Source organism: Schistocerca cancellata, chromosome 7, assembly GCF_023864275.1.
Source record: "Schistocerca cancellata isolate TAMUIC-IGC-003103 chromosome 7, iqSchCanc2.1, whole genome shotgun sequence".
In the NCBI taxonomy this organism is placed as follows: domain Eukaryota; kingdom Metazoa; phylum Arthropoda; class Insecta; order Orthoptera; family Acrididae; genus Schistocerca; species Schistocerca cancellata.
Genome location: NC_064632.1, coordinates 448,478,331 through 448,622,509, shown reverse-complemented (window position 1 = coordinate 448,622,509; position 144,179 = coordinate 448,478,331).

The window sequence follows — 144,179 nt, the reverse complement described above, 5'->3', positions numbered from 1 at the left end:
AAAAGCGAGCGCAGAATTCCTGCGATGCGGCGGAGGGTGGTTGCGCAGCTGCCCCCGATAAATCGCGGGGAGGACGTCTGTGTCTGCGGCTGAGCCGCGAGGGCCGACAGCCGGTCATTAGCAGCTCGGCCCATCCCAGCCCGAGCCAATTAATGTGGCGCCACGCCACCCCGCTACCTGCTCACTCCCCACCACAGCACAGCGCCGCCGGCACAGCACAGCGGCGGCCCCATCACCACGATCGCAGTAAGCATGGGATAAACTGGGTCTTTTCGATATCAGCGATCTCTGTGAATGCTACCTGCCAGTAAACGCGATTCTTATCTGTCACATTTTCAAATCACGGAGTTCACGAATTTGCAACTTGAATCCCTCCGCACTCTGCCCATTTCAATACGCGATTTCTGCGACTTCTGCAATTTATCACCCGTAGATGTTACGGTGTAGTTAGTCGCAAGTAGCAACTTAAGGGCCTGGAAAGTATAGGGAGGTTATAATTAAACTTTCTCTACTTGAGCAAGTGTACACGGGAAACTGTCTACTGTAGGGCAGCCATATTTACAGGGTACGCCCCAATAGCTGAACGGACCCATGGTGCTACAGCATCCTGACATTAACTGGCGAACGGTTTGGCGGTGTGCGCATGCACCCTTTTTACCGTCGTCTGTGTCTGCACTCTGGTATGTTTTAGTCTATGGAAAATTCCCGACTAATAGTCGACTTTATCGCATAGGACTGGCCACCTCCCCACTCTGTCCTGACTGTCAGCTCGAAGACACCGACGAGCACCGTCTTACGTGCCCCCTGAAACAAAACGTATGGCTCCTCATCCAACGAATCGTGGGCTTTTACCTCCGTGCCGCGATAACGACGGTAACCCCGGATTTCCTGTTGTTGCCCCAGACATTTCACTACCCTCTTGCTAAGCACCATACCCTAATCTGGTTTCGAGGACAGGCTTTAGAATACCTATTTCAGAGTGGTCCGCATACAACCCTTGACTTCTGGTACAAAGTTGTCACCGCGCATAGCACCCTCACCCGAAAACCATCTTACCGACAAACTTTTGCCGGTTATCTCCGCATCGTCTTCCTTGATCCCCCTCAAAGTTGGGGTGTGCCATGCCTACCTGTCACATGATGCAACACCCTTATCCACGTTCTCACGCATCGACCAAAAACAAATTTTTAAAAAAGGGAAGAAGACAGAATATGTTATATTTTGTTGTATTTAATGTTTTTTAAATATTTTTTTTGTTTAACTAACAGTCATTTGTATATGTTTAAATGGTACCTTGAAGAACTCTTGCATAGTGAATATATATGTACTTTTAGTTTGTTCAATAAAGATTATAAAAAAAACCGGTCAGCGTGACGGACTGCCGTACTAAGGGGCCCGGGTTCTATTCCCGGCTGGGTCGGGTATTTTCTCCACTCAGGGACTGGGTGTTGTGTTGTCTTCATCGTCATTTCATCCCCATCCGGGGTACAGGTCGACCAGTGTGGCGTCGAATGTAATAAGACCTGCCCCGTAAGGGGCATTCCTTTACGGGAATGATCTTCGCACAGTCTGTTGTTCGACTCGTTAGTGTCATGAGTTGCCGTTAGGCATCTGTGTGCGTTACAGTTGCGGACAGCCAACATGGGTCTGGACAAGGGCTTTACTCATAAAGCTGCTTTATCGAAGCAACAGGGAAAGTGCTACTGTTGGTTCAAATGGCTGTGAGCACTATGGAACTCAACTTCCGATGTCATTAGTCCCCTAGAACTTAGAACTAGTTAAACCTAACTAATCTAAGGACATCACACACACCCATGCCCGAGGAAGGATTCGAACCTGCGACCGTAGTGGTCTCGCGGTTCCAGAATGCAGCGCCTAGAACCGCACGGCCACTTCGGCCGGCAAAGTGCTACTGTTCTTCGCGAGTATCGACGCATTAAAAGAATACGAAGAGATCCACCTTCCGCAACGGGATTGAAGAAGATGATTCGGAAGATCGAATTAACTGCGATTAGCCTGTCGCTCCTGGAAGAGGCGACAGCCAACCGCGCCACAAATTGTTGGCGTTTACCGTTGCCATGGCTGATAACGCTGGACGCAATGTGCGATCTACAATGACGAGCTGTATAGCGACAGTTGAACATTCCATGGTTCACCTGCGAACAAATGTGAAATGGTATCCGTAATGTCGCTCCAGACTGTCGTGGAAGCAGATGGTCGTCGAACTCTGCATCATTTGTAACTTGGAACGTAAACATGGTACACAATTAACCACGCGCTACTCTCCCATGTGGAAATTAAAGTGCATTTCCTTCAACGGTTCATTTGTTATTCTTCTGCATGTCCTTATAAATGCTCCCACAACGTTTAATTGGCCCACAATCACTCATTTCTCATAGGGGCCCTCTCAAGTAGCACAAGTACGATATACATGTATAACATGCATTAAAATACTCGTAGGAGCGTTGACCATTACCTAACATACATTTTGTGGATTTGCCTCAGTGTTTTATATGTATAAAAAGCATGTTTGACCATCAGATGCTTTATTTTAAACCCAAATATCTACCAATTTCAGTCACGAACCATCTTCATGGGTTAAGACTCTTCGAAGCAAACATAGTATGAGATGTGGCTATTATTTAAATAATGATAGATGTAATGTTGTGGCTTAACTGTTTTAATCCTAGCACTGCTTGGGTAGCTCAATGTTGTTTCACGCTCAATGTTAGTTCACACAGTGTTGCTTGTCTGTTAGACTGACAACTCTACTCTGGTCTCAGTCGATAAGTTAAGGCCGTCGGCCGCTGCTTTGTCCGTGGCGAGAAGAGAGACCTGACATTGGTCTTCTCAGTACATTCTTCAGAATGTGGATCTTGGGATACTGAAATCCCTAATGATTATCGAAATAGAATGTCCCGTGTGTCTAGCTCCAGCTACTGTTTGCATTGGAAGTCTGTTAATTGCCGTTGTGCGACCATAATTGTGATGGAAACCTTTTCACAAGAATCACCTGAGTACAGATGAGTAGTAGAGCAAGGGCGGCACCAGAACATTTTGTTAGTGCAGGTTACCTACATCAGGGGCAGGTATGCACTCAGGGGCAAACCTATTGTTCTCCTTTGATTGATAGGTACTTAACCTACTGTTCTGCTAAAAGGATCCTTGCCTTTGATTGACAGGCACTTAAGCTATTGCTCCCCCCCCCCACCCCAACCCTAAGGAAACTCCCCCCCCCCCCGCCCTCCACGCTCTACAGGTACACTTTCAGGTCTGAGTTATTAGAATAGCCCCTCTCACTCTTATCAATTTGACTGACTACTTAATGAAATTGATTGGTCAATACAATTGAATTTCATCCAATTGTTCAACTGAGTCTTTTTCCCCACAAATTTCCGAGAGAGAGGGTGTGAGGGGATGGTGTTTACCAAGGGGGAGAGGTTAATTAATTGATCATTTAATTAAGTAGTCAATCAAATTGATAAGAGTGAGAGGGGCAATGATTCAGACCTGAAAGTGTACCTTTAACATCGAGGGTTGAGGTTTACTGAGGGGGGAGGGGAGAGGGATGGGGTGGGGCAGCAATAGATTGAGTGTCTGTCAAGCAATAGGAAGAATCCTTTTGGTAGAACAATAGGTAAAGTACCTGTCAGTCAAAGGAGGACAATAGGTTAAGTACCTCTCAATGAAAGGAGAACAATAGATTTGCCCCTGAGTGCATACCTGCCACTGATGTAGGCAACCCGCACTAACAAAATGCTCTGGTGCCGCCCTTGTCCAACTATTCAGATGACAGCTGCCCCAATGCAATTCCCATGTATACTTTGTGTACTCAATACTGCCGCCATCTGTGTATATGCATATCGCTATCCCATGAATTTTGTCACGTCAGCGTAAATATCAATAAAAATTAGAAATAACAAACAATCCAAATAGTACGTGGGCGCTTACAGACTGTAGACAAATTATTTGAAGCAAAGACGCTAATAAGAGTGGCACAGGCTGGGGACTGCGCGTGTATAAGAGGACGTCAGCTACTTCCCAGATGGCGGCCCTGCACCCCGTCTGTGTCAACGACACGGCGCGCAGCGAGCCCGCTGATTACACGAATTAGGGCGGTCCGGGTGATGGCGGCTGGGCCACGGCGAGGCCCTCCGTGACGGCAGATAGCATCTGGTCACGGCCCGTGCCAGCCGCTCGCCGACTGCCGCTCCGGCTCTGGTCTCTGTCGCCACTGGTCGACACACGCCGGCCTCGCTGCAGACTGATCATCGCCAGTTTAGTCCTAGCAATACCGACGCTTTTCCCATAACGAGTACTTCGAAAGGGGAGGCTGAGAGTACTATGTTCCCAGCACAAAAATAAAAAAAATCCACAAATTTCGCTTATTGCTGTTAATTTTTGTTAACAAAAGTCTTTTAACAACGTAAATGGAATGTAACAATATAATGAAAAGGATAGTTACCACTCACTATATATATGAGATGCTGAGCCACAGACAGGCGCAACAAAAAGACTTCGGCCAACAAGGCCTTCGTCAGAGATAGAACACACACACACACACACACACACACACACACACACACACACACAAACACACACACACACAACCGCAACTCTCGCTCACACATGACCGCAGTCTCTGGCTGATGTGAGTGATTCGTTCGTCCGCAGCTCGTGGTCGTGCGGTAGCGTTCTCGCTTCCCACGCCAGGGTTCCCGGGTTCGATTCCCGTCGGGGTCAGGGATTTTCTCTGCCTCGTGATGACTGGGTGTTGTGTGCTGTCCTTAGGTTAGTTAGGTTTAAGTAGTTCTAAGTTCTAGGGGACTGATGACCATAGATGTTAAGTCCCATAGTGCTCAGAGCCATTTTGAGTGATTCGTTCCTCAGTGAACACGTAATGGACTCTTTCTAGGGATACCTTAGATGTGTGGCATGTTGTTCCATTTTGCTGGTATAAGCATTATTATCTTTCATATTCACAGAGTTCAGCATAAAATGCATCAAAAATTTCCATATATGCAACTGTGTTTAGGGTAGTGTCAAAAAATATCGGTCCAATGACGCGCGTTCCTGCTACACCGCATCTAACACTCCGTCTTCAGGCCACGAGTGGCCTACCGGGACCTTCTGATCGCCGTGTCATCCTCAGTGCAGGATGCGGATAGGACGGGTGTGGGGTCAGCACAGTCGTAATACGGTATTCTTGACCGGAGCCGCTACTATTCGGTCGAGTAGCTCCTCAATTGGCATCACGAGGCTGAGTGCACCCCGAAAAATGGCAACATGGCATGGCGGCCTGGATGGTCACCCATCCAAGTGCCGACCACGCCCGACAGCGCTTAACTTCGGTATCACACGGGACCCGTTGTAGCCACTGTGGCAAGGCCGTTGCCACATCGCATCAAACGCAAAAAAATTTTTTTTTCATCAGGGAGTGGTTGCTGTCACACAGTATTATGATTCTCTGTAGCCCAGCACCTTGTGTTCTGTGAATTCACATGACTGGAAAGATGAAACTACGATTCATTACGCCTGATATAATGGAAACGGTCTAACAAACCTTTGTTGATGTTATTCAAAAGTCTCGTTCAGTAATCTCCACTTTTCTGACTGACATCCTCCCGTAACCACAGCATAACCGTCACACGATATATCTTCAGATTAAGACTTTTCAATGTCCACTGGCAACTCCTACATAAATGCGCCTGTTGGGCCAATTTACATGTAGGTTTCTCTGGGCTCTGACTAATTCTTTTGCGAATATCTGCAATAACTTCTGGCGTGCGAAGTTAAGGAATTTTTTATCGTTTCACATTTGCACAGGCCCTTGGGTAGGCCAATTTTTATACAGACTCTCTATTGCTCTGTTTTCGGGTAGTCCTCTACCCGGATACTTGACCCTGAAAACTTTGCGAATTTAATTATAGAACGTGTTTTCACATATGCTTCCACAATTTCAGTTCTTTCTTCTATCGAGTAAGTCATTTTGCAGACCGCAAAGAGAAACGTCTAACTTCAGTTATTAACTGAAACGCTGACAGAAGAATGCTAGCAACCGATTAATGCATAAAACTGTCCATTGTTGTAGCTATTTACTCTATTTCAGCCGGCCGGAGTGGCCGTGCGGTTCTAGGCGCTACAGTCTGGAACCGCGTGACCGCTACGGTCGGAGGTTCGAATCCTACCTCGGGCATGGATGTGTGTGACGTCCTTAGATTAGTTACGTTTAAGTAGTTCTAAGTTCTAGGGGACTGATGACCACAGCAGTTAAGTCCCATAATGCTCAGAACCATTTGAACCAACTCTATTTCAGAAGTCCAAATATTGCATTCGCATTCAAAGGGGAGGCGGGCTACTTTTAACTTCGCCACCTTGTATAATCGAGTAGCGCGTGGGAACCGGGAACAGCAGGTGAATGAGGTCAGGCGGAGCCGGTGCCCCGCGGTTCTAATTAAGAGCGGAGGCGCAGCGGCAGCCTGAGCCGGGCCGGTCTCTTTTTGTTTAACATAATCCGCGCTCTGTTAATGACGCCGCAGGTAGCGGCGGGGAGTGGCAGCCGCCGCGTGCCTCGCCAGTGGAACATCCTGCGGGGCTCTGGATTCTGCGAGCCGCTCCACACCCGTCCAACTGCTGCCGCTGATTCTTGCGAAGGAAACGCCGCGGTCGATTGCTTAAGCCAGGATGACGTGTGTGCTAATGACTATTGTACTACCCGCGTACCAGTATTAGTCTCTGTTAGGCGTAGCTGCTGGAGTCGACACTACAGCCTGAACTACCAACTCTAGCCCTCTTAACAGTGATACGGCTGATGTTAGTCGCTAGGACTCCGCTACTCGTGATGAGCACGCGTGCTGGTCACCTTTGTCATTCCTGTCCCACCCCATATGACAGCGGACATCTCGTGACGTGATTGTAGTATCTCTGCTTGAAGAATACGGTTTAAAGCGGCCGTGAGATGCATTAAATGAATGCAGCTAATCTTACGTTCGTCCACGCATTCTCACGCTAGCATACAAAGATTCTGATATCTATATAAATAAGAATGTAAATGTTCATTTGTTCAAAATCGTATATTTTTTAAAGTTCTTCACTGATGGCTTTGAAAATTTGACACAATGTTGCATTCGAATATGAGCGGGTTTTACATACCTATATTTTAATATATGTAAATATATAAATAAATATGTAATACGCCTATATAAAAGGGGAAGGTTATTACCAAAATTACTGAAATGTTTTTGACCGATTTACTTCAAATTGTTACACAATACTCTGATGAACATTCTGTCGGACATAGACTAAACGTTTTTAGTAAACAGGAAAGTTAGATTTTAATTAGAACTACTACAGAATTAGAAATTGCAATAACAGCAAACAAGTCTTAAATGTCGGAGACAGGGAAGAATAGGAGATGGACAGAGACGTGGGAGGAAATAAATGTAGAATGCATGAAAGAGGAGATGGACAGAGAGACGGGAAAGGATATCAGGATGTATATCCGAGTCCCATTCATATTAAGGAACGCGCTTACTTTTTCCTTTCTTTTCCATTTATCGAGACTGTGTCACAGCAACCCGTGACTGGGAACAGCTAGTTATACAAAGATTTTTTTCGCTTTTTATTGCTATTGACCTGTAGATCCTCAGCTCACAGCTGCGTTACGTCGATCTGGAACTGAGCAAATGTAATTTGGCAGATGTGGATCAAAAATGGCTCTGAGCACTATGGGACTTAACATCTGAAGTCATCAGTCCCCTAGAACTTAGAACTACTTAAACCTAACTAACTTAAGGACATCACACACATCCATGCCCGAGGCAGGATTCGAACCTGCGACCGTAGCTGGCGCCCGGTTCCAGACTAAGCGCCTAGAACCGCTCAGCCACTCTGGCCGGCGCACATGTGGATCGCTTCAGTTTAATGGGAAGAGGTACCAGTGGTCAGAAAGGTATGGAAGTTTGCATAGAACACGTTTCATTTACTTTTTTTGCGATTGCATTATTTGGCGTTCGCGCGCGCGCGCGTGCCCGCACACACACACACACACACACGCACGCACACACGCACACACACACACACACACACACAAGCGCGGGTGCGCAGAGAGAAAAAGAGAGAGAATTATGATAAAATATGTGAACCTCAAGTATAAATATCTCTCGGCGAACTAACCATCGATCTCGTGGTAGTTCTGAATAAGCTCTCATGCACGAAGATGGACTTGTTTTTACAGTATCACTTGGTTTAAAAATTTCTATAGCTTCCAGTTGCAGATTTTTCTGTCGTTCCCCTAAAACATGCATGACAAAAAAAAAATTCTTCTGTTATCTTCACCACTGCAACAACCATTTCTTTTCCCATTCTGCCTAATCGACGTAGAGGCTGGTCTCTAACGGCACCGATGTCGACAGAACATGTTATTGGATTTACACTGCCATGATAGATTCATTTCCATGGTCCTTGGGTCAAAGAGTCAGTGTTCTACTGTCAAAGATCCCAATTGTTGGGACGTAAGTCCGCATATCACATCATATGAACAGTGCAGTTGGTCTGAACAGCAGTTGAGGATATCTGACCGTCTCCCGAATGGATCGTGGGGATGGCTAAATAATACCCGCAGTATGGTCACGTTGTGTATACCGTGGACGCATGACAAAGGAAAGTCGCTGCATTCGCAACCCGTCCTTTGGTGCAGGTGGCAGGTAAATCCTTTGTGCGACCACGTGTTCAGCGAGAGTAGCATTTGGAAGCCGCCTCATGCAGGGCGACGGGGAACGTGGTGGTGCTGCAAACAAGATGGGCCACGACGCGCAGACTTCTAGCAAAGCCAATGGGAGTGCCGCGCGGCACGTAAGATCTGTTCGGTTAGGATGCCTGTTGCACAACAGCTAGACTTGTGGCGTTCTTCTTAGAAATTATGCAGACACCAAAGTACAATGAAGATTCCTTCAGCATACCTCGTAAATGCATAATTTTTTACACGTACTGCGTCCTCTCGCTGATTAATGGAGGCATTCAGTCCTTGTTTTACAAGGAATGGACTCTCGACTGCTGGAAAGGAAATACGTATAACTTGGTGACGCCATACTACCTTGCAACGGCGACACGGTAAGCGAAGAGGAAGTCAACAGAGCTCTGGATCGCCGCGCAGGATTAGCCGAGCGGTCTGAGGCGTTGCAGTCATGGACTGTGAGGCTGGTCCCGGCGGAGGTTCGAGTCCTCCCTCGGGCATGGGTGTGTGTGTGTGTGTGTGTGTGTGTGTGTGTGTGTGTGTGTGTGTTTGTCCTTAGGATAATTTAGGTTAAGTAGTGTGTAAGCTTAGGGACTGATGAGCTTAGCAGTTAAGTCCCATAAGATTTCACACACATTTGAAGAAGAGGTCTGGATCAGAGGACATATACTGATGACTTCTTGTTTAACATAAATAGCTACTACGCTGTTCGAAAGAATTGGAATAACAAGTGTATCAACGTCCGGTGTGTTGAATCTGTTATGATACAGGCGATAACTGTGGCCTTACTGCATCGGTTGAGATCCTTGATTTTAATGTAGGCAGTAGTTAAAATCGTTAGCCATTTATTGGCTGTGGTATGCACTACACGTCAGGTGATCCCTCAGAAGGGAGTGAGTACCGGTGTCCCAATGTTTTCTAGTGAGAAGCATGGATGACGGTTGTCATTAGTGGATGCTGTGTTCAACCAAGTAAATGAAATGCGACATCCTAATGCAGCGGAAGTTGCAAGGGCTGTTTGATCCAAAACGGAAGGGCTTTCGGTCATCTTGGTGCAGATGCAAATGCCTCTCCATGTGTAACGATACGTTGTGGACACGCTACAGGAGACAGATCAGTGTCCATATTCAAGGCGAGTTGGTAAAGGTCGCCGTCGAATTACAGCCCCACGTGAAAACCGATATCTGGCCATCTATGCACTGCGGAGTGGTGCGAATACCGTCAGAGCACTGCAAAACCATCCTGGAAGGGCCAATGGAGCCTTTGTGTCCAATCAGATTGTAATAAACAGTTTACGAGAAAGGTCCTTATGACCCAGAGGTCCTGTTCGAGTACCCAGCTTGACGCGACAGCATCTTCTGCTCTTCTTTAGTTTCCGCCATTTCCGCGTCAACTGGTAACTCAGTCACTGGCGAAAAGTGTTACTCACAAACGGGTCCAGATATCCTCTGACGCATGATAAGGGCCGTGTTCGTGTGCGGAGGACCGTGGTGAGCGGCACTTGCCAAAGGTTGTCCAGAAAATCGATAGATTGCCATAGTTCTGCGATGTTGTGGGGAAGCTTCAGTGTTGACAGCTATATCTCCATCTACATCTACATTTATACTCCGCAAGCCACCCAACGGTGTGTGGCGGAGGGCACTTTACGTGCCACTGTCATTACCTCCCTTTCCTGTTCCAGTCGCGTATGGTTCGCGGGAAGAACGACTGTCTGAAAGCCTCTGTGCGCGCTCTAATCTCTCTAATTTTACATTCGTGATCTCTTCGGGAGGTATAAGTAGGGGGAAGCAATATATTCGATACCTCATCCAGAAACGCACCCTCTCGAAACCTGGCGAGCAAGCTACACCGCGATGCAGAGCGCCTCTCTTGCAGAGTCTGCCACTTGAGTTTGTTAAACATCTCCGTAACGCTATCACTTGTCGTCGCCTTACCGCCAGGCAGTATATCGAACTGATCCCGTTCGACCAGGTGGTGGCTGCTACATACGGTGGTGGCCCTGAATATCTTCTAATGCCAGTCTCACTGAAGACTGGAAACGGATACCATAGAGTGATCTCTCTAGACTTTCACGGAGCATGCCACTTAGGTGTCAGCCAGTGATAAATGGAATGGAATATCGTTTAACAAAAGGAGAGTTGGGGTCCTCCACCGACAAATTGGTAAAATTTGGTTTTGCTTAAAGTAGTTTTTGGTGAATGGTTTGGAGTTCATGGTAAAAAATGTATATTAATAAGTAATACGACGCCCATTTTAAGTTAAATGATATTTATTGGTGTAGATAGCCCCCATAGCCTCCCCCACCCCCCGCCACCGCTCCTGGTTCTCCACAGAATAGGCGGCTAGTAAAGGAGAAGCAATAGTATGATAGGAATTGGAATAAGGCATTAGGGAATAGCTTCTATGATACTAGACAGAGTCACGGAGGGCAAAAATTGAAGGGGCACGCTGCAGTTAGAATACATTCAGCAAACAACCGAGATGTCATTGAGTGTCGATGCTACTCTGAGATGATCAGTACAGGAGAGTAATCGTCGCGGACTGCATCAGCCAAGTCAGAAGACTGATGATAGAAGAGAGAGAGAGATTGCAGCTTCTTGCCACTGTCCCATTCTACTCGTAAGGAAGAAATTAAATGCCAGCGGCGCTACATCGGGTGGTTACAGAAGTACTTAAAGAGGAGCTACTCACAAGAGATACAGTATGGGCTATGATTATCGTATGACAGCGAAACTTGGTAGATATTCTAATGCGCTAATGCGGAACTGATTTACACTTAAATAAATTAGTTCAAATTTTAACCACCAGCTGCAGATGTGGTGCTGTGAATGCGAGGAAGACGTATAGAAATGTTACTGCATGTAAGGTATTAGTACCGGGTAGAAAAAGTCAAACAAATGAGAAAGGCATAATGTTGATTTTATTACCGGCCACCGATTATACAGTTGGTTCAGTATCGGGTCCGCAGCTCGTGGTCGTGCGGTAGCGTTCTCGCTTCCCACGCCCGGGTTCCCGGGTTCGATTCCCGGCGGGGTCAGGGATTTTCTCTGCCTCGTGATGACTGGGTGTTGTGTGATGTCCTTACGTTAGTTAGGTTTAAGTAGTTCTAAGTTCTAGGGGACTGATGACCATAGAAGTACTTAAAAAGGAGCTACTCACAAGAGATACAGTATGGGCTATAATTATCGTATGGCAGCGAAAGTCCCATAGCGCTCAGAGCCATTTGAATTTTTCAGTATCGGACCTAGGCAAGATGCTGTACATCGCCAGATTTGCACCTGGTGGCCAGAATTGGAACTAATTTTTTTCTCGGTAAATCTGTTCTGCATTAACGCAGTAGCATATCTACCAAGTTTCGCTGTCGTACGGTATTTGCAGCCACACTGGATACCCGTGAGTAGCTGCACTTTAATTATACCCACCCGATATTTGCCTTGGTGGCTTTGTGACACGGACAACAACAACAAGTAGTCAATCCCAAGCACAACAAAATTTAGCGATCGCTCAAGCATGCGTTTTCAAGGTACGAACAACAAGAGCAAGCGTGAGGTTAGCAGCTGCTCCCGCTAGGGCCACGCGAGCTCGGTGCGCAGCCTCTTGCCCGCCAGACCACAAGCTTCCGCCGGCCGGTTGCCGGCTTTGCGACACGACACGCTCCTTCCGCTCGACAGCTTCCTCTCATCCTGTCTCCGGATCGACCACATCACCGGCTGCCAGGAGCAACCTGTGTTTTGCCGTATCTGCCAGCAACCACTGCTGCTTTGCCACCACCTTCCGAACCACTTACTACACCCTCAGTGTGCTACAGTAGCTACTTCGTTCTTAGCATTCTCACGTAAGTGCGCCCATGCAACACCACGCCTCCCCACACCATATCACCTGCACTAACAAAACGATACAGTAGGACGTTGCTAGACGTACACTCATACAGTGAGAGGTGGAACACGTGCTCAGGAATATTGTCGAACTTGATCGTTTTCAGAATATCTACCAAGTTTCGCTGCCATACGATATTTACAGCCCACACTGTATCTCTTGTGAGTAGCTACTCTTTAATTACTCGTATAACCACCCGATGTATCGCCGCTGGCATTTAATTTCTTACTTACAAGTGGAATGGGACAGTGGCAAGAAGCTGCAATCTCTCTCTCTTCTATCACCAGTCTTCTGACTTGGCTGATGCAGTCCTTGACGATTACTCTCCTGTACTGATCATCTCAGGGTAGCATCGACACCTAACGACATCTCGGTTGTTTGCTGAATATATTCTAACTGCAGCGTGCCCCTTCAATTTTTGCCCTCCGTGACTCCGTCTAGTATCATAGAAGCTATTCCCTGATGCCTTATTCCATTTCCTATCATACTATTGCTTCTCCCAGTTAGCAGTTCCCACACGATCCTTTACTAGCCTATTCTGTGGAGAACCAGGAGCGGTAAATAGTTTTTATTTTTGCACGGACTTTTCAACCACCCCCCGTAGGTTTAACAGTCCGAAGCGACTAGCGGAAAGAATAACAAATGTGACAGATTTTAGTTCAAAATGGTTTAAATGGCTCTGAGCACTATGGGACTTAACATCTGAGGTCATCAGTCCCCTAGAACTTAGAACTACTTAAACCTAACTAACCTAAGGACATCACACACATCAATGACCGAGGCAGGATTCGAACCTGCGACCGCGGCGGTCGCGCGGTTCCAGACTGAAGGGCCTAGACCCGCTCGGCCACACTGGCCGGCGACTAATTTTAGTAATTTGTATTTTCAATTGAAAGTAGGTTTAACAGTCCGAAGCGACTAGCGGAAAGAATAACAAATGTGACTGATTATAGTAATTTGTATTTTCAGTTTAAAGTAAATGTAGTGCTGTGTAATGCACCAACCATTGCTACAGGAGCTCATAGGCTACAGTACCGGACCGGAACGAGACTGCAAGAAGACATGACCACGCAGTACAGGCGCATTACACCACGAAGAGAGCTGCAGTACTTAAGAGCGTCGTGTGTATATGGATAAGGGTTGACGACAGCTCGCAGCGGTTCCCACGGGCCGCGTGTGCCCTGTGCGGGCGCGATGCCAGCGCCGGCCGACACCTGCGCCGAGCCGCGCTGCACAATTCGCACCACGCACTTCGCACGCACAAATAAGGCCGCGCAAATGAGTGCGTGAGCTGCGTTCGCGATTGTGCGTTTCACTGCGCGCCTTGCGAAAGCACTGCAGCCCGCCGCGTCGCCGGCCGTGGGAACAGCCGCCTGTCACAGCCAGCCTCCTTTCTCACACGCTGCACCGTTATTGTTACAGAAAAACGACTACAATTTACTCGTCTCAACTTCCCGCATTTACGCAGTGCGTCTGTCGTTTAAAGAACGTGACAGTATTCCGGTAGCTAGGCCTGTGTCGAAATGCAGTAATCGCTCTTGCGCGTCGTACAGTATATTACTCAGCAGTACCGTAGAGACAGCAATACCGATTGCCCATATTAGAATTCACAGTAGTCGACGTGGTAGGTAATCCTGAACTTCATCATTATGTCCAACACACTTTAGAAGAAAATAAATGCCATTTACTGCTACGTATCAAAATTCCAGAAGGCATGCTAAAAGCAATGAAAGAAGTCTGCCATCTGGGAAGCATGTAGACTGAATAAACTGTCAAGCAAGCTTCCTTGAGAAATAGTTTTGCTGGTACGAAATACAGACGCGGTGTTGTTAGGGTGTGCGTCAAGCAGTATAGTATACAAGTAAAGTATAGAATGGTGTGGTCCCTGATTATTGTAGTAAACAGATCTGCAGCTTTCTGCAAGACCGCTACTTCCTCGTTAAAATCGAAGGATACCGTTCAAGTGTCAAGACCAGGCCGTACGGGAAGGTACAGCGCAAGGGGCGGTACAGTGCCCTACACTGTTCCCCGAAGTAGTGCTCGCACAATTTGCGGTTGATACGGCCCTTCTTACGTACAGTAGAAGAGTAAACGCCCTCGTTGACCCTTATGGAAAACTGGGCATCCGATAACCTATTAGATCTCAACGCAAAAAGACGAGAGCGGTCATGTTTGCTCGGCGCAGACAGAACATCAGCAACAAACTGGTCGCCAGGCCCGACCAAATGGTTCAAATGGCTCTGAGCACTATGGGACTTAACATCTGACGTCATCAGTCCCCTAGAACTTAGAACTACTTAAACCTAACTAACCTAAGGACATCACATACATCCATGCCTGACGCAGGATTCGAACCTGCGATCGTAGCAGTCGCACGGTTCCGGACTGGAGCTCCTAGAACCGCTCGGCCACCGCGGCCGGCGGACCGACCAAGTCAGCTACCTTGGAGCGTAGTTTGACAGTAAACTCCTCTTTAAAACACACGTGCTCCAAGAGAGACCAAAATCCTAGGCCTGATTCTTCAGTTTTTTCCTCTGTTGGCCAGCACACACAAGAAACTCTGCCTGTACGAAGCAGCGGTCCTCCCGATCTCGTTACAGGGATGTTTCACTTAAGGGACAACACGTGGATCCAGTGTTAAGATCCTACAAATGATGCAGTGCAGGTGCGTCAGGCTCGTCCGAGGGCTAGGGTCAGCGATTTACACCAGGAACTAGATATGGCGCCAATACGGGAACTCGTCATCAATCTTACGAGAACACGAATAGATAACGTTAAAGCATTAACGTCAACGACGAACAGATTAGGAAGCCTGGCACCGAGTCAAGATGCTTCGGGAGATTACTCAGTAACCCCCAACCTAGGAAGATAAAACCAACGCCACAGAAGCGCTCAAGGACCACCATAGTCCCAAGTAATTTCCTATATAACAAACCTCCAAGAATTCCAGGTACGAAATGGCAGAACTTCAGCAGTACCGACCACCCATCCATCCACATGAACACCAAACCACCCACGCATCCATCCCCCCCTTCCGCCACCCCCCCCCCGCCCACACACACACACACACACACACACACACACACACACACACACACACACACACGGCTGTAGGGTAAAGGACAATGTATAATTTATTCCTTTTGTATTACAGTAACACATCAAGATGTGGAACAACTTGACATATTCTATGTGGGCGTATTAGTTATCAAACAATTGTCACATAAGGTGGGTAATAAAATTATCAGGTACTGAAGAAGGCGATTACTTCAGCGTAGTGTGCCTCTGCGGCTTACTGGGTGTAAGACAACAAATCCAGTCGTCAATCGATCTCGGAACGTTTTCCGTAGTTGTCCCTTTTATTTGTAGTAGCAATTTTTAAACAGGAAAACCTCGAGTCAAAAGTATATCATATACAACAGCACCATGTTTAGCTAAGTACTCCCTTGTTAAAACCAACCACCAAGTGGAATACATTTCAGTCTAAAGGATGTAAGACATGTTAAGAATTTAATGTCTCGACAGCACCAGTATCGTTAAGGATGAAGCAATAACTACGACGGATCAGGACGAGAGAAGCAATCGAAGGGGAGGACTTGATTTCGAAACCCCGTCCGATAACAGTAATCTCAATCTCTCGAGGCGAATGACGGAACAGTTCATTTGCTAATGATGTGGCTGCTTTCCTTCTATATCCGGGCCAGATGTGGTTTTTTTTTGTTCCTCGTCTAACGGCCACGTTGTCGACGAGGCATGAAAACTTAATTTTCCCTTTTCTCGCAACTGCGTGTTGCACGAAAGAATCATTCCATCTCTCACACGATGCTGACAACGCTCCTACCAAGTACGGGAGCTCACTGAGTGACCTCTACAACATAGTGGCAGGTCAGCAGTTAACTAACGCACTTTGTTATACAAAGTATTTTGTGCCTACTCAAATAATTCCGGTGTGCGCGTACAATCAGAATGTGTTTCATTGGATGGCACCTAATGAGGTGCTGGCGATAGGAAGCACCAGGCACGAGCACTTCAATTGATGGACAGCCCGCCCCAATAGCTGAATGGTCAGTGTAACGGACTGCCGTCCTAAGGGGTCCGGGTTCGAGTCCCGGCTGGGTCGGAGATTTTCTCCGCTCAGGGACTTGGTATTGTCTTCATCATCATTTCATCCCCATCCGGCGCGCAGGTCACCCAATGTGGCGTCGAAGGTAATAAGACCTGCACCAAGGCGGCCGGACCTGCCCCGTAAGGGGCCTCCCGGCCGATGACGCCAAACGGTCATTTCCATTTCCACTGATGGACAAGGGAAAGCACAAAATACGAGGTGCATTCAAGTTCTAAGGCCTCCGATTTTTTTTCTAATTAACTACTCACCCGAAATCGATGAAACTGGCGTTACTTCTCGACATAATTGCCCTGCAGACGTACACATTTTTCACAACGCTGACGCCTTGATTCCATGGCAGCGGCGAAGGCTTCTTTAGGAGTCTGTTTTGACGACTGGAAAATCGCTGAGGCATTAGCAGCACAGCTGGTGAATGTGCGGCCACGGAGAGTGTCTTTCATTGTTGGAAAAAGCCAAAAGTCACTAGGAGCCAGGTCAGGTGAGTAGGGAGCATGAGGAATCACTTCAAAGTTGTTATCACGAAGAAACTGTTGCGTAACGTTAGCTTGATGTGCGGGTGCGTTGTCTTGGTGAAACAGCACACGCGCAGCCCTTCCCGGACGTTTTTGTTGCAGTGCAGGAAGGAATTTGTTCTTCAAATGGTTCAAAAGGCTCTGAGCACTTCAAATGGTTCAAATGGCTCTGAGCACTATGGGACTCAACTGCTGTGGTCATAAGTCCCCTAGAACTTAGAACCACTTAAACCTAACTAACCTAAGGACAGCACACAACACCCAGCCATCACGAGGCAGAGAAAATTCCTGACCCCGCCGGGAATCGAACCCGGGAACCCGGGCGTGGGAAGCGAGAACGCTACCGCACGACCACGAGATACGGGCAATTTGTTCTTCAAAACATTTTCGTAGGATGCACCTGTTACCGAAGTGCCCTTTGGAACGCAATGGGTAAGGATTACGCCCTCGCTGTCCCAGAACATGGACACCATCATTTTTTCGGCACTGGCGGTTACCCGAAATTTTTTTGGTGGCGGTGAATCTGTGTGCTTCCATTGAGCTGACTGGCGCTTTGTTTCTGGATTGAAAAATGGCATCCACGTCTCATCCATTGTCACAACCGACGAAAAGAAAGTCCCATTCATGCTGTCGTTGCACGTCAACATTGCTCGGCAACATGCCACACGGGCAGCCACGTGGTCATCCGTCAGCATTCGTGGCACCCAACTGGATGACACTTTTCGCTTTTTCAGGTCGTCATGCAGGATTGTGTGCACAGAACCCACAGAAATGCCAACTCTGGAGGCGATCTGCTCAATAGTCATTCGGCGATCCCCCAAAACAATTATCTCCACTTTCTCGATCATGTCGTCAGACCGGCTTGTGCGAGCCCGAGGTTGTTTCGGTTTGTTGTCCCACGATGTTCTGCCTTCATTAAACTGTCGCACCCACGAACGCACTTTCGACACGTCCATAGCTCCATCACCACATGTCTCCTCCATCTGTCGATGAATTTCAATTGGTTTCACACAACGCAAATTCAGAAAACGAATGATTGCACGCTGTTCAAGTAAGGAAAACGTCGCCATTTTAAGTATTTAAAACAGTTCTCATTCTCGCCGCTGGCGGTAAAATTCCATCTACCGTACGGTGCTGCCATCTCTGGGACGTATTGAGAATGAACGCGGCCTCATTTTAAAACAATGCGCATGTTTCTATCTCTTTCCAGTCCGGAGAAAAAAAAATCGGAGGCCTTAGAACTTGAATGCACCTCGTATTGATAATTTCGGTGGGAGCGTTGTTTCATTACAGAGGGGGTACCCTATAGGACGAGTGGCGGTCGAGTCTGCGCGAGGTTGTTGGTGCCGGTGGCCGGGTTCAGAGTGTCGGCGGTCGGCGGCCTTCATTTGCTGGGCGGCGCGCAACGGTGCCGGCAGTAAAAAAGGCGGGCGGTCGGCCGGCAGGTAGGAAGAGTGCGGCGGTACCGCAAGCGGGTGTCGCGGTATGCTGATGAGCCGCGCTGTTTCTTGTGGCCGCATTCCGTGCTGGCCTGTCCGCGCTACGAGGGCCGCCCAGGGTCCAGAGAGAAGAGGAGGGAAGACCACCAAACCATTCCGTCCCATTCCAGTCCGCTGGCCTGCTCCTGCCCCCGCTCCGCCCAGGGAGAGCGCGCGGCCTTGCGGCAGCCTTCTGCGCGTTGCTCCCACTGAATCATCCCGGAGGAGGACGGCGGACCACTGGCTGCTCTGCGCCCTCACAGCCACATCTGCACGCTCATCAGGGTACATTTTGTACCAAAGCACGTCGACTGACGAAAAAAGCAAAATCGCATCGCCAAGTAGGGGTTGAGCGATGTAAACGAAAGGTAGTAGGTGTTGTGGATTGGCAAGACAGCCAACCCACTATGAGAGGAAGCCGAAAGGCACGCGTTTTAGCTCACGCAGGCTGGCGTGAGGTCTGGAACAGGTCAAGGAAATGAGACTAGCAAAAAACGTACGTAGCTGCTGGAATACTTAACTTTAATCCATAATGAACATCGCTCTTGGCGGTACATGTTTTACAGCATCAATAGTAACTAGTAATGGCGCCTTGCTAGGTCGTAGCAAATGACGTAGATGAGGGCTATGCTAACTATCGTCTCGGTAAATGAGAGCGTATTTTGTCAGTGATCCATCGCTAGCAAAGTCGGCTGTAGAACTGGGGCGAGTGCTAGGAAGTCTCTCTAGACCTGCCGTGTGGCGGCGCTCGGTCTGCAATCATTGACAGTGGCGACACGCGGGTCCGACGTATACTAACGGACCGCGGCCGATTTAAAGGCTACCACCTAGCAAGTGTGGTGTCTGGCGGTGACACTACAGTAGGCGTGTTTCTACATCTTAAAGATGACGTCAGTTCCAATTTTGCGCCAGTCGCATAAGAGTGGCGCTAGTAGCGCATCTATGAGGATGTAAATCGCTTTTTCTTAAAATACAGGCAGTTATTGTCGTGAGCGTTATTCATCTCTGAGATCGGACGTGATGAGCAGACGTTAATCAAGAATGCCTTTAAGGCGCTATTATCAAGAACTCACTGAGTTTGAACGAGGGCGTGTAGCAGGACTACGAGAAGCTACATGTTCCTTCTGTGATATTGCAGAAATACTTGACAGGGATGTAGCCACTGTACATGATTGCTGCCAGTGATGGTCAGGACAATGGACGGTCGCAAGAGGACCGGGCTGTGCAAACCCTTGCGAAGTGTATGACAAAAGGTACTTCCTGTTGTGCCATATATTAGCGTTCATTCTCGTTCCAGCCGCTTATGGAGCGTCGGAAGAATTAAATTTTACACGCCTCTGTGTATGCTGGAGTTAGTCTAATCTTGTCTTTGCAGTCACTACGGGAACAACACGTAATGGGGCGCTAGATTCCTCACTTAATACCGGTTTTCGAAACTTTTTAAGTAGGCCTTCGTGCGATAGTTTGTGTTCAAGTCTCTGCCCGTAGAGGTTTTTCAGGAGCTATGTTGTCTATTGATCTGATGGCAGTGAGATATAATACCAGAAAGCGTATTTACTGATAAATTTAACTACCATTTATATCACCCGGATTTGATCGTTCAGATCTTTGCTTGGTTTGTTGTATAAGCTTGATTGTGATATTGTTAATCGAATTATTGTTAACCTCACTGAGCATTGAAAGGCAGAATAACATAGTAGTCTTTGGTGTCTAGTGCAAGTAAAAGGCGGATGTCCTAATAGCATTAATCATGTCTTTCCAATATCACACGGCTCTTCCATTTCTCTACGTACCAAATGGAGGATTAACTCGCTAAGCGAGAATGAGACGCTGCTTACGTAAGTTTATTGACGAATGTTCTGCTGTGCCACTGAACGAACTTAAATAAGAAAAGTTGGTCGCTTAATAACTGAGCTTGTCATTTGACACAAGAACCAATGGCTATTCATTGCTCAGTGGATAGATACTTTTAATCAGGGAAATTTTCAGAACGCAACTGACACCGTAAGTGGAAGAAATAAACCATACATCTCGGCGAAGGAGTGAATCAATAACTTGATGGTTACCACAAGAAATTTACGAACTGCATCTTCGAGATGGTTTGTGGAAATAGGAAACTGTTTGAATGATCTCTTAACGAATGATTCATCGGTGTACAAAAGTAACAACTTCTGCTAATAACAACAGACCTAATAATTGCGCCGGCCGGAGTGGCCGGGCGGTTTTAGGCGCTACAGTCTGGAACCGCGCGACCGCTACTGCCGCAGGTTCGAATCCTGCCTCGGGCATGATGTCTGTGATGTCCTTAGGTTGGTTAGGTTTAAGTAGTTCTGAGGACAAAGGAGGAATTGAAGATGCAAAGTATTCCAGTTGGTCGCAGTAATAGTAATAACAATAATAATAATACTGTAACAACGAGTAGCTCTCATTGGGATGACCTGATCAAACTGCAAGACGACAGTGTACGGTGGCTGGTGCTGGTGGGTGTAGCACAGCCACGAGATAACGCGTACTCTATTGTGTGAGCGCCGCTGCTACCGCCTGCTTGGGGCAGCGACCATTGAGTGGCCCGGGGGACGGCCTTGTGGAGGCCGCGCCGGCCGTGGTGGGCCGGAAATACTCGCCCGGCCCCCGCTGGGGAAACCGGGACTAAATGACGCGCCTCATCTCACCTCAGACTACACGCAACGCCGCCGTACGTACAAGAGACAAGGGCCATCACCAGACTCAGCCTTTAACTAAAACACACACACACACACACACACACACACACAGAAGGAAGCAGAAACGGACTGAACGGTAATAATTTCAGGGGTAATAGATGAACTACCGATATGTTGACTACGGGATCGATGCTGATTTTTCACAACACACTCTGTCACGGTAGTATTCTTTCCTCTGGAATACCTTACATGAAAGCACTGTGATGGATAACACTGCCATCGTTTTCTCTTTCTGAGCAGAACATCTCACTCGTTATGAATGGATGCTGACTCACTATTACAGACGAGCAAATTGGAAGTTGCTGTACACAAATCAGAAGCAAAATACCGTTACCGTGGTCCTGTATTCAGCTGAGGCTGCGTGTGGTGTAAAAAGTGACTGATGCTGACTGAGAAATGAACGATCATTTAGCAATTATGAAATTTTTTTCTAAGTATATACAGGATGTAAAAAGCTTAAGCACAGATATTTAAATTGGTGACTGAGGACTGTGTACTGGACAACATTACATCAATATTGACTTCATTTTCAGACTAACAATTATAAAAAAAAATTCTCAAATATGTATGAAATCTTATGAGACTTAACTCCTAAGGTCATCAGTCCCTAAGCTTACACTCTACTTAACCTAAATTATCCTAAGGACAAACACACACACCCATGCCCGAGAGAGGACTCGAACCTCCGCCGGGACCAGCCGCACAGTCCATGACTACGGCGCCTTAGATCGCTCGGCTAATCCCGCGCTGCACTAACAATTATAGCTATTATGAGTAGTATGTCTTTAGGTTGGGTCGCACGTCCAAGTACATGTTCCAAGAGCAAGCCATTAATGGTAATTTTTGCAGGGCAGCAGGTCATGCGCTGAAGTGCCAGACGTGAACGAGAAACGGTAAGTTTATACCGACGGGCGTAGACCACTAAGTGGTGCTCTTACGACTATGCAGGCTTTTGACCTATTTGTGGAAAGACTTGTCGTGTCCTGACATAGGTGGGAGAGGGAAAAACGGGGTTACTGGTCAGTCTGCGCTCCCGATCGGTAAGAGCAGAAAGCAGAAGGGCAATTCACAGTGAAGACATTTGTTTTCTTCTATCTGAGCCAACACTGGTACAGGCATTTACTAGAAATTCAGGTGGTGAGACTCGGTAGGGAACTCGTTGTGGAGACTCTTGGACAAACAGGGCTTGGACAGACAGAACTTTTCCATCTGGTGAGCATGCGGTATGAAACAGGCGAAATACCCTCAAACTTCAAAAAGCATATAATAATCCTAATTCCAAAGAAGGCAGGTGCTGACAGCCGAGAATATATCGAATATTGGTTTCACAAGTCACGGTTGCAATGTACTAACACGAATTCTTTATAGAATAATGGAAAAGGTATTGGTTAAAAAACAGTCTTGGTTGCAATTTTATTTTTTTATTTTTCAACTACTTATTTGGGCATCTTCAGGTTGATTTTAATTTGGTATTTCTTAGACCGATCCTTTAGACAGTGTAGCCAAAGTGCATTGTCCAATACATCAGCCCAACATCGCCTTCGTTAAACTCATCATTATGCTTACTACTTGAGCCCCATCTTATTCTGTTACTCGCCCCTGTGAACGGGAACGTGTTATGCAGGTCTTGGAGTCACTCAGGTCCATCTAGAAAAGTTTTTACTGAATTTAACGAAGACGATGTTGGCCTGATGTATTCGACAATGCCCTTTGGCTACACTGTCTACAGGATCGGTAAGAAATACCAAATTAAGATCAACCTGAAGATGCCTAAATAAGGCGAAACGCGTAGCCGAAAACTAAAAAACTAAAATTGCATCCAAGACTGTTTTTAACCAATACTGCTAAGAACTGCTTTGCTGTATGCCACATATGGATTGGAAGAATTTCAATGGAGAAGGTGGTAGAAGCTGACTTCGGCGAAGATCGATTTGGATTCCAGAGAAACGTAGAAACACTCGAGACAGTACTGACCCTACGATTCATAACCGCGGGACTGCTACGGTCGCAGGTTCGAATCCTGCCTCGGGCATGGGTGTGTGTGCTGTCCTTAGGTTAGTTAGGTTTAGGTAGTTCTAAGTTCTAGGGGACTTATGACCTAAGATGTTGAGTCCCATAGTGCTCAGAGCCATTTGAACCTACGATTCATCTTAGAAGATAGGCTAAGGAAACGCAAACTTACATTTATAGCGTTTGTATACTTAGAGAAAGCTTTTAAGAATGATGTCTCGAATACTCTCTTTGAAATTTTGAGGGTAGCAGATGTGAAACACAGGGAGTAGAAGTCTATTTACAATTTGTACAGTAACCAGACAACAGTTAAAGGAGCTGAGGGGCATGAAAGGGAAGCAGTGGTTGAGAAGGGAATGAGACAGCGTACGCCCTATGTTATTCAAAATGTTCAAATGTATGTGAAATCTTATGGGACTTAACTGCTGAGCCGCAGCCGCACAGTCCATGACTGCAGCGCCTTAGACCGCTCGGCTAATCCCGCGCGGCCCTATGTTATTCAATCTGTACAATGAGCAAGCAGTAAAGGAAACAAAACAAAAATTTAGAGCAAGAATGAACTTTTGTCAGAGACAGCACAGGACTTGGAAGAGCAGTTGAACGGAATGAAGTAGTTCTTGAAAGAAGGATATAAGATAAACATCTACAAAACCAAAACGAGTATAATGGAATGTAGTCGAATGAGATCAGGTGATGTTGCCTGACTGGAAGAAGGGATCGGTTGGAAGGACATATTCTGAAAATCAAGAGATCAGCAATTTAGTACTGGTGGGAAGAGTCGGGGTAAAAGTCGTAGTGGGAGACCGTGAGATTTACATAGTAAGCAGATTCAGAAGGATGTGGGTTGCAGTAGTTTCTCGGACATGAAAAGGCTTGCACAAGATAGAGTGGCTTAAAGAACTGCACCAAATCAGTCTTCGGACTAAAGACCACGACAACAACACGAAGTCGTACGTGACACCTCTAATTATACCTGAAAGATTACATCATTGTGCGACTGATAGTTTAGGAGGTATGATGTCATAAATATAAGGTGTGTCAAAAAATAGCTTTTCTTAAAACTTAGCGTTTTATACATGCGACTGTGATTCTTCTATTAATTGCGATCTTTTTTTTTGGGGGGGGGGGGCGGAGAGGGGGTGTAGCATGCTGGTATTGCTTGTAAAAGAGGTGCATTACAGCATCTCCGTGAAGCGTTTGCTCTTACGAATGGCGCTGCTCTTCTTTGGATCTTCTGTATACCAAGCTGAAGAGCAATACTCAAGTTGTGCCGTGGTGGTAAACGGCTACAAGTGAGTGAAAATGCAGCCGAAATTACAAGAGGAAGTAAAAACCAACAGTACGCAAATTGAAGTCAGCACTCTTGTCGGCAAATGGTAGTTGTAAAACGAGAAGTGGCTCAGGCGGGCGGAGGAAACCGGGGAAACAATTAAGCGAGCGCGGGTGAAGAGGCGAAGACAAAGGAAGTGTACCGCTGTGGGCCGCGGCGGGGCGGCCAGCCCGGCTGCGTGCTGAGCAGAGGAGCCGCTAGCAGCAGGTGGGAGGCGCGTCGCCCGGAGTGTCATTACGTGGCACGGCACGGGTTTTTATTAGGCCGGCCCTGGCAGGCGCGGCCCCTGTCATTACTGCGGACAGCGCGCGCACGGCACCGCACAAGGCCGCGACAAAATACGTGGCCGACCGCTGCCAGCATTGTTTATGAAGCGCTTGAGCCACCTGCTGGTATCACTACCACCTCCGGTTAACCGACACTGCTGACGTCCCGCTGTCACTGGCGTCCCAGAGCTCAAACATTATGAGCAAACGTTAAAACCTGCGAAGATCCCAGCGAGGATCCCCCCCCCCCACTCTACCTCCCTGCGGCACTCACCCCGTACTCAGCTCGCCCACGACGGGTCCTCACCCCACCCCCGTACCTCGCTCACGAACGGGACCTCACCCCACCCCCTATAGTTCCCTCACAACGGAAGACCGGAAACAGTACCTGCATTTGGGTATGGAAAATACGACTTTCTTCATAACGTTTTTCTTATCAGTATGATTTTTATATTCTTCATTTCTTTAGGTCTAATGAGTCAAGCTACATTTTATAAACATAAAAATATTGAGTCAAGTGAGGATATTGTAAACAAGTAGGCCTGTATATTCTTATTAAATTATTGCTTCCATTCCGTAGCAGAATATTTTGGATGTTTGAGATGCAGAGACTAGAAGCAAATAGTGAAGCTAATGCAAATAGTGCAAGCTGTTTGGTGGATAAAGCTTACCTTTATGTCTCTACTGACATAACACAGTATTTTTACTGTGCTGTTTTGGTTTGTGTTTGTTCTGTGTCTTATAATCTGGATAGATTATTTTGGATGAATAAAAGAAATAAACTCTGTTGCCATCTGCGGCATCGTAAGCTTTTATTACCGACATACGTAACATTTCCAACCACATTATTTGCGAAGTGTACTTTTCCCGAAAGATCACGTTATATTAAGCGATTAATTTGATGGTAATTGGCTCACATTATAATTAACAGACAGCACGTTTGTACTTCGCTTTCATTTATTATTTTAAATCATTCGTGATTTTTTGTTACGCTTGTTGTAAATACCATTAGATACCGGAAATCCATTTTAAATTATAGACACTTCTACTTCATCAATAACACACAGTTATAATCGTAGTCGTGTCTGTAAACGTTTACATTAGTACCTGAAACTTAAAGTCTTTGCATTAAACGTTGGAAATTGTTCATTTTCTAGTTCTCGTTCTAGGAGCAACATATCTGCGACGATGCGTATCGTTTTGCTCCGGTTGGGCGGAGCATCTTGCTGATCAGGGGTGGAGCTTAAGTGGGGTGGGCGGGGACTATGTGTCGGGATCTTCGCAGGTTTTAAGCTCATGTAACATTATGACGTTTCTTGGGGGGACACCGTCTTCCCTCACTCCAGAAGCGGTCCAGGCCAAATAAGACTTCCATTAAATCTGCGTCCGGGGGGTTCAATAACTCATGTAACCCTTTTTTTCTCGGCCAATTTCAATTTACAAAAACGCGGAATTAGTTGCGGAACATCGTGGAATTCTCCCGCTTCAGCCCCTATAGTTTCGCGAAGTTCCGACGGCTGGCGGCACTATACGTATCCTTCAAACAAAATGGCGTCTGTAACGGAGGTGCGTACAGCAGTGAAAAACCAATTAATCACATATATTCACAGGCGCTTGTAGAATATCTACGGACATATAGGAGCTAACAAAGGCACTCAGTCGTTGGGCGAGGCGTGTGTCAACATCGCATCAATATCGCGCAAACCTGGCGGATCTCCCGCTTGCTGACCGGCTTCACACAGTTGTAATTCCTGCAAAAATGGTTCAAATGGCTCTGAGCACTATGGGACTTAACATCTGAGTTGATCAGTCCCCTAGAACTTATAATTACTTAAACCGAACTAACCTAAGGACATCACAGACAGCCATGCCCGAGGCAGGATTCGAACCTCTGACCGCAGCGGTCGCGCGGTTCCAGACTGTAGCGCCTAGAACCGCTCGGCCACTCCGGCCGGCTGTAATTCCTGCAGCGTAGGAACGTGTAGACACTCTCATTCGAGTGAGCGACTGAACACAATCAAACGCCTTGCTGCTTAACTGGACTCCTCTGTTGGTAGTGCTGATACCCTCTGCACCAGATGATGATGATGATGATGATGATGATGATGATGATGATGATGATGATGATGATGTTTGGTTTGTGGGGTGCTCAGCTCCGCAGTTATCAGCGCCCGTACAAATTTCGAACCTTTGCTCTGCCCAATCTCGCCACTTTCATGATGATGATGAAATGATGAGGACAACACAAACACCCAGTCATCTCGAGGCAGGTGAAAATCCCTGATCCCGCCGGGAATCGAGCCCGGGACCCCGTGCTCGGGAAGCGAGAACGCGACCGCGAGACTGCGGGCTGCGGACCGTCGTCACCGTTGGAGTACTCAGAGGTGTGTGCCCGGTGGTCCCTCGCGGCTTAACACAAGACCATAAAGAGCAACGCAGGACCTTCTGTGCGGAACTGCTTGCGCGTTCCGAGGGAAAACGTGATAATGTTTTTCGAACAGCGCCACAGGTGATGAAACATGGTTTCTTTACTTAGAACCGGAAACAAAATGGCAATGCGTGAAGTGGCGCAACGCCACCTCTCCTCCCCAGAACAGTTGTAGGATGCACACTTAGCCGGTAAAGTCATTGTGACGGTCTTCTGGGACTCTGAAGGAGTTATTGCGTTTGATGTCCTCCGTAACGGTTCAACGATCAACCCTGAAGTGTGTGTTAGTACCAGCAGGAACCAAGAAAATGTAAACGAACTTCTCCATCTCCATGAGAACGCAAGGCCTCATACCAGTCTCTGCAACAGCCGAGAGGAGCTCACAAAACTTCACTGGACTGTTCTTCCACATCCACCCTGCAGCACGGATCTTGCACCTTCCGACTTTCATCTGTTTGGCCCAATGAAGGACGTACTCGGTGGGAAGCAGAAGGCGGTGGCTCCGAAGTTGATTAATAGAGTGGTATCATACGGGCATACAGACCCTCTCCGAAAGTTGGCGTAAGGGCCTCGCATTGTACGGAGATTGCATTGAAAAGTAGTTTTTAGTAGCCAAAAGACTTGGGAATAATATGGTGTATCGTAATCCCCAATAAAACCAACCTGCTCTCCGAAAAAAAGTGTAGCATTACTTATTGAACGCACTTCGTACATACTCCGTTTGCCACCAAGCGATGCAGGACGGAGAGTATCGCTTGCAATTTTCAATTCCACTCGCAAATGGAGGAAAAATGACTCTGTATATGCAGATGTCACTTTCTTGACTCAGCGGTCCTTGCGCGACTGATAGGTTGCTGACACTAGAACAGTCCTGCAGTCTGTCGTAAACGGCGGTCCTCTGAAGTATGTCGATAGTGCTTCGCCGTAAATATTTCTTAAATTTTATAAATAAGTTGTGAATTATACACTGAAGCGCCGAAGACACTGGTACAGGCATGCTTATTCAAATGCAGAGATATGTAAAGAGGCAGAATACGACGCTGCGGTCGGCAACGCCTATATAAGACAACAAGTGTCTGGCGCAGTTATTAGGTCGGTTACTGCTACTATAATGGAAGGTTATCAAGATTTAAGTGAGTTTCAACGTGATGTTATAGTCGGTGCTCGAGCGATGGGACACACCATCCTCGAGATAGCGATGAAATCGGGACTTTCCCGTACGACCATTTCATGAGTGTACCGTGAATATCAGGAAGCCGGTAAAACATCAAATCTCCGATATCCCTGCTGCCGGAAAAAGATCCTGCAAGAAAGGGGCCAACGACGACTGAAAAGAATCGTTCAACGCGAAAGAAGTGCAACCCTTCCGCAAATTGATCCAGATTTCAATGCCGGGCAATCAACAAACGTCAGAGTGCCAACCATTCAGCGAAACATCATCGATATGAGCTTTCGGAGCTGAAGGTCCACAGGTCCACTGTGTACCCTTGATGACTGCACGACACAAAGCTTTACGCCTAGCCTGGGCCCGTCAACACGGACATTGGACTGGAAATATGTTGCTGGTCGGGCGAGTCTCGTTTCAAATTGTATCGAGTGCATGAACGTGTAGAGATATGGAGACTACCTCATGAATTCATGACCATTCATGTCCACAGGGGACTGTTCAAGCTGGTGGAGGCTCTGTTTGGCCTGTTTATGTGGGGCGTGTGCAATTGGAGATATATGGGACCCCTGACACGTCTAGATACGACTCTGAAAGGTGACACGTACTGAGCATCCTGTCTGATTACCTGCGCCCATTCATGTATATTGTGCATTCCGACGGACTTGAGCAATTTCAAGCAGGACAATGTGACACCCCATACGTCCAGAATTGCAACAGAGTGGCTCCAGGAACACTCTTCTGAGTTTAAACACTTCCGCTGGCCATCAGTCTCCTCAGACACGAACATTATTGAGCATATCTGGGATATATCAGAAGAGACCTCTACCTCCTCGAACGGATTTAGGATCAACCCTGCAGGATTCATGGTGTAAGTTCCCTCCAGCACTACTTCAGACATTAATCGAGTCCATGCCACGTCGTGTTGCGGCGCTTCTGCGTGCTCGCGGGGCCCTACACGACATTAGGCAGGTGTACCATTTTCTTTAGCTCTTCAGTGTATTACTTATGTGGACTTAAGCGAGAGATAAAAATGGGAATTTGCAGAATTAAAAAAAAAGGGAAAAAAGTTCATATTACTTCAGTGTCAGCTGTGGCGGATCAGAACATTTTCCATCCGCTTTTCCTATTTGGTGCTCTAGCGTCTGCTGCTTCCTAGGTGGGGGTGGCGTCCGCGGCCAGGTGCGTGCTATTTGGGCTGGCATTCCTCAGGTGGCCTGGGCAAGCATCGCGTGACACAGGTCGTTACGAGCGACCACGTCCGCCGCGCCGTGCTGGCGTCTTACGGAACTTGAGGAAACGGCCCGGTCAGACCCGCTACCGTAGCGAAACCCTCTCATTCTTACCGCTGCGCCTCCAACAGGATTACCATCCTCCGTTCGACAAGCCTAATTTCGATTGCGAGGAACTGGCATCTTGCAGTCAGGGCAATTTTATCTCGTAGCGGCTTTCTCAGTGCGGACGCACGTGCCTATTGCACATTTGAATATTTTTGTCCGAGTTTCATCCGCGGATTTAGTTTAAGTGCTAATTCAGGTTTGTTAGAGCAAATCGTGTTTCTGCCACTGCTGCAAGATTTTCTGGTACTTTCTTCTTGTGTCAACGAGCAACGACTTACATATGCCAAACAGTGTGACAACGTACGCGCGAGAAGCCCATGAGGTCAGTGCCGCAAGTGCTTGCGGTGAGGTCACGGCAGCAAACGCAGCTGTGGTCAGACAAAATGAAGCCAGTGTGGAGATCTGCGCCTCGCGACGCGACGAATGAAAATGTGGCATACTCAGAGGTCTTAGGGGTGGCGAATATGCTGCATCATGCGGAACAAACGAAACAGCCAAACTGTTGCAACCCTTGCTCATTTTTGTTCTGAGACTTCGTTGTAGCTCAGTTAAAATAGAGTTTTTTTTTAAATTACAATTTGAAATGAACTAGTCACTGCTTTGCAAGATTATAAGTGAAAGACATGAGTTTTAAATATATGGCCTTTGTACCATAGATTCAAATTAAAAAACTACACACAAGAAAAGAACTGTAGCGTTATGGATCGATATAGAGACAACATTACTACAAGAGGTATCATATTCTTTATTCGTTGCTGCCGCGCGGGGTAGCCGTGTGGTCTAAGGCGCCTTGCCAGGGCTCTCGCGGCTACCCTCGTCGGAGGTTCGAGTCCTCCCTCGGGCATGGGTGTGTGTGATGTCCTTAGCCTAAGTTAGTTTAAGTTACATTAAGTAGGGTGTACGCCTAGGGACCGATCACCTTAGCGATTTGGTCCCATAGGCACTTACCTCAAATTTCTAACATATTCGTTGCTCTTTCGCTATTGCAGATTTGTAGTGCGATAAAGTAATATATGTATCTCACATCCCTTTGTTATACTGCACACAATGTGCTGAACTATTGTTCCTTAGTGATTTAGTACTATCAACGGAAAACAGGTTTCAAAATCTGTGGCGGATCAGAACATTTTCCATCCGCTTTTCCGATTTGGTGCTCTAGCGTCTGCTGCTTCCTAGGTGGGGGGCCGTGCAAGCTCATCGCCCCACGCTTAGCTTCACATTTCAGCTCATGGACTGTGCGACTGGTCCCGGCGGAGGTTCGAGTCCTCCCTCGGGCATGGGTGTGTGTGTGTGTGTGTGTGTGTTTGTCGTTAGGATAATTTAGGTTACGTAGTGTGTAAGCTTACGGACTGATGACCTTAGCAGTTAAGTCCCATAAGATTTCATACAAAATTTTTCGCGTTTCAGCCTTATATTGTCAAGAAGCTACCACAATCAAACAACTCCCCGGTTCGTACCTTCTTCTGGGGTACTTAATCCCACTCTGATCTGGGGTTTAAAATCACACCTGTTTCAAGGGTCGAGTCTCGGGGAGTCTCATTTCGTCACAAGGCGGACGTCTTCAGAGCAGAAATAAAGCGACGCATCTCATCTCCACACGGACGTTCTCGTCAATTAACCATTCCTTCTGTTCCCTGTCCACACAGATAGTTTTGAGGGAGCACGTAGACATGATCTTCATCAACTGTCCACTTCCCAATCCGCCATAATGTGTGCTCAGAAGTTCAAAGTGGGCATGTCACAACACAACCATTACCCTCTAGGTTGCGGATGCATTCACACCATACGAATATATCTCTGAAGTCAACGAAGAATCCGGTGATACCAATGTTCAAGTCCAGACCAACAAGGAGGATTCTTGCAGAATTTCTTATCACGGCAGCAGAGACTCGGCATATAGGAATGGAAACCACAGTGAAAATCCGATAAAGCTTTGCATAGATGTGTTAGACATTATCTCTAATATGCCCGCCGATGGCGTAAAGTCGCTCTTTTCACTTCAAGCGCACAGTGAGCACGCAAAGATGCCTCTTAAATAGTGTCTTCCGCTAAGGATGAGTACCTGTGAGAGACTTCGTCTCATTTCATGCACCGCATACAAAGTACCTGTAATGCATTTCCTTATTCTTGACAATTCTCGGCCGTAGACTGCAGGGTCAAAATGAGGACACTCCTGCATAGTTTCCGATGGGAAGTGTTTGATCACCCACCCGGGTTTGGCTCCTCCTGATTTTCATCTCCTCTCACATGAACCGCTGGCTGTGAAGACAACATTTTGGCACAGTCAACAAACTGCAGATTAACATAGAGAACTGGCAGAAAGCATAGGGGCAGCCTTCTATGATGAGGGTATTGGAAAGTTGGTGCAATGATACGGCAAATGCCTCAGTTGGAGTGGCGACCATGTAAGGAAGTACCTGGAAGGTGTAACTTAACTGTTGCAAATTCGCAAATAAAACATAAGCGTTGTACATAAAGCCATAGCAAATATTTATTTACTGCAATATTATTGGTACATTTTCTGTACTTCGTGTGTGTGTGTGTGTGTGTGTGTGTGTGTGTGTGTGTGTGTGTGTGTGTGTGTGTGTGTGCGTGAGTGAGTGAGTGAGTGATTCGTCAGACAATAATAAACATCATTTATAAAGAAATTACGTATCCCGAGACATATAACGGTTTTTGAATGAATGAAAGAATCAATAATGAACTGCGACCGAATCGTGCAGTGATACATAAGGCAGTCTTGGAATCCGTTTGTCCATGTTCCCTGAAATGTTGAGAAAATAGAGCAAACTCGCTCATGAGAGTGACAGCACTTTTTATATTTCCATTCACATCGAATATTACGGAACGTATTTCTAGAAAATTAGTGAGAAAGTCGCAAGGACCTCCTAGAAAACGCGAAGGTGAATAAAAATAATTTTGATATAGCAAGGCGAGGAAAGAAATATATGGAAATTTCGGACAACAAGACGGGACAGGATGGACATGTGTTAGATATCAGAGAAATACTTCCACGATACTAGAGCGAACTGTAAGGGTAAAAACTGTAGAGGAAAACAGAGACTGGAATATCTTTAATTATGGTTCAAATGGCTCTGAGCACTATGGGACTTAACATCTATGGTCATCAGTCCCCTAGAACTTAGAACTACTTAAACCTAACTTAACCTAAGGACACCACACAACACCCAGTCATCACGAGGCAGAGCAAATCCCTGACCCCGCAGGGAATCGAACCCGGGAACCCGGGCGCGGGAAGCGAGAACGCTACCGCGCGACCATCTTTAATTATGATCTCCTGATAGCTATAATCGCTGATATATTATTGTATAACAAATCTTACCAAGAACAATGCGTTTTTAATAAATCTTCAATGAGCTGTTGCCTTGAAACGGCATATTTTCATTACAAGCAAGTTCTAATACGAAAACACCCAAATATGAAAGTTCTTCACCAATCAATGAGACGTTTCTCATCACTTTGTAACAACGAATCGTAATAACAATGAGGCGATTGCGAGAAATCTCATTGCGCTGGTATTTTAAAACAGTCGATATTCATAAAGCGTAAGTGAAAATATAAAAAACTATCAAATATGGGCTTCAACTGAAAATTCGAAAAGCAATATCGCGTCTCTAAAGTGCTGCTTGTGATACAGAACTGATCTTACATGTCATTGCCCACGTATCTCTCCACGAAGCAAATACGTGAGTTGGCTTATTCGGTGTTACACGCTAGGGAATCCCGTGGAACGTGAAAATTCCACGCTGTGACGTCACTTAACTCGCCCAGCTCCTCGCCCACGAACGCTTTCTCGGCCCCTGTGAGGGCGAGGCGATAACGAATAACGGGGTCGGTTCACCATCTCATTCATGACAGGCAACAGCTAATTACGATTTGTATGCTTTGAAGTCAAGCTCTGCATATTGATGAATATACCGTAGCCCCCTCACTCTAGCTAAACCGGCCTTTCGCAGGAACAGTGCTGTGCCCCCGTGCTGGCTCGCTCGACGCGCGCCCTCTTCCGCGCTACGGAGAGCAGCCTCCCGACCACCCCAGCAGTCCGGGATCCGAACGCTAGGCCGCATCGCGACTCGGCTCGTAATTCATTTGTTTGTGGCGGGCAGGCCGTAATTACACAGTGCGTGGCGCGGTGGGCCGCTCATCAGGGCTGAGGGCTGAAGCCGAGGGCGCAGGGCAGAGCGCGGAGCAAATAAGAAACCGGCCGGCGGACACGTACCGGCCACACGCGTGTCATTATGCACGGCCCGCCCGCTCCCAAATTATATCATTACGTGTCCGGCGGGGGGACGTCGCTCCTTTTTTTTTACGGCGGGCGCATCGCGCACAGGGTCGCGCCCGCTCGGAAGTCCCGGCCGCGATAGCGTGTTTACGTGCGTGTGCCGTAGTCCGCCGCGCCGTGTATGCCCAGCCACAGTGGTCGCAACAAGCGCTCCGGTCGTCACGATTTTGGTGACTATACATATATCTCTGCATATATACCTTGATAGTCATCTTAAAATTTGTAGCTGAGGGCGCTTTGTACACCGCTGTCAATTTGTGATAATACATTTATCTTATTGGGGGATTAAGCTAGACATAAAAAATATAGAAAAATCAGCCTCTCGATTTTCTGTGAGCTGCCGATATGAAAGGGAAATCGAATTTACTGAAAGTTATTCCCTCTGTACAAGAGTAAATTTGGACCATATTAGTTTTAAAGGAACACCTTTGTATTTAGACCTCTATCGGTGGTCACCAAGATGACTGTGACCATTGGAGAATCTCCTTTGTCTGAAGAGGGACGACAGGAGCGTAGGGCACATCCATGGGGGATGGTTGGCGGTTAGGACCAGCCAGTAAATGGCAACGTAACAGATCTAGCGAGTTCGCAGCAGATTAGAACTGTGTGCCAGACTGGATCTCGAGCCCGTCACCTTTGCTTTTTGCGGGCAAATGCTCTACCGACTGAGTTAGCCAAGAACGACTCACGACGCGGCCCCACACCTTTACTTCCACCATACCTCATCTCTTACCGTCGCTGTGAGGCGGGGTAGTGAGACGTCTTTGGGTACTTCAGTTGGTAGAGCACTTACCCGCAAAAGGCGAAAATCTGCATCTGTACCTACTTCTATAGTCTGAAAACCACTCTGAAGTGCATGGCAGAGGTTACTCCCCATTGTACTGCTTATTTGGGCTTTTTTTCGTTCCATTCAAGAATGGAACGCGGGGAAAGTGCCTCTGTGCGTGCTGTAATTAATCTAATCTTATCCGCACAGTCCCTAAGGACCCAGGTTCGAGTCCCAGTCTGGCACTCAGTTTTAATCTGTCAGAAAGTTTCATACCAGCACAACTCGGCTGGAGAGTGGAAAATTTGTTCTACAGGACATAGCTTTCTCTAGGAAAGGTCGTCTAGGGACACAATAAAAAAGTGGGGCAGTCGACACATAGATCCATGTCGATCACGGAGAACCTGGTGGAAAACCGACAGCCACTGTCAAAACAATACGGCGAGATGATACTCCACTGCTGCTGTTCACTCCTGGCATTTCTATCTTCCGGTCGTCTCTGTCTTACAGCAGCTTCATTGGTTACGTTTTTTGTAACTTGACACTGAATACTAGTACACTATTTCATCCCGATTTGAGTGCTAGATTTTTGTTTTGTGTTGCTTTGCAAATTTTGAATGCAGAATATATCACATTTAAGGAGTCGCATTTGGACTCTTCCCATTGTTGTGATTGTAGAACTACCCATTCTGTTGACTTAAGTCCCCTTAATTAGCTTCGATTAATTAGAGTCCAAAGAGACTCCTTAGTTAGGATCACCTCAGGTGTTTCCAAGCCATACAGTAGTACGGTTTGTTCCGCTTATCAGTGCGAGTAGTGATAGGGGGTTGGAAAATCTGTGCGGTGTGACACTTCCGCGGAGCCTAGGGCTCTTGCCGGGATAAGCGGCTTTTTGCAGGTGTTTGTGGTGTCACACTTGGCCCGAGATCTAGGTTAGGTTGGACTGTGACAGCTGGGTTGTGACTTGGCGGATCCAACAAATGTGAAAGGAGAAAACTGCCTCAAGCGTTTTGGGTTACGCAGAAGTGTCAACACACTCCATCTCCGCACCTGTGTTACTCTGCACAGTTGTGACAAGCTCGCAGTGGCCGGGAGAGGTATAAGGCAGCTCAACTTCCCTTCTCTCCCGTTCCAGTTGCGAATGGTTCTGTACCTTGTGAGAGAAAATTACTAAATGTCTTACCAAATTGTGATCCCTGATCGGTCGTTCTGAAGATTAGCAATTAATATCCGATGTACAGGTCTCTCTCTCTAGGAACGAAATTAGGGCTAGTAATAAATTGAAAATTCATTGAATTCAGACGACTTAGCACTCAGGACTGAATAAATAATTTCATTCCCGTTAGAGCTCAGGTACCCAAAATCCTTCCTATAATAAGGCGAAGTAAAAATATATACTTGGGGACCGCTTTCAGCATTTTCCCTTTTGTGCAGCAACACCATCGCAAACAGCCTCAAGGAGCGTCCGACAATATCCAATACGTTATATATATATATATATATTTATGCCCTTCAGGGAACCCCCGAAGCTATCTTTGGACTGAAAATATGTATTTGAAAAGGATTCTGTTTCTTTCTAGAGACACTTCTGTCCAACACAGTGCCCGTATTTTGTTCATTAGCCGAGAGTGCGAAACCGTATCGAAAGTCCACGAACACTGCATCGCCCTGGAGGCCGATGTCTACTGCCCTCTGCGTCTCGTGGACGAACAGACTGCACACTGTTTGCAGAATCCATGTTGATTCCTATAGAGGAGATATTGGATCTGCAGAAAGGTCTTAACATACAAGCGTAGAACGTACTGTAAAACTGGACAACGGACTGATGCCAGTTATATAGGCCATACGTGTGTGCAACTGTAGGAAAATTACCGGTGATTTTCAAACAACAAAATAAATTTCAAAACTATGAGCTAGAAACAGAATCCAGTATTTGCAACACGGTATGCATGTTCTAATGTTGACAATCAAGTTGCGTTCACTCTATTTTTCCGCTTTGGTAGTAAAAGATTTCATGATGATATAGAAATTTCGGTGTAACGTCACTGTCAAACATAACTGTTCGATGCCATGCCACGACATAGATATCAGGTCTAAGTAACGATATCCTTGTACGTTTGTGTTCAACTTTATAGCAATGGAAGTGTCAGCTGTGAACAGTGACATAAGTAACAAAGTCTAAACTTGAGCTGTTAAAATTTTAAGTTACTTGTCAATCTTCAGAAGCAAAACCATGAAAACGTCGTTTCCTAGTGCAAGTATTCCAAAAACCTTCCCTGTCTTCCCTCACAGCTTTTACCGTTCATAGCTTCCTCTAATTCCATGGAATTATTCTCTGATGTTTTAACACTTGTCCTATCGTCCACCCCTTCTCCTCGCCGATTCTACTGAAAGACTCATTTCTTATCAGTCCATCTAATTACCACCATTCTTCTGGTGCACCACATCTCGAACCTTTCGGTTTTGTTCTTCTCAAGTTCCACCACAGTTCGTGATTCAGTTCCATCAACGCTGTGCTCTTGACTTGCATTCTCAGAAATTTTTCCTCAATGTACGCCAGAATAAAGGTCAGACAGATAACATAAGTATGTTTAAAATGTTGTGCAGCGTTGTTCAATACCCGGTCATTCTTTGCTTGACAACTACGTGTTACCGCAGAAAGTTACCCAGCATTTCACAGCTGCCAAAATAACGAAATGCAGTTTATCACCGGGTGATTCTGGCCCTCGCAACACTGACTTCACGCCGCCGGGGACGAGATGAGGTGCGAACCCTGGAAAGCTGGCGCCAGCCCTTCATTAGAGCAGCGCCGAGCGGTTTGTGCGCGGCGCGAGCCGGAACCTGCGCGAATCTCTTAATAACCGCGGGTCCCGTTGCTTCCTGCTCTCGCGGTTCCGCCTCGTGAATATCTGCGCTCATCTGCTGCATTCGTCTGGAATTTTCCACGCCCGCGTTTACTTAAGGAATAACAGCCGCCGGGGATTGTGCCAGTAGCCATGAACTGACCATCAGGTCTGCGTCCCTTCGCAGTCTGTTCATCTTACAGCCTTGTGCCGCTGTAGCTAACACTGTTCGTCAGTTGCACGTTCCATAACTCAGAATATACGTTACGCTCTAGTACATGGTAACTGTACAATAACCAAAAACCGTTCTTTTTTCAAACATAAAATCTGTTTACGAGATGCTGGGCATTTGCAGGTTATCGTAAATTTCGTTCGAGAATTCCTGTACATTATGGAAGATTTGGTTTAATTATCGTTAATCCACAGCCTGTTATACTCAAACAATGATAAAAAACATTAGATCGACAGTTAATAGATTACTTCAGACCACAAGTTCTTTTCAGCAAGGATCAAAACGTGAATATCAACGAATCACGAGTTTGGTATAAAAACTTTTCATAATGAATAAATCCGCTTCAGTTGTGCTTAACAAATCCTTTATTTGGATAAAATCGTACACGCGAACTGGATTTCAGGATGTAAATCCCGTCTTCAGGTGCTACAAAAAAATTATGAAAAATAAGAGGGATTCTTCATAAAATGAATTAAAATTAAAAGGGCCCATATAAATGTGAACTTCAGGTTGCACTTTGATTACCTATGAGAAAGTCGTACCAGTCGTATAAAAACTGCAGAAAATTCATCAAGCAGCAGCCACGATCTAGCGCGATGAAGCATGAAAATGTTCTCCGAATCAACCAGTATCAAACCGGATGAACGGGGCCTACACGAAATAACAGAAAATAACTACATATTACCAGCCTAATGTAAAATTTGTGAACCTCAGAAGTAGCTTACCATATAAGTGGCCAGCCCGCTGCATATTGTGGAAGCCCAACAAGGACGGTCGATTTAATTTCTTAACCCATACGACATGTCTAGTCGTTCGCAGTTGGTTCATATGTTAAGTAAGGCTGATAATGTGTGCTTATGCGCAGTTACATTCATCTTTTTTCCGGTAGGCTTCGTTTACCCGTTGTGGTACTGGTTGATTCAGAGAAACTTTTTCGCCGGCCGGTGTGGCCTTGTGGTTCTAGGCGCTTCAGTCTGGAACCGCGTGACCGCTACGGTCGCAGGTTCGAATCATGCCTCGGGCATGGATGTGTGTGATGTCCTTAGGTTAGTTAGATTTACGTAGTTCTAAGTTCTAGGGGACTGATGACCACAGATGTTAAGTCCCATAGTGCTCAGAGCCATTTGAACCATTTGAGAAACTTTTCATATATCACCCGCACGGGATCTCGCATGCTACTCGATGAATTTGTTGCAATTGTACATGACTGGTGCGAATTTCTCGTAGGCAATCAATGTATAACCTGATGTTCACATTTGTATGGACCCTTTTAATGTTAATTGATTTTATGAAGAATCCCTCTTAGCTTTCCTTGTTACTTTTTTTTCTCTTCTTTTTACGCGCTTGAACATGGGATTTATATCCTGAAACCAGGGTCGTGTCAACAATTTTATCCAAGTAAAGGATTTGTCAAGTACAGCTTGAGGGGATGTCTCACAAAGTGTACATTATGGAATAAAAATTTTGTACACATTTAACCATTACCAGTTTGGATTTTTTTAAAATCCATTGTCAGATGTCTCTTACAAGCTTTGATGTTGAATCCTCACTTCTTGGTCGTTAATTGTCTGATGCTGTGGAGTATGTTTCTGAGCGACGCATTCTTGAAATATTCGTATTATACCTTTATAAATTTCGCTGTGTTGCGCGTGCAATATGCATGTTCTATCCAGTTTACTAGTTATCAGTTTAATAAGCACCATTATAGGGTTTAGCTCATCAAAACTAAGACCAACATCTGCAAAATGTGGCCTGGCTTCACAATGGGTAACGAGAGCTGATATTTTGTTGTTCGTGCGGTGGTTGAAAGAAAGGACAGTATATTATAACCCCGCGGTTAAACAGTTTTGGAAGACCGAATTCAATATTTGCGTCTTCTGTCGTTTTCCATTTCGGTAGCAGTACGATTGTCCAGCGACTCAATAGATTATTTATGTGTTTACGAAACATCATTCCCCGCTAATCCACAAAAGCCCTGCACTCCAAAAGAAGATTTCTCGCATTACGTAGGTATGGACACGTCACTGTAATTCAGAGGTGTAGCTGTCTCACGAGCGTAATAAGCAGAAAGCTTCATTGTCCCCACCGTCATATCACTGAGCGCTAGAGCCTTAATTGTTGTTGTTGTTGTGGTCTTCAGTCCTGAGACTGGTTTGATGCAGCTCTCCATGCTACTCTATCCTGTGCAAGCTTCTTCATCTCCCAGTAACTACTGCAACGTACATCTTTCTGAATCTGCTTAGTGTATTCATCTCTTGGTCTCCCCCTACGATTTTTACCCTCCACGCTGCCCTCGAGCCAAAACTGCACACGTGTACGTGGAAATAAATCAAATTACGAAATTTTATTTTTTTCGGAGCCTTAATTATCATTCCGAAAAAAATAAAATTTCGTAATTTGATTTATTTCCACGTACACGTGTACAGTTTTGGTGTCGCCGAGCTATAGTAACGCAGCATGCCAATACAGGAGCGAAAAGAGAATGGAGAAGCCAATGTCCACTTTATCAAGGGGTTGGCATTCCAGCTGCGTGCTACGGTACTGTGACTCGCGGATTTCAGTGTGTACCTGGACTGAAGAACATAGCTACAAATGAACAAAAAAATAGCTATAATTATCTGACATCGTCGACAGGAGTGTGATCTCTTGTAATGAAAAATGTAATCTTTTGGTTGGAGAAATCTTATTTAGTCCAGATTGCATGAAATACACATGTGGATGACTACTTCAGGTAAACTTTAATTGTCATTTTCAAATCCTTAACACTCGTCAATTTAATGGCACTGTAAGCTATGCACTGTCAGCTAGTCCTGAATACACAGGAACGTAACTCGCTGGAGCAGAGGCATTAGCGTTGCGCCAAAGATCAAATGATAAAACCGCACATGTGGTACATTTCAGTTTGATGATACCGGGTGATAAAAAAGTCAGTATAAATTTGAAATCTTAATAAACCACGGAATAATGTAGACAGAGAGGTAAAAATTGACACACATGCTTGGAATGACATGGGGTTTTATTAGAAAAAAAACACCCCATATTTGCTAGGCGCGTGAAACATCTCTTGCGGGCGTCGTTTGGTGATGATCGAGTGCTCAGCCGCCATGTTCGTCATGCTTGGCCTCCCAGGTCCCCAGACCTCAGTCCGTGCGATTATTGGCTTTGGGGTTACCTGAAGTCGCAAGTGTATCGTGATCGACCGACATCTCTAGGGATGCTGAAAGACAACATCCGACGCCAATGCCTCACCATAGCTCCGGACATGCTTTACAGTGCTGTTCACAACATTATTCTTCGACTACAGTTATTGTTGAGGAATGATGGTGGACATATTGAGCATTTCGTGTAAAGAACATCATCATTGCTTTGTCTTACTTTGTTATGCTAATTATTGCTATTCTGATCAGATGAAGCGCCATCTGTCGGACATTTTTTGAACGTTTGTATTTTTTTGGTTCTAATAAAACCCCATGTCATTCTAAGCATGTGTGTCAATTTGTACCTCTCTATCTACATTATTCCGTGATTTATTCAGTTTTCAAATTTATACTAACTTTTTGATCACCCGGTATAAGGTGACGCTAATGCGTCTGCTCCAGCGAGTTACATTCCTGTGTATTCAGGACTAGATGACAGTGCATCACATACACTGTCACTAAATTGGTGACTGTTAAGGATATGAAGATCGCAATTACAATTTGCCGAAACCAGTCGTCCACATATGTATAACATACGATCTGGGCTAAATAAAACTTTCAAAAAATTAATTACGTAATTTTAATTTTTGGCGGGTGAGAGTAACAACTTGGTGACAACACCTCGGCTCGGAAGGAGGCCAGCGTGTCAGGTGGTGGGCAGGGCGCGTCATGGCGACGGGCCGTATGAATGGACAAAAGGAAGCGACGCATCGCCGTGTCGCACGCGCAGACACGCCGCGGCGTGGGCGGACGGCGGCTTTGCGTGCCTGTGCGTGCACGCGGACGCAGACGCGGCGGAAGCCGGCGTGCGCTGACCGCTGGCCGCGCCCTCGCACCTCGGCGTACACGCCCACCGCTACACCCACCATTAACTCGCCCGTGCTGCCGGGCGCTTCCCGTGTGTGCCACCGGACCTAGTATGCTGACAGGCGCGTCTCAACCAGTACATTAAGTGCTTTCTGCCAGTGATGGACTTCCAAATCTGACCGTTGCGACGTAACGAGGAAAAAAGAAAAGTTGAGAATAAGTAGTTGTAAGGTAAAGCCCTAAGTGGGGAGGAAGCTACGGTTAAGCGGCATTTCTAAAGAAAGTTACTGCAAAAAGTGATGCCAAATTTAAAACGTATAATACTTGACACCACAGATTATAGCGTCCAAAGGATGCGCGGTAGCGCCTACATAATTTAAAATAAACTGGAATGCTTCCTTTAGGTTATGAAAACGCTCATGTCGTAGTATGGTTGTCTGTTTAAATGCTGACAAACTCTTCGCTCAGCATTCTATTGATAACGAAGTCATCTTTGCTGAGGATGACGTGGTATGTATTACGTGGTTACAAAGTAGGACAGAGAACGTTAGAAATAGGGTTTAACCATTAATTCAGAGAAAAAGAAAAACTTGAGTCGTGGAGGGTGTCAAGACTTAGATATTAGGGCAGTAAAGTCTGTGGACGCTTATAAATGTTTGGGGGCATTATTAACAAAGATGGATTCACGATCCACTAGAAGCGATGTTAAGAATCGCATTGGTCAAGGTAGACAAGAAACAAAAAAATTAAATGGAGTTTTATGCATAAGATCAAATATGATTATTAAGATACTGAAAACTGTTGCAAAAATTATAACAATATATGGAACAGAAACATGGGAAATAACCGAAAGAATTAAGAGGAATTTAATTTCACTGCAGACGAGAGTTTGGAGTGGTTGTGAACTGACACTTCGTGATAACATTAAAAATGAAGACACATGTAAGAGAGAATGAACCTGGGCACTACTGTAATGGATACAGTATAAGGAAAAGTCGGAGATAGCATGATCATGTATGCCGCAGATGCAACAGAAACCATCTAATAGTAGTAGTAGTAGTAGTAGTAGTAGTAGTAGAAGAAGAAGAAAAAGAAGGTGAAAGAACGCCCTAATAGAACGTGGGAAGCCGGAATCTGAAAGGCTGTGTAAAAGAAGAATTTGCAGACGAAAGATGGGAAACAGAGCAAAATTTTGGAAGCTAGGAGGCGAGAAACAACTATAATGCGTTAAATAACAATTATGAAAATAACTCGTACCGTATAAAACAGTTCTGCTGCCGAAATGCACATTCCTTCAGTTTATTTGGAGTGGGGGTTGGGGTAACAGGAGTGTCATCAGCTTGAGTGATGTGATGCTATCCGCCATAACTTCCTCTCCTGTACTAGTCACTTGCACCCAGCGTCCTCGGCTGTTTGTTGTACACGTTTCCTTACAGTTTTTATGCACTAGAACTCCCGGTGCTACCTTGGTAGCTACTTCCCGAAACCTTAACACATGTCATATTATCCTGTACCTTCTTCTCGTCTGTGTTTTCTATATACTTTTTTCCCTTGCCGATTCTGCAGAGAGCTTCTTTATTTCTTATTAGTCCTCAACATCCTTCGCCAGATGCACATCTCAAAGTATTCGACTCTCTTCTTTTCCTTTTACGGAGAACTATAAATTGTCGAAACGATATTTCAGTCTGTTTGACGTTACTCTCTATTATCTGTTGTATTCTTTATATCTCTGGGTAAGTGGTCACTTCTTTTTCAGCCACAGTAAGGTTTATTGACTGGCGACTCCATGGAGTGCTGTTTGCACAACGACTATATATGTTAAATTAAAAGGAAGGTCAGCGTTGGCCGTAATATTGATGTTTTATTGATAGCAAAATCGATTTTCAATCACATAGTGATTATCTTCAGTGCTGAGTTTAATTTGCACACAACAGCACTGAAGATGATCACTATGTGATTGAAAATCGATTTTGCTATCAATAGAACATCAATATTACGGCCAAAGCAGACCTTCCTTTTAATTTAACACTAAGGTTTGGTGAACTATAGTGGAATACATTCGTTTCTCTGGTATTACATTTATGAATGCTACTGTTGTCTGTGATTAATTCTTGACAACGGTATACCCATCCGTTTAAAGAGCTGTCAACAAGAGGTTCTAGAATGGGCACAACATCATATCTTTGTCGTACACGCTTGTACACTTTCACATCAATGAGGAGTTACCGCAGATGATGGTGTAAGACATTAGAAAATTAAAACAGGGAAGTTAGTCAACTGTTTGACATTTTTATTTCCAAGACGTGGCATTGCACGTAATGCAGAAGTTGCAAATCTTAGGCATAAAAGATATGTATCACGTGATTTTCAATTCAGTTTCTTATCAGTATAAACTTACAAGAAATGGAATATCGTTTCATTTCATTATTTACCCTTAAGCATTGTTTCTAATGAACTGATCAGGCCTTATGATGTATGGCCATGCTGTTAACGGTCACAATTTGAAACTCTAACACAAATTATGATGTGACATTTCTGACCGGGAGACCTGCATACGCTAAGACATCTAATTTGGTGCCTCTCCTTCGCAAAGTGTGGGATTTGTATCTTTAGCCCAGGTGACAGAGGAGTACTGGTCGAACATTTTGTTTGTATTGTGTGATACTCTACAGGGCGCTACGAGCCTAATGCCTAAGCGATAAGTGGATGACTTTTTGTTGAGATTAATAATTAATATTTCAGTATTTACTGTAACAGTATGTGCTGTGTACTAACGTCAGGGTGGAGTCGGGGCGCAATGGAAAACCGTTGTAACGCCCCTAAAGATAGTTTGTTGCCACTCCCCCCCAGAGGAATTACAAAACACGGCCTCTGCATCGAACATAAAGATGTTCTTCTTGGATAACTAGTTAACGTGAAGCTTTCCTCCTTGGTACTGCTTCTGTAGCATATTTCCCGAAATAATGTCGTTCTGATGGGAAGGTCCTTTCGCATCTTTTAACTGTTTCAGACCCGAATATTTTTCTGGAGCAAGGAAAATTTTCCTTTATCGTGGTAATACTCCTAGGTAATTTTTTAATGATTTGAGATGCAAGATTTGAACAGAAATATGTACCAAAAATGGTTCAAATGGCTCTAAGCACTATGGGACTTAACGTCTGAGGTCTTCAGTCCCCTAGAATTAGAACTACTTAAACCTAACTAACCTAAGGACATCACACACATCCATACCCGAGGCAGGATTCGAACCTGCGACCGTAGTAGCAGCGTGGTTCCGGACTGAAGCGCCAAGAACCGCTCGGCCACAGCGGCCGGCTAATATGTACCCGTTTTCAAAACATACTTGGCACACTTGGTTCATTTTATGGACTAAAATAACTAATTACGAAATATTCTCTAAGGAAATAAATAGTAAAATGATAATTCAATAATTACCATGCAAAATGACAATAACAATAGTCAGTTATACAGTGGAATAAAGCGGACAAACCACACTTGTGTGTTTTGGTGGTCACGAACTGCTGCTCACTGCTGAGTTGACTTCCTCATACTTTCATAGTGATACGTAACAGTTGGCAGCACTTGCGCATGACAAAAAGGTTGAACATTCACAAATGTGTACCTCGCGTTTCCACTGCGAAAACATACTTCTGTTGCATCTAGGACATAGTAAAAGTTAATGTACCCAATTGCAGCCAGAGAGTATGAAACTCCCTGACTTGCACCATACTAAACTGTTAAGATAATCACTGCTTAACTTTCTAAATTGGATTCCACTGTGCTCAAAATATTTGTAACATGTTTGGCAGCACATCTCTTTCGCCTTTGAAACAAAATATCTCGCGTCAATCCTCAATTTCCAGCAAGAGTGGCTCTCTAAATCTGTTTGACGAAACAATTCGCTAAACAATAATATGAGTAGTTTCATTTGCGTGTTTCACAATTGAGTGAGTCTATCAGAATTTTATCCACCATGGAAGCACGTAACCGCTGTCCCAGCGGTAAGGATACATCCAGTAAATTAGCTCATGGGTCTCTGGCTGGGAGATGTTTCTGTAGAGATTAACTTGATGTTGTGTATAACTAGGATAATGAAATCTCTTTTTCAACTGGGTCTGAGTTACTCAATTTCTCACTCACCATACGAGATGACTGCAACACGATAGGTGACCATGGAACCGGAACAGTTTCTTAGAAAACAGAAAAGCGCGCCTGCGCAACGCAGATCTGTCTGGATACGTACCTGAAAAAGATGAAGACAAACTTATTAACGTGTTTATGAGCGTTATATAACGTTTCAGCTGCTTGCATATCAGTTGATTTATTACGCTGGAGATAATACCGTAAGGTGAGTACAGCTGTAATCAATCTACACACATGCTCGACAAGCGGTTGTTCGGTGCAAGATGGAAGGTACTTCATGCAGTCATTAGTCGTTTCTTGCTGGTATGCTATGAGTGTAAGGAGCAACGAAAAATGATATATGTTGTAAACCATCTTTCTTTGCTGTTCTGGTGTCTACGCGATAATCACGCAATGAACAGCGGTAGAGTGTCTCTGTCTGGTGTCTCTGTCTGTACGTGAAATATTGAGTCTAGAAACGTCGCCAAAAGCGATTAGCAAAAGAAACATGCTCTTTCTTCGAACGATTCCCATTAATGTTCTCTAACTCCGCAGCACTTTCTCGCAGATTAAATCGGTTCGTTACAGACCTAACAGAACATCTCTGAATTCCTACCACCTTTTTCTTCAGTCCAGCCAAATGGGAATCTAAGAGGCAGACGAGAGCCTTGCATGTGGTTTCCCAAGCACCAAGAGAAATGACGTGATGATTAGGTAAGCCACAGCAATCATATTCGAGAACAGTGAGACTTATATTAGCGTCTCATCATGTGTTTTACGTGTCAAGTGGATTCCTAAATTGTTCGTGGCGAATCACTTCTTCAGCTTAGCTAGTGCTTCGAGAAATTCCTATCTAAACAACACATTATGATATTTGCAAATTCACAAGGTAATCACGGTCCAAGTACTCCACCACACGTGCTGATCGAATCTGATACCGATCAAATGAGCTTGGTGTTATTCTGTCATGCAGTTTATTCCGTGACATCTGAGATGACTCATCTATGCATCGACTCGTTTCGTTACCACCTTCGGTGGTCCTACGGTACAAAAATTGTAATTAAAAAGCAAAGTATTTGCTACAGTTACGTACTGGACACAATGCATTCACAACTGTGGTAGGACTGTCTTCCACACAATGGGGTCTCACAGGTGGGTAGCAATTATGCAAAATTTGTCATCGTCATTTACAAACACTTCACTCGCACACCCTTACTTTGATTCTATCATCATAAACGCAGTCACTTTATGTACTGTAATTATACTATTACTGTGCTGCTTATAATAATTGCGTCCCCTATGTAGAGGCTTACACAGTAGCGTCACGCAACAGAAGATGGGAGATAGGACACGCACAGCTGACTGACCGGAATATGCCTTACCCCTGTAGATAGGCATCTCACCAGCGTGGCGTGATTCACTTTAGAAAGCTCAAGCCAACACGTCAGTGACTTGAAGCTCACAATACCCAGTTCACAATGGTGTCGTGAAATTAAACTATCTCACTCACGAGTTCATAAAAATAATAGTCGTCTTTTGACTTCGTTGACTTTCTCAAATACTCGTGGACAGTGGTTGGACAGAATGACTTTAAATTACTGATGTTGAAACCACCATCAGAAAAAAAAGATAGTGGCCGGCCGGAACGGCCCAGTGGTTCTAGGCGCTACAGTCTGGAACCGCGCGACCGCTACTGTCGCAGGTTCGAATCCTGCCTCGGGCATGGATGTGTGTGATGTCCTTAGGTTAGTTAGGTTTAAGTAGTTCTAAGTTCTAGGAGACTGATGACCTCAGAAGTTAAGTCCCATAGTGCTCAGAGCCATTTTTTTAAAAACAAGATAGTGGAAGAGAGACGATTCATTCAAGCCCTTCGACTTCGTAAAAGAGTAATGCTGTGAGTACGGATTCTGACATTTCACAGCTACGTATGTACACATTCCTATAGTATTTTGCGGTCGATCATCAGCGACTCACCGAATATCTAAATCTTGTCTTCTCACCTGCGGATGCCAATTTAACATGTCATTCCAGAGGCTGGAATCATGATTATGTCTAAAGTTTATCGAATTTGTTAACAGTTTTTTTTTTAAAAAAAAAGGTTGAAATGGCTCTGAATACTGTGGGACTTAACTGCTGAGGTCATCAGTCCCCTAGAACTTAGAACTACTTAAACCTAACTAACCTAAGGACATCACACACATCCATGCCCGAGGCAGGATTCGAACCTGCGACCGTAGCGGTCTCGCTGTTCCAGACTGTAGCGCTTAGAGCCGCTCGGCCACTCCGGCCGGCTACAGTTTTCATTAAAGCAGTCTCGAGGTAGCGCATAGTGCCACAACAGCAAAGAGTCTTCACTACGTGTTCCACACGAATCTTGAATACGTATACGGCTTGGTTTAATTCCATAACTTAAAAAAAAAATGTTGACTTATACTCTCAAATTTCTAATCCAGAAGTGGATGAGAAGTGATACCACTTACCGTAAATGTATTGCATAGCGAAGCACAGTGTCACTAATGTTAATGGATAAGTTTCACAGGTTAATAATAACCTACATATAAAAACTGTTTACATTAGGTACGACACTTTGTGAACGTGACAGTTAGTTCGAAGCGTCTTGTTAATAAACGACCACTACGTGGAGTCGTTATACAGCTTTTCTATAGGAAGCCCAGCGGTGTTGCTTTCAGTAATGGTCTAAATTGTCGGATCTATCATATGTTACCAGCCGAGAAAGTGCGTAAAAATGGTTCAAATGGCTCTGAGCACTATGGGACTTAACATCTATGGTCATCAGTTCCCTAGAACTTAGAACTAGTTAAACCTAACTAACCTAAGGACATCACACAACACCCAGTCATGACGAGGCAGAGAAAATCCCTGACCCCGCCGGGAATCGAACCCGGGAACCCGGGCGCGGGAGAAAGTGTGTAATTGCACAATTTTGTTCATCTTAGCGTATCATACAGTATACTATGCGCATTTCGCTGAAACTAAAGTTCACGCAGCTTACGCAGGTCTGTGCGTCGGGCTGGCTGGCGTATCTGCCCCGGGCGTGATCTCGCGTGAGGAATGGCGGGCGGGCTGTGTTCAATTAAACCGGGCTCGGCAGCCGGATGGCGGCTGAGCCGGCCCTCCTCGCCCCGGCAGTAAACGGCTTACGCCAGCTCCTCTTTTCCAGGCCCCAGGCCAGACAAACACCACGGACGCCTAACACCGTCGGACGCGTCTCCGCTGCCCACATTTCTCTCACACTAATCTATTTGCAGATGCCTCACACAGAGCTGTGTCTTATTATTTAATGGTGGCAACCTCCGATGTAACCTTAGAATGCTGCATGTATTGAGAGTTTCTCGTTACTGAAAGGACGAGAAAAGCGTCTTGTTTAGAGACGTCAGAAACGTCCTGGCGTTTGTAATGAAGCGTTATTCACGAAAATAGCCCAAGAATTGAGAAAACTGCACAGACAACACGATTTCTTCCTTATTTGTGGCCGCGCGGGATGAGCCGAGCGGTCTACGGCGCTGCCGTCATGGACTGTGAGGCTGGTCCCGGCGGAGGTTTGAGTCCTGCCTCGGGCATGGGTGTGTGTGTTGTCCTTAGGATAATTTAGATTAAGTAGTGTGTAAGCTTAGGGACTGATGACCTTAGCAATTAAGTCCCATAAGATTTCACACACATTACCATTACCTTATTTGTGTTTACAAGAAGAATTATGTTGTTTATCAAAACCGGAGAAATAAGCAAATCTCTTCACACAAACATTTTCGACGTTGTTCATTCTAACTGCGTGATCGAACCTCTTTTTTTTTGGTTATATGATTTTAAAAATATTTGAGAAATTTCTAAAAAAGGCGAAGATTCAGAGCCAAATTTTATCCTTCAATAGTTTGATATCTTATTAATTCTGTGCACCACATTCAGTTTTACTCCTTTAAACGCTAGACAATTTTATCACTTTATGACAGCCAAAAAGAACTCCAAGTAAAGGCACAAAACTGATCTCTGTGGGGTGAAAGTGTTTCACAGTTGATAAAGAGAGACGAATACATTAAAAGAATATTTTACAGCCGGAAAATGAATTACAAATTAAAGACCAAGAAATTATTTAATACGATGGAAAAAACTTTTTGCCTACATCTCTGTACTTGTACTTACCCTGAAAGCTTCTGTGCTGTCCATGGCGGAGGGTAATTGGTTCTGTAATTTGATTCTTCGTTTCTTGTTCCACTCGCGAATGGAGTGCTGGGAACACAGACCGTGCACGTCAGTACCTGTCGGATCCATTCTTTCGTTCCCCTCATCGTCCTTACGGAAGGTGCGTGATGGAAGCAGCAGTATCCTTCAGCAAAGTGCCACAATCATTTTTTTAAAAATTTTCCCAACTTTTGCAAAAACAGATCCGCCCTTCTCCCGAAGCTTCCTTTGTAAGATTCTTAACAATTTCCGTAACTCTCTTAGTGATTCAACCTACTGCTTGCAAACATATCAGAATTCTTCTCGATTTCTTCGACTGCTTTCAGACTCCCATGTGTTGAGGATCACCGACAGTCAATAAGTAATGAGAAAACGTCCTCCTAGCTTCATAGGTCGTCTCCTTTAAGCCTGAACTACATTTTCCATAGAAATCTTTCAATAAATTTAAGCGGACTATTTGCACTATATACTGCTAACATTGTGTGTTCACAATGTCACTCCTCGATATTTAATCGACGTGAGTTTGTCCAACAGTATATCGATTACAATGTATTCGAGAGGTGCAGGCTGTTTTCTCCTATAATCTTACGGTCTTCCATTTATTCACATATGAGGCAAGCCGCCATTCAATGAAAAAGCAAATACTCCCCCACGTCATGAGGACTTTCTCAGCTGTTACTGAGTGATGAAGCTTTCCTGTAGACATTGGACCTGAATTTTGAAGGACTGATTTTAGATCCCCTGTCCGATAACCCAGATTTGGGTTTTAAGTGATTTTCCCTAAATCGCTAAAAGAAATTGCCGAGGTGGTTATTTTGAAAAGGAAGCAATCGATATCCCATTAAGAATCGAGCTTGCCACTAATGACTTCATCGCCGACGGGACCCTAAACTTAATTACGCCTTTGATATTATCAATGCTCGACGTGAGACCGTGGCTGTATAAAAATGTAGGCTCAACGACCAGGACTGCAAAAGCACAAGTTTTTACGCGTTCCGTAGGTAGGTGCATTCTATCTCCAGAATGAAGATCCACGTTGCCTGGGAAACGTTGGCAAAAGTCTTTTACCTCATTACAATGACGTCACTATCTTTCTCCCATCGATGAACTTTTGGCAACACTCTGCATGCAGTGCAGATTCTTGCGTTACTGCATTTCACTAACTTTTACGTAGGTAAGCTCCTTCATTATTTGCTTTTACATTGTGAGTGACTTAATCTACATTTTAAATTTTAAACGTTATTTTCTTTCCTTCGTTTGTACTTAAGCGTTGTCTATGCTGCCTGTCCAAAGGCTCTTTCATATGTACTCCCAGCAAGAGCGGCCGCATCGAGCTTTTTCGTAATCTTCCTAGTTCAACAGTTACTCACAAAGAAAGAAAGCAGTGGAAAAGAAAAAGAACTCAGTATATATCTATGTTCACCCTGCGAAAGCTATCGTTACCGTGTAAACATTCTAGCGTGTGACTTAATTTCCGATGAGCCGCAGGGCTGACTTAAAGAAATTGAAAGATTCTGTAAGTTCCGTACCATTGCGTTCTTGCACGTGGAAAAAGTTTTAGGAACGACGTTCCAAACAGCGAACCTGGACGTGGCGCTTCGTTAAAACGCAACGTGCATGGGAAACCTAGTGTGCTTTGCCTGTCAGCGGACACAAGGAGACCCGCCCGCTGTTAACGACTCTTTGCCTCAAATCACCGAGCAGGTTAGGCCGTCCTTAATCGCGTTACAGGCCCAGCCGGCACTGCTCCGATGCGTTCCGTAATAACATCACTTAGCTCCTAAATTGCTTTCCATATTAATTACTCGCCTCTTCCCAGCCAGTCCGATAATTCCGCGGTCACGTGCTTTTAATAAAACCGATAGCTGCCCAGGGTAAATCATAAGGAATAGTGCACTGCCTATCAACTGCTTTTCCACTTAAACGCTGCACGGAGGTTGTAATGGCATTATAAAATAAGTTAACCCTTTTGTGAATCTCCCCTTTTGGCTGCACTTGGTGGGACCACCAGTGGGATAAAATCAGTGATTACGTGCTCGTGAATCTCTCACCGACACGTTAGCGATCCATATTCGATAAAGGAACTTGCGGGTGAAACCTGTACCCTATACAGAGAGCAGTCGGTCAGCTTCAGGTATCAAACCACGAGCATAAAAGAAGTCCACGAAGCTGAAATCTCACCGTCAGTTAGGAAAGATGATGCGAGCCCAGGCTTACTGCCAAAAAGTAGATCAAGAAACACAGCTACTAACGAACGACGAGACGTTTCTCAGGCACTAAATGGATCTGTAACATATACGTCTTTGTCGACTCCGACCAATAACTACTTTACTTTTAGTTTCAGATGGATTGGTTGTCAATTTTTTGAGTTTTCACGCTGTCTGATAAGTGTCAGTAAAAGAAACCGGACAACTTTTCCTTCTGCAAACTGTCACTTGAAAGTTTCCCCTGATACCTTTCGGACAATGCACATTAACTCATTCACATTCTGTAGTCCTTTTGTCAGGGTGTCTGCAGCTCATGGTCTTGCGGTAGCGTTCTCGCTTTCGGAGCACGGGGTCCCGGGTTCGGTTCCCGGTGGGGTCAGCGATTTTCACCTGCCTCGAGATGACTGGGTGTTATTGTATCGTCTTCATCACCATCATTAATCCCCATTACGGTCGGAGGAAGGCAATGGCAAACGACCTCCACTAGGACGTTACCTAGTACGGCGGTGCGGGTCTTCCGCATCGCTCCCCTACGCTCCGTCAACGAGTATGGGACTTCATCATTATCAGTGTACGGATGTTGGAATACCTGCTGAAAGATTTAGATTGTTTCGCTTCCAATCGACTCACGGAAATTGGTCTGAACAAACGCTTGTCTCTATACTTCTCCAAATATCCTATTTTTTCTGCTTTTGTACTTATGGACCGATAAAATACGACTTCAATATCAATGTAAAATTTCTGGACTCAGTCACATCGTATAATCATCTAATTGGCAGCGAACAGATACGAAGTGGGACGAAAAAGAAAAATTGTTGGAAAGGTTCAAATGGCTCTGAGCACTATGGGACTTAACATCTGAGGTCATCAGTCCCCTAGAACTTAGAACTAATTAAACCTAACTCACCTAAGGACACCACACACATCCATGCCCGAGGCAGGATTCGAACCTGCGGCCGTAGCAGCAGCGCGGTTCCTAACTGAAGCGCCTAGAACCCCTCATCCACTCCGGCCGGCTGTTGGAAAGGGAAATAAAATATTTCGATTTGTTGAGAAGGTGTAGTGACGTCAGATATCGAACGAATTTAGAGTCGTGCTGCTGGCGTCACAAGAGGTCAGTGTAATTCATAATAAAGTGAGGCAGGGATGCTCAGTGAACTTGGAAAACTGAAACTTCCGGGAAAATGTGGGATCATCGTTTTCGCGAAATTCTGGATAAATTTAGAGAGCCTGCCTTAAGGAAGACACATTTAGAGTAGGACAGAAACTAACGAAAACTGTTTCGCATTATCCTCCGTCATAAGCAGTTAGAATATTACAATATTTTATGTGGATAATTTCGTTTATGTGATGCAACATGTCAGTTACAAGACCATAAAGTGCCGTATTGACGACGCCTGACTCATTGAGGGAAATTGTGACTGGCATTTACTTGAATACGACATTCTCCACACAGAAAGTATCCGCCAGGAAAATAAATGGCTCAAATGGTTCTGAGCACTATGGGACTTAACATCTGAGGTCATCAGTCCCCTAGAACTTAGAACTACTTCAACCTAACTAACCTAAGGACATCACACACATCCATGCCCGAGGCAGGATTCGAACCTGCGACCGTAGCGGTCGCGCGTTTCCAGACTGAAACGCCCAGAACCGCTCGGCCACACCGGCCGGCTATCCGCCAGGAAACAAGTTTAGAAATCATCACGTGTTCAATAAAAACCGGGAGTTTACTCAGTTTCCATACTCATCCTATTGGCATTGGATCCTTCCCTCAGTACTGTAGCGCAACACAATCATGGTAATTTCCTAATCCCTCTTATATTCCATTCTACTTCACTTCTTTCTCTACTCCGGAGTGTCTCCTTTCTGCTTGTCGCTTACGACTCTCGTTCCGTTCTCCTTTCTTCACATTCTTTTCATACTACTCTCTTTCTCTTTTCCTCTTTCTCCGAAAGCTCGTAACAGCTACAACAACTGTACTGACATTACCTATTAATGACAAAGCTTAGAGTGCAATGCACATTTACCAAACTCTTCTTAGCGCATTATTTTTATTAAATTGTTTCTGTCGGAAGAATTAGCCTACCACTTAGCAGCGAAGTTTAGAGAGCAATGAGACTTTATTGTATGCTAAAACACGGGCAGTTTGGGACTCGAAGTCAGACACTTGCCTAATCTGGGTAACACTTCGTTATTACGAGCCATACGAATTCGTTTCTGCTTGAATTTCTTTTCTTATAAGCACTTCTGTCTTTTACATCTTCGTGTGAATTATTTTGTCCGTAGAGCTAAAGAAATTTAGACTATGCTTTAAATATCTGTATGACGATTACCATCACCCCTCGAAAAACAACAATTGCACAGCCAGTATAAATACATTATTTCGTGTTTCCATTTCAAGTGATAGATCGGGAATGTCAAATATTTAAACACTATAACAGACAAATAATATTAAATTCACATGCATAGAAGTCCGAGTGTAAAAAAGAATAACATAAAGAAAAAAATAAGAACAAAATAAAAGTTCATACAATGATTAAAATGATGTGAAAATTTAATAGATATAAAAAAATTACATTTAAACGAATTAACTGAATGAAAATAATGATCGAAGTCATTTACTAAAGATTTAAAAATAAAACAAATTGAGAGATTCGTACCGACAATCTTCTGCCCATGAATGCCTTACCCCATTCATTAACCACGCAGTCAGTCAACTTTATACTAATGTTTTAACGCTATTGAGCATCACTGAAAGGCCCGCCAGGGTCAAGGCTGCAGGGTGTGATACCTAGGATCGTAGCCTACATCACCGTATATATGGTTTCAAAATATCGATCCCACCGTTGGGGACCTCGCCTTGTAGGAATAAAATTCGCAAGCAGTTTATATACGTAAGAATGTACTCAGGAAGTAGTGTGAGAGAATCACAACAGATAATGCACGTGACTTTCCCCCATTGTGGTAATGACAATGATTTTAACACTAGCGAGCAGTTAGCGTTCGTGGAGTCATAACAATATTCACTGAATAACATATCTTGAACAGGAGTGGTGGGTACACCTATGACCTTTTTACATTGTGGGTATATTCTACATATTACCCTATAATTTTATTATCCAGGAAGTTGAGACACTGTATCATTTATTTTGCATCTGATGACGCGGCTTTAGGCCGCGAAACCATTTGTATATCAATAAAACTAGAATTTTATCAGCTGCCAGTGGAATTTTTCTTAACAAATGGTTCAAATGGCTCTAAGCACTATGGGACTTAACTTCTGAGGTCATCAGTCCCCTGGAACTTATAACTAATTAAACCTAACTAACCTAAGGACATCATCACACACATCCATACCCGAGGCAGACTGTAGCGCCTAGAACCGCACGGCCACTCCGGCCTGCGGGGGAAAATCAGGCTGCTAGCTTGTTGATGTACAGAATATCTAATAATAAATCAATACTTAAATATACAACTCTAAAACCGGCATTATATTTACAATGTGCAGCCGATATTACTATAGGCCGGTACGTCGCAATTTTTTCCATCGATATATCTTTATATTTCCTGATATATCGAGGGCCGAAAACGATATTTTTGAATATTGATATGTCGGATTCCCGATATTTTTAAAAATAACAACAGTCTGAGGCGTAGCGCCATATAACGATCCTGCTGTGGAGGCGGTTAAGTGGGAGATGTGTCTCAAGAGCTGGATAGTGACAGATGGTGACGCGAGACTGGTCGCGCGTAGTTTATGTATCAGCCGATAGAGGACAATACTGGATAGGCGGACTGTGATTTTAGTTTCGATTGTGCTCACTAGAGTGCACTAAAGTAATAGAATGTTTTTCATAAGCTGTTATAATATTTTCATAAAGTGTTATTATGTCTTTTTGTGTAGGTAAAATGTTATAACTGTGTTTTAGCAGTATGAATGATGCGTGAGTGTGGTTTAAGGTTAATATGAAGGTAATTGTTTAACGAGTTATGTAGTGGGATTTTATGTGGGAACATTTCGAAGAAGTATGAATGTGGACAAAGGGGATTTTTGGAAAATAGATTTGTAAAGTAAATTTATGGTAAAGGGAAAGTTAATTCAGGTACAAATAACAATAGTAAATAACTTTATGCATAAATAAAACTTCAGCATGTTAGGTAATTACGTCGGTAAAAAGTGCACTCGTTAGGTTAACTATTTTGCGATTGGTTATTGATGAAAAACGCGGACTGACGCGGGAGAATGTTGCTTTGCTATTGGCTGTTGAGTAAACTGACCAATGTTAAAGCAATATTCTTCGCGCGCCTTTCTCTGCTGGTAGAGAAGACTTAGAGTATTCTAGAGGGGAGTCGGAGCCTAGCCATGAAACTGATCGGACGTGTGTAATAGTAGTTCCGATGGAAGTGATAAGTTGCCGGATCTAGCAGTGTTTCATACATCAAAAGTGTTGGAAAGTGACGGCATAATTATTCCGATGTGTGTGTAGAAATTTCGGAATTTTTATGTGAATTTTTGTGACGAGAAAAGACATATATTCCGCGTGCCGTATTGAGCAGGTCGGTGGCTAAAAACTGTGACTACATTTGGTACCGACAGACTTAATATTTGGCGAGCATTCTCAATCAAAAACAATCAGTATTTTTGTAGGTATTACGTTTTCGGGAAATGCAACACCATAAACTTGCTAACGGGAGTGAAAGGGATTGTGAGTGACTGTGTTAAGACTAGCACGGGCTTGGCAGTGATACTTGTTTACCTAAGTTTCAGAAGATATTAATTGAGGACAAAATTACCAACCTTTCATTTCTTGTGAAAACTTTCTCCCGACACGTAGATTAGTGACTTTAATTGCAGCCTGGTTCACGTCGAAGTACAGTAGGTTTCACTCGGCTTCCCTACTTACGATATGCTGAGACAATGTTCACAGGTAGGTGCAGGTTCGTCGTAAAGGGACAGAAAGAACCGCGCCGCCGCAAGTCCTAGCTCTGTCAATATCTACTGATGTCCAGATTTGTTAGCATTAATATTGCGGCTTACGCATGGGTGGCGAGAAGTCTCGAGGTAACGACAGAGTGCATACTGGATCAACAATAGATGCGGTGTGAAGATCATCCATAAGTAGCACTGGCTCGATTACAATTATCGCAGTGCGGAGGGGGGGGGGGGGGCTAATCACCCACAGCCGGCACTGCCATCGCTCTCTGGCCTGCGGTGGGGTAATTGTCGGTCAGAATGCAGGAGCAGGCGGGGGCGGAGGTGGGGGCGGGCAGCGGGCAGCGGCCGGTAAGCGCAGCGCAGGTAGAGCGCCGGAGCTGCCCGCAATCAGCCAGAGTCAAGGCCGCGCCCGCAGGGATGGGCAAACAGTGCCGCTCGGCCTCCGGACTCTGCCGCTCAAGGCGTGCGTGGCCGCCGGGCCGGTCTGCCTGCCAATTAGAGACTGCCACTCAGCTGATCGGCGTCAGCGCCACTGCCTCACTTCGGTAATCACTACTGCTCCTGCGAACCGCCGACACTTGCTGCACGACTCACCGCTACCACCTGGTTCGTCTCGCACTGACACTTTGAGGTCGAATCAAGTTGAAAGTCAACGGAATGGAAGACTACGTGACCCGTGTGTCCATCGTCAAACACGACGCGACTTCGCTTTCCCCCGGGGCCCGCCAGAGGTACGGGCCCCACAACGAACTTGAGACGTCACATTAGCCGGCTTGTCCCCCACGTTTCGACTCTGCGCTGAGTCCACGGGAAATCAACGAGTAACTGAAAAGGTACCCACTACAGGCCTTAACTTTGCATGAATTTAAACGCGTACTCAAGAATTGTTAAACTCGTCTGAAATAGTTTCCGGCTCCCCACTGGAGGCAGCTGCTGGCAATCGTAAGACCTGCAGTGTCATGTACTGTGACGCACGCGTACAGCCTGTCTTTCTCGTGTGCCTCGGCTTAGCCGAGACCCGAAAGTTGGTACTGACGTTATACCATCCGTGATACCAGTTGGAATATACACTACTGGCCATTAAAGCTGCTACACCGCAGAGATGACGTGCTACAGACGCGAAATTTAACCAACAGGAAGAAGATGCTGTGATATGCAAATCAGTAGCTTTTCAGAGCATTCACACAAGGTTGGCGACGTTGGCGACACCTACAACGTGCTAACATGAGGAAAGTTTCCAACCGATTTCTGATACACAAACAGCAGTTGATCGGCGTTGCCTGGTGAAGCGTTGTTATGATGCCTCGTGTAAGGAAGAGAAATGCGTACCATCATGTTTACGACTTTGATAAACGTCGGATTGTAACCTATCGCGATTGCGGTTTATCGTATCGCGACATTGCTGCTCGCGTTGTTCGAGATCCAATGACCGTTAGCGGAATATGGAATCGTTGGATTCAGGAGGGTAATACGGAACGACGTGCTGGATCCCAACGGCCTCGTATCACTAGGAGTCGATATGACAGGCATCTTATCTGCATGGTTGTAACGGATCGTGCAACCGCGTCTCGATCCCTGAGTCAACAGATGGGGACGTTTGCAAGACAACAACCATCTGCACGAAAAGTTCGACGACGTTTGCGGCAGCATGGACTATCAGCTCCGAGACCATGGCTGCGGTTACCCTTGACGCTGCATCACAGACAGGAGCATCTGCGGTGATGTACTCAACGACGAACCTGGGTGCACGAATGGTAAAACGTCATTTTTTCGGATGATTCGAGCTTCTGTTTACAGCATCATGATTGTCGCATCCGTGTTTGGCGACATCGCGGTGAACGCACATTGGAAGCGTGTATTCGTCATCGCCATACTGGCGTATCACCCGGCGTGCCATTGGGTACACGTTTCGGTCACCTCTTGTTCGCATTGACGGCGCTTTGAACAGTGGACGTTACATTTCATATGTGTTACGACCCGTGGCTCTACCCTACATTCGATCCCTGCGACACCCTACATTTCAGCAGGATAATGCACGACAGCATGTTGCAGGTCCTGTACGGGCCTTTCTGGATACAGAAAATGTTCGACTGCTGCCCTGGCCAGCACATTCTCCAGATCTGTCGCTAACTGAGAACGTCTGGTCAATGGTGGCCGAGCAACTGGCTCGTCAGAATACGCCAGTCACTACTCTTGAACTGTGGTATCGTGTTGAAGCTTCATGTGCAGCTGAACACGCCATCCAAGCTCTGTTTGACTCAATGGCCAGGCGTATCAAGGCCGTTATTACGGCCAGAGGTGGTTATTCTATGTACTGATTTCTGAGGATGTATGCACCCAAATTGCGTGAAAATGTAATCACACGTCAGTTATAGTCTAATATGTTTGTCCAATGAATACCCGTTTATCATCTGCATTTCTTGTTGGTGCAACAATTCTAATGGCCAGTAGTGTAGTATCAGAATTAAGGAAACAGCAGCGTTAGAGTTCATTATGGCCAAAGCATCATGTATCGCAGGCTTTCTTGACAAAGTAGGGCCGATTGGTCTAGTGGTAAAGCCCAAACCTGGAATGCCGATCGAATCACGGAAATTTTCGCTCTACCTTTACCTCTCAGGGATGTGAAGATCCGCCAGAAATGACACGTGGTTCGCGTTCTATGTTAAACTGTAGGTCCCCTTTCCCTGGCAGGATTAGTGTGGCAGTTTAGGGACACGGTAGGAAACAAAACGGTAAAACATGAAATCATCTTATGTAATTTTGTCTAGGAAAAAACCATCTGGTACTATTCGGCCGCCTAGTGCAATTTCTTCGGCGACCAGCGCGTCGATGATGAAACACTGTGGACAACAAAGCACCCAGTCCTCCTAGCGGATAAAAACTCCGACCCCGCCGCGAATCCAATCCCCGCACCACGCATCGCAGTCAGCCGCGCTGACCACTCAGCTACGGGGACAGATTCTGGTACCGCGCGCCGCGGAATTTGAATCCGCGCCAGACGTCATGGACGTCGAAGACCCCTAGAGGTCTCTGCACCATCGCGCCGTAAGCTGTGGCGGCGCGCGCCTCCTGGCATGCTTTTAGTGTGAGGGCGCCACAGTGGAACATGTGGTTCCAGCGGCCAATAGCTGCGCCCCCGATAGCGTACTTAAGCGCCTGCCTCTCGCTCAGTCACCCCCCCCCCCCCCATCAGCCTTTGGCTCGGGAGTGTCATATTTGTGCCGCCATTTTCGTGCAGTGTTTCACAGTGTGTGTTTTTCCAGTGAGTGTTCCGTGTTGTGTCTTTTGGGAAGTGTAGCGAACAGCCATCATACTGTCGCTGGGTGTGATTGATCATCATGATCTTGCGAACAGAAACCAGACTGTCGCCCTGTTTTTTAACTGTGTGTCTACTATGTTACTTGTCTGATTCCTGTCTATTTTATCAACATTACCAACCCCCTTTTGCTTTCTGTTTTAATTTTCACTTAATTTTACACTTTAAGTCACCATTTTATCGCCTGTTTTTCCTTGTTTCTTTCTTCTTCCTTATAAAAAAAAAAAGTCTGTAGGCTGTAGAGTAGCGTACTAAGCTGCTGCCAGCCCGCCCCCTTCGGGGGGAATTGAAACTCAATAAAGGAAAAAAAAAAAAAACTCAGCCAGCCAGTCTAATTTCGCGTACGTCTGTTGACACCTCGCCTCGCGTTAGACAGCTTACTTACTTGTTCTGTGTACGAGTGGACGTATTTGTTAGGTGTCCTTGTGACTCTGTTGTTCGATCTTGTTGTTATTCGTTCTGTCCTTAGTTGGTCGTGTCCGTCCTCTCCCGTTGTGTTGTTGTTCGCGGGCCTCTCCGCAGGTCCCGCCGCGCTTCCCGTCATTTCTACCCTGCGACCGTCCCAGTCGCAATTACAACACAGATCCCAAAGTGGTGTCCCACTGAGACACTTGCACCAGGTTATTGAGCCGCACGAAATTATAATATTACCCATCACCCAGCATTGTCCCTCTTGTCACTATTTCACTGCAAAGAAAACGTTAATTTAGTTTCAAGTACTGGTCATGTATCCGGCTCCATAGTGTGCTAATACAAAAGCGACCACCACGAAAAAATTAACTGAATGGGACGGATATCGGTAGATGTGATGAACACAAACTGAGCAAGTCGGTAACGCGTTGTTCCGCCTCTGGCCCTTATGCAAGCAGTTATTCGGCTTGGCATTGATTGACAGAGCTGTAGCACGTCATCATGAGAGATATCGTGGCAAACTCTGTCCAACTGACAGCCATCAAAATGCCGAGATGGTTGGAGAGCCCTGCCCATAGTGCTCCACACGTTCTCAACTGGAGAGAAATGTGGCGACCTTACTGGCCAAGGTATGGTTGGCAAGCACGAAGAAAAACAGTAGAAACTCGCGTCGTGTGCGGGCGGGCGTTATCTTGCTGAAATATAAACCGAGGATGACTTGCAATGGAGGGCAACGAAACAGGACGCAGAAATATCATTGACGTAATGCTGAGCTGTAAGGGTGCTGTGGATGACAACCAAACGGTCATCATAGACCACCACTCCTGTCTTTCAGGCGAGAGATCGGTTGTATCCTATCGATGTACAGGGCGTCACCAGGCACGTGTCCGGCCCGGAATGTCGTTGAATGGACTAGAACTGCCTTCAGTGATGAGTGGCACTTCAAACTGAGCCCCGTGGTCACACAGGTCTCCCGTTCTCTCATCAACTGAACTTCTAGAGCATTATGAGGTGGGCCCTTCAAATCAGCTCGGAGTTTTGACCATCTAACGCGACAATTGGACAGAACTTGGCACCAGATCCCATAATGCTACAAACATTCTCAGTTGGGGAAAGAACCGGCGACCTTTCTGGTGAAAGTATGGTTTCGCAATCACGAAAACTACCAGCGGAAAACTCTTACCATATGCGGACGGGCATTATCTTGCTGAGATGTAAGCCTACCCCCCCATGAACCATGGACCTTGCCGCTGGTGGGGAGGCTTGCGTGCCTCAGCGATACAGATGGCCGTACCGTAGGTGCAACCACAACGGAGGGGTATCTGTTGAGAGGCCAGACAAACATGTGGTTCCTGAAGAGGGGCAGCAGCCTTTTCAGTAGTTGCAGGGGCAACAGTCTGGATGATTGACTGATCTGGCCTTGTAACATTAACCAAAACGGCCTTGCTGTGCTGGTACTGCGAACGGCTGAAAGCAAGGGGAAACTACAGCCGTAATTTTTCCCGAGGACATGCAGCTCTACTGTATGATTAAATGATGATGACGTCCTCTTGGGTAAAATATTCCGGAGGTAAAATAGTCCCCCATTCGGATCTCCGGGCGGGGACTACTCAGGAGGACGTCGTTATCAGGAGAAAGAAAACTGGCGTCCTACGGATCGGAGCGTGGAATGTCAGATCCCTTAATCGGGCAGGTAGGTTAGAAAATTTAAAAAGGGAAATGGATAGGTTAAAATTAGATATAGTGGGAATTAGTGAAGTGCGGTGGCAGGAGGAACAAGACTTTTGGTCAGGTGATTACAGGGTTATAAATACAAAATCAAATAGGGGTAATGCAGGAGTAGGTTTAATAATGAATAAAAAAATAGGAGTGCGGGTTAGCTACTACAAACAGCATAGTGAACGCATTATTGTGGCCAAGATTGACACAAAGCCTATGCTTACTACAGTAGTACAAGTTTATATGCCAACTACCTCTGCAGATGATGAAGAAATAGATGAAATGTATGACGAGATAAAAGAAATTATTCAGGTAGTGAAAGGAGACGAAAATTTAATAGTCATGGGTGACTGGAATTCGTCAGTAGGAAAAGGGAGAGAAGGAAACATAGTAGGTGAATATGGATTGGGGGGAAGGAATGAAAGAGGAAGCCGCCTTGTAGAATTTTGCACAGAGCATAACTTAATCATAGCTAACACTTGGTTCAAGAATCATAAAAGAAGGTTGTATACCTGGAAGAATCCTGGAGATACTAGTAGGTATCAGATAGATTATATAATGGTAAGACAGAGATTTAGGAACCAGGTTTTAAATTGTAAGACATTTCCTGGGGCAGATGTGGATTCTGACCACAATTTATTGGTTATGAACTGCAGATTGAAACTGAAGAAACTGCAAAAAGGTGGGAATTTAGGGAGATGGGACCTGGATAAACTGAAAGAACCAGAGGTTGTACAGAGTTTCAGAGAGAGCATAAGGGAACAATTGACAGGAATGGGGGAAAGAAATACAGTAGAAGAAGAATGGGTAGCTCTGAGGGATGAAGTAGTGAAGGCAGCAGAGGATCAAGTAGGTAAAAAGACGAGGGCTAATAGAAATCCTTGGGTAACAGAAGAAATATTGAATTTAATTGATGAAAGGAGAAAATATAAAAATGCAGTAAATGAAGCAGGCAAAAAGGAATACAGACGTCTCAAAAATGATATCGACAGGAAGTGCAAAATGGCTAAGCAGGAATGGCTAGAGGACAAATGTAAGGATGTAGAGGCTTGTCTCACTAGGGGTAAGATAGATACTGCCTACAGGAAAATTAAAGAGACCTTTGGAGAAAAGAGAACCACTTGTATGAATATCAAGAGCTCAGATGGGAACCCAGTTCTAAGCAAAGAAGGGAAGGCAGAAAGGTGGAAGGAGTATATAGAGGGTTTATACAAGGGCGATGTACTTGAGGACAATATTATGGAAATGGAAGAGGATGTAGATGAAGACGAAATGGGAGATACAATACTGCATGAAGAGTTTGACAGAGCACTGAAAGACCTGAGTCGAAACAAGGCCCCGGGAGTAGACAACATTCCATTAGAACTACTGACAGCCTTGGGAAAGCCAGTCCTGACAAAACTCTACCATCTGGTGAGCAAGATGTATGAGACAGGCGAAATACCCTCAGACTTCAAGAAGAATATAATAATTCCAATCCCAAAGAAAGCAGGTGTTGACAGATGTGAAAATTACCGAACTATCAGTTTAATAAGTCACAGCTGCAAAATACTAACGCGAATTCTTTACAGACGAATGGAAAAACTGGTAGAAGCCGACCTCGGGGAAGATCAGTTTGGATTCCGTAGAAATGTTGGAACACGTGAGGCAATACTGACCTTACGACTTATCTTAGAAGAAAGATTAAGAAAAGGCAAACCTATGTTTCTAGCATTTGTAGACTTAGAGAAAGCTTTTGACAATGTTAACTGGAATACTCTCTTTCAAATTCTGAAGGTGGTAGGGGTAAAATACAGGGAGCGAAAGGCTATTTACAGTTTGTACAGAAATCAAATGGCAGTTATAAGAGTCGAGGGGCATGAAAGGGAAGCAGTGGTTGGGAAAGGAGTAAGACAGGGTTGTAGCCTCTCCCCGATGTTATTCAATCTGTATATTGAGCAAGCAGTAAAGGAAACAAAAGAAAAATTCGGAGTAGGTATTAAAATTCATGGAGAAGAAGTAAAAACTTTGAGGTTCGCCGATGACATTGTAATTCTGTCAGAGACAGCAAAGGACTTGGAAGAGCAGTTGAACGGAATGGACAGTGTCTTGAAAGGAGGATATAAGATGAACATCAACAAAAGCAAAACGAGGTTAATGGAATGTAGTCAAATTAAGTCAGGTGATGCTGAGGGAATTAGATTAGGAAATGAGACACTTAAAGTAGTAAAGGAGTTTTGCTATTTAGGGAGTAAAATAACCGATGATGGTCGAAGTAGAGAGGATATAAAATGTAGACTGGCAATGGCAAGGAAAGCGTTTCTCAAGAAGAGGAATTTGTTAACATCGAGTATAGATTTAAGTGTCAGGAAGTCGTTTCTGAAAGTATTTGTATGGAGTGTAGCCATGTATGGAAGTGAAACATGGACGATAACTAGTTTGGACAAGAAGAGAATAGAAGCTTTCGAAATGTGGTGCTACAGAAGAATGCTGAAGATAAGGTGGGTAGATCACGTAACTAATGAGTAGGTATTGAATAGGATTGGGGAGAAGAGAAGTTTGTGGCACAACTTGACTAGAAGAAGGGATCGGTTGGTAGGACATGTTTTGAGGCATCAAGGGATCACAAATTTAGCATTGGAGGGCAGTGTGGAGGGTAAAAATCGTAGAGGGAGACCAAGAGATGAATACACTAAGCAGATTCAGAAGGATGTAGGTTGCAGTAGATACTGGGAGATGAAGAAGCTTGCACAGGATAGAGTAGCATGGAGAGCTGCATCAAACCAGTCTCAGGACTGAAGACCACAACAACAACAACATGTAAGCCTAGAACGGCGTGCCATTAAGGGGAACAAAACGGGGCGTACAATGTCTTCGACGTCCCACCGTGCTGTAGGGAAGTCGCGGATGAGAAAGGGACCCAGCTGTGAAACGAAATGGTGCCCTAGGCCATTACCCTTGGTTGTCGGGCCATATGGAGGTCGACAGTCAGGTTGGTATTCTACCGATGTTGAGGAGTCATCAGACACTCTTGGGCGTCAATTTCACTTTCTGGAGTGGAATTGTCTTCAGTGGTGAACCCCGATGACCAGAGCTAGCAGTTTTGAATTTTCGTAGGAGGGGGATGAGATTTCCATTGCCGCCATTTGGCTGAATTTGGGGATGCACAGTTAATGATTCCGTGGCTGAACGAAAATGCCCAAGGTTAAACCCTAAACCTATCTCCTGCGTCGCAGGATGACCAAATGTAACACACGCATACCTGTATATGTTAAGCTGCCTCCTTTGTGCTGTTCAAGAGGAGTTTGGCTATGTGACGTCGGAATTTCCCACTCTCCCACAAGTACTCTTCATATACATAAAATACAGTACAAGTTCTCGCTTGACATTTTATAACTGGTCGAAAGAATTCAACGAAAATCTGTCCTCCACTACGAGGTTGCCTGTGCAGCAATGGAAGAATCCTGTATTGTCCACAATGCACATTTACAAAACTATGTACGAGCGAACTGGTATAGAGATTAAATCAATGGGCTCTTACGAGTAAGTTACCGGTAACAGAGTTCAGCATGCCAGCGATAATAGCCACTGCTTAAATCAATTTTAACAATGATTTGCAGCAGCGTAGGTTCAGATGGTTTGTGTTGGTTGTCAAGAATTCGTTCTATCGACTGTGGGCTACGAACCGTGGCCTCAGCCGCGATGACAGACCTCTCCGTGGTGTCGCGCTATAACAGGACATGGCCTGGTGCTACCAAGTCGTCTCGAGATCCATCCAGTAGCAGGTCACCGCTGCCCGGTGCCCCCTCATTCGCATTATTCAGCTCGTTGCTGCTCGTGCGTCACGCACCAACTTTCTTGCGCCAATTCACCGCGCTTCGTGGAATCATTCCCCAGTTCCGGCTATCGCTGGTCGTCATCGTAACAGAACTTCCAAGAAGCAGACCGCCAACTGCTTGAGGGACCGCGGGAGTGAATTAAACAGCGACAAGCAACGCTAGGGTTGCACATCTGGGATACACGCAATAAACGGATTGGTTAGGCACTGTTTATGGAAGGGAATCTACCAGAAACAAAAAAGGCTGCACGTGGCTGCACACACACACACACACACACACACACACACACGAGAGAGACAGAGAGAGAGAGAGAGAGAGAGAGAGAGAGAGAGGTTTGCGAAGGTGAGGGAGCGACAGAAAGTAAGTCTGGAACCAACAACTGTGAACCATCTTCATGGATGATATGCTGGCTAGAGTACAGATCTGGGAGCAAAGACTGTACGACTGTATAATATAGTCTCCAAGTGGTCTTATTTATGTCCATGCAACTACACATGCATACGCCACGTTAAGCAGTACGTCCTCCAATGAAGTCTCTATGCTAGACTGCTCTCGAGTGAAAGGGACATATGGCCACTCCAACACAATCATGTCAAGAGATACACTAAGACGACGAAATCAAGTTTTCGATTCGTGAATAATGTTCTTCAATTCCGGGTGCTAAATTCAAAATCATTTTCCAATGAAAACCAGCTTATTTTCGGTGTGTTTTAATCGCAGAGCATCGGTGAGTAACGAAACATACGGAGAACACGGACAAGAAGAAACAGGATGACAGCATATGTTCTAAGACATCAAGGAATAACATTCACGGTATTGGACGGAAATGTACAGGTAAAAGCTGTTCGAGAAGACAGAGATTGGTATACATCCAACAAATAATTGAGGACCTTGCTTTGAGATGAAGAGGAAGAGGAAGTCGTGGCGAGCCGCATCATACCACTGAGAAGACTGACAAAAAAAAAATGCATCAGTGCAATAATCTCTCTTGTTCCTAATCCCTTCCTGATTTACTTATCTTCACTCAACATCTGCAATCCTAGATACATGTGTTATTACATACAAGGTTTAGTTAAGTTTTTTTTTTTTTGGATTGGTAACGCGTTTTTCAAAGTCTGTCTTGTAAAAGGATCCGGTCAGTTTCAATAGCACCATTTTATGTTGCCAACAGCATTATTTCCTCTGTTATGCCAGTCCTGCCTGGATATCTGCCCCCCCTCCCCTCCAGATCCTTGAGCGTCATGCACTCCGCCTCACCTTCCATATAAGCATCCCGTCCCCCACGTGGATCCTCTATGATCTCATTCCTTTCCCCCATCTGCTCCTATTCCTCGAACATATCCGCGTCCTCTACACCTCCCGCCGTCTTGAACTCCCTCACCCCCTGGTTGCTCCTCTCCTCTCCCATCCCCGCCTCCTGCCACGTCTTCACCGTTGTGTCCCCCCTACCCTCCATCTCTACACCTTACATCTCCTTTCCCAAGGTGGCTTCCATCAACTCCCCCTCCTGGATGATGCCCTCTCTCCCTCCATTTATCCTTCCTATCAACTCTGATCCTCACCCCCCTCCTTTCCTCCGTCCTTTCCCTGTGCTCCCTCTTCCTCCCCCCCTTCCATCCTGTGTTTTCTCCCCACCTACCCTCTCCCTATCTCCTTTCTCCCCCCCCCCATGAGTCCTTTTGTACTCCCCTCCTCTGCCTTCCCCACTCCCTGGCACGTCTGCTCAGCACCCCCCACCCCTCTTATGGATCCTCATCTTCCATTGGCTCCTTTCCCCCCTCCCCCTTCTTTTTTCCTCTCCTTCCCCCCCTTTTTCCCATCATCTGACCATTTTCCCCCCACCTGCTCTCGGGTGTGGTATGTCATATTTGTGCCAATTTTTTAGTGCAGTGTTTATTTGAGTGTTCAGTGTTGTGCGTCTTTCCACAGTGTTGCGAACAGAAATCATGCTGTCGCTGGGTGTGCTTTTTGTATCTCTTGCGAACAGAACCCAGACTGTCGCCGTGTTTTTTAATTGTCTGTCTATTATTTTTCTGCTTCCTGTGTATTTTATTAGCATCATCCACCCTGTGTTTTATGTTTTAAGCTCCTGAATTTTCTGCCATTTTACCTTTAAGTCACCGATTTTATCGCCTACTTATTATTTTATTATTATCTTCATATTTTTAAAACAAATTCTGTAGGTTGAAGAGCGGCGTAATAACTACTGCCAGCCCGTCCCCTTTAGGGAAATCGAAACTCAATAAAGGAAAAAAAGCAGCATTATTCGTTAGTTCTGCGAAAATGTCATCAGTACCAGTTGCTTTCCCATCAACACTCGACCTTTAAGGAACGAACGATGGTGACGTATTACACTTCACTTGAACCGAGTAACTACGAATAGTAAGGTCTTTGGTCACCACGGAGGCTACCAAGAAGCATTTGCTGCACGTTTGCCATAGTTACCTTCTATCTCCAAGTGAGTCTTTCGATGTGATATAAGAGTAACTTCCATTTGGTACATCGCTTACTGTATACATAAAAGTTTAATTAATGTCAAAAACCATAAACTTGTTTGTGCGTGAGACATCATTGAACAAGAAGATTGCTACACTTTTATGTGTGCAGCTTTCTCAGAAAAGTTTCAGATGGGACACCATGTTAGAATCCTTCTGTAATAGAGGTAATGAAAAACGTCAATTAGTGTGCCAATCAACACTAAATATGAGTAGTCGGGCGGCTTGCCCCTTCGACTGACAGCCGAGGCAGTCGGTTCCCGCAAATTCCTGGGAAGCCCTAACGAGCCATATTGCGAGTCTTCTGCGGTCTTCGAGTAATGCGAATTTCTGCGGTCACTAAACACCAGTCATTACGGGAGCTCCACCGTTTCTGCTAATGCTGGGATAGCGTGCCCCAGATTGCCTGCTAGTGTCTATTAGAAACTGACGCCGTTATGTCTTATAATTATTAAGTCTGCGATGCTGGTCTTAATATTCCAGAGTTGAATTCTTTACAGTAAAGCGATTTCCAGGATATCACGCTCGTGAAATGTAGACTGGGTGTCAGGAGCGCATCGTTCACTTTGGTGCGTCTGTACTTGCTTACCGCCCCTCGCGAAAATACGTGGACAAATATGGATTGTTTTAACACAGCAGGAATCACAACTGGGTTCTGCCGGTCGGCTCGCGGGAGGTAGTACAGTTTTGCGCGACTTTGTTGTGACGATGACAAACGATTTTCCCAACTACTCACCGTGCGCTTGTTCACTATCAGGTCTCCGTAGACATTCTGCAAGCGCCTATGAATATCTGCGATGTTCTGGTTTTCCGCCAAAAGAAACTCAATGACAGTTCTTTGCTTGGAATGCACTTTGTTACTAACGCAATTTTGAAGGCTACGTGTAGCACCGCCACCTAGCCGAACTTCATGAAGTTAGAGAGGCACAACGGTGGAGCCTTGGTAATTTGTCTCTGCCGGTGGCAGTGCGGTTTTAATCAAACATTAATTTTATTTTGTGTACTGGTTGGGGGCGATGCTGCAGAAAGCTCGCACGCTGGACTTATAGTTTGCCGGGAGCCGTTGCATGCGTTGGCTGACAGTTTCGTGTGGTTGCTGTGGCGGGTTACTGCACGTGTATAGGGGGAGTGATGGTATCTTTGTGTAAGCCATACTGACTGGCTTTGAGTTACCTGAAGTTTATCAGGAGTGACCCATTTTGGAGAATAAGGACGATACTGAATTATATCATACACACAAGTAATGATTTGTATAGCTATTTGAACTAGTTGAAGGACGTACAGAAGATCACGCTGTTCGTTGTTTGAGTATAGTGTAATATATCATTCAGTGAAAATATTTTCTGCTTGAAAGGGGCGTATTCTGTAAGATTGCTTATGTTACTTCTAGCTTCATGACCAAGTGATTAAATTACACCCGACAGTTGATTGGAATTAAGACACTAGTGTGTTTTACTATAATTGTGTTGGAAGTCATTTGCAGTCGGTTTTATTATAACTGGATGGGAAGGCATTTGTATCGTTTTATTATAATTGTGTGTCAGCTCATCCGCAAGTAAACGTGTGTTTACACCTGTGTGCCTTGCGGCTAGTTTCCGCGTGACTGTGTTTGCTCCACACGTAACTAGAGGCACGTATCTCCCCGTCTGATATGGAGAGGCACCTACACTCCCGAGCGTACAGTTCAAAGTAATAAGCGACTATGCACCGGGGTGTGCGCCTCCTTGCCTCTTTGTGTAACGTCTAGTGCAAACAGAAAGTCGAACAGGTGTAAACGTACCTTAACATTTACTGCAGATTTTTGCGATTCGAAACCTGGTAATAAAGGAAATGTTGATGAGGGTTTTAGTATTATCTTGTCGAAGAAATGTTTGTTAGAGGTTGAAATTGCAATAAATTTAATGTGTTTCAAAAGAATATGTTACACCCCCCCAACCAAGCACGCGATCTGGAATGCGCCTTAGAAACAGTCATTTACATGTAAAATGAGAGACCTTTCGATAAAATCGTATAACGCCTAGAATCAGGGTATCGCTATAAAACGACGAGAAGCACACCGGAGAACAAAATATCGCCATTCTCTTGATGTGTATTTCCTTAGGTGTTGAGTTTGTAAGACTGATATCCCTCATCCGTCTGCGCTATACAGTAAACTTTCTGCACCGACGTGCAAACGTATGTGGCGACATGCGTGGTAAGGGCCTGCTTATAACTTTGACATGCCACTGTTATGGTTAGAGACTGTGATTAGTGTGGCGGTTAGTATTGAACTGCTTGAATGTAGAACGTGTATTTTGTTCTGTTGCACTTTGTTTTGACCAATTCACTGAAAACCAAGATCTGCAATTTGAAGGCTGAACAGGTGTGTAACACTATCAGATTAGTAGAAAAAAGTTTGTAGGTCAGATAGCTTTAATTATTTTGCGCAGAGGGGAGAGCAACGAGTCCAGACAGTAAAGTACGAGGGCTACTCGGAAAGTAAGGAACGATCGGTCGCGAAGTGGAAACCACAGTGAAAATCCAATGAAGCTTTGGACAAATGTGTTGGGCAGTGTTTCCTGAGCGCACTATAAGCACGTAACGTTGCTTGTAAAATATCCCCATGGTGTCTGTCGCAAAGTATGGGCGTTTGCCGCGAGATTTTGCCTTCATGGCAGTCTTTTGCTCCCGCTGATTTTCATCTCTGCTCAAATGAACAGCTGGCTACGAAGACAATATTTTGGCACTGACAGGAGGTTGCCTTCTATGACGAGGGTATTGGAAAGTTGGTACTACGCTATGGCAGATGTCTAAGTCGGAGTGGCGACTACGTAGAGAAGTGGTTGGAAGACGCATCAAAATGTTGCAAATCAAGCAGTTTTGATTTTCACTGTGGTTTCCATCGTAACTTAGTTTCCGATTTCGTATGTTTGTTTTTGGTTCTACACTACTGGCAATTAAAATTGACGACGTGCTACAGACGTGAAATTTAATCGACAGGAAGAAGATGCTGTGATATGCAAATGATTAGCTTTTCAGAGCATTCACACAAGGTTGGCGCCGGTGGCCATACCTACAACGTGCTGACATGAAGGTTTCCAGCCGATCTCTCATACACAAACTGCAGTTGACCGGCGTTGCCTGGTGAAACATTGTTGTGATGCCTCGCTTAAGGAGGAGAAATGCGTACCAACATGTTTCCCTCTTTGATAACGGTCGGATTGTAGCTTATCGTGATTGCGGTTTATCGTATTGCGACATTGCTGCTCGCGTTGGTAGAGATCCAATGACTGTAAGCAGAATATGGAATAGGTGGGTTCAGGAGGGTAATTCGGAACGCCGTGCTTGATCCCAACGGCCTCGTATCACTAGCAGGCATCTTATCCGCATGACTGTAACGGATCGTGCAGCCACGTCTCGATCCCTGAGTCAACAGATGGGGACGTTTGCAAGACAACAACCATCTGCACGAACAGTTCGACAACGTTTCCAGCACCATGGTCTATCAGCTCGGAGACCATGGTTGCAGTTACCCTTGACGCTGTATCACATACAGGAGGCCGGCCGCGGTGGTCTAGCGGTTCTAGGCGCTCAGTCAGGAACCGCGCGACTGCTACGGTCGCAGGTTCGAATCCTGCCTCGGGCATGGATGTGTGTGATATCCTTAGGTTAGTTAGGTTTAAGTAGTTCTAAGTTCTAGGGGACTTATGACCACAGATGTTGAGTCCCATAGTACTCAGAGCCATTTGAACCATTTGAACATACAGGAGGGCCTGCGTTGGTGTACTCTACAACGAACCTGGGTGCACGAATGGCAAAACGTCATTTTTTCGGATGAATCCAGGTTTTGTTTACAGTATCATGATCGTCGCATCCGTGTTTGTCGACATCGCGGTGAACGCACATTGAAAGCATGTATTCGTCATCGCCATACTGACGTATCACCCGGTGTGATGGTATGGGGTGCCATTGGGTACACGTCGCGGTCACCTCTTATTATCATTGACGGCACTTTGAACAGTGGACGTTACATTTAAGATTTGTTACGACCCGTGGCTCTCCCCTCATTCGATCCCTGCGAAACCCTACATTTCAGCAGGATAATGCACGACCGAATGTTGCAGCTCCTGTACGGGCCTTTCTGGATACAGAGAATGTTCGACTGCTGCCCTGGTCAGCACATTCTCCAGATCTCTGACCGATTGGAAACGTCTGGTCAATGGTGGGTGAGCAACTGGCTCGTCACAATACGCCGGTCACTACTCTTGATGAATTGTGGTATCGTATTGAAGCTGCATGGGCAGCTGTACGTGTACACGCCATCCAAGCTCTGTTCAACTCAATGCCCAGGCGTATCAAAGCCGTTATTACGAGCAGAGGTGGTTGTTCTGGGTACTTATTTCTCAGGATCTGTGTACGCAAATTGCGTGAAAATGTAATCACATGTCAATTCTAGTATAATATATTTGTCCAGTGAATACCCGTTTATCATCTTCGTTTCTTCTTGGTGTAGCAATTTTAATGGCCAGTAGTGCATTATATCAGTATTTTGTGCCCTCATATTAACAAAGTTCCCCTCTTAAACCTTGAGCAGGTGTTCATTCAAAAGTCTCATGTGGGGTGACGCGCAGTTTTACACGCAGTGACAGTTACCACTGTGTTTAGGACGAGTGATTTATATTCTAAACACGTCGACGTGCGGTTCAGAGCATTCTATGTCAGGTGCTACCCCTGTAAGAGCCCCCTGGAATTAGTGTCTTTCTTTGCAAAGCGTCAGTACCTAGTGATACGGGAACGCTTGCAGGCACAGGTCTGGGATGTCTAGGTGGCCGTGTTTGTGGCTGCCACGCGACGCTTACCGAGGCATTGTGCCTGCAGCGGCACGCGACCTCTCGTCTCGCAGAGAGGGTGCGGGAAGGGTTGTCGGCCAGGCACCTTTTATCTGCCTCCAGGTAGGCGATAAAAACTTATTTGGCCGGGCCGTGCCGGCTCCACTGACTGATCTCGTGCAACTGCCACTGTTCACAGCGCTCCTCATCTTAGCGCGGGCTCCTCTTGCACCCCAACACACGCTACAGTTTCCTGTCTTCTTCCGCACAAGAGTACCGTTAGCAAACGCTCCTGCATTCTCCGCGGGAAAGTTGAATCGGTGTTTCCAAACCTGTGACGTCATTTACGTCTGAAAGACACCGGGAAAAGTGTTATTTTTAAAACGCCGATATAGGTGGAACACTGTTTCAGACAGTGGCATGGCACGAAGGTGGTGAGAGGTTCAGATCCTCGTTCAACCGTCTTGAAGCATGCTTTCGTGTGTTTTGGTCTTGTTTAAGGTTTTTTATTTGACACGTTATAAATATTCTGCTACTGAACAGAATCAGTGATCAAGTAAGAATTACATGAGAATGATGAAGTAATTTTTATTTTAAATTATTGTAAATTTCTACGGCAGGGTTTGTAATGGAAATTTTATAAGCCGATGTCCTTACTGGATGGACATGGTTCTTCTGCTTTTCCCCCCTAACGTGTTCATGGATACCGAAATTTTTAATTGTGCGTCCTACAGACAGAAGATTATGACTAACGTACGGAAAAGAAAGGAAATTTGCACTTGAATACAGATAACGTAGGAATTTACGACCATTATTTTCGGGAACAGGGCGGTTTGCGTGCCAATTAAAGCCTACATCTGCCGCTGCAGAGCGCTGCGATGGCGTAAACCACGTTCAGGCACTCGTATCGTTTGAAAAGCTCATATAGTTTACGGGCTATCAGCAGCACGTTGAACTCGGTTCAGTCAACGTACACTACTCTCCATTAAAATTGCTACGCCACGAAGAAATAATGCAGATGGTAAAAAGGTATTCATTGGACAAATATATTATACTAGAACTGACATGATTACATTTTGACGCAATTTGGGTGCATAGATCTTGAGAAATCAGTACGCAGAACAACCAGCTCTGGCCGTAATAACGGCCTTGATACGCCTGAGCATTGAGTCAAACAGAGCTTGGATGTCGTGTACAGGTACAGCTGCCCATGCAGCTTCAACACGATACCACAGTTCATCAAGAGTAATGACTGTTGCTCGGCCACCACTGACCAGACGTTTTCAGTTGGTGAGAGATCTGGAGAATGTGCTGGCCATGGCAGCAATTCAACATTTCTGTATCCAGAAAGACCCGTACAGGATCTGCACCAGGCGGTCGTGCATTATCCTGCTGAAATGTAGGGTTTCGCAGGGATCGAATGAATAGTAGAGCCACGGATCGTAACACATCTGAAATATAACGTCCACTGTTCAAAGTGTCGTCAACGCGAATAAGAGGTGACCGAGACGAGTAACCAATGGCACCCCATACCATCACGCCGGGTGATACGCCAGTATGGCGATGACAAATACACGCTTCCAACGTGCGTTCACCGCGATGTCGCCAAACACGGATGCGACCATCATGATGCTGTAAACAGAACCTGGATTCATTCGATTTTGCCATTCGTACACCCAGGTTCGTCGTTGAGTACACAATCGCAGGCGCTCATGTCTGTGATGCAGCGTCAAGAGTAACGACAGCCATGATCTCCGAGCTGATAGTCCATGCTGCTGCAAACGTCGACGAACTGTTCGTGCAGATGGTTGTTGTCTTGCAAACGTCCCCATCTGTTGACTCAGGGATCGAAACGTGGCTGCACGACCCGTTACAGCCATGCGGATAAGATGCCTGTCATCTCGACTGCTAGTGATAACGAGGCCGTTGGGATCCAGCACGGCGTTCCGTATTACCCTCCTGAATCCACCGATTACGTATTCTGCTATCATTCATTGGATCTCGACCAACGCGAGCAGCAATGTCGCGATACGATAAACCGCAATCACGATAGGTTACAATCCGACGTTTATCAAAGTCGGAAACGCGATGGTACGCATTCCTCCTCCTTACACGAAGCATCACAACAACGTTTCACCAGGCAACGCCGGTCAACTGCTGTTTGTGAATATGGGAAATCGGTTGGAAACTTTCCTCATGTCAGCACGTTGCAGGTGTCGCCACCGGCGCCAACCTTGTGTGAATGCTCTGAAAAGCTAATAATTTGCATATCACAGCATCTTCTTCCTATCGGTTAAATTTCGCGTCTGTAGCACGTCATCTTCGTGGTGTAGCAATTTTAGTGGCCAGTAGCGTAGTTTGAAAGCTGGGTCTGCGTGCTGACGGCTTCACGGACCGAGACAGCCGGCAGACCCGCGGATCAAATGACGGTCGTTGTCGCCCCCGCTAACGCAGCCGCGCTGTATGCAAAAGCGGCGTGCCGGAAGCGGCAGCGGCGGTGTCGCGCGCGTTAATCACCGTCGGCCCCTGTTAATAGCGGGGCCGGCGTATTTGGCGCGGCGGAAGCGTCCAGGCGCACGCGCGCCGCTCTGTTTGCGTAATGAGCAGCGGCCCCGGACACCTCCGCTGCGCTCGCCGTTCCTCCCCCCGCCTCGCTCACACACGCGGTACCTACCAGGCGGCGCGCGGTCGACTAAGTCGGTCCCCACACGGGACGAGAAAGCGTCCGAAGACGAGGAGTCGGTCGAGTTACCTCTGCACGGAATTTCACGTTTCACAGCATTCCGCATCGCGAATGTGTAAGACAGATTTGGTCCGTGGAGAGGGGCGTGCCCAGTCAGATGAAATACCGGTTTTACGTCACAAGCAGAACGTTGGCATCACAACATTGGATTTCGTCGTTTTCACTTTAAGCCCATTGATAGTGTCGGAAGTTCCATGCGGCTTTTCGCGGATGATGCTGTAGTATACAGAGAAGTTACAGCATTAGAAAATTGCAGCGAAATGCAGGAAGATCTGCGGCGGATATGCACTTGGTCCGGGGAGTGGCAACTGTCCCTTAACATAGACAAATGTAATGTATTGCGAATACATAGAAAGAAGAATCCTTTATTGTATGATTATATGATAGCAGAACAAACACCGGTACCAGTTACTTCTGCAAAATATCTGTGAGTATGCGTACGGAACGATTTGAAGTGGAATGATCATATAAAATAAATTGTTGGTAAGGCGGGTGCCAGGTTGAGATTCATTGAGAGAGTCCTTAGAAAATGTAGTCCATCAACAAAGGAGGTGGCTTACAAAACACTCGTTCGGCCTATTCTAGAGTATTGCTCATCAGTGTGGGATCCGTACCAGGTCGGGTTCAAAATGGTTCAAATGGCTCTGAGCACTATGGGACTCAACTGCTGATGTCAGTAGTCCCCTAGAACTTAGAACTAGTTAAACCTAACTAACCTAAGGACATCACAAACATCCATGCCCGATGAGGATTCGAACCTGCGACCGTAGCGGTCTTGCGGTTCCAGACTGCAGCGCCTTTAACCGCACGGCCACTTCGGCCGGCTCAGGTCGGGTTGACAGAGGAGATAGAGAAGATCCAAAGAAGAGCGGCGCGTTTCGTCACAGGGTTATTTGGTAAGCGTGATAGCGTTACGGAGATGTTTAGCAAACTCAAGTGGCAGGCTCTGCCAGAGAGGCGCTCTGCATCGCGGTGTAGATTGCTGTCCAGGTTTAGAGAGGGTACGTTTCTGGATGAGGTATCGAATATATTGCTTCCTCCTATTTATACCTCCCGAGGAGATCACGTACGTAAAATTAGAGAGATTCGAGCGCGCACGGAGGCTTTTCGGCAGTCGTTCTTCCCGCGAACCATACGCGACTGGAATAGGAAAGGGAGGTAATGACAGTGGCACGTAAAGTGCCCTCCGCCACACACCGTTGGGTGGCTTGCGGAGTGTAAATGTAGATGTAGATTTAGTGGATTTTATGTCATAACTTCCGTCCTATGCATATACACTGTTCCAATGTACCAGCACATTGCGAAAACCCATCATTATTGGTACGACGTCCTGTAATAAAATTGCGGAGAACTTGATACTGGTTGTTTAAGAACTGTGTTTTATGCATTTAGAGTGAAGAGGCTAATGAAAATTTGTACCAAGGCCGGGAATCGAACCCACATCTCGGGCTTGGGAGGCAGGTGCATTAGCCACTAAGCCACGTTGGCACAGCGATTCACTCAACTGCATGGATTACCTTGGCATGTCTCCCTCCTCGATCTAATTTCTCACTGCCGTCCCATTCCGCCTTTTCAGTCTATATACATAAAATCCTATCTGTATGAGACCAGTAAAATGCCTGGAATGTGGTCATTTCGTTTGTGTAAGTACCTGCACCTGGGTTTCACTGTGAATCCCCCATTAACGTTCGATACCAAAACACAGAGAGCCTCGGCAATTCTGTTCTTGTGTAAGGGGGAATTTAAAGTAGACTGGTGCGGCAGCTAGACTTTGGACTGAGGAGGGAGAAGTTCCAGGGAAATCCATGCACTTGAGTGAACTGCTGTGCCAAGGTGCCTTAGTGAATGACACACCTGCCTAGTAAGCAGGAGACCTGCGTTCGATTCCCGGCCGCCGGCCTCGGTGGCCGTGCGGTTCTAGGCGCTTCAGTACGGAGGCGCGGGACTGCTACGGTCGCAGGTTCGAATCCTGCCTTGCGAATGGATGTGTGTAATGTCCTTAGGTTAGTTAGGTTTAAGTAGTTCTAAGTTCTAGGGGACTGATGACCTAAGATGTTAAGTCCCATAGTGCTGAGAGCCATTTTTTGATTCCCGGCCGTGGCACAAATTTTTACTTGTCGCTTCAGTCCTCATACATAAAATCATATCCATGTGAGACCAGTCTCTGAAATTGTGTCATCTCATTTCTGTATTTGTTTTTGTACTATAACTTGGGTGCTGTTAAAGTCTCAAGGCAAAAGCAAATTAAAAGACTTCATAAAGTATCGGTGATTAACGCCTTCAAGAGATCTTAACCTAAAGCACTTTGTCGCTTGTTACGAAATCCCTGTGTAGAATACCAGATAGAGTTGCCCTGCAGTTGAGAAGTCAAGTGTAGCTGGTTGTGTACTGCTTCCTGTTCATCTTTGTGTACTGTAATGTGTTCTGGGACTTTCTTATTAAATTGGCACAAGCATGTTCTGTAATATTCAATGCCACATAAATACAAGAGCAATCTGTCTCAGGACTGAGTTTTTCCCATTTTGTAAACATACCAGGAAACATGGATCAATGAAGTGCAAGGTTGCTTTCTATGTCACTGCCTGACTCGATTGCAATTCAGTGTATCTTTATTCAGGAAATAATTTTCTAGATTTTAGGGTACACAATTTATTTATAAACATTAGCGTTTTACTTAAAAATGAGAACGATGAAATAATTTTCATCTCATGTGGAAGACTATTGTACTAATTCGCTGTATCACATCCACTACCAGGTGAGTCAGCAAGAGAAGTGAATCGGAGACAACATTCCCCCTCTAGGAGAAAACCATGTGTACTGTAACTGTGGCTGTATGCTACAGCGCGTATTGGACGGCTGTCTCTGCAAGAAGTACGATTTAATAAATGGTCTCTAGCATGGAAACCATTCATTTCCGGGCATACGTTCATTAGACCTTCTTTGTTCCGTATCCTGTCATCGATCAACCCCCAGAGTTCGTACACGGTGGAAAAATTCACCCTATATATACAAGGTGGTTCCGTCATGATGTTACAAACTTTCAGCGATGATGGAGAAGGATAAATGTATCAATTTGAGGTGAGAGCCCTTGTCCGGAATGAATGGAGTCGGAAGTTATAAGAGAAAATCGTTCCGACAGTTTCGGCTGTCGAATACATGTACGGGTACTGTTGTTGCTGAAATTGTCGGGTAACTTTCAGAGGTGATAGCACGGACCATAATAAGAAAAAAAGTCTGATAAATACGGGCCTTAAAATGCGTACCTTAAAAACTATGAGCACTTGTGAAACACGTCTCCTCTACTGAACAACTATTCATAGCCCTTAAGGTACGCAGTTTTGGGGGCCATGTTTACTAGACAATTATTTCTTGTTTTGGTTCATACTGTCACCTCTCAAAGTTACCTACCCTACAATACTAGCAACAACAGTACTGGTACATGTACGTATTCCACTGTCAGAGGTATCAGAAATTCCGACTCGTTCGTTTGCTGACCAGGATCCCTCACCTCAAATTGATACATTTACCCTTCACCATCAACTCTGAAAGTTTGTAATATCATCGCGGATCATCCTGCATGCGCATACACATACAGGTGTCGGCCCTTATAGTTTCGACGCTTTGTAGCGTTGCTGGATGACATTTCCGACACGGGTTGCTATCGTCACTTTTTCCTCAAGACATACTCAATATTCCCTCGTGTGTGACGTAAGTAGCCACATTAGCTGAGGGAAGAAACATTATTAGATACGTAATAAAACGAAACACCTGCAGCCGCCGTTCTGATGCTATTTTATTGTATCGTAACCAGTTTCGATGACTCATTATACCATCTTCAGGTCTTAACTGGCTCTGAGAGGGTGAACTCTGATCGTATCCACAACAACTATGAATTGGCTGAATGTTATAAAAGCGATGTTGCGTCTGCAATCAGACACAACAATGCTCTTTCAGTATTCTATGGAAGCCAGTTCATAGATGTGGCCACTGATGGTATCGTGTATACGACTGGACTTCACCCTCTCGACGTCACTAAACGCCTGAAGATGGTGTAATGAGTCACCGAAACGGGTTGCAGTATAATAAAATAACATCAAAACGACGGCTGCAGGTCCTTCATTTTATGTAAGTGAACGACCGAAGTCCCGCAGACCATCAGTCACGAGAATTGACATAAAAAAATAATAATTAGATACGTTTGTGATCTCTGAGGATGAAATTCACATTACATCTTGTTAAGATTCCGCAACATAGATTTTTAGTACTGCAGAATTTACGATCGACACTGTAATTTCAATTCGTGCCGATCCGTTACGCCTGCAGACCATTCACGGCGTATCCCTTAGCGTTCTTTAATGGGCCATTGTCGCCGTATTACTACCGTCGCCTGATTGCTGCAATATCATTGTGATTCTTAGTCAGCCTCCCTGCCGGCATTTCATTATGCATAGCTACGCCCACACACGAGAGCTCGCATGCAGAGAGGGTAACTGGAAAATCACAATGCAGTTCCGTCGCCGCCAATGGCGGAGCCGCGTGTGTGCTGCAAGTAGATGCTGCACTGCGTCACTCATTTCTGACGGGAGGTGGATTTTACTGGCCTTCGCTGCTCTGCCGATAGTACCCGTGTCGATGCAGTCACTTCAAGGCGAGACTGAAATCAGTGGCAAATTATTCTGCCGTTATAGTCGTCGTCGCCTTACATGCAAGGATTATGCCTCCGCATGATCCTTCTTCGCAATGGTTATAAATTTCGTTGTCGAACCATGCTTACCCTTGCTTTCGCGCTGTAGCACAGCATTTTCTTGTGTGGTCTCTTCATCATTCATTATGTTCACACGTTTCCACCTCTCTCTGTATTCAGTTACTTCCTCGTTAACAGCATGACAGTTAACTTATTTCGAACGTTTTCATTTTTATGAAATCTCTTCTTCTGAACACCTTCATCTTCTCAAGAATTTCACCTCTGCTGCTATATTTTGCTGTACATGTCTTTTTAATTATACAACTCACACTTCCACACAATTACACTCAGATCGCCTTACTTTAACAGAATTTAATTTTTGAAACATTCCGGGTTTGTGGTTGAATGTGTTGTATATTGTTTCACATATTATTTGAAATTTGTGCAGTCTTTCTCGTCCACATTATTTTCTTAATCAAAATTCGTGTCGTAGCCCAGATATGTAAAAATGTGGTATTACTAATTTCGACCGTAAAGGGCATTTTTCTTGAAAGGCAAATGTCGACGAAGTAACTATCCTAACTCAGAGACGAATAATTCACCATATTATTAAGTTCAAATTTGGCACACTCCATTTTTATAGTCCGCAGCCCGTGGACTCGCGGTAGCGTTCTCGCTTCCGCAGCACGGGGTCCCGGGTTCAATTCCCGGTGGTGTCAGGGATTTTCACCTGCCTCCAAATGACTGGGTGTTGTGTCGTCTTCATCATCACCATTCATCCCCATTACGATCGGAGGAAGGCAACGGCAAACCACCTCCACTAGTACCCTGCCTAGTACACCGGTGCGGGTCTCCCGCATCGTTCCCCTAAGCTGTCAAGGAGTATGGGACTTCATCCATTTTTAAAGATCCAGCACACCGTAAAACAAACATAGATGTGAAGCTGTTTGGAAAGATTACCGAAAATCTTCACAAAATCATTCGAGGGTCTACATCTATGCCTATATTTCTCAAGCCATCTTACGGTGAATGGCGGAGGGTACTTTGTGTTCCTATTCCAGTTAGCACTTTGGACTCGCATTCGGGAGGACGACGGTTTAATCCCGCGTCCGGCCATCCTGATTTAGGTTTTCCGTGATTTCCCTGGATCGCTCCAGGCAAATGCTGGGATTCTTTCTTTGAAAGGACACGGCCGACTTCCTTCCCTAATCCGATGAGACCTATGATCACGCTGTTTGGTCTTTTCCCCCAAACAACACGACTCCCGACCCTATTCCAGTCACGTGTGTTTCACGGGAAGATGACTGCTTGGTAAATCTCCGTGTGGGCTCGAATCTCTCTGATGTTTTCCATTGTATTTCCGCGACCTGTGGGTAGGAGGAAGCAATCTACTGACTGACGCTTCCAGGAATGTACACTCTCGGAACTTTAACAGTAGACTATACAGTGACACAGAATGTCTCTCTTTCAGCATGTACTGCTGGAGTCGGCTGAGCATATCCACTAGGCTTTCGTTCTTACTAAACGAACCTGTAACGAAACGCGCTGCTTTTCTTTGGATCTTCTCTATTCCCTCTATCCATCCTGTCTGCTACGGATCTCAGAATGACGAGCATTACTCAAGTATTGGTCGAACGAGAGTTTCGTAAACCACCGCCTTTGTTGATGGACATCATTTCTTGATGATTCTTCCAATAAATCTGTCAGGCATTTGCCTTATCTGCGATGATTTTTTATATGGTCATCCCACTTTAAATTGCTCCGTAAGCATACTACTAGATATTTTATTGATATTCCAGTAATTGTTCCGCAATCGTGTAATCTTCTAATAAACGGTTTTTTTCTCTATGTATTCGCGATACCTTACATTTCTTAACGGTGAGCGTTAATTGCTACTCACTGCATCAAGCGTCCATCCTCAGCAGCTTTTTCACATTTCGCTACATTTTTCTAGGTTGCGACTTCTCTGTATACTACAGCATCGCCTGCGAAAAGCCTCATGGACATCCGACTAGATCATTTATGAATACTGTGAAAAGTAATGGCCCTATGAAACTCCCTTGGGACACACCGGAAGTTACTTTTACGTCTGAAGGCTTCTCTCTGTTCAGAATGGCATACTGTGATCTGTTTGCTGTAAGCCTTCAATCCAATCGCACAGTTGGTCAGATGTTCCGTACGCACGTACACTATGTGATCAAAAGTATCCGCACACCTGGCTGAAAATGACTTACAAGTTCGTGGCGCCCTCCATCGGTAATGCTGGAATTACCGATGCCTTGATGACAGCTTCCACTCTCGCAGGCATACGTTCAATCAGGTGCTGGAAGATTTCTTGGGGAATGGCAGCCTATTCTCCGCGGAGTGCTGCACTGAGAAGAGGTATCGATATCTGTCGGTGAGCCCTGGCACGAATACGGCGTTCCAAACAGCCCAAAGGTGTTCTAGGATTCAGGTGAGGACTCTGTGCAGGCCAGTCCATTACAGGGACATTATTGTCGCGTAACCGCTCCGCCACAGGCCGTGCATTATGAACAGGTGCTCGATCGAATTGAAAGATGAAATTGGCATCCCCGAACTGCTCTTCAACAGTGGGAAGCAAGAAGGTCCTTAAAACTTTAGTGTAGGCCTATGCTGTGATAGTGCCACGCAAAACAACAAGGGGTGCAAGTCCCCTCCTTTAAAACACGACCACACCATAACACTTCCGCCTCCGAATTTTACTGCTGGCACTACACACGTTAGCAGATGACGTTCATCGGACATTCCCCATACCCTACCATCGTATCGCCACATTGTGTACCACGATTCGTCACTCCACACAACGTCTTTCTACTGTTAAATCGTCCAATTTTTACGCTGCTTATACCAAGCGAGGCATCGTTTGGCATTTACCGGCGTGATGTGTGGCTTATGAGCAGCCACTCGATCACGAAATCCATCTTTTCTCACCTCCCGCCTAACTGTCATAGTACTTGCAGTAGATCCTGATGAAGTTTGGAATTCCTGTGTGATGGTCTGGATAGATGTCTGTCTTTTACACATTACGACCCTCTTCAACTCTCGGCGGTCTCCGTCAGTCAAGAGACGAGGTCGGCCCGTTCGCTTTTGTGCTGTACGTGTCCCTCCACGTTTCCACTTCACTATCCCATCGGAAAGCGTGGACCTAGGGATGTTTAGGAGTATGGAAATCTCACGTACAGACCTATGACACAAGTGAAATCTAATCACTTGACCGCGTTCGAAATGAGTGAGTTCCGCGGGGCGCCCCATTCTGCTCTCTTACGGTGTCTAATGACTACTGAGGTCGCTGATATGGAGTACCTGGCAATAAGTGGCAGCCCAATGCACCTAATATGAAAAACGTATGTTTTGGGGTGTATCCGGATACTTTTGATAACATAGTGTATTTTGTTCGCTAGGTGGCATCGTGGAACTGTAGCGAACGCATTCCAGGCGCCTGTACCTACAGCTATCTGGGCCTCGTGGACGAACAGAAAGAGCTGGGTTTCATCCAATCGTTGTTTTCGAAACCAATGTTGATTCATACAGAGGAGATTTTCAGTCTATAGGTATATAATACGCGAGCATAAAACGTGTTCAAAAATTCTACAGAGGCATAGGGGTTTAGTTTTGTGCTTCTGCTCGACGACTCTTCTTGAAAATGGGAATGACGTGCGCTTTTCCCATCACTAGGAACGCTTCGTTCCTCTAGAGACCTCTGGTACGCTGCTGCTAGGAGAGGGGCAACTTCCTTCGCTTACTCTGTGTAGGATCGAATTAGTGTTCCGGCAAGTCCAGTAGCATTTCCTCTGTTGAGCGATTTCACTTGCTTTCATCACTTGGCAACATGGTACTACCACATCATTCTCTAGTCCTGGATTTCGAGTCTGTAAACAAATTTCATATTAAACTGATTAAGTCACCCTACCCGAAGTCAGTAGAGCAAGCTAGTGCAGTAGCGTCCGCCTCGGGAGATAGCCAGCACGAATCACGGCGTGATTTGTTGAGCGCACAGAAGGATGGGGGTGGGGTGGACGGAAGTAATTTTCAGCAACTTGATACAGACGGCAATGGTAGGAGAGTAGCGGTGCGAAGATCCTGTCAACCACGCCGGAACGCGAGCCTGTATCCTTTGCTACATTTCAAATGCACTCACCTCCCGCTCGACGCACATTTATCAAAAATAATTGCCCAGTGCGACAACATTCACCCTCCGCAAAAAGAGTATCTAATTTTTTACGAAGAAAGAAAGTAAAACATACTGTTTACATTACAGAACCCCAGTCAACTCGGTAGACAAAAATTGCTTAATGCATTCACATATTGCACCGCCCTATAGTAACTAAGAGTCAATTTCACATTAATTCATTGGCTAGGTGTACGACGACGACTATCAAACTTATCAGCGAATATTGGTTTTTATGTACTTTGGAAAAGAATTTTTTTTAGGCGAAGGACTTAGTAGTACATTTCACTTTTGTGTGGTACTGAAAGTATTCATTCAGTTGCAGTGCTCGTATTAATTTGCAGAATAATTCTTATTCAAGGTTATAAAAGAAAAACATTTTCGCTTTTATTTGAGTAAAGCTATTTCGAGTGCACATACTTTAAGATGAGAATAGAATGCCTTGAAACTAGGAAAGTATATACGATAAATAAACTTTTCCATCTTGTGCTGTACGCATGGCAGTCATAAAACTTCATTTATGCCATGACGCGATTCGTGTTTCCGCCTATGTCCTACTGGTTGACCACACTTGTAGCTTTATCATTCTTAAGTTTATGTCGACTGCATTTTGAGAATGTTGCAGCTGCATTGTGCATTTCCTTCATTTCCTGAGAGGTATACTTCGTCTAATTTATAATTAGGTGCACTAACTTATATTCTGTATGTTACTACTCCCTGCTTTATATTCATACACATCATAGTTGTATGCTGATGCAGCCCAGCATTCTTACGTATTTGTTTATGTTTTAGAGTGGACAATTAAGAAATGCATGAAGATTGAGTATTAATCTGTCCTCCGAAACTGCTAGCATTATTAAATAGAGAACTTTGTGGCAGGGGTAGAATTCTGTTCACTGAAAATGTTTCAGTAACAGAACACAAGTAGCTGTAATTTGTATCTATGATTTCTACAAAAAAAAAAAAAAAAAAAAGAAAAGAAAAAAAAAGGTTCAAATGGCTCTAGGCACTATGGGACTTAACATCGGAGGTCATCAGTCCCCTAGACTTAGAACTACTTAAACCTAAGGACATCACACACATCCATGCCCGAGGCAGGATTCGAACCTGCGACCGTAGCAGCAGCGTGGTTCCGGACTGAAGCACCTACAACCGCTCGGCCACTGATTTCTACAGCGACTGAAATTGATGTAAAGGAAATTTCAACATCTGAAGATGTTTTCCTCGGACGTAAGAGAGATTCGTCGATGAATTTTGCACAGCATACAAACCATACTCAAAGGTGTATGAAACTGTAGAATTTTACAAATCTATTGAAAACTGTGATAAAAATTGAGGTAATTAACTAGGAAATTCGAAGTGGAGATATAACGAATGGTGTCAAACAGGCTTTATCCCAGTGAAATCATAACTGTATCTATATCGTAACTCCAGTGCCACTGTGCTTAGGAAGCAGCTGCAACGTGTGAGATCGCGCCGGCAGTGGACAGCCCTGGTTGTGCAACCCTGGCCCCTGGGCAGGAATTTGGCAGGGCGGTGGCGGCGGTGCCACCCCCGGCCCAAGGCCAGCGCCATTAGCACACGCTTCCAGGAACTCTGCGCACACAGTCCTTTGTGGTGCTGCCTGCTACCGCCCGGTCTTCCTCAGGGGTCTATTCTGTGTCCGACGAAAAGTGAAACGTGCCAGCCTCCCTGTTGGTAGCGCTCTACGCTCTGACGCTGTGGTAGTCTTCATCGCTGTCATTCATTTACTGGTGAACCAATACTTCTTACTCCTACTCTGGAATTACGTTTGCGTAAGAGAAATTTGTTAACATCAAGTATAGATTTAAGTGTCAGGAAGTCGTTTACGAAAGTATTTGTATGGAGTGTAGCCATGTATGGAAATGAAACATGGACGATAAATAGACAAGAAGGGAATAGAAGCTTTCGAAATGTGGTGCTACAGAAGAATGCTGAAGATTAGATGGGTAGATCACATAACTAATGACGAGATATTGAATAGAAATGGAGAGAAGAGAAATTTGTGGCATAACTTGACTAGTGTTCAAATTTGTGTGAAATCTTATGGGACTTAACTTCTAAGGTCATCAGTCCCTAAGCTTACACACTACTTAACCTAAATTATTCTAAGGACAAACACACACACCCATGAGGACTCGAACCTCCGCCGGGACCAGCCGCACAGTCCATGACTGAAGCGCCCGATACCGTTCGGCTAATCGCGCGCGGCCAACTTGACTAGAAGAACGGATCGGTTAGTAGGGCATATTCTGAGGCATCAAGGGATCACCAATTTAGTATTGGAGGGCAGCGTGGAGGGTAAAAATCGTAGAGGGAGACCAAGAGATGAATACACTGAACAGATTCAGATAGATGTAGGTTGCAGTAGGTACTGGGAGATGAAGTTTGCACAGGATAGAGTAGCATGGAGAGCTGCATCAAATCAGTCTCTGGACTGAAGACCACTATAACAACAACAATTTACATAGACATATGTAGCGGATTTTCTGTGCTGAAAAGCTGCTGAATATTACCATATTTTAAGTGTGTTCTGCGGGCTAAAAGGAAATAAAAGTGCGTGGCAGAGAAGACTATTTTACAGTTTCATTTGACTGACCATCTTTCATAGTATTAGCAGCTCTTTTTGTTGTTGCCTACAACCCTGTCTCATTTCCTTCTCAATTACTGCAGCTTTTGATGTCCTTCGACTCGCTTCGAACTACACTCTGGTCTCGTCGAAGATCCCTGTGTTTTTTCATAATTTTATAATTATTCATACAAGGAATGCATTGCGGTTAGCACTGGCAATAGCTTTTTCTAAATGTATGTACTTATAACGATTTTTCTGTTGTTATGCTATTGTGCGTTACGCAAATTAAATCTGAGACGTTCAGGTAGGCGCACATGTTTCGAATTGCATTCGCAAAAGGATCGTTAGTGTTCTGAAGTTAGGTAAATCACTATTTCTCTTCCCACCTCTAGTTATTCCCTACTAGCAATGAATTTTTCCGGTATCCATCTCTCACGTGACGCAATGTGGCTTACGAATTCTCTGTTAATATGCCCTTTTACTTTGCCATATCAATAAACGGTTTTTGCATGTTGTACCCCTGCGCATTGCACTAGTTAATAAAATGGTTCAAATGGCTCTGAGCACTCAACATCTTAGGTCATAAGTCCCCTAGAACTTAGAACTACTTAAACCTAACTAACCTAAGGACATCACACACACCCATGCCCGAGGCAGGATTCGAACCTGCGACCGTAGCAGCCTCGCGGTTCCGGACTGCAGCGCCAGAACCGCACGGCAAACGCGGCCGGCTCACTAGTTAATATTCATGTATTAAAGCCACTTGATTATTAAATAACTTACATATCTTTTGCAGCCTGTAATACTAATGTTCGCGTTCAATTCCATCCACTCGGAAGGATAAACAATATTATTTCTGTATATCATATAAGTAAAAAAAATGTTTAAAAATTAAGTAATTTTGTATGCCATGTAATTTAGATATTTATTATCTTTGTACTACCGTACAGTAATATCTATTCAATTTGTCGTGTTGTTTGAAGTGTAACTGCCACAGATAAGCGTTTCTTGCTTGTTGACATCGCAATTAAGATCCTTGCATAAGAAATGAAGCAGTGGGGATGAAGCTATGACTTCGAAACGTACAGTGGTACAATAAAAACACTACTGAAAAGACGTTGGACGGTTTTGATTAACACACTAACTATACGCCCGTGCTTCGCAAGGGTTCCGCACCTCAATCGGAAAAAACGGAACCATTATAGGATGAGTTTGTCAATACATTCATTTTTCGCAGTAGCCAAGAAGTAAAATACAAATGAAATCTATAAAAATAAGCTAAGCAATTTCGTTAAGTTTTTAATATACAAAGCGAAATCAGGGAATGTTGTAGCCAAATAAATTCAATGTTAGTTTGTATTCGTAAAGATGAGACTGCGGCGCTTAATTCCATCGCTGAGCTAAACTTCCGAAAGCAGTTCTGCGTTTGACGTAAAAAAAACACCTAAGAGTGTACTATGCCGAGATGATAATACATCCCAACTACTGAGATGAGTAGCCGAATTTAGATGAAACTTTAAACTACGATATCTGTTTTCTGTAACCGATTTTGACGAAATATAGCTTATATGTTGCCCAAACTACGCTCAACTTACCTTGCAAAAATACCGTGAAAATTCGTATAGTAGTTTTGGAGATAACTGCCTTGCCGCAGTGCTACCACCGGTTCCCGCCAGATCACCGAAATTAAGCGCAGTCGGGCTGGGCTAACACTAGGATGGGTGACAATCCGGTCTGCCGAGCGCCGTTGGCAAGCGGGGTGCACTCAGCCCTTGTGAGGCAAACTGAGGAGCTTCTTAACTAAGAAGTAGCGGCTCCGATCTCGTACACCGACGTACGGCCTAGAGAGTGGTGTGCTGAGGGCATGACCCTCGAAGTCCTTACCCAATGACGCCTGTGGACGTCACGGCGGCTGGTCGTACCGATGATCCTTCATGGCGTGTTCGGGTGGAGTTCAGTTTTAGTTTTCAGTTTTGGAGATTAGCGTGTTCAGACAATTGAGACACACGACGACTTTACAGTTTCACTATTAGTACAGATTTTCCTATACTTGAATATTTCTAAGAAGATGCCTATGGTTCTTTTGGAACTTCTGTTGAACTGCTCAAAATTTACATCTTCGTCCAGCGGAAAAAATTGTAAGGTTTAATAACATGGTGCATAAACTACAACTCTGTTTGACTCCCTCCTTTTCCACGTCTCTCGAGTGTTAGGACTGCAGTCCAGTTACTGTACACCCTGGAAATGTCACAGGTGGAATGAGGTGTGGCTGGTGCGGGCCGCGTCGCCGCTGGAACAGGGAGCGGCCGTGACCCCATACAGCGGCGATCTGCATGCGGTATTCAGGAGCCGCGGCCCGTGACGGCTGTAAAGAGCGGCGTCGCCGCGGAGACCGCCATTGGCCGCCGGGCCGTCACTCGCCGGCCGCGCAGAGCGTGCAAATCTCGGCAGGAAGGGCAGGGCAGGGCAGGGCAGCTCCGACAGCTGGGCACGGCAGCCAGCCGCGCGACTGCGGCCGCTGGGGCCTGCTCCACCGCCAGCGTGAAGCAGTGGGGCGCGGCAGTCGGCGTGCAACGCGCTGACGTGGTCCCCACCGTGCTGCCGCACGATCAGAAACAGCCCGGAGTGTTCACACGGCTCGTGTACCGCGACGTAATCGTATGCGAAAGCAGCGCGCTCCAGTGGCAATTGGCGGCAACAGGTAACGCGCTACAACTACACACGAGTTCTCGGAAAGGACAGGCGTAAAGCCGTCGGCACATGGACCGTGCAACCGAACGTTGAGCGTGCCGAGTTTCTGACGTCTAGCGTGTCAGATTTCTGAGCGTGCGTCTGAGCGTTGACCAATCAGATGGCACAACGCCACCTACGTCACACGCACACCGTCTCCCTTCAGTACAGAGTTGTGAGGCGCCATATTGGCAGTTGGCATTCTTTTCAAGCCCATATGTATATATGCTGTTTCTGAGCACCAGCAAATTGAGCATCACTGGAAAACCCGTTGTTAACTGTGTGATTCGTTCCAATAACATAATGAGAAACATCATATTCGTGGCAAAAGAATTATTGAAACTTGCATATTATGAGAGTAGGCTATTTCAAGCCAGCGACTCACTGAAGATCCACCCAAAACGCATTGTTCTTGGTACAATTTGTTATAATTAAACTTCAATTAGTAACATATCTACGATTAAGGTTTTCTGCATGAGCTAACATACTATGATTAGGCATGCGGAGTTTGTTATTGTCGTAGCATAATGACTAGCGTTACTGCCTAATAAAAAGAATTTTGGTGGGGCGGTGGTTCGCTTCTTGCCACATCAAAATTTTGTTTCCTAACATTCGCGTTTTTATTGTGTTCTGATACTTCATTATTAATTTAATATAAGTATATACTATAATATTTGATGTTATGTAAATATAAGTTCACCGTTTTTTGAGGGGTGACTTTGTTCGATTGGCTTAATCTACAGGACAGCTTGCGCTACTTGTATAAAGATATTTTGCTCCTTTTTCTTTTACGATTCGTAATTCATATGTTGCAAAGATTCTGCTGCTGGGTATGAACACTTATCAAGTAAGACTGACCTTGGGGTTTTACTAAAGTGTGGGAATGATGAAATAATGTTTATCTTATGCGGAGAAGTATTCCAAATTTGTACCGCACTGTTTGTAATGGAACTTTTATAAGCCTGTGTCCTTATTGATTGGACATGGTACTTTCTTCGTGGACGATGCAGGGAATGTGCGGTTTAATAGAGCTAATGTGGGAAGTTTACGCTCGCCCGTTAGGTAAACTATGTGATTTACGAACTAGAAACATCCCTCAACTGCCGCTGGAGTGCGTTGCGATCGCGTATACCATGTTGGGGCCCACGTACCGTATGCACAAGTCGCATCGTTCCTGAGCGTTCAGCAGCACGTTGAACTTGGCACGCTCAGCGTTAACGTTCGACAGCACGGTCCGTGTGCCGACGGCTTAAGGTGTCGTCACGGATGCGATATACAACGTTATGAAGATGGTATCTGTTCTTTCGGTGACCATGCAGCTCTCTTAGAATGAAATGATAGTTAAATCAAGACCCTAAGCTGTCGACAGGCGTTGATATAAATCAACGGCGACTGTTGTAAATGTGTGCCCCGATCGGGACTCGAACCCGGGATGTCCTGCTTACATGGCAGACGCCCTATCCATCTGAGCCACCTAGGTCACGGAGGATAGTGCGACTGCAGGGATTTATCTCTTGCACGGTCCTCGTGAGACCCACATTCCCAACTTAATGGCCACACAATACATTCGTAGTGCCAATGCCCATTACTCGCGGCAGACAATCTTACTGAGATCTGTTTAAAGTTGGTCACCGTCAATCTGCTACTCTAAGCGTGCTAGTGGCATTTCTATCGTCTGACCTAACGGCAGAAGATAAACATGCCACGATAAGACCACGAGACATATTGCTGACACTCGCCTACTTCGTTAGGGCGACAAGTCAAATAATCTGATGGTGTGTGTACCGAAGGTCTTACAGTACGCACACCACATCTGTGTATGGTTTTTACGCGGTTTTCCATCTGCCTCGGCAAATGCGGGCTGATTCCCCTTATTCCGCCTCAGCTAGTCTATGTCGGCGATTGCTGCGCAAACAAGTTCTCCACGTACGCGTACATCACCATTACTCTACCAAGCAAACATAGGGGTTCCAGTGGTCTGGTGTGAGACGTTCCCGGGGGGGGGGGGGGGGGGGGATTGGTCCACCGGGTGCCGAAACGCACCCTGGGTTAGGTGTGGGGCGGCGGAGGGATGAAGTGGACTGCGGTAGTCGTCGTGGGGTTGCGGACCATTGCGGCTGCGGCGGGGACGGAGCCTGTCCGTAGTTTCTAGGTCCCCGGTTAACATAACATAACATAACACAACCATACGCCTCTGAAGCTCTTCACGCCCCTTATTTACAGCGAATAATTTACATACCGGCCGATGGGAAGTTACATCTGCTGCCAATCATGTTTTCTGGGTGCATCACTTTTTTTTTCTCGGGCGGTGTTTATATAGATACACAGTCAGTGACAAATCAGTCCTAATCGAACGAAAAACAAAATAGAAGACGGCACTGGGAGAGAGCGGCGGAGTAGCCGGTAGGCAGTTAACACTTGGCCACTGCGGGCCGCCGGTAGCCGTCGAGCGCGCCCGCAGCCTGTGTAATTAGCGTCTGCGGGTCTCGCAGCTTGTCATTAAGCGGCGACGCGTCGCGCAGGCCGCAGTTAGCGGACCGCGGATAGCCGGCGCCGCTGCTTCTTAATTACTCGCGCAACACAAATTATCGCGCAAATTAGCCTGCGTGACAGGAACCCGCGCGCCGCCCCGGAACTCGCGGACGACCAATTCAAAAGGCCGCGCTATTGTCTACCGGCAATAACGCCCGCCTGGGACCCCACACTGCCCTCCGCTGACGTGATATAATGGCACTGCGTAGGGGAATACGCCGCGAAATGATGGCAGCGCTATGGTTCGCACACGAAAGTCACCGCCCAAGCCGAATGTAAGGAAGGCTTAAAACTTTTGTTTCAAGGACGGCATTATTTCCGCCAGGACTGTATATTTGCTGAGAGTACTGTTTATATACACCACTAATGGCCAGCTTCGGTAACAAAGACGTTTTGACGTGGGTCCCTCGGTACAAGACCGTGTTGGAAATCACGTGAAGAGTGGAAATGGAACACGTCCCAAGTGTCAAATGTGACATTTCTCTGGAGAATGAAACAAAATATGTCTCTATTTGTAAATAACAGCTTTCTATCCGTAAAAACTGACAAATGCGAGTGGACTCGCAATCTGACGGTTTCGTACAACCTTAATTATGTATATACAGGTTAATAATAATAATAATAATAATAATAATAATAATAATAATAATTATTATTATTATTATTATTCTCGTGTCAGAAAGATACATAAAGCACAGTTTATACAGTTGTTGATAGACCAACAAAATTTATAAATCTTTGACCAAAATTTGTCCATGTGCAGTACATTTTCCGTTGCCTGGTGAAATCCATCTTTTGTGCAGCTGTCTGGACACAGTTGACACTAAAGCATATGTTGAACAGTCTGTTTTTCCCCGCAGCCGCATTGGGTTTGTTCTCTTCAATATATCCCAATTTTTGTAAGTTAACCCGTGATCTGCCTTCTCCTGACCTCAGCCTATTCGAGGACTTCCAGGTTAGCCGAATCTCATCACGAACAGGGGTTAATAAGGATTCTGAAAATCTTTTTCAACCAGGAGGGTGGGATGTCTCAGCCCTCCATAGTTGCAGCCTGGCTTCTTCAACAGTGGTTGTTAGTTTCTCCGATGTTCTAAGGAACCTTTTCCTTGGCCTTCGAACAATACGCCCTTCCTCTCGCGCGCTTGTTGCGTAGGGCGAGAACCAATCTAGTCCATGTTCGCATCATAGTCATGCGAACGCGACTAAAGAGAGTACTGATATCGATGAATGATATATGGCAGTCCCGAGATGCACCGGTCTTGCTGTTATCAGTTTCAGACACTTGCTGGTAAACGTTTCTCCTTTTTGTATGAGGGGTAACATCAAATGGTTCAAATGGCTCTGAGCACTATGGGACTTAACACCTGTGGTCATCAGTCCCCTAGAACTTAGAACTACTTAAACCTAACTAACCTAAGGACACCACACACATCCATGCCCGAGGTAGGATTCGAACCTGCGACCGTAGCAGTCGCACGGTTCCGGACTGAGCGCCTAGAACCGCTAGACCACCGCGGCCGGCAGGGGTAACATCATCTTCTCACAAATAAGTAACACTAATGTGAGATTTCTGAATGACGAATGCTCCGCGTTATCTGTACTCAAATACAGTGAACATGGGCTTAGCCGGCCGGTGTGGCTCTAATCGAGTTTCGAATTCGAAAAGTTCGTCCACACACGGAAAACCCTCTCCTTCAGGATGACAATACCGGACCACACATGAGCTCTGCGACATCTGCAACAATTGGGTCACTCTCATCGATCATCCACCATACAGCCCCCAATTGGCCTCATCCGATTTTCATTTGTTTGCAGAATTTAAAGGAACACCTTCCAGGACTTCACTCTGATAGTGATGAAGCGGTGCAAGCAGAGGTGAGGTTGTCGCTCCGTCAACAATGTCAAACATTCTACAGTGACGGTATCAACAAACTGGTCTCTTGTTGGGAGACGTCTGTTCGTCACCAGGGTGATACGCTTAGAAATAAATATGTAGATATGAAAATAAAGATGTAGAATACTAATGACGCTTGTTTTATTTAAAAATCTTTAAGAGTGTAAGTAGGCTGTTTAGGTTTTTATGTTGGTAACGCCACGTAGCGCTCTATATGAAAATCAATGACTGTGCTGTGTGAAAGCTGTGGTTGATTTGCATTGTTGGAGTATATGCTATTGTAGTGTTGGGCAGTTGGCTGTTAACAGCGCGTAGCGTTGCGCAGTTGGAGGTGAGCCGCCAGCAGTGGTGGATGTGGGGAGAGAAATGGTTCAAATGGCTCTGAGCACTATGGGACTCAACTGTTGAGGTCATTAGTCCCCTAGAACTTAGAACTAGTTAAACCTAACTAACCTAAGGACATCACAAACATCCATGCCCGAGGCAGGATTCGAACCTGCGACCGTAGCGGTCTTGCGGTTCCAGACTGCAGCGCCTTTAACCGCACGGCCACTTCGGCCGGCTGGGGAGAGAAATGGCGGAGTTTTGAGAGTGGATGATCTGGACTTGTGTCCATCAGAGACAGTAAATTTGTAAGACTGGATGTCATGAACTGCTATATATATTATGACTTCTGAACATTATTAAGGTAAATACATTGTTTGTTCTCTATCAAAATCTTTCATTTGCTTACTATGCCTATCAGTAGTTAGTGCTTGAGTAGTTTGAATCTTTTATTTAGCTGGCAGTAGTGGCGCTCGCTGTATTGTAGTAGTTCGAGTAACGAAGATTTTTGTGAGGTAAGTGATTTGTGAAAGGTATATGTTAATGTTAGTCAGGGCCATTTTTTTGTAGGGATTATTGCGTTGCGCTAAAAATATTGTGTCTCAGTTTAGTGTTGATCAGAATAGGTAAAGAGCGAAATGTCTGAGTACGTTCAGTTCTGCTCAGCTGTTTGAAAATCAAATAATGTAAGAGGTTTATCAGCACAGTAATTCATTAATTTTTCTAAGGGGACGTTTCAAGAGTTTTCATATAAAAACCTCGGAGCCATTATTTTTCAGCACGCCGTCGTACATGCCTTTAGTACTAAACACATTGCACGTTTGCTCTGAAATATTAATCATTTGTGTATCAAAGCATGTGATGAGTACACTTGATGCAAATTTGTCGTTTGTTGCACGACGCCTTGGGTACGATGCAATTTTTATGATCGTGAGTGGCGATGTAAATGATCGAGAATATACTGTAGTAATTGTTTTGGGGAGGCAAGAGCAGCTTACAACAGATTGCTGTCGCAGAGCTGTTTGAGCAGCAGCGGATGGAACGGTGGCCACTTGGGAATGCAGCGTGGCTGACACTTGTTGAGTGAATGGCGGGAACCCCAGGCCGTGCTTGCGTCTCCGGGAGTAGCGTGCGCCGGGCGGAGCTAAGCCTGCCATTCTGATGCGAGCGGCGCAGCGCCGCGCCACGCGTGATATTTCCGATGCAGGTGCCGGCCCGGCGTTCATATGCGACGGCGGCGACGGCGCGAGAGCCGTGAGGCGGGCCTAAATGCCGCAAACGACGCCGGCTAAAGAGCGCACGCGGCCACGCGACATACTGATCCAAACATTTGAATGAATTAGGCTCGGTGAGCGCGCGCCTTTTCTCGGAAGGGGCGAACGTGCTTCCCACCGCTCCTGGAACAGTCGACCCTTCTGCGAAACACTGCCAGCTGAGTCAGTCACAATACACGGCGGTGGCGTCCGAAGAAAGGCGGGACTGACCCAGAGTCCCGAGGTGAATGAATGGAACTGCTCGTAGGAGGAGGTAGGGAGAGAGGTTCAAATAGGTCTGAGCACTATGGGACTTTACTTCTAAGGTCATCAGTCCCCTAGAACTTAGAACTACTTAAACCTAACTAACCTAAGGACATCACACACATCCATTCCCGAGGCAGGATTCGAACCTGCGACCGTGGCGGTCGTGCGATTCCAGACTGAAGCCCCTAGGCCGGCTAGGGAGAGAGTAATGATGATGTAACAGAGAGAATAGTGTTCCTAGAATGCTCAATATGCACATCGTTACCCTTTTAAAAATGGTGAATGGAGTGGGCAGCGAATCTCACGTAAATGGCGGAGGCGAAGAGGACATCACATGCGGATTCTAGGGGGTGAAGAAAGTTTATTCGATAAACAAGATTTATTGATAGACAGCTCTGGAAGAAGTAGAAAACGTACGACAAAGCACTGCGTTGTATAGAAGGGTCATGACAAAACCGGAGAGGAAGACTCTGAAAGCATTTCCAAAGCAGCGTTACAGAAGAATGTTAAAAACTAAGCGGACAAATTGTTCCTTGGCTGGTTCAAATGGCTCTGAGCACTATGGGACTCAACTGCTGTGGTTATCAGTCCCCTAGAACTTAGAACTACGTAAACCTAACTAATCTAAGGACATAACTCACATCCATGCCCGAGGCAGGTTTCGAACCTCCGACCGTAGCGGTCGCGTGGTTCCAGACAGTAGCGCCTAGAACCGAACCGCTCCGCCCGGCAATTGTTCCTATTAACTCTTCTTAGAGGCGGAGTTGTCGAGGATTATTACTATTTTTAGTATCATTTCTGAGAACCATGTCCACAGCGTGTCGTAAAAACCACGCACCCGATGTTTCTATTCCTTTAAGACCTTTGTCTTGATTTCTAGCTTTAGTCATTACAGATCAGCAGATGTTATGCATTAAGATCACTCTACGAATGATCCCCGAAGCAGATGTAAATGCATCCACTCAAGTTCATTTCTAATTCGATGATAAGACTTCTTATATGCACAGCAAACTGGAATATTAAAGGAATTTCTCTGCTCCATTGTTTCATCATTGCTTATTATTTTCAGCAAAATATTTTCCATCCGTAGCAATTCAGTTTTACTTGAGGGCCGATATATTCGTGTTTACGTCACTAGCACTCTATTAATTGGTGTTATATTTCTTCGTCAACAAAAAAGACTGTCTAAATAAATCTACTGTCATCCAGAGGCACAGTGATTCTGTGATGACGTTACCAATTATCAGAGATGTTACAGAAGGGTAATGTATCCATCTGAGATAAGGGACCCTCTTCCGAAAACAAGTCGAAAGTTACAGGTGAAACTTGCTCTGATACCGCAATCAGTGGACCTCTTCTACCGCAAGCTCCTTCCTTTCCATACTTTGTAAAAAAGTAGTCTGAACCAAAACAAGAAAAAAAAGGTCCAGTGAACATCGACTCTAAGTGTGTGCATGAAGAGCTATGACCATTTGTTCATCTTCGGTACTGTGAAACTCATTTCTTCTACTGAACAAGTGCTCATAGTTCTTCATGTATGCACTTTAGAGACCATGTTTATCTGAATTTTTTTACTATTTTGGTCCATACTACCTCTTCACAAAATATGCAAAGTACAGAGCTTGCACTAGAAGAGATCCACTTCGCTTATAACTTACAGCTCAGTCGTTTCCGCACCAGCTTTCTTGCCTCAGATTTATAGATTTAGTCTTCTCGAACAGCCCTGAAAGTTTATTACATCATCACAGAATAACCCTGTATACCTAGTGATTCGATTACTTGTACAACACAGTTATCACAATACACATGTCAGGCCGGAAACTAGTTGAGAGCCTAGAGTCGCTATTAGGGACATATCTTCTGTTAATCTTGTTGCATATTGAAATGGTTTGGCAAATTCTGTTAGGTTAGTATACATAGTATTTATAGTCTTATGGAATGCTTCGCAGTTTTGATTATTCGTTACACGCAATTTATTTATCAAAAAATTACATTTAATACACATTATCAGAAATTTTCCTTCAAAAGTACGTATTCTACAAAGCTCCTTATGGCACTTGTTTTTCCTAAGTATGTTATTGCACAATTTTTGTCGGACGTCCAAGTGAGCTGTGTTGTTCATACCATACGATATTTCAATTATAACGTCAATGAATATTTTAAGCAATATTAGCGTAAATGATGTAGACACACAACGAAGATTTTTTAGAAGTAATTAGAGGTTAGTGTTCAAATCAACTTGGTAACAATTTGAAAATATTCCACCATTCATCATAAAAAATTTCTTTTCCTGTGAGATGAAATAGCATTAGAGGCGGAAAAGGCAAAGAGCAACGTACGGGCATATAGGAGTTGGTAGTGAATGAAAAACGTCTTGCGTGTGTACTGCTGCCAAAAGTTGTAACTGGGTTCTAGAAAGATGACAGTGTAAATAGCTTGACCGATAGATAAATGGTTCAAATGGCTCTGAGCACTATGGGACTTAACATCTATGGTCATCAGTCCCCTAGAACTTAGAACTACTTAAACCTAACTAACCTAAGGGCATCACACAACACCCAGTCAACACGAGGCAGAGAAAATCCCTGACCCCGCCGGGAATCGAACCCTGGAACCCGGGCGTGGGAAGCGAGAACGCTACCGCACAACCACGAGGTGCGGACGATAGTTAAATATAGACTGCTCAAGCCCCAGTGATTTCTACCTAAACTAGATGCGAAATGCAGCCGAGTTGCAACCAAACGTCTTTATACTTCGTTTCATGCGGAACCACAACATGGCGGCCACAAAGTGTCACTGTAACTCAATAGCTGTGGCCGAGCGGTTCAGGGCGCTTTTCAGTCCGGAAACGCGCTGCTGCTACTGTCGCAGGTACGAATCGTGCCTCGGGGATGGATGTGTGTGACGTCCTTAGGTTGGTTAGGTCTACGTAGTTCTAAGTCTAGGGGACTGGGTTCAAATGGCTCTGAGCACTATGGGACTTAACTTCTGAGGTCATCAGTACCCTGTTCGCGGCTCGTGGTCCTGCGGTAGCGTTCTCGCTTCCCGCGCACGGGGTCCCGGGTTCGATTCCCGGCGGGGTCAGGGATTTTCTCTGCCTCGAAATGACTGGGTGTTGTGTGTCTTTCATCATCATTTCATCCTCATTCACTGACAAGTCGCCGTAGTGGCGTTAAAGAACTTGTGGAGCGGCGGCCGAACCGCCCCGCGAGGGGTCTCCCGGCCACCAGTGCCATACGCTCATCATCAGTCCCCTAGAACTTAGAATACTTAAACCTAACTAACGTAAGGACATCACACACACCCATGCCCGAGGCAGGATTCGAACCTGCGACCATAGCGGTCGCGCAGTTCCACATTGTAGCGCCTAGAATCGCTCGGCCACCACCTCAGATGTTAAGTCCCATAGTGCTCAGGGCGATTTGAACCATTTTTGTAACGCAAAAATAAGTACTATACGTATCTGCGTCCCCTTACAAAACTAGTGCAAAAAACGGTGCCAGTTCTTCTGTCTCGTTTCTAAACTCGAGTGCGATCCGGACACTGACAGTCTGGTTAGAAAATACAAGAAGTATTCCTCATTTTCATTTGTGTTATTCATTCATTCCACTGGTTTGAACGACGTTGATATCGGATCCTCAGACGTTGCGTACCAGTGTATATGTCGCCACTCATTATCACAGAGACGCGAAATGGAAAATGTGGCAATGTATTCCTGCGAGAGATGTGTATGACTATGGTCTTCCATTCATATACCACCTCCCCCGACCCCCACACCCCTCCCTCCAAACAACCCGGACCATTCCAGCCTCAGTAGAAACAACTTGCACAGTGTTTTGCTAGCTGGCTAAGGCACTGGCTACTGGCGTAGTGTTTGCGAATGTAAGAGGATGCGTCCGCCGCTCGTGGTCTCGCGGTAGCGTTCTCGCTTCCCGAGCACGGGGTCCCGGGTTCGATTCCCGGCGGGGTCAGGGATTTTCACCTGCCTCGAGATGACTGGGTGTTTGTGTTGTCCTCATCATTTCATCATCATCCAGGAAAGTGGCGAAATTGGACTGAGCAAAGATTGGGTAATTGTACGGGCGCTGATAACCACGCAGTTGAGCGCCCCACAAACCAAACATCATCATCATCATGTAAGAGGATGCCGCCCGGTCGTATTCACGCCTGATCGGTCTCCGCTTTACGAGCGCCGCTGTAACTCACGACCGTGTTCCGAAAACGTACACGAGTTTGAAGTAACGTACATTGCAGGAGGGGCGTCGCCTAAGAGCGAAATAGAAGAATGTTGCTTTCTGATGGTAATACGATGCAGCTTACTCACACCTGTGAGCCACTACAGAAGAGATGTAGATAATGCGTATTGCTGAAAACTATTGCCTTTCACTCCGTGCCTGGCCCTCTAGAAAGGTATGTGTAGCTATTGACTTTTATTGTTGCTCGCCACACCTCCAGACAAAATTAATCATCGCCGGTTGGTGGGATAACAATTATGTCTGAGAACACAGCCCCGTTATCCCGATTTGCGTTACTAAGGTGGGTACTTCAGAATTTGGTAAACATTAAAAGCGTCTCATGGCACATGATGTGAAGGCATTCAACCAGTTCCTGGTTAGCACCTAATACCCGGGTGGTTGAGAAGGTTGGTCCGCTTTCGATCGCTAAATTGCATTGTTCTTCCCACTATTGAATCGCTCCTAATGTCTCACAGATCATTTCTTTTCGTGGACTCGAAACAGGAATAAACCAGATTTCGACCAGTTTCGAAGTATTCCTGTTATTCCGCACTAACTTCCAATTCATTCAATCACCTTGTTTAGTTCCCGTGTTAACCCCGGAGAAGGCATGTGCAAAAAAGAGAAGATTTCGGAAGCGAATACAGTAAAAGAACTTATCTCGTTGACGTGCGTCCGTCGCGTAGAATTCGATATGTGTGTTGATTACTATAAAAATCTCAATTAAATGATAGAACAAAGGTTGATTATCCAACTGTGAAATGCCTAAAGAAGGCTCCAACTGTTAAACTACAGTACGACTGTTATTATCGTCCACCTCAATTGCTGAGTGCCCAGTGTAGATGGCTGCCATATAGAATACCAGGGTTCGATACCCAGTAATGGCAAGGATTTTTGCTTGATGGGAGGACTCAGCCTTGTGATGCCGATCGAGGAGCTGTTTCACAGAGCACTAGCGGCTCCAAGGTCCCACAAATCTGTAAAACGGGCAGGAGAGCGGTGTGCTGACAACATGCACCCCCGCACCACAACCGCATGGCGCCACAAGGCAGATGATGACACGGTGGCTGGTTCAAAAAACGAAACGTAATGAATGCATCTCACACGGGACGCACTGCTCGATTCTTTCTCTAGAATAGATCTGAACAGCAAGTATTAATGAAAGGGGTTCAGTAGTAAGATGGTGCTGAGGTAGAGACTTCACATTACTGCAGATTTTGCCGAAATTAAGTTCCTCGAGGATTACATCCACAGTGAAGTATATGAGGTTGGAACTGATACTATCCGCTAAGTCACTGAAGTATAACATGAACAGTGACGCCCCTTCTGCGTTCCCCTGGGCACATAATAAATTGCTTTTGCGCCTCTAGGAGACGCTCCGTCTGCGATAACTTGATGTGCACTGACTGTTTGGAAAAATTCCATCCAATCCCAATTCTCGTTATAAATAAAATGACGGCGTGTTTTCCTTAGAACATCTCCATGTGGTACCGTTTAACTACTTTTCGGAAGTACAGAAACTGGGCATCAAGCCGGTTTCCTCTATCCATAAAGAAAAAGACTACTTAAACATAACCTTCTAATTTTTGATAAGCAGTGTGGCTGGTGTAGCCAGATTTGATTTTCAGGAACTCGGAACTAAGGGATTGGTGGTTTAAAAAGTCAGTGGGGCAAGAAACTAAAAGCTGGGATTTAAAATATTTAATAAATGAAATGCCTGTCCTTCTAATTCATAACAGGGAAAGGATATGTACATCTTTGTTCACGTGTGGTATTAACAAAGGTTGCACTATTTAAAAAAAAATGAAACAGTATTTTTCAGCCGCGCGGGATCCCTGTCGGAGGTTAGAGTCCTCCTTCGGGCATCGGTGTGGGTGTTGTCCAAAGCGTAAGTGAGTTTAAGTTAGATGAAGTATTATTTAGGCTTAGGGACGTATGACCTTAGCAGTCTGGTCCTGTAGCACCTTACCACAAATTTCCAATATCCAGTATTTTTCATCAATTTTTTTTTTAAATTGACATATTACCACATAGATGTAAGCGACCTTTTAAATGTTTGTACAAAAATTTATTACGTCCAAGATCCCTTAGAAAGTGCAATGTTCGAATTCAGCACCTGTCTACGTCCTCAGGTATGATTAATCTGCAAACAGCTTCGTCATGATCTATAACAATTTAGAATGTTTACCTGGAATTGTTATATATTTTGATGGAACAATTGGCGGATTAATCACATCTGAAGATGGCAGTAAAGTGCAGAACTTTGATGTGAACATGGTAATTTTTAAGCGATCTTGGACGTAATAAATTATAGTTTTAATTAGTCTTTACGACGTGTATGACTCATACGCTCGTCTACAAAAAGGGTTAAATACATACAAATAAAGGAATGTATTATTCGCTGTTCTGTAAAACGTTAAACGAGCCGATGTTTGTAAGCATAATTACTTCATTTACCTAGTAAGGAAGTAGCTTCAGTCAAATTGTGTCCATTTACTATGTTTCGAAACATATAAAAAGTCAATAAACGAGTTACCAGTCGTATTTCTGCTGACTAAATGAACTGAGAACGTTGACGGGTGTTGTGCTCGCACCTGAGTCCCCTGACACCCGCGCTACGTACGACAGCACGGAACGAAGAAGTGGGCGAATACGATGACCGGTCACCACCATGGAATGGGGGTACAGTCCTAATTGGCGCTCCAAGAGAAGTAGGTGGGTGACAGGGGGCAAAAGTTGAAATAGTGGCGTAGTGGTAATAATACAACAATGGAAGCCACACGACGGTTTTCGAAACATTTAGTTCACGCATGCGCCGCTGATGACGACCTCGTGGCTCACCCAGTATTCTAAATTCCTTGGTTACCGTAGTCGACATATTCAAAACACGTTTCGGCAGTTTCGTGTACTCTACCATCCTTGAAGTGAATACAAATTATATTTTAAATTATGAGCAGTGCCCAACGCTCGGGACATTTGGTGTTCCGCGTGTAGCTTAGGTGGGGTGGGTCACAACACCCTTAAAAATACCGCGAAAATCGGGACATCTAACAATGCTAAGTGCAGCACGCACCTTCTGACCTACCAGATCACATTCTAGCAGTAAGTTGATGGATATGAAAGGAAAGCAGAGGTTGAGAAACACTACTATTAATTCGCCCCAGTCAGCCACAGTAGCAGAAAAGATGTTTACTCGTATTGATCAATAATCTGGGAGGTAATTGCGTGCTAGAATTGTCAACTGATACACTTGTTTGACAGGGTGGAACTACAATAAAAGTGTAGAATTACAATCAGATACAACCAATAGCATTTATTAATATGAGTGATACGGTACGATAGTTAACTTTGTTACAATTTATGCGTCGCACTTGATATTCTGTATCTTATAGAATGATATCCAAACAATTTCACTCTGTCTTGGCAGTCTATGATATTCTCACTATGGCCGACGGTAATTACGCAGACAATCGTCAATGTCTCTATTTCTTCCTAAATAGTCAGGATTTTGTCTTCCCAGTGGAACTCTTAGCAGTGTGGTCCGAAGCGTAATTGCTGGAACTGTGTGCTGGTACTAAACTGAACTGTCTGACTGCAAGATCGGAACACACATACACACACACACACACACACACACACACACACACACACACACATATATATATATATGCTGCGGCCTCTCGTGGTGTGTGTTGTGTACCCTTAAGCCTCGTACGCAACAAGAAGGAAGTGAGCGAATGTTGCAGCCTATACCCAGTGCCTTTCAGTCTGTACTTTGAGCGAGCAGTAAAAGAAATCTGTGAGGAATGTGGAAAAGCTCGGGGAGAAGAAATAAAAACTAGTGGAATTTAGCCGAATTATAAAATGTGTCCCTGAAGGAACTAGATTAGTAAATGAAACATCAAAAGTAGTAGATGAGTTTTGTTACTTTGGAACCAAAATAAGACTGGGTGTTCTACCGGTGGTCCGTTTCTTCCCAAAACGATATTTCGAAGACCTAACTCCACGTCTTCATCACGTGTTCCCTGAGAGTTGGGAGGACACGGACCACCGATAAAACATCCGATATCAAAGAGGTGACAACGAATTGCCGGGAAAGTCTGAGAGACTGCAACCAAATAAGTGATGACAGACGAAGCAGAGACGATTTAAAATGCAGTCTGGCTATAGCAACGGAAACTTTTCTGAAAAACAGAAACGTGTTAACATCTAATATAAATTTACGTGTAAGGCAGTTCTTTCTGAAAGTACTTGTCTGGGTTTAGCCTTTAACAATTTGAGGCGCCGACGGTAAACCCTCTAGACAAGCAATGCTGTGCTACAGAAGAATGCTGAAAACCAGGTGGGTATATCTAATAACTAATGAATATAACTGAAAAATATGTATATATTAGGTTATAAGGCATCTAACTGGTTTTCTCTGGCCCACCACGAGTTCCTCTTCCGGGCCAATATTTTCATCTCAGCTTAACACTTGCAACCTATGTTCTTAATTATTTGCTGGATATATTCCGATCTCTGTCTTCGCCTACAGTTTTCCACTCCGATTCTGCGCAGTAACTCCTCAGTCCACAGCATCCACCTAATTTTCAATATTCTTCTGTAGCACCACATCTCGATTGGTTCCATTCTCCTCTGTGTACGCCACAGACCATGTTTGCATACCATACAATGCTATGCTCAAAACGTACATTCTTAGAAATTTCTTCCTCAAGGCCTGTGTTTGTTACTGGTATACTTCTCTTGTCCAGGAAAGATCTTTTTGTCAGTGATGGTCTACTTCTTTATGTCCTCCTCGTATTGGGTTATTTTGCTGGCTAGGTAGCAGAATTTCTTATCTTGGTCTACTTCGCGATCACGAATTAGATGTTAAGTTTCTCGCTGTTACCATTTCGGCTAGTTCTTATTACTTTCATCTTTCTTCGATTTACTCTCAATCCATATTCTGTACTAATTTATGGCGCGACTAAACGAAGGGGTCAGTTTTTAGGACACACCATGAGGCATGGAGAAATCGTCATTTGTTATGGAGGAGAGTGGGGGGATGGGGGCATGTAAATATTGTAGGGGGAGACCAAGAGTTGAAATCGTTATAGGTTGCTGTAGTTACACAGAGATGCAGAAGCTTTCAGAGGACAGAATAGAATGGAGAGTGCATCAAACCTGTCTTCGGTCTACATGAACATATACAGGGTGATCAAAAAGTCAGTATAAATTTGAAAACTGAACAAATGAAGGAATAATGTAGATAGAGAGGTACAAATTGACACACATGCTTGGAATGACATAGGGTTTTATTAGAAACAAAAAAATACAAAAATTCTAAAATGTCCGACAGATGACGCTTCATCTGATCAGAATAGCAATAATTAGCATAATAAAGTAAGACAAAGCAAAGATGATGTTCTTTACAAGAAATGCTCAATATGTCCACCATCATTCCTCAACAATAGCTGTAGTCGAGGAATAATGTTGTGAACAGCACTGTAAACCGTGTCCGGAGTTATAGTGAGGCATTGGCGTCGGCTGTTGTTTTTCAGCATCCCTAGAGATGTCGGTCGATCACTTGTGACTTCAGGTAACCCCAAAGCCAATAATCGCACGGACTGAGGTCTGGGGACCTGGGAGGCCAAGCATGACTAAAGTGGCGGCTGAGCACACGATCATCACCAAACGACGCGTGCAAGAGATCTTTCACGCTTCTAGCAATATGGGGTGGTTCTAATAGAACCCCATGTCATTCCAAGCATGTGTGTCAATTTTTACCTCTCTATCTACATTATTCTGTGGATTATTAAGTTTTCAAATTTATCAGAATGAGATTTTCACTCCGCAGCGGAGTGTGCGCTGATATGAAACTTCCTGGCAGATTAAAACTGTTTGCCCGACCGAGACTCGAACTCTAGAGCACTTGCCCGCGAAAGGCAAAGGTCCCGAGTTCGAGTCTCGGTCGGGCACACAGTTTTAATCTGCCAGGAAGTTTCATTTCAAATTTATACTGACATTTTGATCACCAGGTATATATATGTCATTTCATATTTATAATAATAACAAAGGCAAATTCCCCGTGGAGATATCCCGAAGTGGTGCTGTTCAGAGCCTGAAGTCGCAGTCTTCGCTCCTTTCGCCAAAGCGATCTAGCTGAAAGGCTGCAGCTGTCGTTAGGAGTTCGAATTCCACGAAAGGAATTTCGTGGAGGGTATACTGTAAGCATTTCTTACGACCCGCCATTGTACTGCGCCTCGGAAAAGAGTGGTAATGTGGCCCGCATACATAGGTATGAAAAGCAAGCGGTCCCAGATTTGCTGGCACAGAATGGCCGGGAGGCAGAATAGGTGTCGCAGCCGGCACCCCCGCAGGGCGGGTCAGAAAGAGGCGCCCATCAGCATGCAGCGCGCACAAAGCCGCGCGGCCGCTGAGGAATGCGATTTTTATGCGGCCTGCAGCGGACAAAACGGCGTGTTTGCAGCGTCGGCGTCGGGCGGCGCCGGAATCAATATGGGGGCGAGACGTATGCGCCCGCCACGGCAGCCACCGCCGCCTTTCTATGTAAAGTCGTTTGTCAGGTGTCGCAGGCCTCCCCAAGTAGCCCCCTGACCATTACGCCTCGCCGGCCTCCCAGGAGTGGGGGCGTTCTCCAGCCAGGGGCCATACACTGCTGGCCGAGTCCATCTGCACCGCCTAGACACTGACAAAGGCAGGTTGTAGCTGCTCCACCTGTACCTCAGGACGGTGCACTGTTCCTTGTGACGTCACTTCCTGCTATTTCAAGTTGAGGAGCCATGCGAAGTGACACGTAAATTAAAACCGATAGGAAGCAAGAACGCTCCGTCCTCCTAAGTAGAAAGCTGGAGCCCAGCAGAAACGCGTCCGGCCATTCTGATTTAGGTTTTCCGTGATTTCCCTAAATCACTCCAGGCCAATGCCGGGATGGTTCCTCTGAAAGGGCACGGCCGACTTCCTTCCCAATCCTTCCCTAATCCGATGAGACCGATGACCACGCTGTCTGGTCTCCTTCCCTAAACCAACCAACCAACCCAACAGAAAGCAAGGCGCCATATTGTACTTGTCTTGTTTAGCAGAGGCCTGCATTCGGTGGAATTTGTGTTATACGTTACATCCCATTAATATATGCTGTTTCTAAGGACCAGCACACTGGAATGGCTCGAGAGAGAATTGTTATTGGTACGATGTGTTGTAATAAAACTACGAGCAACGTCATATTGGTGGTTAAAGAATTTTCGTATTTAGTTATTATCGCGTTATAACTAGCGTATTATCAGACTAAGCTGTTTTAAGGTAACGGCACATTAAAGAGTAACGAGAAACGTGTCATTCTTGTTAGCGTTTGTTATAATTACATGTAAATTAATAACAAACCGGTGATTAAAGCCTATAGGAGACTGTAAGATAAAATCAAGAGTGTCTTATAACGAAGCTACAGCCTAGCGTAGTGCTTAGAGGTACCATAGTAAAGTGCAGAGACTACATTGGTACAGGGTTGGCGTCCTGTTGTACCTCATCCTTTTTTCCTTCGCATTCACGTTTTCCAAAACGTTGTGGGACTTTCATGTGAAATCAATAGAAACAGTTTCTGTAATTGTGTAAATATAAGTGCGTTCTCTGTCATGAGTGAGCTGTCTCGATTTAGCTGCCGGCCGGTGTGGCCCAGCGGTTCTAGGCGCTTCAGTCTGGAACCGCGCGACCGCTACGGTCGCAGGTTCGACTCCTGCGTCGGGCATGGATGTGTGTGATGTCCTTAGGTGAGCTAGGTTCAAGTGGTTCTAAGTCTAGGGGACTGATGACCTCAGGTGTTAAGTCCCATAGTGCTCAGAGCCATTTGGACATTTTTTTTTTCGATTTAGCTGCCGTCCAGACTGACTCTGACATGTATCTTTCCTTTTTGTCTCATTACATGTTCACGGGCATTGAAGTACAGCAGAACAACATGACTGGCACATGGAAAAAAAGGGGGGGAGGACACTCCCATAGTGTGGCGATAAAAGATTATGTCAGTAGTGGCCAAACTTTCACAACAGCGTATTGGCGAAATCTCCTAACGAGGTCACGGGAGGTCGCTGGAAGCTGTTCAAGGTGGTGTTTTTCCTTGCCACCACTGTTTCATATTTTGTACGGGACGCAGTCATACGTACTGAGTTTTTTGCCTACACGCCCCCTCCCCGCCCCCCTCCCCGGCGTATTCTCCTAACAGGACACCCAGTAACTTCTCCCTCTTTCCAGGGGTGAAGAAGCCATTGTATGGCAGGCACTTCCAGAATTGTTGTTGTTGTTGATGTTTCTTCCTACAATTAAATTAAGCCAATCTACCTCAAGCATTGTTTCTCAGTATTAATGCTAAGAGACAAAGAACTTGTTGGCATTTTCAGACTTTCAGACCAAGCATTGCAGCACCAATTCACTTTTCCGCATGTGAACTGAAATTACGACGTTTAACATATTCACTGACAGATTGAAAGTGTTTGCCGGACTAGGGCTCGAACCAAGATCGTTGCCTCTCGTGGGAAATTTTCCTACCGAGTAAGCTATCTGGACAAGATTCACGTCCTGCAGTCGCGCCTGCAATTTTTGCACCTCTCTTATTTTCCAAACTTGATGGAAAAGGTTCTGCGTACAAGCTAGAGGTTGTTTCCATTCTGTAGCAGAGTGTGCACTGTTTGGAAGTTCCTATGTGCCTGATCGGGACTGTAACTAGGAGCTTTGGCTTTCCCTGGTGACCTGACTAGGCATGACTCATGACCCGCCCTCATAGCTTTCAGCTCTGCCAGTAGCCTCTCCAGCTTTCTAAATTTCACAGAAGCTCTGCTGCATGCAGCACAGGACTAGCCCTCGCGGAAGGAAGGTGCTACAGAGAATTGGTTTATCCACAGGTTTAGGGGGTTCCTTCCAGAGTCAGATTTGCAGACTAGGGCAGGATTACTGGTCCAGCAAGGTATGCAAGGAGAGCTTCAGTGAAATTTGGAAAGTAGGAAAGGGAGATAAAGGACTGAAGCTTCTTCTGCGGATTGCCTGGCAATTGAATCGCGTTGCCCGGGAAAGGCAAAGTTCCGTGTTCGAATGAGTGGATATTATGAACGGAAACATCAGGGGCAATGAAATTTAATGTGAGGTTTGAAGGAGAGCTCAAGCAGCCTAGTGCTTAAGACGCAAAGCGGGAAATTCGGATTCAAGACCGATATGGCGCCAGTTTTCAGCAGTCACGAATCGGTCCATACTGAAAGGGCCTCAGTCTAGTTGAGTGCCTTTAGAATAAAATAATAACTTTAATTCTCTTAGTATGTCTCACAAATTTAAAAAAAAGTACATCCAGTGCTATAGCCACCAATGTGATTAATAATATTTCGTTAACAAAAATGGTTCAAATAACTCTAAGCACTATGGGACTTAACTTCTGAGGTCATTGGGGGTCTAGGGGTAGACTTAGAACTAATTAAATCTAACTAACCTAAGGACATCACACACATCCATGCCCGAGGAAGGATTCGAACCTGCGACCGTAGCAGCAGCGCGGTTCCGGACTGAAGCGCCTAGAACCTCTCGGCCACAAGGGCCGGCATTTCGTTAACAGTATTTTGATATTCATAAATTAGCGTAATGTGGGTTCGTCATATAACATTACGAATAACACCTTTCCATATTTATGTAATTTTTATAGTTAATTGTTGCGAAACCTATGAATCGTAATCATTTTGAATTTTTGTGGAAAGACATTAGTGGTATCATTTTCATTCACTTGCTATGTACATAGTCCATCATGAAAATGTAAGCATGTAAAGAACCAGTTTTCTTACATCAATTAATTTGTAAGATTTTTTTGAGCTACAACCTACTAAATATGCTAGGTTGCTGGGTAGCCTGCGCTCAGGTCGTCTTCACTTAACCTTATCACAGCGCCAATGACGTCTCAGAGGAAAAAAAAAAAATGCTACTAGGCAATGTAAGAGGAAATGCTTAGAGCTGTTGATGTTAAATTGTATTTTCCTGGTCTCGAGGAATGCTTCTCTTACCATTTTCATGTCAAAAACAAATATTTTTATAGGAGATCTGCCAGAGCGTTTTAAAATCAAATTCATCGTATTGTTTACACTTCCTTGACTAGAAACTTGTTAGTTTTTACTGCTGTTTAGAATGATCTCTGATATGTGATGCATACTGTAGATTCGGTCATGCTTTCTTATCTACTATTCCACCAGACTCAAGTCGCAAGGCCAGCCGTGGTGGCCATGCGGTTCTCGGCGCTGTAGTCCGGAACCGCGCGACTGCTACGGTCGCAGGTTCGAATCCTGCCTCGGGCATGGATGTGTGTGACGTCCTTAGGTTAGTTAGGTTTAAGTAGTTCTAAGTTCTAGGGGACTGATGACCTCAGATGTTAAGTCCCATAGTGCTCAGAGCCATTTGAACCATTTGATTTGAAGTCGCAAGGAAAGAAGGAAAGACGTTCTATTACAGTATCCTTGTATGCGAGTCGCCTTTCATTCTTGCACCTTTGATCTCATTTGCCTATTACGAGATAAATTTTTTAATTTCATTTTTAGCTTTACGTCACTATTTTCTCTTACTAAGCAAGTTCGTCACTTCACAAAAGCGCAGGGTAAACTGCAATAATCCGCTCACTCGTAGCTTGCAAGATGCTAAGGCGGGGAGATAGGTGGTAAATATACGAGGAACTCCCTTCAGAGCTGCCTTTGGAATGCACACGAAGGGCCTCAACAGCCAACTGTGAGCCTTTCTCCGTGAGATTACGAAACGTGTGTATCGATTTCTCCGCTCTGCGATCACGAGACCGTGGTCCTTCCGTCATTGCGCGTTATGTTAGTCCCAAGGAGCATTATTCCGCCGATAAGTCATTTCGACAACGTAGTATTTGGCGGTGACATTCTCGGATAAATATCTGCCGCTGCAGATTTGAATTCAGTCCTAAGCTTTCGACAACTTCCTCTCTTATCACTGTGAGGAGATTTGAGCAAGACGTTAGGTGGTTTATTTAGATGGCCGAATTATGTCATGGAGACGTCACGAAACCACGGAACTTCTATACGTGCCTAGTAACGGAAAGCATGGTCTCGCCTTTCGTAGATTATATAAAATATCTTCTGAAATGTGGCGGCAGCTATATTGGATCGAGTTGGACAGAGCACCGACACGACATCAAATATCGCGATCTCGATAAACCTGTTGGTGCTGAACACGAACAAACATATGATTATATTTGATGAGATGGGAATATTATCCCTTGCATCTACCTACTGGGATTCCGACACCAAAGAAGCCGTTGACATCGGAATGTGTAACGACAACTTACATTGGTACAGTAGCTACACCCTTAGTGATGCATGGAAACGGACACTTGATGCTGAATGGCAACAGAGAACTAATCTGAGTCACAAACCAGATAATGAAATCAGCATCGTTACGAATGTTTTCCACTTACAGACATCGACATAATCACTGGTAGCACATGGAAGTTCTGTGAGTTCGTGACGTCTCCATGATATAATGCGGCAACCAAATAAAGTGCACGTTACACAAGTTACATAGATTGCTACTGTAACATAAGTCTAAGATAGGCCATACGCGTTTCACTATACTTTAAAGCATCTTCAGTGCTCACTGTAACAATATGGTTCGTCTTGGAATTCTGTTTTGCTAGGTTCGTGAACAGTTCTCAACTGTCGACATACTATTATAAACAGTATTAAATTATTATAATTACCCACTGGTTTTTTGTTTCCTACCTCATTATTAACGTTGTTCTGCAATTATATTTTTTGTTCACAGCACTTTGAGTCACACGAAATGTATTTACGCTTGTTCTTTGGTTGGTTTGGGGGAGGAGACCAAATAGCAAGGTCATCGGTCCTGTCAGATTAGGGAAGAAAGGGGAAGATCCTCGGTCGTGCCCTTTCAAATGCACCATTCCCACATTTGCCTGAAATGATTTAGGAAAATCACGGAAAACCTAAATCAGGATGGCCGGACGCTGGTTTGAACCGTCGTCCTCCCGAATACGAGTCCTGTGTGCTAAATGCTGCGTCACCTCGCTCGGGATTTAGGCCCTAAATATTTTGTGTTGTGTAGATTCACTGCCATCTCGTCATCTTGTGAAATTTTTTTTTAATATAAAATGCGGGATACGATCTTCTTTTTTGTTTTGTTTTGGAAGCGTCTGCCATTGCTGTGTGTGTGTGTGTGTGTGTGTGTGTGTGTGTGTGAGAGAGAGAGAGAGAGAGAGAGGGGAGCTAATATGTCCTAACTTCTGTGTGTAAATTATTACTTCACTATGATACAGCGGTGGATGATCTTGAATGGGTACATTCCCTAGTTTATGTGATACTATTTTTGTGGTCAGGGGCTTTATTAGTTCAAATAACGTTTCGTTGATAATTTTTGTTTGGTCTTTTTTGTGTGTTCAATTTTTATAGGAGATGTTTGCTGTTATTGATCCGGTTTTCATAGATGTTTCTATTATATATACGTCGAGTGGTGTCTATTCTGTCAGACATGTCCGATAGAACTGACACTGCTCGTGATGACGCGGCTGGTGCAAACATTTGTGTGAAGTAGAGAATGAGGAAAGGCTAGGCGAGATTTCGTGACTTCCAGCAGTACACGGCATTACGGCAATCGAATGGCAAAAGCTGAAAATGTGTGCCGCATTCGATCAGGGACCGGGTTCGGATCTCCTGGGAGATTAAGGCAACCGCTCATGAGAAGCGGTACATTCAGGTTCGAGTCTCGGCCCGACACAAAATTTTAATTTTCGCCGTAGCATTACCACAATGCTGGAAGTCACGCATTTGCACCAACCTCTTCCTTTCTTTCCCCGTATTTCAAGCAAATGTTTCTACTGTGATGGTGTGGTGATTTTGTTTTCAGGATGTTCTGCAAATACTGAATGCTCTCTTTATGTTCTTTATACGTTACTTCAAATGTTCTATTGGTTTGTCATAGCCGGCCGGAGTGGCCGAGCGGTTCTAGGCGCTACAGTCTGGAACCGCGCGACCGCTACGGTCGCAGGTTCGAATACTGCATCGGGCATGGATGTGTGTGATATCCTTAGGTTAGTTAGGTTTAAGTAGTTCTAGGGGACCGATAACCTCAGATGTTAAGTCCCACAGTGCTCAGAGCCATTGGAACCATTTGTTTGTCATAAGCATAGAGTATTACAACTGTTGCAATGAGGTTGGTAAATGGCAGATTTCTGATATGACGCCAGTGTCATCTAATGTAACCAACGGCCTATTGGAATCTCTTGACGATGACGAAGGACGAGGTCGTCGAAATGATGAGACTGAATGGAAACCTCACGCGGCAAGAAATCCGTGAAGCATTTACTCAACAGATCATTTTTTCCCAAAATTGTGAATGAAGTCTTTTCAATGTGGACCCATGCTGTTCACTGTGGGACAGTGAAGATTCAAATGGTTCAAATAGCTCTGAGCACTACGGGACTTAAGTTCTGAGGTCATCAGTCCCCTAGAACTTAGGACTACTTAAACCTAACTAACCTAAGGACATCACACACATCCATGCCCGAGGCAGGATTCGAACCTGCGACCGTAGCGGTCTCGTGGTTCCAGACTGTAGCGCCTAGAACCGCTCGGGCACCCCGGCCGGCGACGGTGAAGAGGGTTGCTGTAATATCTGCCGTCACAGATAGCGGCGAGTACACCTCGGCCGGCGTGCGCTGTAGGCCCCCAGGGCGGGTGCGGGCGCTGCGTCGCGGCGGCGCGGTGGGAGGGCAACTGTGCAGCCAGGCAGGCGCTGACCCGCGGGTGGCGGGTTCGAGCGCAGGCCCGCTGCCCGCAGGCCTGCCCCGAGCGACGCGGCCGCGGCCGAGCGATGCACCTGCGAGGGCGTGCCGCGCCTGGAATGCAGAGGTTGGCAGGCCTGTACCGGCCTTCGCCACGGGCGTTTACCCTCCAGCGGGCGGGCGGCAGCGGCGGCCAAGGTTGCTGCTGGTTTGTTGGTGGCCTCTGGGCGCGCCGCCGGCAACTGTACCGAGCCGCGGCGCTGCCGGTGGCGTACTCTGTGCAGCACTCGGGCCGAGACCGGCGCTCTCGGCGATTGGCGAGCGCTCGTGCTCGCCAGTCAACTGCTGATGCGGTGGACCCAGTCAGTAGTCCGACTGAAACTAGTTGTCTTTGACTGCTACTGCCGCCAGTGCACCACGGGAGATGTACCGGCATCGTCAGGTCCAACTGAGCGGCCACTTCCGCTCCACGAAGCATTATGCCTCCCTGTTCTCAGTGACCAGATACATTTTTTTTTCAGTCTTTATCATCCCCTGACAGATGTGAAAATTACCGAACTATCAGTTTAATAAGTCACAGCTGCAAAATACTAACGCGAATTCTTTACAGACGAATGGAAAAACTAGTAGAAGCCGACCTCGGGGAAGATCAGATTGGATTCTGTAGAAATACTGACCCTACGACTAATCTTAGAAACTAGATTAAGGAAAGGCAAACCTACGTTTCTAGCATTTGTAGACTTAGAGAAAGATTTTGACAATGTTGACTGGAATACTCTCTTTCAAATTCTGAAGGTGGCAGGGGTAAAATACAGGGAGCGAAAGGCTATTTACAATTTGTACAGAAACCAGATGGCAGTATAAGAGTCGAGGGACATGAAAGGGAAGCAGTGGTTGGGAAGGGAGTGAGATAGGGTTGTAGCCTCTCCCCAATGTTACTCAATCTCTATATTGAGCAAGCAGTAAAGGAAACAAAAGAAAAATTCGGAGTAGGTATTAAAATCCATGGAGAACAAATAAAAACTTTGAGGTTCGCCGATGACATTGTAATTCTGACAGAGACAGCAAAGGACTTGGAAGAGCAGTTGAACGGAATGTACAGTGTCTTGAAAGGAGGGTATAAGATGAACATCAACAAAAGCAAAACGAGGATAATGGAATGTAGTCGAATTAAGTCGGGTGATGCTGTGGGAATTAGGTTAGGAAATGAGACACTTAAAGTAGTAAAGGAGTTTTGCTATTTGGAGAGCAAAATAACTGATGATGGTCGAAGTAGAAAGGTATAAAATGTAGACTGGCAACGGCAAGGAAAGCGTTTCTGAAGAAGAAAAATTTGTTAACATCGAGTATAGATTTAAGTGTCAGGAAGTCGTTTCTGAAAGTATTTGTATGGAGTGTAGCCGTGTATGGAAGTGAAACATGGACGATAAATAGTTTAGACAAGAAGAGAATAGAAGCTTTCGAAATGTGGTGCTACAGAAGAATGCTTAAGATTAGATGGGTAGAGCACATAACTAATGATGAAGTGCTGAATATGATTGGGGAGAAGAGAAGTTTGTGGCACAACTTGACTAGAAGAAGGGATCGGTTGGTAGGACATGTTCCGAGGCATCAAGGGATCACCAATTTAGTATTGGAGGGCAGCGTAGAGAGTAAAAATCGTAGAGAGAGACTAAGAGATGAATACACCAAGCAGATTCAGAAGGGCGTAGGTTGCAATAGGTACTGGGAGATGAAGAAGCTTGCACAGGATAGAGTAGCATGGAGAGCTGCATCAAACCAGTCTCAGGACTGAAGACCACAACAACAACCACGTCTTAATCTCTGTCTTCAACTATAGATTTTACCCTCTACATCTCCCTCTAGTACCATGGAAGTTATTCTCTGGTATCGTAACAAGTGTCCTATCATTCTGTCAGTTCTTGTCAGCGTTTACCATATATTCCTTTCCTCGCCGATTAACAACCGATGAAATTCAGTTTAAGAGAAGCCTAAAGGATTTATTGGTGGCCAACACCTTCTACTCCATTGATGAATTTCTCAGTAAAACCAACTGGTTTGTGTATGTAAAAGTACAATATAGCTTCTGCACAATTTCAGTGCAGTAATGTGTTCATTGTAAATGTGTGTGTGTGTGTGTGTGTGTGTGTGTGTGTGTGTGTGTGTGTGTGTACAATCTAACTTCTGCACCATTTCAGTGCAGTAATGTATTCATTCTAAATAAGCATTGTAGTAGTTGTATTGCACGTTTATTACCTTATAAATAAATAAAGAAACTTTTTTATTTTAAATTCAGTGCATTAGTATTTGTAAAATGACTCTTTCATTCCACTTGCGACCTGTGGAATGGTACATTAGCTCATTTGTTTTAGTTGTAAATATTTGTCACGTATTGTTGTTTTTCTGACATGTTTTGCATCCTGGGGGGCCTCCTCACTACGGATCAATTGGAATGAAAGTAAATCTAATCTAATCTGCGTAAAACCTCATTATTATCTTATTAGTCCACCTAATTTTCAACATTCCTGTGTGGCACTACATCTCACACGCTTTCTGTTCTCTTCTGTTCCGGTTTTCCCACAGTCCTCGATTCATTGCCATACAATGCGGTGCTCCAAACGCAGATTGTTAGAAATTTCTTTCTCAAATTAAGATCTATGTTTGATAGTAGCAGACTTCTCTTGGCCATGAATGCCTTTTTGGTAGTGCTAGTCTGCTTTTTATGTCCTTGCTCTGTCCACCATGTGTAATTTTGGCTCATAGGTGGCAGTGGGAGCAGGAAGTTCGTGCAATGTTTAATTTCGCTTGCCTTATGATGTTCGGTACAAGTATTCTAGATCTAATCGATATGTCAATTTCGGAGTTTTTACGTGACTTCGTAGGTGACAGAGATCTTAAACTTATTGCAAGTTAAATATTGACAGAATTACTAAGAACGTTATTTTTTAAAGCCCGACCCAATGCGATACGCATCTTTGGAAGATGCGTTGTCGAATGTAACTATTTTCGTAATCAGTATCAGAAGAAGTATTATAGAGAGTTCATTGGTTTTCAATGACAATTTAAATTTGAGGCTGTTTACCGGAAGGGAAAATTTGATCCGCTTCAAAAAGGCATTAACTTTGAACCTAAATAAATTTAAGAACAGGTTTTTGACATGCTTAGAGACGCTCTGGAGATCAACACCAAAAGGAAATTTTATGTTTTTTAAATGTTGTTTGTGTAGTAGATAGAGCCTTTAAAGCGATTTCCTATCGCCGCGGAGAGCGAAGCTCTGTGGTGGATGCATGGAGACAATGCATGTCGCGATATGGCACTTGAAGTCCCTCGCGGCGTTTTTCTGTCTGCTTGTGAAAGCTAATCTAAGGAGCTGCTGCAGGGCTTCTGACACCATTTTCGCTAATAGATATACTGATTCACGAGAAAGCTTTGTGTATTTAACTTTTAGTTATAGTAACGATCAGTGTGAGATATATGTACGTATTGTAATCTATTCCGTATTTAACTGGCATATAGAGTGACATCTTGGGGCCATGATGGGAGCTACAAGCCAGTCCGCTACAGATGAGGTGGTATCTGGTGAGAAAAGCAATAAACAGCCGACAAATCTCCAGAGAGCAACGAAGCTTGAGCAGAATCTGCACGGTATTCCAGACTGTTTGCGTCAAAAGTCTGACAGATCACGTCATGGAAAACAACTTTTGTTAGAGGTAAAATGTTCGCTATCGCTTCTGAGCGACAGTAGGCACCCTTTTGCACTGGTTATGCTCCTGGGGTGCGGCAGGTATAGGCACTGAGCGGCTTGCCTCTGCCTCGTGTGTTACCTATAATGCAGCCATCTGATCCGTATCAAAGGGGGTAAAGCCCAGCAAAATTAAAGTTTCTGATTACCTTCTAAAATATCTTTCTCCTGTTAGACACAATCATTGTTAGGGTGTTCTTATTGAAAACCACTGTATCAATTTACTGGGGTCGGTAATATGCAGCACAACTGGTCAGAAGCACTATTAGTAGTCCCTCTCCCAAACAATTTTTTTTAACTAGTATATTTTCGCTGCCACCAGCGGACCAAAACCCAGCACAGGATACTAAGACGCCAACGAACAGCAAATGACTGAAATTTTTACGACATATTCGTAGATCCCGATCGTTAACTACCTTGAAAATTTTCTTTATATCTTTATCTGTTTCCAGGATACAGAGGTTCAAAGTTTCACTGCTTGAATAATTAAAATACGCTTAAAATTATTAAATGAATTGATTGATTACGGTTTGGTGACGCAATGTACCCGTGAATAATGAATTAATTAATTAATGATGCAATTGCGTGAAATCATGGGCAGTTGCTGAAGGCCCCAACAAAAAAAGCGCTTTTCACCGTTTTTTTCTTCGCCAGCAGCGACCAAACCTCAGTCGCGCATTCCGAGACGGCTATGCAGAGCAAATTGTCGTAATTTTTACTATATATTCCTGAGATTACGGTCTTTAACAACCTTGAAAAGTTTCTAGTTATCTTTACCGTTTCCGAGGTACAGAGGTTCAAAGGTACCCTACTTCTGCAAGTCAAATAGGCATGCAAAATGCGGTGTGAGGGGAAAACGTAGTTTATAGAGTGACGTCGCACGGAGAAGTTTTGCTGTAAAATGTCTCTCTTATCACCGGGAACCCCATCTTGTAATATTGAATCACATGCAAAATTTTTGTGCACGTAAAATCCTGTCTGAAGTGTAAAACTGTTTTGCAATATTTCAATTTCACATAAATACGCCGACCGCTGTGGCGGAGCGCTTCTAGGCGCTTCAGTCCGGAACCGTGCTGCTGCTTCGGTCGAAGGTTGGAATCCTGACTCGGGCATGGATGTGTATGATGTCCTTAGGTTAGTTAGGTTTAAGTAGTTCTAAGTCTAGGGGACTGATGACCTCGGATGTTAAGTCCAGTAGTGCTTAGAGCCACATAAATAAACTATTAAAATTTTACTAGCCCATAAAGTTCGTTTCATATGAATGACATGCCCTGCTGTAGCAGAGAGAAGAGGGGAATTAGCGTAAACATGCTCCTATCGAAGCACGGGAAAGGTTAATACGGTCCTGTTTATTAAAAGGCTTCGACTGAAAAGTACAGTACCAACTGCCTCATTCTACCTTCTTCAGTACCATTAAAATTTTTCCCAAAAATTCTGGTATGATAACATAGTCACACTTTTTGTGCTGAGAGAGAAGGAGATATTGGCAGTGGGGAAGAGATGGAAAAGTAATAAATACTGGAAGAAAGTAGACATTTCTTGTGATGTAGGAAGAGGTAAGAAAACAATGGCGGTGAACACAGTTGACGGTGACAGAACAGTGCTAAGAAAAGAATGAAGAAGATAATGCGAGAAGATGGGGCGGGGAGATGAAAAAGGAGAAGGAGAAATTGGAAATAGTTGTGAGCCAGTGATAGTGAGAGACAGTCTGTGACAATGACAACGACTGAGAGGGAGACAGTGAAAGTGAGAGGAGACAGTAGTACCAGAGCATAAAGAAGGCGACTGTGACTGTGATACAGGAGACAGAATTAATTGGAGATCCACAAAGAGACGATGTCTATGAGTTGGGTCGAATGAGTGAATGAGAGTGGGCATTTGTGAGTGGATAGCCATGAGGGACTTACAGTGATGGCCTAGTGGATGTGAGTTAGGGCAGTTAGTGGCAGTGAGAGGTTAGCTGCAAGCGCGAATATGTTCGCATGCAAATATTTTTGCGAAATTGTTAAGGGTGCTGAGGAAGGGACAGTAAGGCTGTTGGTACCCCACTTTCCAGTCTTGCTGTTAAATAAACAGGAACACATTCGCATTTTCTGTCCTCCGATTGGAGCATTTTTCCTCTGGTATATACTTATAAATTATCCCTGATCAACCTCCGAAATTTTATCGATGAAATTCGGGTACGTCTTTTCGCGACTGCTTCATTTCCGGTGCCAGACACTCGTCTCTGCAGGGCAGCGGAACGGAAACGGAGATGACGGTACAGTGGTAACCGTGGCAGGAAGGGACAGCCGTCGCGGTATGGCCGGCCCTCTGGAAGTCTCGGTGCAGCGCGAGGTGCTGGCCGGGGTCACGCGCAGACATGGGTCCACACGGGGCGTTGCGGTCCGGGCGATCACGCCTCTGCCGGTGGCAAAAACAAGCGGCCAGCTGGCCCGGCGATCACTCACTGGGAACCGGTCCGGCGTCGGAAGCACACGCCGAGGAATCTGATATTCCCGGTCGAGGCGCACGCACCGAATCATACCTCATCTAACAGTGGCTCCCACAAGGAGCTCATGCTGCCCGATCAACACTGGGGAAACCTCACAGCGTATCCTCTGTGGAAGAAAGGATAGAATTTGAGGCGTAAGAGTAATTTTAGACTACAGGGACGGATTAGAAGTATTTGCAAGCTCAAGTACACCGGTTCCCGCATTCTTGCGCCTAAGTGTGGGGCCGTGTTACTTTGAGATCGAAAGTGTTCAAATTAAAAAACAATAACTGCAGCGAAGTTGGCAAAGGAATAAAGAGCTACTTCATAAGTCGCCGCGAAGAGGCACAATAGATCACGCATTTCCTTTGTCTACTCATTGCTCTTTGCTGCCATCCACCCAGCACGCATTTGCTGTGGATCTTTCCAGGCATAGTTCATCTGCCGTATCTTCTCACAGGTGTGGTGCAGACATTGTGCTTTAGGCTTTCTGGTATACGAACAATATGACCAACCAAAGTGTGTGCCGGATCGAGACTCGAACTCGGGACCTTTGCCTTTCGCGGGAAAGTGCTCTACCAACTGAGCTACGCAAGCACGACTCACGCCCCGTCCTCTCAACTTGGAAGGTAGGAGACAAGGTACTGGCAGAAGTAAAGTTGTGAGGTCGGGGCGTGAGTCGTGCTTGGGTAGCTCGGTTGGTAGAGCACTTGCCCGCGAAAGGCAAAGGTCCCGAATTCGAGTCTCGGTCCGGCACACTTTAAATCTGCCAGGAAGTTTCATATCAGCGCACACTCCGCTGCAGAGGGAAAATGTCGTTCTATGATCAACCAAGTTTACGAGTTTACTGAGCATCGGGCAAGATTTGTGACCGGATGCAGACCTACTTCGCAGATAGGACTCAACACATCGCTTTTTAACAGAACAAAATAAACCTATCTACAGCTAATTCCACGATTACCCAAAGAGAATGTGGTAGAGCTGTTACAGTATACACGGCGGTCTTCGCGTTAGACCTGTAGCGGGGATGGAACGTGTCATGAAGAACAACTTCTGTGAGAAAAAAAATGTTATCTGACGATATCCCGCAAACTCAGGCATCCTTTTTGTATTCCAGATTGAATCTGCCAGAAAGTTTCATATCAGCGCACACTCCGCAGCAGAGTGAAAATATCTCATTCTGGAAACATCCCCCAGGCTGTGGCTAAGCCATGTCTCCGCAATATCCTTTCTTCCAGGAGTGCTAGTTCTGCAAGGTTCGCAGGAGAGCTTCTGCGAAGTTTGGAAGGTAGGAGACGAGGTACTGGCGGAATTAAAGCAGTGAGGACGGGACGTGAGTCGTGCTTGGGTAGCTCAGTTGGTAGAGCACTTGCCGGCGAAAGGCAAAGATTTCGAGTTCGAGTCTCGGTCCGGCACACAGTTTTGATGTGCCAGGAAGTTTCATCGTTTTGTGTTGATTATGGCCCTGAGAGGCGTAGGCACTCCCAAGCGTGCCTATGCCTTGTGTGTTAGCCATCTACATCGTCATACATATTCCGCAGGCCACGCTACGGTGTATTCCGGAGGGTGCGACGTATCATTACTAGTCATTTCCTTTTCTGTTCTACTCGCAAAGAGAGCGAGGAAAAATAGATTTCTGTAAGCCTCCTACGAACCTAATTGCTCCCATCTTCTGCCTTCGTGGTCCTTACGCGAAATTTATGTTGGCAGCCGTAGAATCGATCTGCAACCTGCCTCAAATGTCGGTTCTCTAAATCTGCGCAATAGCGCCTGGCGAAAAGTGCGCGTTCTTCCCTCCGTAATATTTGCATGCCGATCCAATCTAACGGTAACAAACCTAGCAGCACGCCTCTGAATTACCTCGATGTCTTCCTTTAATTCGACCTGGTGGGGATCCCAAACAGTCTAACAGTACTTAAGGACGGGGTTCTATACACCGTCTGCTTTATAGATGAGCTACACTTTCCCAAAATTCTCTCCATAAAATAAGCATTTGCCTTCACCACTATCAGCCTGACGTGCTCGTTCCATTTCCTACCGCTTTGCATCGTTACACCTAGATATTCCCTCCACGTGACTACGTCAAGCAGTATACTACTAACGCTGTATTCCAACGTTACAGCATTGTTTTTCCTACTTATCCCTATTAACTTATTACATTTTTCTACATTTAGAGTAAGCTGCTGTTCATCGCAACAACTTGAAATTTTGTCTAAGTATTCTTGTATCCTCCTACAGTCACTCAACGACGATACCTTCCCGTACACCACAGCATCGTCAGTAAAAAGTCTTAAATTGCTGTTCGCCCTGTCCATCAGATCAGGTACTCCTGTCGATACCCTTGGCTCTGATGATGACACGCCGTCGGCGACGACGTGCTAGGGTCTATTATTTAAAACGTCTCCAAGTCACTCATAGAGCTGGGAACATAATCCGTATGCTCGGACCTTCGTCAAGACTCTACAGTGGGGCACAGTGTCAAACACTTCTAATCCACTTATTTGCTCCTTATGAAAGATAGGCTCAGCGAAATTTAAGTTCTTGATTAGCTTCTAAAATCACTTTCCCCGCTTAGAGACTTCCGTTCTTAAGGTTCAAAAAATGGCTCTTATCCCTATGGGACTTAACATCTGAGGTCATCAGTCCCCTAGACTTAGAACTATTTAAACATAACTAACCTAAGGACATCACACACATACATGCTCGAGGCAGGATCCCAACCTGCGACCGTAGCGGCCGCGCGGTTCCAGACTGTAGCGCCTAGAACCGCTCGGCCACTCTGGCCGGCGTAATAACCATCCAGAGCTGCCTAAAGTGGAATGGCCACTTAAAAAAAACTACCATAGAAAGCTGGTGCCAGGCTGATATTCATTGAAAGAATCTTAGGGAAATATAATCTATATGCGAAACAAGTGGCTTACATGACACCTGCTCAACCGAGTCTGAAGTACGGCTTGTCAGTACTGCTTAGTAAGTTGGATTAATACAGGGTGCTCCACATAAAACCGGTACGCCTCACCCCAGAGATTCAAGAAACAATGAACTATCTAAAAAAGAATAGATAATAGTAACGTTAAAAAAAACATGTAGTTGCCTGTTTATAAGAGACACTGGAACTGATGGAAACGGGCATCCAGGCCTCGCTGACTTCGTGTGATGACATTATCAGCGACATGCTTACTTCAGCTGGCGTGAAGTTGTTAATTTCTATGGTAAAGTTACGATTAAGATCGTCAGTTTGGCGAGGACTGTCAGCATACACTCTGTTTTTTAGTAAGCCAGAGGCGTCTAGTGACAAGTCTGTCTTTAGGGAACAGTTTGGTGGTGTAGCCATTCTATGGTTGGATGTGTGAGCCTGTGCTCCCTCTTTTTGGAATACTGCATACAGCTTCTCTGCATCTGTTAACTGTGCATAAAAAGAGTAAAAATCTCTAGATATCTGGCTCTGTTCACGTTCAATTAAAAAATACGGGGCCAATAATGCGCATGCCGAACAACGCATACCAAACACCTGGGTGAAGAGGTTCTTCATGCAGAATATGTGGGTTCCCTGCGGCTAGCATCTGAAACTCTGGGAGTTGCATGGACTTATCGTAATATTCATACAAATGAGAATTCTGTCTATAGTGTCAGAGGTGCTCGCTATCTTTCGCGTCTTCCTCTGCGCTTCCTGAACGGATCCTACATCCCCGCATTTATTGTACAGATATTTAATGGTGCTGGTCGTTGGGAGTTTTCTACCAGGTTACTTCACTTGAAGCACTGCCTTACATTTCTTGATGGAGCCTGTCTTTATGTAACACACCACAATATAAATTCGCTGTTGTAATGCAAAGTGCCCCATTTGTGTAACAAATCAACATTACGAGCTTCTCAAAACAAATGACACACACGAACACACAGATGCACTGAACTTTCCGATAAAATGCCGTGTAGCCAACTTTCGAGACAGTGTGCCACTTCACAAGCAATTCAACTACAGATGATTAATCGGCACGTGAGGCGTACCTATTTTATGTGGGACACCCTGTAGAGCAGACAAACAATTTCCAGCCGCGCGGCATTAGCCGAGCGGTCTAGGGCGCAGCAGTGATGGACTGTGCGGCTGATCCCAAGGAGGTTCGAGTCCTCCCTCGGGCATGAATGTGTGTTTGTCCTCAGGTTAATTTAGGTTAAGTAGTGTGTAAGCTTAGGGACTGATTAGCAGTTAAGTCCCATAAGATTTCACACACATCTAAACATCTGAAAGAATTTCCAACGAAATGACTGTCCACAAGGTGGTTTAGTAAGCCCGAAAGTAGTAAGGAGAAATTTAACAAGCGACGGTGGCAAACGCTGTAAGTGTTGTGCATCACGGAATGCTTTGTTAGTGATTTAAGACCGACGGTGTGAAGGATTGGCTATTCTCCACTTCCTGCATCAACAAAAGCCCATACATCTTACGAAAGGAATAAAAAGCAGGACAAAAAAGTGTTTATTTTCCTTTTAAAATGCCTAATATCAGTTTCATTACCGTTGCGTATTACCGACCACAGTTTCCTGGAAGAGTTTTTCAACTCAACCCATACTGCTTTTAAGTAAAGCTTTTATGAACGACAAGGCTGAACTACATTACGCTACGATTTCAGATTATCGTGCTCAGACTGAGCGTCTCACACTCGACCCAGTTCCACGTAAGGGCTTGCATTTTCTCGGAGTTACAAACTCCGTGAAAACAGTCTTTTCCGCCGGTGAGTCGCACAGTTCATATGCACGGCAGGAGGGAATAGCGGGGAAGAGCGGCATCCTTTGAAGCGGTCCCCGATAGCATCGCGGGCTGCGGTACCAAGGAAACCGCCAAGGACACCTGGCGGGGATCGCGGCGCCACAGCCGCAGCCACACCTTCCCGAGCCACGTGCAGACCGCGTGTGCTGATCCGTATCGCGCAGGACGTGGCCGCAGCGTCCGGTGGACAACGCGCGGAGCTCCTCGGCGTGGGGAATCCGTACGGCTATAGCTGCCGCGTGTACGCCTCATTCATTCCAGTTCCTCCACGTCCGGCATCGAACGAGACGGCGCACTGATAAAACACTGGACACCTTAGTAGTAGGACGGTGGTTCATAACCCTGTACGGCCACATCGAATTAGATTTTCATTGCTTTCCTTAAATTATATACAGAGGGGTCCAAAAAAATGTATCCACTGTTTAAAAGTCCATAACTTGCAAACTAATTGATGGAGTTGTCCCATTTTTGGTGAAAGTGTAGCTTAATATCCAACTCAAAGATATCACTGTAGGTGTTCGAAATGATCACCATTAACATCCACACACAAACGATGCCGCCGAACTGCAGCACGAACTACTGACTGCAACGTCGTCAGTTGGATATTTGCACATGGATGTACGATGGATTCTCGAAGTTCATCCAATGTGCGTGGCTTTTGTCGATTAACGACGTCCTTTAGTATTCCCAACAGGTAAAAGTCCAGAGGAGTTAGGTCTGGGGAACGTGGTGGACACTCCAGAGCACCTCTACGGCCTATCCATCTTCCTGGTAGATTTTCGTCGAGATACGTCCTAACACGATTTTGGTAGTGGTCTGGGCCACCATCTTGTTGAAAGTAAACTCTTCCGTCTCCATACAAGTCTCGGATGGCAGGTAAAATGGATGTCTGAAGCTTCTGAAGGTACACCTCACCGGTAACTGTGCCGGTGGAAGATGGATAGGCCGTAGAGGTGCTGTGGAGTATTCACCACGTTCCCCAGACCTAACTCCTCTGGACTTTTACCTGTGGGGAACACTAAAGGACGTCGTTTATCGACAAAAGCCACGCACATAAGATGAATTTCGAGGATCCATCGTACATTCATGTGCAAATATCCAAATGAAAACGTTGCAGTCAGTAGTGTGTGCTGCAGTTCGGCGGCATCGTTTGTTTGTGGATGTTAATGGTGACCATTTCGAGCACCTACAGTGATATCTCCAAGTTGGGATTTAAGCTACACTTTTACCAAAAATGAGACAACTCCGTCAATAAGTTTGCCAGTTATGGACTTTTAAACAGTGGATACATATTTTTGGACCCCTCTGTATAGTCCATTGACTATATTTCGGTATTTTAGGGTTTTGGTTCATTGGTTCACATACAAAGTTGGGAGCGAAAGCTCCGTCGTCAGGCAGGACTTCCAAGATTTGATTCGAGAAAGCTTTTCTCATAATCTGGTGAAGTAGTCGCACCTGAGTGATGATTGTTATACAGGGTGTCCACATAAAACCTCTCTGATTTACAAATGCAGTTAAAAAACGAAACTATGAGGCATACACACTAGGACAAAAAAATAAGAAGAAAGAGGGCGTACGACGAGGGAATTATCCGAACTGGACGGAAATCGGTGGATATGATGTACATGTACAGACAAACAAATGATTATAATTTCAGAAAAATTGGAGGATTTGTTCGAAGAAACGAGCTTCACAAACTGAGCAAGTCGGTAATGCAGTGGTCCATCTCTGGCCCCTGTTCAAGCAGTTACTCAGCTTGATATTGACCGATAGAATTGTTGGATGTCCTCCTGAGAGATATCGTCCCACATTCTGTCCAATTGGCGAGTTAGGTCGTCAAAAACCCGAGATGGTTGGAGAGTCCTGTCCATAATGTTCCAAACGTTCTTAACTGCGGACAGATACGGCTCCTTGTTGGCCAAGGTAGTGCCTGGCACGCACTAGAAACTCTCGCCTTGTGCGGGCGGGCATTATCTTGCTGAAATGTAAGCTCAGGATGGCTTGCCATGAAAAGGGCGTAGAATGTCGTCGACGTACTGCAGTGCTGTAAGGATGCCACAAATAACAACCAAAGAGGTCCTGCTACGAAAAGAAATGGCACCATAGACCATCACTCCAGGTTGTCGTATGCCGGACGACAGTCAGGTTGGAACCCATCGATGTCCAGGGCGTCTTCAGTCACGTCTTCAGCCTGGAACTTCACTGAATGGAGCAGAATTGTCTTCAGTGATGAATTCCGCTTCGAACTGAGCCCCAATGACCAGTGAAGACGTATCTGACCGCGCGGGATTAGCCGAGCGGTCAAGCCGCTGCAGTCATGGACTGTGTGGCTGGTTCCGGCGGAGGTTCGAGTCCTCCCTCGGGCATGGGTGTGTGTGTTTGTCCTTAGGATAATATAGGTCAAGTAGTGTGTAAGCTTAGGGACTGATAATCTTAGCAGTTAAGTCCATAAGATTTCAGACACATTTGAACTTTTTTTTGAAGACGTATCCGGACTCGCACTGGACAGTGGTGGGATTTCAACTTCACTTTCACTGTCGCGCGCCACACGGCCCGACAGCCAGCGGTGATGCTGTGGTGTCCCATTTCTTTTCATAGTAGGATTCCCTTGGTTGTCATCCGCGGCACTCTTATACCACAGCAGAAGTCGACATATCCCATGCTCAACACTTTGCAATGTGCTGCACAAAAGACTTCGGTTGTTTGCTTACAAAGTTCCAATTGTACAAGCACTAATTCGAAACCACTTAGAGCTTCGCCACGAATTTGCTATTCAGATGCTAGACCAGGAAGGGCAAAACCCCAGCTATCTAGGAAACGTCTTTTTCTCTGATGTTTAGCAACCCTCAACATATGTGGAAATGTCAATCGGCACAAATTCACATGTGGAGTTCGGGAAACCGGCATTGTTGGCGAAACCGTGGCAGAGACAGCGAAAAGACGTAAGTGATGTGTGTGCTGATGAAAGACAGCGTAGTTGGACCTTTTCTCTTCATCGAACAAACAATGATAAGAACTGTTTAGTTGAGTAATTTTCTATCCCTCTGGTTCTTCCCCTTCAAGCAGATGTGGTCTTTCAGAGGGGTGGTGCAGCACTGTACTGGAATTTTCATGCTCTTGAATTCCTGAATCGAACAATTCCACAGCACTGGAGAGAACATGGTGGACCAGCCAAGTGGCCACCATGATCTTCGGACATAACCCCTCTGCATTTCCTCCTCTCTGGTTATGTGAAAGACGTTACGTTTTCCTTGTCTGTAGGTGATCTAGGAGACCTCTGTGGCAGAACTGTGGATGCAATAGCCTCTGTCACCTCAGACATCCGTGTTAGCACAGGCGATGAGACAGTGTTTAGACATTTTACTGGCTGCGAAAGGAGCACATGAGGAAATGTACGATTTTTTTGTAGAAAACTGTTTGGGCTTCCTTACATGATGCCGCAAAACGCAAATTTCTATTTCTCGTAGTTTTTCTTTTTAATTGAGTTTGCAAGTCAGGGAGGTATGGACACCAAGTATAAATGGAAAAAAACATATGAGCGTTAGTAAACAATAAACAAAAGCGCTTCTTCATTCCACAGAAACGATGTAACTTCCTATCCTTGCCCAGTCTAAGCTTTTCTCCGTCTCTGATCACCTTGTCATCGACGGAACGTTATGTACTAACCCTCCATCATTCTTTCCTAACGAAATGATTACTTTCTAAGGCGAAAGGACCCTCCAGTTTGCAGTTCCCACGGAGGTCTTTCCTCAATGCACCACATGTTGAATACTAACTGGAGTTATTTCCCAAGTTTGGTAGCAGAATCCCGTTCGTGCCTCCTTTATTCCTGCGTTTCTGCCAGTAAGAAGAAATTCCGGAAGCGGTTAAGAAAGAGCCATAGAAGGATTTTTCTCTGAAAGTTATGTACATGGATTAAGTTCTCTAAAAAACGTCTTCTGTCCATAGCAGTTATAACAACGTTGTTTTCTTGTGTCTCTCTCTGTCTATGCATAGTATCAGCGAACAAGCAATGAATGCAGGAAGAAGACCTAGCTTACGAAGCCACTGTGACAATATCGGCGTCTTGTTGTCCATTGTCTCGTTTATGCCAAAGTATCCCTGTATTGCCTTGCCGCTGCGAACTGATCCTACTCTTCATTGTCACCTTAAAATTAACGCCTTTACTTTTTAAATGACACTGAAAGCATTCCCTCGTTGCAGTGTTGAGCACTACCAGCGTTTCCCTTTAATTTCCTCAGCTACTTCAGTCAATTTAATTTCCATCTTTGGGAAGAGATAATGAATGTCACGAAACATGTCTGGAAAGTACGGCGTTTGACAAACAGAATTTATTTGGTTTTTGGTCAAAATGTTTTTCATGATTTACACAGTACGCAATTGAATATTCTAATCTATTGCACTCAAGTGCCAATTATCTGATGTTTACTGCTAAAACCTATTCTCGAACTCCTTAGAAAATGACAGTAGGCGATCAAATATTCTCTACATCTATGTCTATTATCTTAGTGGGCAGGAGAAGTCACATATTAAAATACCTATCCTATCAATGAAACAGGGTAATCTGCTTCGCAAGCACTCTGACGCTGGGACGATCGTTAATGTTAAAGATCGTAACCGCAAATCTAATTTTCTTCCTAGTGACGTTTTCAAAGAAAGTGGATTCTGCTCAAATAGTAGTTGAAATTCCTTGCTTACTTTCAAGCGCTGGTGCTTCCGCTTTATGTCCGGTGCTCGTAATTCTTCCCAACAAGTTTGATGACATGTAACGCAGTCTAGTCCCAAAACTGTTAAAAACGTATGTTATGGTCGTTCATGATGTCGCAAAATCATATCCATCACGTCTTGTGCGATGTCACGACCTCGCATGGTAATAACCAGGTTCACCAGTTTCTGAATGATTTTTTCACTAGTACGCTTGTGTCGGGTATAAACTGTTATTACCAAACCAGGGGAACAAAATATCGTAGAGGTGTTATCAGAACCATTCTCTTACAAAAATAATTTTTGTATAGCGCTTCATACTACTCTTTGACGAGTAATTTGAAACTTTTTGACTATTATATTTATGTTGCTTGAATAAACAATCTTCCTATCCACGATTTTGATTAGTTCCGCCATCGTCCATTTACTTTCATGTCGCCTTGCAACACAGATAATACGACAGGTATTTCGTCTGATTGCACAGGTTCTCTCATTTGCTAATTTCTTATTAGAACTTCAAAGAAACGATACTCAATCGTAGAATGCGCTTCTACAGAGAGAAATACGAGTAACCGAGGAAGGGCAAAGGGTGCTTTAATTTAGTGATATTCGTATCTATATTGCGGGAATTATTTACACCTAATACCTGTCTGTACATGATTTTGCCGCGCAAAGTTCAGTTTGTTTGCACAATCGGCTGAGAGGAGAAAGCTGCTTTGTTTGGACCACTATATGTCTGAGTCAGCTGTGCGTAGTCCTTTCTCTTGGAGGAAGCGATGGTCATTAGGGACCAACATAGAACCTGATGAAAGCGGCTGCTTTTGTGAGATGAACAAACACATCTGTCTCGGATTCCCTTCTAGGTCAGCTCAGGAGAAGTGGCTGAGCTGGCGTAACGGTATTTGTTCTTCAGGCGAAATATATAAGCAAAGCATACAACGTCAAATGCAATCAGAAAATGTGTAATTCGTAAGAAGAACACACGTAATTTGAATAGGGTAAAGGTCGTGAACTCTTGCACCATGCAACTGAGCAATGTGAAGTACTCTTCATAGCGCGAAAGTTTCGAGGAAAAAGTTACGAACGTAACAGTTGTATGGAGTACCAATATACTATCATGTGTGTGTGATGCTAATGGATGGTAGATAAAGACTATGAATGAGAAAGTTAACAAAACGAATTTTTTCTATATAATTAAGAAATTTTGGAAACAACGATGATCACTCTAGGAATGAATATAGGCAGCAGCATTAAAGCTTTTAAGGTCCATCAAAAGTAACATGTATATAAAAATGCATCTTACACATCAGGTATGTGAAGTACGCTAGCGGCAAGACACAATCGATGCCTTATCTGTGCGATTGCAATGGAAATACTACCGAGGACAGTGCTGCGAAACACAGCTTCCCGAAATTCCTTCACCAAAGAAGACGAAGTAAATATTCCACAATTCGGATCAAGAACAGCTGCAAACATGAGTAACGCAGAAATAGATATCCTCGGAGTAGTGAAGCCACTTAAATCACTTAACAAAGCCAAGTCTTCCGATTCAGACTGTATACAAATTAGGTCCCTTCAGAGCACGCTGATACAATAGCTCCATACTTACCATCATATACAACCGCTCGCTCGACGAAAGATCCATACCCAAAAACTGGAAAGTTGCAGAGGTCACACCAATATTCAAGAAAGGTAGTAGGAGTAATCCACTAAATTACAGACCCATATCATTAACGTCGGTAAGCAGCAGGATTTTGGAACATATATTGTATTCGAACAGTATGCATTATCTCAAAGACATCGATTTATCTACACACAGTCAACACGGATTTAGAAAACATCGTTCTTGTGAAACACAACTAGCTCTTTACTCACAAGAAGCGCTGAGTGCTGTTAACAAGGGATTTCAAATTGATTTCTTATTTCTAGATTTCCAGAAGACTTTTGGCACTGTGCCGAACAAGCGGCCTCTAGTGAAATTGCGTGCTTATGGAATATCGTCTCAGTTATGTGACTGAACTCGGATTTCTTGTCAGAGGTCACAGTTCGTAGTAACTGACGGAAAGTCGTCGAGTAAAACAGAAGTGATTTCTGGCGTTCTCCGAGGTAGTGTTATAGGCCCTTAGCTGTTCCTTATCTGTACAAATGATTTAGCAGACAATCTGAGCAGCCATCTTAAGTTGTTTGCATATGATTTTGTCGTTTATCGACAAACCAAGTCATCAGAAGACCAAAACGATTTAGAAAAGATATCTGTGTGGTGCAAAAATTGGCAATTGAGCCTAAATAAAGAAAAGTGTGAGGTCATCCACATGAATGCTAAAAGAAATCCGTTAAACTTCGATTACACGATAAATCAGTCAAATTTAAAGACCGAAAATTCAATTAAATACCTAAGAATTACAATTACGAACATCCTAAACTGGAAAGGAACACACAGAAAATGTTGTGGGGAGCGCTAACCAAAGACTGCATTTTCTTAGCAGGACTCTTAGAAAATATAACAGATCTACTAAAGAGACTGCCTACACTACGATTGTCCGTCCTCTTTTTAGAATACTGCTGTGCGATGTGGAATTCTTACCAGATAGGACTGACGGAGTCCGTCTTGACGGAGTATATCTGGAAAGTTCAAACAAGGGCAGCATGTTTTGTGTTATCGCGAAATAGGGGAGAGAGTGCCTCTGAAATGATACAGGGTTTGGGGTGGAAATCATTACAACAAAGGCGTCTTTCGTTGAGGCGAAATCCTCTCACGAAATGTAAATCACAAACTTCATCCTGCGGATGCGAAAATATTTTATTGACGCCGATCTACTTAGAGAGAAACGATCATCGTAATAAAATAAGGGAAATCAGAGCTCGCAAAGAAAGATATAGGTGTTCGTTTCTTCCCCGCGCTGTACTAGATTGGAATAATAGAGAATTATTGTGAAGGTGATTCGATGAACCCTCTGCCAGGCACTTAAATGTGATTTGGAGAATGTCCGTGTAGATGCAGATGTAGGTGACATTTCTGTAATGACATAGGTATTCCCACAGCCGTATTAAAATATTCGCAGGCGTAAATGATAAGCAAGAAATTAACGTTTCACAAGCGCAAACTTTTTAACAGTAGACGCCCTCTGCATCTTTTGACGTTATTCACCGCTAGGAGAGAATCGGAGAGGTCTTTTAGCGCTACAAAAATTAGTTGAACAGATTTTTCCGTCGAATTTCATTACTAACCTGTACTCATAAAAAGAAGACAGATACTGCCCCAATATGTCAGGTGGACAAATGTTGCAGCTAGACTGTTAAACGCCACAATTAGTTTAAGACGGTGGAGTTTTAACTATGGCATCGAGACCACATATCGAGAAATTAACGCAGTGATTTATGCAGTGTGTTAGTACCTATTTTTTTAAGGTAGAGTTACATTCCGGTGTACCCCCGAAGCAATTAAAACGTGAGTTAATAATATAAGTGTATCGAACAGTTTACGAGGTTTTTTCTGGGTGATATTGATAGACGATTCAGTTTAGTATGTCTCGCCTGGTATATGATAGCATTCTTCTGCACAGTACTTAGACCAATGAATTAGTTCTCTTCATCAGGTATTGAACACGATGGTCCAGCAAATCGCAAAAAGTATGTGGTAACTGCAACTTTCTGATTAGCTAAGATAATTCGCGAAAGGCTATTTGTGTGCTTGTTGAGTTTTAAACTGAAACGAGAATAAGAAAACACGAAAACATGAAAGAAAGCAGAAAACAATCACTTTCTGCACCAACAACACATTTGTTCGCTTCCTCGGCGTTTCCATGGTCACCCCACAGGAGTGAGACCATTGTCAATTTTGATAGTTCTCGTACCCAGCAACAGATGGCAACACTTATCTCTAAGCTTTTTGCATTTGAGGGTTCACCTGTTCTTCCGCACGTGCCTTCAATTCATAAGTTCAATTTAACTTTGGTTTTCTGAGGTCATTTTCGAAATAGTTAGGAAATTCGGTATTCTCAGATCCAAGTAGTGAGAATGTGCCGAGAATACCAAATTTGAGGCAGTACCTCTCAGCACGGACAACGCAGTGGCCGGCGTCTTCACTTAGCTACCGAGAGCAGCGGCATTTACTTAGAGTTTCAGTGATAACAGACAAGCAACACTGCGTGAAAAACAGTAGAAATCAACGTCGGACGTTCGACGAACGTATCCGTTAGGACAGTGCGGCGAAATTTGGCGTCAGTGGGCTATGGTAGCAGACGATCGAAGCGAGTGCCCTTGCTAACAGTAAGATATCGCCTGCAGCGCATCTCCTGGGCTCGTGACCACTCGATTGGATCCTGGACGACTGGGAAGTCATGGCCTGGTCAGATGAGTCCAGATTTCAGGTGTTAAGAGCTGATTGTATGGTTCGAGTGTGGCGCAGACCTACGAAACCGTGGATCCAAATTGTCAACAAGGCACTGTGCAAGATGGTGGTGGCTCCATAATGGTGTGGGTTGTGTTTACACGGAACAGACTGGGTCGCCTGGTGGAACCGAACCAGTCATTGACTGGAAATGGTTATGTTCGGCTACTTGGAGACCATTTGCATTCATTCAAGGAGTTCATGCCCCCGACTCGATGTCACCCGGCCATAACTGTTCGCAATTTGTTTGAAAAACATTGTAAAGAGTTCGAGCGAATGATTTGGCCACCCAGACTGTCCGAGATGAATCCCATCGAAAAGCTATGGGACATAAACGAGAGGTCAGTTGTTGTTGTTGTTGTTGTTGTTGTTGTTGTTGTTGTTGTGGTCTTCAGTCCTGAGACTGGTTTGATGCAGCGCTCCATGCTACTCTATCCTGTGCAAGCTTCTTCATCTCCCAGTACCTACTGCAACCTACTTCCTTCTGAATCTGCTTAGAGTATTCACCTCTTGGTCTCTCTCTACGATTTTTATCCTCCACGCTGCCCTCAAATACTAAATTTATGATCCCTTGATGCCTCAGAACATGTCCTACCAACCGGTCCCTTCTTCTTGTCAAGTTGTGCCACAAACTCCTCTTCTCCCCAATTCTATTCAATACCTCCTCATTAGTTATGTGACCTACCCATCTAATCTTCAGCATCCTTCTGTAGCACCACATTTCTAAAGCTTATATTCTCTTCTTGTCTAAACTATTTATCGTCCATGTTTCACTTCCATACATGGCTACACTCCATACAAATACTTTCAGAAAAGACTTCCTGACACTTAAATCTATACTCGATGTTAACAAATTTCTCTTCTTCAGAAACGCTGCCGTACACTCCCACCTTCAACTTTTATACGTATTTTCCGGACAAACGTCGTATTTATTCAGGGGCTTTCGGCGACTTGTTGAGCCCATGTCACGTCGAGTTTCTGCACTACGCAGGGCAAGAGGAGGTCCAACACTATATTAGCAGGTATCCAGTGACTTTCGTCACCTCACTGTAAACGCTGTGCCCCGTACATAGAGTAGGACGGAAGGGTACAGGAGAGGAAAGTGTGACCCGGCGGCCGGTGTGGTGATCCGTGGAGGAGCCACCGGTGTAGCCCGGAGCGCGCAGCTGGCGGCTGCAGTGGGCGGGACCACGGCCGGCCGCGGGGTTATAATTGCGTTTCGCCTCACCTCGGCGCGGCCCGCACCGCCGCCAACCGGCAGCAATAGCAATGCTCCGGGCGGCGGGCGGCCGCGGAGGCAAATCAGATAGTGCGAGCGCGGCCGAGCCAGCTGGCCGGCGTTATGAGTTCGTTGCCGCGCCGTGCACCAGCCGCCACATATTTTCGCAGCGGTGCGTGCACTGCGGCTATAAAGCGCCTTAAATATCTAGAGGGGAACATCAGCTCGCGAGGTAAGGAAGCATACCGGACGCCAGCGCGGAATAATTTGTAGATCGCACCGGGAAAATCGTTGCCTTACCGCTGCTCGAAGTATAAATGAGTGGAATTACGAACCTCACCGAGAGAAATTACGTACCGTTCTCGATGAGTCCTGTGTTTCAAATTTTCGAATTCCAATCTCGACATCTCATGCACGTCACATTCTCAAAATGAGTACCAGTTTTTATTAAAATTCATGTCGTCCGCCTCCGGTAGCTGAGTGGTCAACGCGACAGAATGTCGATCCTAAGGGCGAGGGGTCGATTCCCGTCTGGGTTGGAGATTTGCTCCGCTCAGGGACCGGGTGTTGTGTTGTCCTAATCATCATCATTTCATCCCCATCGACGCGCAAGTCGCCGAAGTGGCGTCAAATCGAACGATTTGCACCCGGCGAACGGTCTACCCGGCGGGAGGCCCTAGTCACACGACATTAATATTAATTAACTTCATGTCTGAAATTTTGCTACTGCTGTAACAAATCCCTGGCCGATTTCCTATCTATATGTTTGCCTGCCATTTTCCTGACATCTGAAGGTCGATAATAATTCTCAGCCCACGGTTTCAACCGAGTAACACGCAGGTAATGAATGGGCTTTAAAATGTAATGTATTGCACGAGAGAGCGAGAGAGAGAGAGAGAGAGAGAGAGAGAGAGAGAGAGAGAGAGAGAGAGAGAGAGTCGCCAGTTACGAAACGAAATGGATGTGCAATCGAAATTCGCTTACGAACAAAAGATATCTTGGAAAGCTTAAAAGATGATAGTGGTGTGGGCGACAGTGTTGAAACTACAGCAAAGTAAATGATCCTTTCTGGAAACATTCCACAGAGTGGTGCTACGCTGTTCACTGCTGTTTCATTTCTCCCACGCATGGGTAGAAAGGCGGGAGACCGTCAGTGGAATTTGGAAAGAAGGGACGCGTTGATTAGCAGAGAGAATCAATTTTCAAAGGCGTGCAAGGAAAGAAGAGGAGCAAGTTTAGTGTTTAAAGTGTCGTAGACGACAAAGATATTAGAGGCGGAGAGCCGGTTTGGACTGGAGAAGATCGGGGAAGGAAATCGACGCTTTTCAAGCGCTTCACTCCCGCGTTTCATTATATTCTACATATTTCGTAGGATGAGATCTACGAAAAGCACGGAAAATCTAGATGTGGATGGCCGGTTGGAGTGCTAGTCCAGCCTCGACACCGCGCCAGAAGGAAGAAGAAACTACACCTCTGTTCGAGACCTCCCTGACTCATTCCAAAACAAGGGTACGCGTCACAGAATAGTTTCGAAAATACACAATAGATGGGAAAAGGGTATTCCTTCCTAACGGCAGAAAACAAAATCGTAGTTACTGTCACTGTAAAATCTGCGGTACTTGAGAACCTGATCAGTTGATCAGTACCGTTATTTTACTTATGTGAATGATACATCTTCGGACGGATTGAGAGAGGTGAGAAGATAGGAATAGAGAAAAAAAGGGGGGGAGAGAGAGAGAGAGAGAGAGAGAGAGAGAGAGAGAGAGAGAGAGAGAGAGAGAATCACTCAAATACTAACGTACGAAGGGAGTGAGGATGACGACAACTAAGCGATGGCAGTAGATAATAAAAATTCTTGGCAGTTTCGTTATTAACGAGTTTATTGACATCAAAGAGTTAGCAGCTACGAATAAAAACCACTGCTGGAAATGCGAATGATGGAGCCAGGTTCTGTTTACGACCACATTAATGTGGTTGCTAGAGCACTAATGGGAGGGTAAAAGCGGCAACCCTTGCTGTCGAGACAGATTTTTTCTTTTTTTTTTTCGAACACGTGTTTCTCGCTATTTCTTGTGACGGTTCTCAATGATGAGCTTCCGGCATTACGCGATTTATCTGCGACGTCAACCCCACATCTTATTGATGCTCGGGCGAAACGTGTAAGGCCAGCCAGTTGGGTACACTTGTGGTTGTGCTCACATTCATCCGTTTGTTAATGGATAGCGCCCTCTTTCTTGGAGTAATAGAGTTTTCGGTAAGGTCTGCACTATTGTTACTGTACGTGACGTAAGGATGTCCAGACCGGTCGCGATACAGACGACCAATTCCCAGTACTTAAGAGTCTAATGAAACGGGCAGACAAGAAATGGTCGCAAATGGACAAAAGGACAACGTGGAGCCCCCTCCTGCTAAAGCTTCCGATAATTAAAATAGAGCGGGCTGGCCGAATGGCAGCGGGGAGCGGAGATAAGACCTCCCCCCCCCCCCCCCAGTTCCGCCCTCCCCCACTCCCACTGCAAGCAGTTAGGGCAACTTAATTAATTTAATTTATTGCGTCGTAAGAGCCGTACACAGGAGCTGTTAGGAGCCGGTGGTAACGAACGTATAAAATATGTAATTGTTCTTGCGGGATGGGAACGGACAGCCCGTGACTGCTTCAAGACGCTTTAATTAATCCAATAAATTTAAGCTCAACTAGACCGCAAAAGCGATGCGTCGCAATTAAAAGCACTCCTCTACTCCGGCAGGCAGTGCCGCCAATTGCATTGGTGGCGCAGTAAGAACCCCTGATCGCCGGGGAATTCCCTTTTATGGTAGCTGGTCCGACGCTGTCCGGCGCTTCACTCCCGCGATGCGTTATATTCTAACATTTCTTAGCATATAGAGAGATTTCAGGTTTCATCAAATGGAATTACTTGTTCCTTTCTTTTATTAATCGATCTTTTTAGCCTATTTTCGAAGTTCACCCCATCTTTCTAGAAGCAATTTACGGTTTGCCAAGGAAATTGTTTTGCTTTATCTAATTTATTCTACTACTACTTTTCTCTCTTATATTTATTCAACCACAAACTTTGCTCCATCTCTCTACAACAATGATCAAGAGTAGATCTCGTGCCGAGTCACGTATTTATTCCATGTGACAGATGTAGCTGTTTGCAGACAATGTGGTCACAGATTTGACCTACACAAATTTTAACTTGCCGACGTGATATTTATCTGTCTAAATTCGACTTAGTGCATTTAAAAATACCGCTCCAAGAGAGGAACATACGAACATTCTGCAGGTTACCCCATAGGATAGCAAAGTACTTTGTTTAGTAATATTTCTAGGTTGTGGTAAACATATAACCTGTGGCGGCTGTTGTGTAAGAGCACAAGAGCACGTGCACAAACTAACTTTTGACACCTTGCGGATTTGTTGTTTAACTTTCTTTGAAAGCTGTTAAACGTAATGTAGACGCGATTATCTGAAATACACGGCACTAAATCTACCGCACTGTGCTACATTGCCCCCTAGACTCGCTGAAACATGGCAGCAGGGTCGCGAGAACACCTTCAGTTGCCGGCCGTCGTGGCTGAGCGGTTCTAGGCGCTTCAGTCAAGAATAGCGCGACCTCTACGTTCGCAGGTTCGAATCCTCCCTCGGGCATGGCTGTGTGTGATGTCCTTAGGTTAGCTAGGTTTAAGTAGTTCTAAGTTCTAGGGGACTGATGACCACAGATGTTAAGTCCCATAGTGCTCAGAGCCATTTGAATATAACACACATTCATTGTCCTGCTTGCAGCCGATGTTCCAGGTAAGAACTAACGAAATCGTGTGCTTTCAGTAAGTGTATATGAATGTCTAAAAAACACATTCTCAAAGTAGTGAAGACGTAACTAACACAAATTCATTTCTCTTTTAAATACTATGTTTCTATATGTGTTGTTTGGAAGTAATGATCAACACTTACACTAGGTCTTATCACCGCTTAAGTCCGCCCCAGTAGCTGAGTGGTCAGCGTGACGGATTGCCGTCCTCCGGGCCCGGGTTCGATTCCCGGCTGGGTCGGGGATTTTCTCCGCTCAGGGACTGGGTGTTGTGTTGTGTTCATCATCATTTCATCCCCATCCGGCGTGCAGGTCGCCCAATGTGGCGCCGAATGTAATAAGACCTGCGCCAAGGCGGCCGGACCTGCCCCGCGAGGGGCCTCCCGGCCAATGACGCCAAACGCTCATCATCATCATCATCACCGCTTAAAACTTGTGGGCTAATAGGTCGTGGTCGATGTATAAAACTTTCTGCTAACGTTTCCTCTCCGACTGCGGGAGAGATTTTTAAATGTAAAGTGGCAGTTCGCCATTTTGCCTTTGAAGATGTCTCCCACAGTCGGAGAGGCAACGTTAGGAGTATCAGTTACACATCGACCACGGTGTATCAGGCCGCAAGTTTTAAGTGATGACTGTGCCAGCCGCGAAAGCTTGCTTTGAATAATCAACTGGGTCTGAAGTTCTACAGTTCCTAACACGGGTCGTGAGAGCTAACGGTAGCATAAGACATCACGCATAAAACAGAGGTACTAACGTTTAAGGAAGGTAATTCGTCTTGATTTATCTTATAACAAACAAATCCATTACAACAACAAAAATTTTCACTATGTTCCTTGTACAGTGTTGCCGTCTCGTGCTGCACTGCTGGAAGTTTCTTTCAGACCCACTAGCCAAAACTCAAAATTATCTGGAATGATTCGCAAAAGAACAGCGCGTTTCGCCCCCGAAACACACACGCGTTAAACTTGCGCTAGTTTCCTTTGTTCTGCGCCAGTAAACTGTCAGTTCTCTGCTTCCAATGTCTCTAATCTCTGACAAGATACCATCTCACGTTTTTTCCTGAAATGTTTAAAAACATTGTATTTACCACCGAAATACATTGCCGCGATGTTTAAAAACAACTGTATCCTCCCACCGAAATACATTTTCACGATCTATTTTGTAAGGTGGTGTCGCAATGCCAATAAGTATTTTAAAAAACATCGTAGTTTAATCTCCAAGTGATGCTAATAAATACTCGTTTATACAAAAACTGGGTTCCATTTTCGTATCATCAACAAGTATCTTAAAGATTCGCTCCACACGCTCCTGTCAAATGCTACTTTTGAGATTACTAATGACAGTGTGAACACCTTTTCAGTAAACACGTAAATCATTTAGCAGATGGTAATGTGACTCAAACATTAGACATCGAATTCCATTTAGTTTCTTACTCGTCATTCCTCGCAGACAGCATCAAAATCCATTGTTTGAAGGTCGTGGTGTGAGACACGCGGTTTACAGTGTAGGATGCAGAGTCCAGCGGGACTTCCATGTACCGGACTCCATCAGTCTGTGGCATCCCCAGTGCCCTTTTCATTCCAGACAGCTCACCGGACAAAGGGCGGTGTCACGAATGCCTTCAAGATGACGTCACTTGTTTATCGTACGAAGGAATCAGGTACCCATTGTGGAATGGAATGTTTGCTGCATATTTCTCAGAATACTAGTGAACATCTCCGCCCTCCCTCCTCCCCCCCCCCCCCCCCCCAGGCACTACCATTAGGAGAAAAACAGTTGTAAATTTTTAAATGAATTTCGACTCTCAATTGTGCTAACAATCAATAATTGTAAGAACCAAATATCACTCGGTAATTTATACAAACCGTATGTTTAATTTCATTAAGTTATACAGTCATTACAAGACAGAATGAACGTTCTAATACATTGTAAGAGTGGCTTTCTAAAATTAAGCTGCTTCTCTCATAGTCTTTGTCTCCAATCTTCGTAACAATTAAGTATTTGCAGAATTCCCAACTAGAGAAATGTCAACAGAAATTAGACTACGTCCTCGTACGATACCAGTCCATCGATTCACACAAGAGACATACATCAAAATACATTAATACTTTCCCGTGTATAGCCTCCCTTGGCTGTAAAGATAAGACAGGAAAAAATTTGTCTCGATCATAACAGTGGAAAATCCCCAAGACTTACCGATAGTCCCAAGTGAATGTATCAGAATTCATTGCAACGTTCCAGGCGTTCATCTGCTTTAAAAACCAGCTGTGGAGATTGCTTGGATGATATTTACGGGCAAGAATGTGACATAACGGTGTAAGTACTCTGTGAACTACAGGTTCTGTGTCCTCCTATGAAGCTTCAAGGTTAACTTTGCTTAAGTTTTTTGGGCCTAATTTTTGATTTCTGGTGAAAAGTGTTCAAATTACTATTACCTTTTATGTCATTATTAAGGGAGTGCTTCTTGGTGCCATGTATGACGCATAGCTTATTGCTCTGAAAAGTGGGAGGCGCTTTGTAAAATGGTGTCTGACTGTAGGTCCTACTCGTTGAACCTACAAGAAATTCGCAACTATGATCTGATGCTGAAGGGTGAGTTTGCAATTGAATATTAATCCTGATTGTTTGAAGATCCATCCCGAAACAAATCGCAAACTGCTGACATCTCATTGTGCCACATATCTGGGTCTTTTCCCTTCGCAATGGCGCATGGTGCGCGGGGACAAGGAGTTTAAATCCCCGAGCGCACGCTGAACATAATATTGTCTTCGTGGTCCCTACTGGAGTGATACATCCGGAGTTATAGTACATTCCAAAATTCCTATCTTAATATTAGTTCTTAAATCTTTGGAATAGGCTTTCGCAAGAAAGCTTAAATCTATTTTCTATTTCACCATTTCACTATTTCCATCAAACAAACTTGGGCCTTTTTGCACTGATCTTCTTCGTATTGAGTCCCATAAACCTATGGTGTCCTAACATCCTCTCCCTCCCTCTCGTTAGTCCGATTCTGCGGATAACCTCCTGATTTCTTATCTTATCAGTTCACCTAAACTTCAAAATTCTTCTGCAGCACCACATTTCAAATGCTTCGATTCTCTTCCGTTCAGGTTTTCCCGCAGTCCGTGTTTCACTATCATACAACGCTGTGCTCCAAACGTACGTTATCAGAAATTTGTTCCTCAAACTAAGGCCTGTGTTTGATACTATCAGATTTCTCTTGGCCAGGAATTCCCTTTTTGCCACTGCTAATTTGCTTTTTATATACTCCTTGCTCCGTTAGTTAGGGATTATTTTGCTGCCTTGCTAGCAGAATCCGTAAACTTCGTCTACTTCGTGATCACCAATCCTGATTTTAAGTTTCTCGCTGTTCTCAATTCCGGTTCTTCTCGTTACTTTCGTCTTTCTTCGGTTTACTCTCGATCCACATTCCATACCCATTAGACTGTTCGTTCCATTCAACAGGAGATATGTCCATTCCTCATCAACACCCACTGAGCTATTCATTATCGTAGTATGTATAGCCTCAGAAAACTTCAAGCGTATTTTTTCATTGTTGAGAAGACTGATTTGCGTCGAGTGCTACAAATGAACCAAAATTTGTCACCAGTTTTAGCCACGATGGACCTTATGTGATCGTTCAGTTTCATAATCCATTGATTCGTACAGCCAGGTATTTATATACGTTGACTGA